Below are 144,179 nucleotides of genomic sequence, written 5' to 3'. Positions count from 1 at the left end.
GATGTAACGATTGACATCAGCCTGTAACAGTAACACTGCAGACATGGAACACATTTAACATTGCCTTGTGTGACATTTTTGCACAAAACTTTTCCCATTCTATAGATTTAAATGTATGGCAATGTGATATTTTTACTGCTACCTTTGATCTGTTTTTATGTGACAGAAAACCCAAAGATCATGTTTAAAGGTGTACTTGCTGAAGCCATAGTGTAGAAATGCAGATACAACTTCAGGTGGTGGATTGTTTCATTTGCACAGAAAGATAATGTGTCTAATGATTTGCAGTGTTTCAAAGAGATTCAGCATGACTATTGAACACAAGTCATGCTAAGCCTTTTCTAAGAGATTTCCAATATGTTGAATGACAGAACTAGCATTGGAACCTATATGCTCAAGTTCTGCCAATGGTCTTTTTTCTTTTGTAGTATGCATGCATATTCACTTTGAAAGTGAATGACAGTTATTGCAGTATTATCACGGCCCATATATATTCATGCAGCGTCTCAGAGTAGGAGTAATGACTTGGGATCAGTTTTGCCTTTTAGATCACAATGGATGAGATTACATGGACAGGGAGGACCCACCACAAGCTCTGTCTAGTTTGTCCTCTCGCCGGCTATGCATGTGTGTTTTATGGCACGGTCAAATGATGCTCGTAATCAATGCAACCTGTTGAACAGGTAAACACGTTAATGTTATGCAAATGCTTTTTTTTTAATACAATATAGATTACGATTTCCTTTCACGAGATTTTGTACCGTTTGTGTAATACTGAGCAAGAGCAATGTTACATGTGTTCAATGTCCACAGCCAATACATAAGGGAGGGAGGAGATAGCTCCTGTGCTTTTTGATTGATAAGTAAGAGGAAGGGATTGGATGTATCTGTGTCCATATATGGGCATTTCCCAAACAGGCACAGCTACAGACATTTTGATTTGTCATCTTGCATTAGTTTTCTCGCCATCCACCCGACTGTTTTGTAGTTGGTACAGTAACTGCAGTGTTGTAATTGAATGTGTTTTTTAGTCACTGTCGGAGAGTAGTTGGAGCATGGTGTGTGAGTAATGGCTTCTGTTGCTTGGGCACTGATGTCCTTTCTGGTCTCATTAGAACATGTTTAAATAACTTAAACCATGACATCGTCAGTCGGTGGTCCAGTTGGGGATTTGGCTTTACCAGATAGAAAACGGTCAGTTCTACAATGTGAAGGTGAGTGGTTCAGTGTAACCCATAGTCTCGGGTGGGATGGGATCTATTCTGATGGGTCGTATTCCTGAGCCACTGAACAGAACAAAACAGACTAAAACATTGAGGGCCTATCTGGACTCGTCAATAATTCATTTCTGTTTTCTGTTGTGTGCCCTAATGAACACGACTCTATGATCATCCTGAGTCTATCAGTAGTCACCCACCCTCGTCCTGAAGGGCAACTACGATGTGACTGGGCTTTTGTTCCAGCCAAGCACTAAACCCGTTTCAGCGAAGTAACTCAAGAACTCACTGTTGAGTTTGGTAGTTGTTTTATACCAGCTCTTTAACAATTGATTCAATGTCTCGTTGATAAGTTGAATCACGGCTGTTCTACGTACATGGGTAGCCAGGAAGTGGCTGACCCCAGTCCTCCTTCCACTTCCTGTGCGAAGTCTTTTACCTACTATACTGCCTTACTTCTCTGACCTTTAACCTCTGTACTCTTTGAATTTGAACTTGTGTTTCTGTACTACTACTGTGACTTTCTCCCCCGCTATATCACTATTTCTGTTCTTTTTTGTTATTCTAGTCTTTTATGATCCAATAATGAGCTAATGTTGTTGATGTCATTGTTATTCATTTCTGTTGAAGGATTTCAACATTTCTCCTTTGTTTTTGTTAGGTATCTTACTTTTTGGGGGGGTTACCTTTAAAAATATATGTACAGTTCTATTATTTAAAGAATGTTTGTTGTCCACTGGTGTTAATAGTTTTTTGTAATATGTCATTTGAATTATTACTTTTTTTAATAACATTTTACTACTCCACAAATCTTTTTTTGGTTTGTGACATGTTTTAGTGCTTATCTTTTGATTTAATATAAACAATAAAACCCTATGCTGTGTATCAAATGATGGTCGTGGTCTCATTTTGTTCCTGTTAGAAAGACTGCAGGCACAGATTTATGGTCACATTACAGTTATGTAGATCCAGCTATATGCCTCAATGTATAAGATCTGGAAATTACAGTACATGGTGCTTGTCTTTTCCATTCCACCCCCCCACCCCCCAAAAATGGTTGTGTAGATCCAGCTACAGTGCATTTAGAAAATATTCAGACCCCTTGACTTTTTCCACATTTTGTTACGTTACCACCTTATTCTAAAATTTATTTTTCAAAAGTTTTCTCATCAATCTACACACAATGCACTATAATGACAAAGCAAAAACTTTTTTTATTTTAAAATTTTGCTAATTGTATTAAAAATAAAATACAGTTCACATTTACATAAGTATTCAGACCCTTTACTCAGTACTTTGTTGAAGCACCTTTTGGCAGCGATTACAACCTCCAGTCTTCTTGGGTATGACGCTACAAGCGTGGCACACCTGTATTTGGGGAGTTTCTCCCGTTCTTCTCTGCAGATCCTCATGCTCTGTCAGGTTGGATGGGGAGTGTTGCTGCACAGCTATTTTCAGGTCTCTCCAGAGATGTTCGATCAGGTTCAATTACGGGCTCTGACTGAGTCACTCAAGGACTTTCATAGACTTGTCCCAAAGCCACTCCTGCATTGTCTTGGCTGTGTGCTCAGAGTCGTTGTCCTGTTGCAAGGTGAACGTTCGCCCCAGTCTGAGGTCCAGAGGGCTCTGGAACACGTTTTCATCAAGGATCTCTCCGTACTTTGCTCCGTTCATCTTTGCCTCGATCCCGATTAGTCTCCCAGTTCTTGACAATGAAAAACCTCCCCACAACATGATACTGCCTCCTCCATGCTTCACCGTAGGGATGGTGCCAGGTTTTCTCCAGTTGTGACGCTTGGCATTCAAGCCAAAGAGTTCAATCTTGGTTTCATCAGACCAGAGAATCTTGTTTCTCATGGTCTGAGTCCTTTAGATGCCTTTTTGCAAACTCCAAGCAGGCTGTCATGTGCCTTTTACTGAGGAGTGCTTTCCGTCTGGCCACTCTACCATAAAGGCCTGATTTGTTGGAGTGCTGCAGAGATGGTTGTCCTTCTGGAAGGTTCTCCCATCTCCACAGAGGAACTCTGAAGCTCTGTCAGAGTAACCATTGGGTTCTTGGTCATCTCCCTGACCAAGGCCCTTCTCTCCGATTGCTCAGTTTGGCCGGGCGGTCAGCTCTAGGAAGAGTCTTGGTGGTTCCAAACTTCTTCCATTTAAGAATGATGGAGGCCACTGTGTTCTTGGGGACCTTCAATGCTACATACATTGTTTGGTACCCTTCCCCAGATCTGTGCCTCGACACAATCCTGTCTCTGAGCTCTACGAAAAATGTATTTGACCTCATGGCTTGGATTTTGCTCTGACATGCGCTGTCAACTGTGGGACCTTATATAGACAGGTGTGTGCTTTTCCAAACAGGTGTGTCCCTTTTGCTAGGGCAAAAAAACAAAACGTGCCTGGGAGGCCACCGGACCGGATTTGGGAAACCCTGGTCTAGTAGATAATAGTGGACGGACTGGCGCGAAAAGAGAGCAACCTGTCTGTCTCACAGAGGTAGTAAGGCTCTGGATGGGTAGAACCTGTTTTTGCATGGCCAATGCCATTAAGGGCTTCCATGTCTTTAAAGTAGTTAGGGTAGGGTTAAGGACGGATCACATAATTCCCCCGATGACCGGGATGGAATTATGTGACCCCTTTCTTATTCCGTAGAAAGTCTCGCCCAGTTGACTACTTCAAAATGGTGAAAGTCCTCAATGGCGCTGCCCCGGCTTTGTGGAACTAGAGCTGTGTGTAAGTCTATGGATCAGCCATTACCGTTCTAACTTTGGTCACTAGGTGGAGGCAGTGCTTTATAACTTTTCAAGTGGTTGCTGCTGGTTAGCCTTTTCAAATATTCTCCCCGGGTCTATCACTTAAAGACATAAACAGATCAAATAAGTGAAGGTTTTGTGGACTTCTGTGGTTTGTGCAGAAAAACTATACACATACACTCAGGTGCTTTTCCATCAGTTATAGCCATCTGAAAGAGCTGTCTGTTACTGAATAAGTGAGTGTTCTGAGAGAGAGTGGAGATCCATCCATTTGCAGTAGTGCACACCCATATAATTACATGGAAAACTATTGTATCTATGTGCATACCTTGATTTCAGGTAAACCTGACACAGAGGAACACATGTCTAGGTTGGCCTGTTATTACCTGTTGGATGCAGTGTGGATAATGGATGTGAAAACAGCGAGGCCAACCTTGTCATTATATGTGAACATTAAAGCGGTGGGATGTGATACAGTACAGAGAGCTGTACACACAAACACACTTCTCATAAACCACAAAGGGAGAAAATCGTGCAACAAGCTGTTATTTTTGCTGTGTCATTTTTGTTCACTTTCAACACCTCATACTTACAGTAGTATCATACAGTACCCTCTTATTTAGTGAGACTGTATTTGATGATAATGTGCACTTTCATGGTATCACTGACCTCGGAACTGCTATTGGTATTAATGTAAGGTGTTTTTGAATGTTCCCAGTGTTCTGAACTGGATCAGTCGAAGTGATTCTTCCCATATATTGTAAGTGTTCTGGTTTCTCTCCAACCCCTCCAGTAGTGTTTCCCTTGTAAGGAAGAGGTCATTACAATAATACACTGTCAGATGGCGGTGATCATTACTTCCTCCAACTTGGAGAGAAAGCGAATCGTGGGCTCAGGGCACGTATTCATAAAGCATCTGAGGAGGAGTGCTGACCTAGGATCAGATCCCTGCTCATGTCCATGTCATCTTATTCATTATGATCAAAGGGATAAGCTGATCGTAGATCAGCACTCCTATGTATGAATACAGGCCCAGTACTGGATTGAGAACCCTTCGCAACCTGATCTTCAGTTCCAACTTCCGAGTCATCTGTCTTGTCGGGATTGAAAGGGGTGCTTGAGTACCTGCACTCCTTTGGTTATCATGACCTATCCCTTCCTCCATCTTTCTCTGTTTTTGTTTCTCTCACTCTCTTTCTCTCCCCTCCCTCCCACACATGTCTCACACACTTCTTCCATCACAGTCCTCCTCCTTATGCTCTCTCTCCTTCTCCCCCATATCTCCCTCCCCCTTCTTCCCTAACTCTCCCTGCTTTCTTCCCTCTCTCTCCTTCTCCCCCATATCTCCCTCCCCCTTCTTCCCTAACTCTCCCTGCTTTCTTCCCTCTCTCTTTTCTCCCTCCTTGTCATTCCATTAAAGATGAAAGCTGTTATTTGCAGCAGTGTTTGACATCTCTGTCCTTGTTTAAGCCCATGCAGAATGAATGTCCACTCAGGCCTTTCCCTGTAATCCTTGAAGTCTCCATGGGTCGTTAAAATGTGGTAGGTCTCTGATCACACCTTGGTTTAAATATCATTTCAAATCATTTCAAATACTTTTGCTGGCAGGCTATAGCCAACGCTAAAAGTTCAAATTGTATTTTATTCCAGGTCTGGCTCTGATGGCTGCTATAGGACTCTCTGGGTAATTAGCCATCCAACACACAGGCCAAACCATCCATGATGACACAGAGAAAGGGAAGGGAAGGAAGGGGACAAAGAGAGATCTGGAGTGTGATATTGGATAGATAATTATGATGAAGGGGACATTTACTGCACTGTAGGGGGCATGGACAGAGACTACACACACACCACAGTGCTGAGAGGATGGGCAGTGTAACGACCAGCCAGAGAAAGAGAACAGGAGAGTACAGCCTGTAGGAGTCAAGACCAAGATCAGGGCCCAGGCAGCCTCTGAAGTGTGTGTACAGGCCAGCTGGTGGGAACTTGGAGTCGGAGGAGTAAATTACCTTTTTGTTATTTTTACAAGCTCATTTAAATAATTTTTAGTAAAGGGGGCTGACTTTGGTTAGACCACATCTTGATCTGCAGCAGCACAACACTGACCCTGAGAGAGAGAGAGAGAGAGAGAGATCTCTTTCTCCACATGTCTCTCTCTCCACCTCTCTCTCTCTCTCCACATCTCTCTCTCTCTCTCCACATCTCTCTCTATCCATATCTCTCTCTCTCTCCACATCTCTCTCTCTCCACATCACTCTCACTTCTCTCTCTCACTTCTCTCTTTCTCCACATGTCTCTCTCTCTCCACATCTCTCTCTCTCCACATCTCTCTCTCTACTCTCTCTCTCTCTCTCCACATCTCTCTCTTCTCTCTCTCCACATCTCTCTCTCTTCTCTCTCTCCACATCTCTCTCTCTCTTCTCTCTCTCCACATCTCTCTCTCTTCTCTCTCCACATCTCTCTCTCTTCTCTCTCTCCACATCTCTCTCTCTTCTCTCTCTCCACATCTCTCTCTCTTCTCTCTCTCCACATCTCTCTCTCTCTTCTCTCTCTCCACATCTCTCTCCACATCTCTCTCTCTCTCTCTCTCTCTCTCTCTCCCCCATCTCTCTCTCTTCTCTCTCTCCACATCTCTCTCTCTTCTCTCTCTCCACATCTCTCTCTCTCTTCTCTCTCTCCACATCTCTCTCTCTCTCTCTCTCCACATCTCTCTCTCTCTCCATCTCTCTCTCTCTACTCTCTCTCTACATCTCTCTCTTCTCTCTCTCCACATCTCTCTCTACTCTCTCTCTCTCTCTCCCCATCTCTCTCTCTCTCTCTCTCTCCACTCTCTCTCTCTCTCTCTCCCACATCTCTCTCTCTTCTCTCTCTCCACATCTCTCTCTCTCTTCTCTCTCTCCACATCTCTCTCTCCTCTCTCTCTCCACATCTCTCTCTCTCTCCACATCTCTCTCTCTCTACTCTCTCTCCCACATCTCTCTCTTCTCTCTCTCCACATCTCTCTCTCCTCTCTCTCCCCACATCTCTCTCTCTCTCCACATCTCTCTCTCTCTGCTCTCTCTCCACATCTCTCTCTTCTCTCTCTCCACATCTCTCTCTCTCTCTCTCCCACATCTCTCTCTCTCTCTACTCTCTCTCCACATCTCTCTCCACATCTCTCTCTCCACATCTCTCTCTCTCACATCTCTCTCCACATCTCTCTCTCTCTCCACATCTCTCTCTCTCTCTCTCTCTCTCCACATCTCTCTCTCTCCACATCTCTCTCTCTCTCTCTCTCTCCACTCTCCATCTCTCTCTCTCTCACATCTCTCTCTCTCTCCACATCTCTCTCTCTCTCTCTCTCCACATCTCTCTCTCTCCTCTCTCTCCACATCTCTCTCTCTCCACATCTCTCTCTCTCTCCACATCTCTCTCTCTCCTCATCTCTCCACATCTCTCTCCTCTCTCTCCACATCTCTCTCTCTCCACATCTCTCTCTCTCCTCTCTCTCTCCACATCTCTCTCTCTCTCCACATCTCTCTCTCTCCTCTCTCTCTCCACGCATCTCACTCTGTCTACATTTCTCTCTTCTTCTTCTCACTTATCATTTCTGCCCTACAGTCTTCTTATCTCTGTCCTCCACTCTTATCTATGCCCTACACACATCTCTGTCCTCCAGTCTTATCTATGTCCTCCACTCTTATCTCTGCCCTACACTCATCTCTGCCCTACACACATCTCTGTCCTCCAGTCTTATCTCTGTCCTCCACTCTTATCTCTGCCCTACACACATCTCTGTCCTCCAGTCTTATCTATGTCCTCCACTCTTATCTCTGCCCTACACTCATCTCTGCCCTACACTCATCTCTGCCATACACTCATCTCTGCCCTACGCTCATCTCTGCCCTACGCTCTTCTCATCTCTGCCCTACGCTCTTCTCATCTCTGCCCTACGATCTTCTCATCTCTGCCTTACACTCTTCTCATCTCTGCCCTACACTCTTCTCATCTCTGCCCTACACTCTTCTCATCTCTGCCCTACACTCTTCTCATCTCTGCCCTACACTCTTCTCATCTCTGCCCTACGCTCTTCTCATCTCTGCCCTACGCTCTTCTTATCTCTGCCCTACGCTCTTCTTATCTCTGCCCTACGCTCCTCTCATCTCTGCCCTACACTCTTATCTCTGCCCTACTCTCTACTCATCTCTGCCCTACGCTCTTCTCATCTCTGCCCTACGCTCTTCTCATCTCTGCCACGCTCTTCTCATCTCTGTCCTTACACTCTTCTCATCTCTGCCTTATGCTCTTCTCATCTCTGCCCTACACTCTTCTCATCTCTGCCCTACACTCTTATCTCTGCCGTACGCTCTTCTTATCTCTGCCCTACACTCTTATCTCTGCCCTACTCTCTACTCATCTCTGCCCTACGCTCTTCTCATCTCTGCCCTACGCTCTTCTCATCTCTGCCTTACGCTCTTCTCATCTCTGCCCTACGCTCTTCTCATCTCTGCCCTACGCTCTTCTCATCTCTGCCCTATGCTCTTCTCATCTCTGCCTTAAACTCTTCTAATCTCTGCCTTACGCTCTTCTCATCTCTGCCTTACGCTCTTCTCATCTCTGCCTTACGCTCTTCTCATCTCTGCCTTACGCTCTTCTCATTTCTGCCCTACGCTTTTCTCATCTCCGCCTTACGCTCTTCTCATCTCTGCTTTACGCTCTTCTCATCTCTGCTTTACGCTCTTCTCATCTCTGCCTTACGCTCTTCTCATCTCTGCCATACACTCTTCTCATCTCTGCCCTACACTCTTATCTCTGCCCTACGCTCTTCTTATCTCTGCCCTACACTCCTCTCATCTCTGCCCTACTCTCTACTCATCTCTGCCCTACGCTCTTCTCATCTCTGCCCTACGCTCTTCTCATCTCTGCCCTACGCTCTTCTCATCTCTGCCCTACGCTCTTCTCATCTCTGCCTTAAACTCTTCTAATCTCTGCCTTACGCTCTTCTCATCTCTGCCTTACGCTCTTCTCATCTCTGCCTTACGCTCTTCTCATTTCTGCCCTACGCTTTTCTCATCTCCGCCTTACGCTCTTCTCATCTCTGCCTTACGCTCTTCTCATCTCTGCCCTACACTCTTCTCATCTCTGCCCTACACTCTTCTCATCTCTGCCCTACACTCTTATCTCTGCCCTACTCTCTCTGCCCTACGCTCTTCTCATCTCTGCCCTACGCTCTTCTCATCTCTGCCCTACGCTCTTCTCATCTCTGCCCTACGCTCTTCTCATCTCTGCCCTACGCTCTTCTCATCTCTGCCCTACGCTCTTCTCATCTCTGCCCTACGCTCTTCTCATCTCTGCCCTACGCTCTTCTCATCTCTGCCCTATACGCTCTTCTCATCTCTGCCTTAAATCTTCTCATCTCTGCCTTACGCTCTTCTCATCTCTGCCTTACGCTCTTCTCATCTCTGCCTTACGCTCTTCTCATCTCTGCCTTACGCTCTTCTCATTTCTGCCCTACGCTCTCTCTCATCTCCGCCTTACGCTCTTCTCATCTCTGCCCTACGCTCTTCTCATCTCTGCCGCTCTTCTCATCTCTGCCTTACGCTCTTCTCATCTCTGCCCTACACTCTTCTCATCTCTGCCCTACACTCTTATCTCTCTGCCCTACGCTCTTCTTATCTCTGCCCTACACTCTTCTCATCTCTGCCCTCTCTGCCCTACGCTCTTCTCATCTCTGCCCTCTCTTCTCATCTCTGCCCTGCTCTTCTCATCTCTGCCCTACGCTCTTCTCATCTCTGCCTTACGCTCTTCTCATCTCTGCCTTACGCTCTTCTCATCTCTGCCTTACGCTCTTCTCATCTCTGCCTTACGCTCTTCTCATCTTCTGCCCTACGCTCTCTCATCTCTGCCCTACGCTCTTCTCATCTCTGCCCTACGCTCTTCTCATCTCTGCCCTACGCTCTTCTCATCTCTGCCCTACACTCTTCTCATCTCTGCCCTACACTCTTATCTCTGCCCTACTCTCTCATCTCATCTCTGCCCTACGCTCTTCTCATCTCTGCCCTACGCTCTTCTCATCTCTGCCCTACGCTCTTCTCATCTCTGCCCTACGCTCTTCTCATCTCTGCCCTACGCTCTTCTCATCTCTGCCCTCTCTTCTCATCTCTGCCCTACGCTCTTCTCATCTCTGCCCTACGCTCTTCTCATCTCTGCCCTACGCTCTTCTCATCTTTGCCCTACGCTCTTCTCATCTCTGCCTTAAACTCTTCTAATCTCTGCCTTACGCTCTTCTCATCTCTGCCTTACGCTCTTCTCATCTCTGCCTTACGCTCTTCTCATCTCTGCCTTACGCTCTTCTCATTTCTGCCCTACGCTCTTCTCATCTCTGCCTTACGCTCTTCTCATCTCTGCCCTTACGCTCTTCTCATCTCTGCTTTACGCTCTTCTCATCTCTGCCTTACGCTCTTCTCATCTCTGCCATACGCTCTTCTCATCTCTGCCCTACACTCTTATCTCTGCCCTATCTTCTTATCTCTGCCCTACACTCCTCTCATCTCTGCCCTACGCTCTTCTCATCTCTGACCTACGCTCTTCTCATCTCTGCTGACCTACGCTCTTCTCATCTCTGCCCTACGCTCTTCTCATCTCTGCCCTACGCTCTTCTCATCTCTGCCTTACGCTCTTCTCATCTCTGCCTTGCGCTCTTCTCATCTCTGCCCTGCGCTCTTCTCATCTCTGCCCTACGCTCTTCTCATCTCTGCCCTACGCTCTTCTCATCTCTGCCTTACGCTCTTCTCATCTCTGCCTTACGCTCTTCTCATCTCTGCCTTACGCTCTTCTCATCTCTGCCCTACGCTCTTCTCATCTCTGCCCCACGCTCATCTCATCTCTGCCCTACGCTCATCTCATCTCTGCCCTACGCTCTTCTCATCTCTGCCTTACGCTCTTCTCATCTCTGCCCTACGCTCTTCTCATCTCTGCCTTACGCTCTTCTCATCTCTGCCCTACGCTCTTCTCATCTCTGCCCTACGCTCTTCTCATCTCTGCCCTCTTTCTCATTTCTGCCTTACGCTCTTCTCATCTCTGCCTTACGCTCTTCTCATCTCTGCCCTACGCTCTTCTCATCTCTGCCCTACGCTCTTCTCATCTCTGCCCTACGCTCTTCTCATCTCTGCCTTACGCTCTTCTCATCTCTGCCCTACGCTCTTCTCATCTCTGCCCTACGCTCTTCTCATCTCTGCCCTACGCTCTTCTCATCTCTGCCCTACGCTCTTCTCATCTCTGCCTTACGCTCTTCTCATCTCTGCCCTACGCTCTTCTCATTTCTGCCTTACGCTCTTCTCATTTCTGCCTTACGCTCTTCTCATTTCTGCCTTACACTCTTCTCATCTCTGCCTTACTTCGCTCTTCTTCTCATCTCTGCCCTACGCTCTTCTCATCTCTGCCTCTTCTCATCTCTGACCTACGCTCTTCTCATCTCTGCCCTACGCTCTTCTCATCTCTGCCTTACGCTCTTCTCATCTCTGCCTTACGCTCTTCTCATCTCTGCCCTTACGCTCTTCTCATCTCTGCCCTACGCTCTTCTCATCTCTGCCCTCTACGCTCTTCTCATCTCTGCCTTACGCTCTTCTCATCTCTGCCTTACGCTCTTCTCATCTCTGCCTTACGCTCTTCTCATCTCTGCCCTACACTCTTCTCATATCTGCCCTACACTCTTCTCATCTCTGCCTTATCTCTGCCCTACACTCTTCTCATCTCTGCCTTACACTCTTCTCATCTCTGCCCTACACTCTTCTCATCTCTGCCCTACACTCTTCTCATCTCTGCCCTACGCTCTTCTCATCTCTGCCCTACGCTCTTCTCATCTCTGCCCTACGCTCTTCTCATCTCTGCCCTACGCTCTTCTCATCTCTGCCTTACGCTCTTCTCATCTCTGCCCTACGCTCTTCTCATCTCTGCCCTACGCTCTTCTCATCTCTGCCCTACGCTCTTCTCATCTCTGCCCTACGCTCTTCTCATCTCTGCCTTACGCTCTTCTCATCTCTGCCTTACGCTCTTCTCATCTCTGCCTTACGCTCTTCTCATCTCTGCCCTACACTCTTCTCATCTCTGCCTTCTTCTCATCTCTGCCTTCTCTCATCTCTGCTACACTCTTCTCATCTCTGCCCTACACTCTTCTCATCTCTGCCCTACGCTCTTCTCATCTCTGCCCTACACTCTTCTCATCTCTGCCCTACGCTCTTCTCATCTCTGCCCTACGCTCTTCTCATCTCTGCCCTACGCTCTTCTCATCTCTGCCCTACTCTTCTCATCTCTGCCCTACGCTCTTCTCATCTCTGCCCTACGCTCTTCTCATCTCTGCCCTACGCTCTTCTCATCTCTGCCCTCTTTCTCATCTCTGCCTTACGCTCTTCTCATCTCTGCCTTACGCTCTTCTCATCTCTGCCTTACGCTCTTCTCATCTCTGCCTTACGCTCTTCTCATTTCTGCCCTACGCTTTTCTATCTCCGCCTTACGCTCTTCTCATCTCTGCCTTACGCTCTTCTCATCTCTGCCCTACGCTCTTCTCATCTCTGCCCTACGCTCTTCTCATCTCTGCCCTACACTCTTCTCATCTCTGCCCTACACTCTTATCTCTGCCCTACGCTCTTCTGCCTCTGCCCTACGCTCTTCTCATCTCTGCCCTACGCTCTTCTCATCTCTGCCCTACGCTCTTCTCATCTCTGCCCTACGCTCTTCTCATCTCTGCCCTCGCTCTTCTCATCTCTGCCCTACGCTCTTCTCATCTTCTGCCCTACGCTCTTCTCATCTCTGCCCTACGCTCTTCTCATCTCTGCCCTACGCTCTTCTCATCTCTGCCCTACGCTCTTCTCATCTCTGCCTTACGCTCTTCTCATCTCTGCCTTACGCTCTTCTCATCTCTGCCCTACACTCTTCTCATCTCTGCCCTTACACTCTTCTCATCTCTGCCCTACACTCTTATCTCTGCTTCTCTTCATCTCTGCCCTACGCTCTTCTCATCTCTGCCCTACGCTCTTCTCATCTCTGCCCTACGCTCTTCTCATCTCTGCCCTACGCTCTTCTCATCTCTGCCCTACGCTCTTCTCATCTCTGCCCTACGCTCTTCTCATCTCTGCCCTACGCTCTTCTCATCTCTGCCCTTACGCTCTTCTCATCTCTGCCCTACGCTCTTCTCATCTCTGCCCTACGCTCTTCTCATCTTCTAATCTGCCTTACGCTCTTCTCATCTCTGCCTTACGCTCTTCTCATCTCTGCCTTACGCTCTTCTCATCTCTGCCCTTACGCTCTTCTCATCTCTGCCCTACGCTCTTCTCATCTCTGCCCTACGCTCTTCTCATCTCTGCCCTACGCTCTTCTCATCTCTGCCCTTTACGCTCTTCTCATCTCTGCCTTACGCTCTTCTCATCTCTGCCCTACGCTCTTCTCTCATCTCTGCCCTACGCTCTTCTCATCTCTGCCCTACGCTCTTCTCATCTCTGCCCTACGCTCTTCTCATCTCTGCCCTACGCTCTTCTCATCTCTGCCCTACGCTCTTCTCATCTCTGCCCTTACGCTCTTCTCATCTCTGCCTTGCGCTCTTCTCATCTCTGCCCTGCGCTCTTCTCATCTCTGCCCTACGCTCTTCTCATCTCTGCCCTACGCTCTTCTCATCTCTGCCTTACGCTCTTCTCATCTCTGCCTTACGCTCTTCTCATCTCTGCCTTACGCTCTTCTCATCTCTGCCCTACGCTCTTCTCATCTCTGCCCCACGCTCATCTCATCTCTGCCCTACGCTCATCTCATCTCTGCCCTACGCTCTTCTCATCTCTGCCTTACGCTCTTCTCATCTCTGCCCTACGCTCTTCTCATCTCTGCCTTACGCTCTTCTCATCTCTGCCCTACGCTCTTCTCATCTCTGCCCTACGCTCTTCTCATCTCTGCCCTACGCTCTTCTCATTTCTGCCTTACGCTCTTCTCATCTCTGCCTTACGCTCTTCTCATCTCTGCCCTACGCTCTTCTCATCTCTGCCCTACGCTCTTCTCATCTCTGCCCTACGCTCTTCTCATCTCTGCCCTTACGCTCTTCTCATCTCTGCCCTACGCTCTTCTCATCTCTGCCCTACGCTCTTCTCATCTCTGCCCTACGCTCTTCTCATTTCTGCCTTACGCTCTTCTCATTTCTGCCTTACGCTCTTCTCATTTCTGCCTTACGCTCTTCTCATTTCTGCCTTACGCTCTTCTCATTTCTGCCTTACGCTCTTCTCATTTCTGCCTTACACTCTTCCCATCTCTGCCTTACACTTCTCATATCTGCCCTACGCTCTTCTCATCTCTGCCCTACGCTCTTCTCATCTCTGACCTACGCTCTTCTCATCTCTGACCTACGCTCTTCTCATCTCTGCCCTACGCTCTTCTCATCTCTGCCTTACGCTCTTCTCATCTCTGCCTTGCGCTCTTCTCATCTCTGCCCTGCGCTCTTCTCATCTCTGCCCTACGCTCTTCTCATCTCTGCCCTACGCTCTTCTCATCTCTGCCTTACGCTCTTCTCATCTCTGCCTTACGCTCTTCTCATCTCTGCCCTACGCTCTTCTCATCTCTGCCCTACACTCTTCTCATATCTGCCCTACACTCTTCTCATCTCTGCCTTACGCTCTTCTCATCTCTGCCCTACACTCTTCTCATCTCTGCCCTACACTCTTCTCATCTCTGCCCTACACTCTTCTCATCTCTGCCCTACACTCTTCTCATCTCTGCCCTACGCTCATCTCATCTCTGCCCTACGCTCTTCTCATCTCTGCCTTACGCTCTTCTCATCTCTGCCCTACGCTCTTCTCATCTCTGCCTTACGCTCTTCTCATCTCTGCCCTACGCTCTTCTCATCTCTGCCCTACACTCTTCTCATTTCTGCCTTACGCTCTTCTCATTTCTGCCTTACGCTCTTCTCATCTCTGCCCTACGCTCTTCTCATCTCTGCCCTACGCTCTTCCCATCTCTGCCCTACGCTCTTCTCATCTCTGCCCTACACTCTTCTCATCTCTGCCTTACGCTCTTCTCATTTCTGCCTTACGCTCATCTCATCTCTGCCCTACGCTCTTCTCATCTCTGCCCTACGCTCTTCTCATCTCTGCCCTACGCTCATCTCATCTCTGCCCTACGCTCTTCTCATCTCTGCCCTACGCTCTTCCCATCTCTGCCCTACGCTCTTCTCATCTCTGCCCTACACTCTTCTCATTTCTGCCTTATGCTCTTCTCATTTCTGCCTTACGCTCTTCCCATCTCTGCCTTACACTCTTCTCATATCTGCCCTACACTCTTCTCATCTCTTCTCTCCCTCATTCACACACCTCCACATCTCCCTCCCTGATATGACCTCTCTTCATTTTCCCCCCAGGCGTTTCTATGCTTGTTAACTGACTGTGAACCTCTGGCCCATGGACAATGGGGGGCTTAGCTCTGTGCTAATTTGATTAGTGTCTGTGGAGAGCTTCCCAGGCCTACGGCTACGACTGCTGTTACCGCTGTCCACCTCTACAAAATTAATAGGAGTTATCTTCTATTCTATCCAGTCTTCACTCTTCCATGGTACTTTAAGTGTCCTTCTACTACTTACCTATTCAGTCCCTGCCCTGCCCTGCCCTGCCCTGCCCTGCCCTGCCCTGCCCTGCCCTGCCCTGCCCTGCCCTTCCGTCCGTCGGTCTGTCTGTCTGTCGTTTCTCACATGTTTTCCTGGTGTTTATGTGGCTCGGTGTATCCTGTTGTCCCTGTGCTGTTTGTCAGACACCTCTACAGGGAGACCACAGAGAGCACACCACATTACACAGGCCAGGTGGGATGCTTGGTCTTGTTCATTAAGCACCAAACAAACAAAAAACTGATTGAAACAGGGAGGGATTCCCTTGACTTGTCTGGCTCTGTGGTTCTAGTCTAACTGGTACTAAATTAAACTCTTCAGGGGTGGTTGAAATGTTCTGAGCATTGCGGACAAAAATGTAAGTTAGATGAGCAGATGATTATCCTATCAAGTGGAGTTTAGTGAACAGTGTCTTGTCTAAGTGGTATATTTCAACCAGTAATGTTCTTAACATTTCATCTGTCTGAACAGAGCCCAGGGTTCCACCCCAGGCTAAACAAGGGGGGTACAGTTCCAGCTGTAATGGAATGAATGATAACAATCCCACTTACTGTCTGATACGCCCAACATTCCTCTTTAAAGAGAAGTAGTACTGAACATTGAGCTGTGTGTGTGTGTGTGTGTGTGTGTGTGTGTGCGCATCTCTACATCTCTCTTTCTACCTCTGCTTTGCTTTGCTCATATCTGTTTATCTGACCTGCTGTGTCAGCCCTGTTATAAACACAGCAGAACTGCAGTAAGAACGGTAGGCTGTGTTCATAAGGCACCAAACGGACGAAAACACACCTAAACATGCAGTGACTAGCTGGATTTGTCTAGAAAGATACACTCATTTTTGTTTTGCTACGGTGTGCCCTACTGAACACTACCCCAGACATTACTGTGATTAATTCTCCTCTCTACTTAAGGCTTTAAACCAAGTAACATAATTTATGGTTAGTGTTTGAAAAAGAAAGATATCCACCGCTAATTGACTATGGGGTGTGTGGTGGCCCAGCAGTTTAGTTCGATGTTGACACTTCACTTCATATGTCTTGGCTGTTAGTGTACATGACTTCCTGTAGGCTGATACACGCACAGACATGCACGCATGCGTCAGAGAAGTGCTTCGGTGAACTATGCCCAACTGATGAGCAACCTTGCCTGAGACCTGAAGACTTGTGTTAGCTCCCAGAGCTTTAGTTAATTGGGATAACACAGCCTTCTGGCTCAGTTGGACACACACATCCCCTGGTCCGCCCCTCATGTATCGCTCTTTAGATCTCTACCCGTCATCTCCCTAGTCAGCTGCTCTCCCTCTGTAAACCTCTCTGGCACATTCAAAGGAAAACCGGATTAAAAAAATTACATTTTGCTGCACATCTGATGCAAAGCCGTCCACAAAACAGACTCCTTGGTTACCATTCTGTATCTAGGCTTGTGACCCCTATTAATAGAACACAGAGGATCTGTCCCGAATTGTACCCTATTCCCTATTTAGTGCATTCATTTTGTCCAGGGCTCTTAGGGCCCTGGTCAAAATAGGGTGCCATTTGGGACGCAGACAGAGACTTGGATCACACTGAAGTCCCAGCTATGTTGTTGACTGCTGTAGTGCGCCTATGACAGAAATAGCCTTATATCCTAACCACCACACTAGGATAAGCAGTTAAAGGAGAAGTTCACTTGTAATGGCCAAATCAAACTCAAATCAATCCATTTTTTGGTTTGGCATTACTTAAAGGTAATTTGCATGCACCTACCATTCCCATAGATGTTTAGCTAGCAGTGGATTAAGTTGTCTGAAGGTTGCAGCGGTTGCGTAAAGAGAACCGAACAATGGTTTACAGTATTTTCTGGCCCATAGACTACAGTTAGGTTGAGGAATCATCTTACATTAAGTTGTAAGATAGTGAACTTCCCCTTTAACTACTCCATTGTATTCCCTGAAATGAAGAACTATCAAACCTCTCATGTTCTAAATCTGTTTTGATCCTTGATATTGTGTGAACCAGTGGTTGTGTTTCTCAAGACCGGTGTGGTGTTCTGGTTTTCTGTTTCATGCTACTATTTGGTGCCAAGGGGCTGGGGAATTCTTCCTCTGGTTCTACAGCAGTCACATCTGCTGGTATGACCAGAACAGTTAATGTCCTTGTTAATCAAAGTGATTTTCCAATGCTTTCGATTGAATCAACGTTGAGTTGTTATGTACGGGGTGGCAGGTAGCCTAGCGGTGAGAGCGTTGGGCCAGAAACCAAAACTTTGCTGGTTAAAATACCCGAGTCAACAAGGTGAAAAATCTGTCAGTGCCCTTGAGCAAGGGGACGCCGTACTACTATGGGTAACCCTGTAAAACAGCACGTCACCTATCCGGTCGATGTGACAATAAAACATATTTATATACTGTTTATAGACCTGCTTACAGACAGTCTCCTGTGAAGACATGTCCACTGCTGTAATTGCATATACTGTACAAACGTGTATATATACACTGTACATTGAGAACAGCTGCTCTTTCCATGACATAGACTGACCAAGTAAATCCAGGTGAAAGATATGATCCCTTATTGATGTCACTTGTTAAATCCACTTCAATCAGTGTAGATGAAGGGGAGGAGACAGGTTAAAGAAGGATTTTTAAGCCTTGAGACATGGATTGTTTATCTGTGCCATTCAGAGGGTGATTGGACAAGACAAAATATTTAAGTGCCTTTGAATGGGGTATGGTAGTAGGTGCCAGGTGCACCGGTTTGAGTCAAGAACTGCACTGCTGCTGGGTTTTTCACGCTCAACAGTTTCCTGTGTGTATCAATGGTCCACCACCCAAAGAACATCCAGCCAACTTGACACAACTGTAGGAAGCATTGGAGTCAACATGGGTCACCAGGCCTCCCGGGTGGCGCAGTGGTCTAAGGTGCCACCAGAGACTCTGGGTTCGAGCCCAGGCTCTGTCGCAGCCGGTCGCGACCGGGAGGCCCATGGGGTGGCGCACAATTGGCCCAGCGTTGTCCGGTTTAGGGAGGGTTTATCCGGCAGGATATCCTCGTCTCATCGCGCACTAGCGCCTCCTGTGGCGGGCCGGGCGCAGTGCATGCTGACCAGGTCGCCGGGTGAACGGTGTTTCCTCCGACACATTGGTGCGGCTGTTTTCCGGGTTGGATGTGCATTGTGTCAAGAAGCAGTGCGGCTTGTTTGGGTTGTGTTTCTGAGGATGCATGGCTCTCAACCTTCGCCTCTCCAGAGTCCATACGGGAGTTGTAGTGATGAGACAAGACTGTATCTACCAATTGGATTCCACGAAATTGGGGAGAAAAAAGGGGTCACCATTCCTGTGGAACATTTTTGACAACTTGTAGTGTCCATGCCCCAACGAATTGAGGTTGCGCTGACGGCAAGTGGGGGGGGGTGCAACTCAATATTAGGAAGGTGTTCTTAATGTTTTGTCTGCTGTACACACACACACACACACACACACACACACACACACACACACACACACACACGCACTGTCAGCCAGGTCATGTGTCGAAGCCTTTTCTCATACTCACTCACTCACCGTGGCTCACCCCACTGGGCACAGATGGCAACTCAACGTCTAAATTCATTGAAATGACGTGGAAACAACGTTGATTCAACCAGTGTGTGCCCAGTGGGATGCTATGCTTGGAACATAGCAAGTGTCATCCACATGTCTCTATGCTGTACTAAATCAGTTTAGTGCTGCCCTTAGAAGCTGTCCGCCGATTGGTGCTTCAGACACACAGGTACACACACACCCTCTTATGTAACGCTGTGCACCCAAACTAATGAATTACTGTCCACACTTGGCTGTCAGTAGAATGATAATCAGACAGTGCTATCCATCTCTCTGGTCTCTGTTAATATCTCAGACTATCCTAAACAAGGACATGAATATGGGGAACGTATGGGACTGCCATGGAAAATCTCCCTGCGAGACAGGACACGTCCATAGATGCCAGGGAGACGACTCAGCTGATTATTATTATTCAGCAGAATCCCTCCATGCTGTTGGAGCTGCAAGACCAAAGTTGTGTTCATTAGGCACCGAACTGAAGAAAATGTACTGAAACGGGGAGGGACTACCTGGCCTTGTCTAGTAAGAAATGCTGGCTGTTGCTGTGTTCTTTTATGGTTGTCCTAAATTGTTATTGTAATCATCTGTTTCATAACGGCTACCATGGGTATGAAGTCGACATTCTGTACATGGAGAGGCTGCACAGCTAATCTCACCTTTGGTACACATTTGTAGTGAATGTCATGTTTATAGATGTTCCCCTCTTTGTTGTGATTTCCCATAGCTATTCTCTACAGTGCATGATTTACCCTGTCCCCCAGTGTCCTAGTAGATACAGGTTATGTCTAGCAAGGCCATGCTAAACAAGATAACAGTGGGATAGTTGATATTTATAACCAGGGGTGCTTGGTTTCACTTGACTATAAAAGGAAATGGAAAACAGAATGGAAGCATGCAGGTGAATGGTGTAGGTTAGGGTAAGGTTAAGGTTAGGCACGCTAGTGAGTGTAACACACACAAAGAGGATGTTGGCTCCACAGTCACACTCAAATCAAATCAAATCAAATCAAATTTTATTTGTCACATACACATGGTTAGCAGATGTTAATGCGAGTGTAGCGAAATGCTTGTGCTTCTAGTTCCGACAATGCAGTAATAACGAGCAAGTAATCTAACTAACAATTCCAAAAAAAACTACTCCTGTAGACTACTACACGGTCTACTGATCCAAGTTGTCTGTGTGATTCAAGACTGAGTTAGCCTGCTGAGCTAAAGTCTAAGAAGCATTGGGAGCTGAATCTTCAGGTCTCTGCATGGTTACTCATCGCAGGAGCCTATTTCGGCTTTGAGAACCACCTCTGTCACACTTGTAATTGGGTCTGCAGAATCTTACTGGATTCCATTGATGACATGACAGCAATTAACTAGAGGTGTATTCATGAATTTACTCTGGCTGTCTACTCCAATGTCAGAGCACTCTCGCGTAAGTGTGCCAGAGCACAGAATAATAACTGATGAATTTATGAACGAGCAACACCCATTGAATATGACCGGTGTCAGCAAACATCGGCAAAACAACTGAATTAAATTGTTGCCAGCAGCACAGTTAGTCACCAACGCTCTAGATAAAATGAACACTGCCTAACCAGCTCTGCTAGGGCGAGTAAAACAGTCAGAGTGGGGCGTTCTCTCATTTGTGACTTGAAGTAGCTAGCAAGCTAGCCAACTTTAGCCAGAATTTACGAACTCCCAGAGCGCACTCTGGCACTCCAGAGTGAATTTACGAACACACCCTATGTAATTGCAAAATGTATTTAAAGAATTGCATTGACAGTCAAGATCACACAGCTAGGCCTGCGACTGCATTCCATTGGGATCATCTTTTGGCGTGGTTAGACTGTTTTGCTCTGTTATGGCTGCATAGCTACCGATGGTAGCTCAAGGTCACTGTCTAAAGGTTGTGTTCATTAGACACCAAACGGATGAAAACAGATTTAAACAGGGAGGCATTACCTGTTCTGTTTCAGTTGAAAAATGTGTTAGAACGCTTCCCGTTGTGTGCCCTAATGAACACACCCTTAGTTTTTCTGCTTTAGTAATAGATTAGAGCGTTCGTGCAGATAGCTCTCTGTAGGTTTGGGTCAGGGTGAGGCCGTGTTGTTTCTTGATGATAACTCTGTCATGGAGATTGTTCAAACTTCAGTCCTGGAAAGGACATGCAGGGGTGAAAGTGCTGTAGGAAATTACAGATTATCGTCCCTGCTTTGTCCTGACTTGTCAAATGTCACTGTGACATTGTGCACATTTTCAAATCCTATGAGTGATTGGCCGATTTCACAAAATGTTTTACTTTTGAAAGTACACACAGCAGCAGGAGATGCCTTAGGCGTAAATTACACCAAGGCCAGAAATAGGAGAGAAGCCCAGATGATTTCCCAGAGAGAGAGAGAGAGACATGAAATGAATGAGGTGTCTTGACTTGCAGATTAAGATAATGTTCAAGTCCCGGAGGTGTCAGACAGGCAGCACTGAGCTGCTGAGAGGAGAGCAGAGCAGAGGACTGAGGAGTAGGAAAGGGTTGAAGAGGGGAGACACTGGACACTGGGTGTGTGATGAGACCTATGGGGAGGAGGTGTGTGATGAGGCATATGGGGAGGAGGTGTGTGATGAGACCTATGGGGAGGAGGTGTGTGATGAGGCCTATGGGGAGGAGGTGTGTGATGTGGCCTATGGAGAGGAGGTGTGTGATGAGGCCTATGGGGAGGAGGTGTGTGATGAGGCCTATGGGGAGGAGGTGTGTGGTGTGGCCTATGGAGAGGAGGTGTGTGATGAGGCCTATGGGGAGGAGGTGTGTGATGAGGCCTATGGGGAGGAGGTGTGTGATGAGGCCTATGGAGAGGAGGTGTGTGATGAGGCCTATGGGGAGGAGGTGTGTGATGAGGCCTATGGGGAGGAGGTGTGTGATGAGGCCTATGGGGAGGAGGTGTGTGATGAGGCCTATGGGGAGGAGGTGTGTGATGAGGCCTATGGGGAGGAGGTGTGTGATGAGGCCTATGGGGAGAGACAGGCAGTCTGGGACTCATTGTCAGAGAGACGGATCACACGTCACTCTCCATGTTCTTTTCTCCTATCACTTTTTTACTGGACATTGGTACAACCGCATGGCAAAAATAGGATTCTTTCACTAATAGCCAAAGAGATCATTTAAGTGTCATAGGCCTTTATGTAATATAGGTTCAAAGAGCAAAAAGTTTGAAAGGCAGCTTGTAGCCATGTAACCTACAGGTCAAGAAGAATGCAGAGCAGAACTTTTGTGTCTGACAGCTACAGTAGCCTGCCACAGACAGTATACACAGTAGGCTTGATACAGGTAACTGTCAGAATAAAGGAAACACCAACATAGTGTCTTCATAGGGTGAAGAAACCTTTTTGGACTCCAGGTAGAACCCCTTTGGGCTCCAGGAAGAACCCTTTCCACAGAAGGTTCTACATGGAAGCCAAAAGGGATATCCTGTTGCGACAGCCGAAGAACCCTTTTGGAAATCTTTTTCTAAGAGTGCAGCCATGGTAGGCAAAACAATGGGCAACTGGGCATTTTTATACATGACCCTAAGCATGTTGTTAATTGCTTAATTAACTCATGAACCACATCTGTGTGAAAGCATCTGCTTTCAATATACTTTGTATCCCTCATTTACTCAAGTGCTTCCTTTATTTTGACAGTTATGTGCACATAACGCAGTCCCCAACTCTCTAATCATTTCAGACACACAGACTAAAATAGCAGATCCTTCGATTCCTGGTTTTTTTTTTTTTGCGCGATAGCACTCTCGATTGGACGCGCGGAGTGAAAGGGGGAGTGTTTACTACATGTTCAATGGAATGCAGCATAGGGGAGCGGGCCTCAGGTGTAGGCAGCGTGCTGAAGCGATAACTGGATACGCTCAGATATGAGAGAAGCTTTTTTTTCCGGCGAGTTTCTTTTTTGACAAGCTGATCCCTATTGGTGAACTATAACTAAAGGGTGGTTGTCGCTTGCGGGGTTGACATTATTTATTGACAGCGTTCTATTCTATCTGAAAAGGCTTGCGTGTGTAAGATATTCACCAAAAGGACTGGGCCCTAAACAACTTGTTTCAATTCAGAGAGAGAGGGACAGGGCTACCTACCTGTCCTGTTGGTTGCTGGTAGCGGCGTATCAGAAGGATATTATTTTCCGGCTGCAAGTGGAACAGACGTTGACTCATGAAGAATACAGAGGAGTAACCTAGTCATAATTTTATTTGCTTAGCATATCTATTTGTTCGTAATGCTCCACCAACCTGTAAGAGCTCGTTCAAAAAAAGTTGCTTAAATGGGAAAAAACACAATTATCCTTATATTTTTCACAATATTGATTTTGTGCGCATGTGAAAATAGACAGCGGTAGGCTAAATCGAACGTTCATGCCATTTTAAGAGCATATGCCTACTGTTCTAATATTAGCCTACCGTTGCTAAATTGCCTGAATTGTAAACCAAATTTGTCAGATTGCAATCTTATTATTGCCAGTAGTTTAGCCTATGCTTTCTGTACACTAATCTAGCAATCGGGTGTGCGATCACCTGCGCTATTGGCACCATTCCAATGATAAACCATTGCGTTTTCCAATGTTATCCGCAGAAAAGTTATCGCTGAGAATAGGACATAATACAAATGTCATTTAATCCTGCACGGCCAGGCGCAGAGCGCAGTGTGTGTCCTGTGACATTGCACCTGAATGTCTACTTGGCGAGAGAGATGAGTTTTGCCTCGTCTTCCAAAAGAGATTCGTCGCGCCTTTCGCAGAAAGAACATGGACTAGAACTGGATATATTTGGAACTCGTTGGATAGCCAAACGTTCTAAGCCTGAATGAAAGAGATCACAAGTTAATTATCTGGTTATGGTATTTCAACAAAGTATGAATTTCAACCAAATTTGAGCTTAAATTCGTGAACGTTCTCTTGGACTCCACTGACTCCGGGATGCCCAACAAACCAATTGACTGAGCTGAAACTGCTTGGATCATGATGCAAGCGTAAAATTGCACCTGACATCGAATGCAACACAGCTGATCACATTTGACAAGGACATACTATGTCAACATTACCAACCAGGTAAGATGCAGGTGTATGGTTATAAACGCAGGTGTATGGTTATAAACAGTTTAACATTTGATATAGCCTACAAGTTTATGTACAAGTGTAGCCTATATGCTGAAGTAGCCTATGTTTATGCTGAAGTATATGTTTATGACATTGTACATTAAAAAAATATGACGTTGTACATACCTCTGATAAAGTTACCATTAATCCACACAGCCTAATTGTTATAGTGAAAGAAAGGGGAGTATTTAGTGGCCCATATCAAGTGATTTTAAGTTGATTTAGGAACTTGGCAAACTCACACCTAGTCGATTATTACTGTAATCCGAGGTGTGTGTGTGTGTGTGTGTGTGTGTGTGTGCGTGCGTGCACGTGTGCGCGCTACACCAGTTGTTCCCAAATTTTTTATAGTCCCATACCCCTTCAAACATTCAACCTCCAGCTTTGTACCCCTCTAGCACCAGGGTCTTCGTTCTCTCAAATGTTGTTTTTTGCCATCATTGTAAGCCTGCCACACACACTATAAGATACATTTATTAACTTCTTATGGCTGCAGGGGCAGTATTGAGTGGCTTGGATGCCCAGAGGTGCCCAGAGTAAACGGCCTGCTCCTCAGTCCCAGTTGCTAATATATGCATATTAGCATTGGATAGAAAACACTCTGAAGTTTCTAAAACTGTTTGAATGATGTCTGTGAGTAGAACAGAACTCACATGGCAGGCAAAAAACCTGAGAAGAAATCCAAACAGGAAGTGGGAAATCTGAGGTTGGTTGATTTTCAACCCAGCCCCTAGTGAATACACAGTGGGATATTGGTTATGTTGCACTTCCTAAGGCTTCCACTAGATGTCAAGCGTCTTTAGAAACTTGAATGATGCTTCTACTGTGATGTGAAGCCGGATGGGAGCTGTTTGAGTCAGTGGTCTGGCAGAGAGCCAGGTCCTGGTCACACGCATTTCACATGATAGCGACTTGCGTTCCATGGCTTTTCTACAGACATAGGAATTCTCTGGTTGGAACGTTATTGAAGATTTATGATAACAACATCCTAAAGATTGATTCTATACTAAGTTTGACAAGTTTCTTCGACTTGTAATATAACTTTTTGAAGTTTTCGTTCGGCTGGACCTGCACGAGCGTTTGGATTTGTGTACTAAACGTGCTAACAAAAGTAGCTACTTGGACATAAATAATGGACATTATTGAACAAAACAAACATTTATTGTGGAACTAGGATTCCTGGGAGTGCATTCTGATGAAAATCATCAAAGGTAAGGGAATATTTATAATGTTATTTCTGATTTCTGTTGACTCCAACATGGCGGATAATTTTTTTTTTCTGAGTGCCGTCTCAGATTATTGCATGGTTTGCTTTTTCCGTAAAGTTGAAAAAAAATCTGACACAGCGGTTGCATTAACTTCTTGACGCACCCATCCCGTATCATTTTCGTCAACATCCGCTGAATTGCAGAGTGCCAATTCAAATTAAATTACTACAAATATTTAATTTTCATGATATCACAAGTGCAATATAGCAAAACACAATTTAGCTTGTTGTTAATCCACCTGGCATGTCAGATTTCAAAAAAGCTTTTCGGTGAAAGCATTCCAAGTGTTTATGTAAGGACATCTCTCTCAGCAGACAAAACATTACAAACAGCTAGCAGCAAAGTAGATTGGTCACGAAAGTCAGAAAAGCAATAAAATGAATGGCTTACCTTTGATGATCTTCGGATGTTTGCACTCACGAGACTCCCAGTTACACAATAAATGTTCCTTTTGTTCCATAAAGATTATTTTATATCCAAAATTCCTCCATTTGGTCGGCGCATTATGTTCAGAAATCCACAGGCTCGAGCGGTCAAGACGGGGCAGACGAAAATTCCAAATAGTATGCGTAAAGTTCGTAGAAACATGTCAAAGTTTTTTATAATCAATCCTCAGGTTGTTTTTACAATATATAATCAATAATTTTTCAACCAGACAGTAGCTTCTTCAATAGGAGAGAGAGAGAAAATGTCTGTCCACTCTGTTGGCGCATGCAAAACGCTGCTGGCACCCAGCCATCCACTGACGCGATCTGATCTTTCTTGCTCATTTTTCAGAATAAAAGCCTGAAACTATGTCTAAAGACTGTTCACACCATGTGGAAGCCATAGAAAAAGGAATGTGGTTGATATCCCTCCTCTTGATGCTACCCATCCCGGATCCGGGATCGTGACTACGGCTCAAGCTCATTAGCATAACGCATAATGTGAAAAAATATTCTTAGACATATTTAACCTCCACACCTACACAAGTCCAATAGCTCAAATGAAAGATAAACACCTTGTTCATCTACCCAGCAAGTCAGATTTCTAAAATGTTTTACGGCGAAAACATAGCACACATTTATATTAGACCACCACCGAAACAAAATGCAAGCGGCGGCCATTTTGTCCCAGAAAATATAAAATTTAAAAGTAGGATTAAAAAATAAATAATTCACTAACCTTTTGAAAATCTTCATCAGATGACAGTAATATTACATGTTACACAGTACATTTTTTTTTTTTTTTTCAATAATATGCCATTAATATCCATAAATCTCTGTTTACAATGACGACATTTCAAAAAATGCTACTCAAAATGTCCGGAGAAATTATGATAGCTCGGACAGATAACGTCAGATAACAAGCAATAAACATGACTAAATATACATGTTCTACATATAGTTACAAAGATACACTTCTTCTTAATACAACCGCTGTGTTACATTTATTTTTAACGTTACAGAATTCGTTCACTAGTCTATGCTATGAGTCGGCGCTCAGATATTAGCAGTGTCTCCTCTACGTTTGGAGTCCACAGAAACCCAAAATAACCACATAAATATTCCCTTACCTTTGATGTTCTTCGATCAGAAGACGTAGAAGGAGTCATACTTACCCAATACATCGTTTGGTTTCAAGTTGTGCGTCTTTGTATTAGCATATGCTAACAGCTTCAGCTGAAATGCACCCAAAATAACTTCTGCTCCTTCTGGTCCCGCACTCTTGCGCAATCAAACTTCAAAATTACATATTATATGTTGACTAAACTGGTCAAACTAAGTGCAGAATCGAGCAAAATTATGTTTTTATCATGTAAAACAATGATCATCGCGAACAAACGAACCGGCTTCAACTGGTGTCTATTGGAAAAGAACGTTCCCCAAATCGGCCGCGCGCAATAGAGTGCATGTATGTGAGAGTGAACCGGGCATTTTCGCCCGCCAAAGGATGAGGGAGCGCGAAATTCAAACAATGAACGTGCCAATTGAAAGCAGACATCGCGCTGAACAAATACATACTGTTCCCAGATCGGTAGCTGCCTGGGAAGGGTGGGGGCGATGACGTCAAAGTTGACCCAACTTTTCTCTTGACAAGAGAGAGTTTGGGAGAAAGGCTGCCCTGAGAGTTCTGCTTTACATACAGACATAATTTAAACGGTTTTAGAAACTTTAGAGTGTTTTCTATTCAATAATTATTATTATATGCATATATTAGCAATTTTGGAAAAAATATTTTCAGTTTACTATGGGCACGCACTTCCTCCAACGGGGCAGTATTGAGCCATAAGCTCAAGAGGTTAAATGGAGGGAAGGCATGCAATGGAACAGGAAGCTTTCAAAATAGAAGCCACTTCCTGGTTGGATTTTCCTCAGGTTTTCAACTGCAATATCAGTTCTGTTAAACTCACAGACAATATTTTGACAGTTTTGGAAACTTTAGTGTGTTTTCTATCCTAATCTGACAATTACATGCATATTCTGAGCCTGAGAAATAGGCAGTTTCATTTGGGTACGTTTTTCATCCAAACATCAAAATACTGCACCCTACAATCAACAAGTTAAGGAGAGGTATATCTATATTTCCATGTCTAACAATTGTATTTATCAACATTTTAAAATGAGTATTTCTGTAAAATGATGTGGCTCTCTGCAATATCACCGGGTGTTTTTGGAACTAGTGAAGGTAACGCGCCAATGTACACTGAGATTTAAAAAAATATAAATATGAACTTTATCAAACAAAACTTACATGTATTGTGTTACATGAAGTCCTATGAGTGTCATCTGATGAAGATCATCAAAGGTTAGTGATTAATTTTATCTCTATTTGTGCTTTTTGTGACTCCTCTCTGGCTGGAAAATGGCTGAATTTTTCGGTGAGTTGGTGGTGACCTAACATAATCGTTTGTGGTGCTTTCGCTGTAAAGCCTATTTGAAATCGGACACTGTGGTGGGATTAACAACAAGATGACCTTTAAAACGGTATAAAATACATGTATGTTTGAGGAATTGTAATTTTAATTATTATTAGAAATGTTAATTTCTGTTGTTTTGAATTTGGCGCCCTGCACTTTCACTGGCTGTTGTCATATCGATCCCGTTAACGGGATTGCAGCCGTAAGAAGTTTTAAATATAAGAATGAGTGTGAGTTTGTCACAACCCGGCTTGTGGGAAGTGACAAAGAGCTCTTATAGGATCAGGGCACAAATAATCAATAATTTTGCTCTTTATTTAACCATCTTACATATAAAACCTTATTTGTTCATCTATGAATAACACACCACAGGTTAATGAGAAGGGTGTGCTTGAAAGGATGCACATAACTCTGCAGTGTTGGGTTGTATTGGAGAGAGTCTGTTTTAAATCATTTTCCACACAGTCTGTGTCTATTTAGCTTTCATGCTAGTGAGGGCTGAGAATCCACTCTCACATAGATACGTGGTTGCAAAGGGCATCACTGTCTTAACAGCTCGATTTGCCAAGGCAGGATACTCTGAGTGCAGCCCAATCCAGAAATCTGACGGTGGTTCTGATTTTAAATAACATTTTCACAGAACCGCTAGTTTTGATGACGCTCTCTTGTTCAGATATCGGTAAGTGGACTGGAGGCAGGGCAGGAAACGAATCCAGATTTTTGTGTCATTCGTGTCTGGAAAGTACCTGCGTAATTGCCCACCCAACTCACTCAGCTGCTTCGCTATATCACATTTGATATTGTCCGTAAGCTTGAGTTCATTTGCACACAAAAAATTATACAATGATGGAAAGACCTGTGTGTTGTCCTTGTTAATGCAGACAGAGAAGAGATCCAACTTCTTAATCAGCCTCAATTTTGTCCCGCACATTGAATATAGTTGCGGAGAGTCCCTGTAATCCTAGATTCAGATCATTCAGGTGAGAAAAAACATCACCCACACAGGCCAGTCGTGTGAGAAACTCGTCATCATGCAACCAGTCAGACAAGTGAGACTTTTTACAGGCCAGTCAGTAAAAACTTTAAGCCTGTTTCTCAATTCAAAAAAACGTGTCAATACTTTGCCCCTTGATAACCAGCGCACTTCTGTATGTTGTAAAAGCGTTACATGGTCGCTGCCAATATCATTGCACAGTGCAGAAAATACACAATAGTTCAGGGGCCTTGCTTTAACAAAGTTCACCATTTTCACTGTAGTGTCCAAAATGTCTTTCAAGCTGTCAGGCATTCCCTTGGCAGTAAGAGCCTCTCGGTGGATGCTGCAGTGTGCCTAAGTGGCGTCGGGAGTAACTGCTTGCACGGGCATTACCACTCCACTATGTCTCCCTGTCATGGATTTTGCGCCATCAGTACAGACACCAACATAAGCAGCAGCTGCATTTGGCTACATTTGGACCGTTAGTGGAATTCCCACGAGAGAGTAACGGCTCATGTGATTGGATGAGTAACGGCTCATGTGATTGGATGTTAATTATTTGACTAGGCTACCTGTATTTGACATGTATTTTTGGCAGTGAAACGAGGCTACTCAGGTAAGAAAAAAACCTCACCCAAATGTATAGACCCATTGGAAAATATAAATGGACTGTTGGAAAATGTGAATAACATTTTTATTTGGCGTACCCCTGAAGGCATTGCGCGTACCACAGTTTGGGAATACCTGGTCTACACCAAGGGATGGTCGGTGATAAATTCCAGTGTCAGTTTGTCTCCTGTGTGACTGTGTAGCCTACTATATATATATATATATAATGGTGTTAGTGTATTAAAGCATCCATGTCTGATTTATCCAATTTAACTATGAAGGTGCTGTGTGATTTGTATATGAGTATATTAAGATTATTTAGAGAACACATGATCTTTTCAACAATAAACAACTGTAAGATTACCTGTGATGTATAGCCCAATGTACATGGTATGTCCTTGAATGGAGGTTGGCTAACACTTAAAAAATGTTATTTTTAGGTCTAGTGACTACACATTATGATAAACAAGTGAAAGTTTGGTCTTGAACGCCCTGACAAACATACAGCGTGTGTGTGTACGTGCTTTTGTTTGCTGTGTAACAGTAACAGTCCCTATCAGAGTATGATGCAGATACAGTCAGGCATACTCATCAAGAGTGGAGTGAAGTAACCTTACTAGTCTGAGGTAACCCCCATTCATATACTGAGAGACTGCAGCAGTGTGGCTTGTATAGAAGCCCCTGGCTGTGCATTCCTCTCATCCGGCTCCATTACCTTTATCTCTAAATGTCAGAGGCTATAAATATCCAGCTTCATACATATCCCATCATGGCAGTTCTACAGAACCGCCCCACTAGAATAAGGGGAGTCTCATGGCTGCTCTACAGAACCGCCCCACTAGAATAAGGGGAGTCTCATGGCTGTTCTACAGAACCGCCCCACTAGAATAAGGGGAGTCTCATGGCTGTTCTACAGAACCGCCCCACTAGAATAAGGGGAGTCTCATAGCTGTTCTACAGAACCGCCCCACTAGAATAAGGGGAGTCTCATGGCTGTTCTACAGAAGCTCCCCACTAGAATAAGGGGAGTCTCATGGCTGTTCTACAGAAGCTCCCCACTAGAATACGGGGAGTCTCATGGCTGTTCTATAGAACTGCCCCACTAGAATAAGGGGAGTCTCATGGCTGTTCTATAGAACCGCCCCACTAGAATAAGGGAGTCTCATGGCTGTTCTACAGAAGCTCCCCACTGTAATAAGGGGAGTCTCATGGCTGTTCTACAGAAGCTCCCCACTAGAATACGGGGAGTCTCATGGCTGTTCTATAGAACTGCCCCACTAGAATAAGGGGAGTCTCATGGCTGTTCTATAGAACCGCCCCACTAGAATAAGGGGAGTCTCATGGCTGTTCTATAGAACCGCCCCACTAGAATAAGGGGAGTCTCATGGCTGTTCTACAGAACCGCCCCACTAGAATAAGGGGAGTCTCATGGCTGTTCTACAGAACCGCCCCACTAGAATAAGGGGAGTCTCATGGCTGTTCTACAGAACCGCCCCACTAGAATAAGGGGAGTCTCATGGCTGTTCTATAGAACCGCCCCACTAGAATAAGGGGAGTCTCATGGCTGTTCTATAGAACTGCCCCACTAGAATAAGGGGAGTCTCATGGCTGTTCTACAGAAGCTCCCCACTAGAATACGGGGAATCTCATGGCTGTTCTATAGAACCACCCCACTAGAATAAGGGGAGTCTCATGGCTGTTCTATAGAACCACCCCACTAGAATAAAGGGAGTCTCATGGCTGTTGGAATGAGGGGACTTGATTGTGCCTCAATACTCAATCCCTAATAGGAGTTGAGGTGTTTTATTTTCCTGAAGAGTTGAAGTATAATCTACTGTTCCTAGATATTGTATGTTATTCACTGAAGAAGATATTCCTGGGGGGAAATGAGAATCAGAACATCTGGGTGTGCTTTGGGATTTTAGACCTAATGAAGCACTTTTTGACTAAACAAATGCAGTTTTTCTATTAAAAGCACACATAAAATAGCGACTCTTCTCGACTTAATGGACGACATGAGCTTCCTCTTGATCAACCTATGATGTTTCCTTTACTGGTCTGTAGTCTGTCAAATTGGCTAATGTGAGATCAGGTTGAATGCTCGGGACATGAGAGGGATAACAGTCTTTCTCCCAGATCCGTCTCTTAAGGAATGTTTGTTTGGGAGCGAGACAGCTCAATGTACTATGGCACGCTGCTCAAATCCCTCCGGAATGAGTTCCCTAATTAAAGTGACAGCTTCAGAATGTCGATGTCGTCACTCGAGATCTCTTCCCCCGGGGGTGGAATTTCGATCGCTTGGCAATGGGCATGTATGTTTATGCATGAAGCAGTGTGTAATTGTTACTTTAATGAAGGTCATGGATAAGCAGGTCTCATCCTTGATGGTGTAAAGGAGGTTCGGATCAACGTTTGCGTGTTTGAAACCTGAAGACGTGCGACTGCTCTCCAAGCTCAGGGGCTCCGTGCGCAGGAGACCCGGATACACGGAACCTAAACTGGCTGCGCGATCGTGCATACATTTATTTTGTCCCCCCACACCAAACGCGATCACCACACACAGGTTAAAATATCAAAACAAACTCTGAACCGATGACATTAATTTGGGGACAGGTCGAAAAGCATTAAAAATGTATGGTAATTTGTCCTATTTAGCTAACATGCTGTTGCTAGCTAATTTGTCCTAGGATATAAACATTGAGTTGTTATTTTACCTGAAATGCACAAGGTCCTATACTCCGACAATTAATCCACACAGAACGGCCAACCAAATAGTTTCCAGTCATCTCTCCTCCTTCCAGGCTTTTTCATCTTTGATCTTATATGGTGATGGCATCTATACTTTCATAGTATTACCACGACAACCGGCAAAACAGTTTGGTTATACCCACGTGGGTACCTGCTTCTATAAACCAATGAGGAGATGGGAGAGGCAGGACTTGCAGCGCGATCTGCATCAGAAATAGAAAGAAGTTCTATTTTATCCCTTGGCATAGCAGACAATTGTTGGCACACGCGAGCAGTGTGGGTGCAATGATTGAATAACATGTATTTCTAAATGTATTTTGCATGTAAGGCCATCGGCATACTGGGATTGTGTCAATTTCAGATGAATCAAATGTTCTTTCAATGGGAGTGATCAGTTGCCGGATAAATGAAAATGGATGATTGTCTGACAAAAAAAACGCACAAACTTTGTCTTTAGACTGATTAAACTCTTGATTTGTGTTGTACTTTTGACAGTTTCATAGTTGTTCATGAGTCTGTGTGGCAGTAGCCTTAGTACTCTGGTCGGTCACACTGTGATATAGCCTCTTCTGTTTTAAACTTTTGACACTTAAGCAGAGCCATGCCGAGCTGTACTGTGCTGGCCTGGTTATGTACCCACCATAGGTGCTGGAAGTGAAACCTCGCTGGAAATAACAACAATGTGAAAAGAACATACAGTATCTGAGCCGGCACAGTGGACTGTCGGTTTGGGTAAGCACAACTATACCTTGTATTTTTGTGCGGTTGGGATATACTAATGATTCAAATAATGTGGATGGATCCTCATTGAGTGACAGTGGAGTGTCGCAGAGTACACTGTCAGATAAGACTTTACAGGTCAATAGTCACGTCAGGAATGCTATGACTATGATAGTTCAGTTGTTTGTCTATATTAATGTCACCTTGCACTTTCTCCCCCAATCACATGTTTATGTGTTTGCTGGTATTCCATTGTACTCTGGTCCCAGATCTGTTTGTGCTGTCTCTCAACTTCTATCATCATATGATTTGGCATGAATGATGACCACACAGATGTAGGATCTTAATTTTACCAATCTGTCGCAGGAGAACTTTCCTGCAATGCAGGAAATGTAGTGTAGTGTTGTGTATTTGAGGCTTAATAGACAACGGATGTTTCTAATACCCTCTATGAAATGTCAGACTTGATTTTTCATTACGAAAAATGTATCAGCCCCTACAAAAATGGCCATGAATTATCATTCACATTTCCTGTTGCTACAGGATTATTTTCCTGCTGTAGGAGACTGGTTAAAATTAAGATCCTACAATATTAGGCGTTAGCTACAGTGGGGAGAACAAGTATTTGATACACTGCCGATTTCGCAGGTTTTCCCTACTTACAAAGCATGTAGAGGTCTGTAATTTGTATCATAGGTACGTCAACTGTGAGAGACACAATCTAAAACAAAAATTAAGTCATTAATTTGCATTTTATTGCATGACATAAGTATTTGATACATCAGAAAAGCAGAACTTAATATTTGGTACATAAAACTTTGTTTGCAATTATAGAGATCTTACGTTTCCTGTAGTTCTTGACCAGGTTTGCACACACTGCAGCAGGGATTTTGGCCCACTCCTCCATACAGACCTTCTCCAGATCCTTCAGGTTTCGGGGCTGTCGCTGGGCAATACAGACTTTCAGCTCCCTCCAAAGATTTTCTATTGGGTTCAGGTCTGGAGACTGGCTAAGCCACTCCAGGACCTTGAGATGCTTCTTACGGAGCCACTCCTTAGTTGCCCTGGCTGTGTGTTTCGGGTCGTTGTCTTGCTGGAAGACCCAGGTCTTACTGAGGGAAGGAGGTTGTTGGCCAAGATCTCGCAATACATGGTCCCATCAATCCTCCCCTCAATACGGTGCAGTCGTCCTGTCCCCTTTGCAGAAAAGCATCCCCAAAGAATGATGTACTCATCCTTCTTCTTCCTCCAAACACAGCGAGTGGAGTTTAGTCCAAAAAGCTCTGTTTTTGTCTCATCAGACCACATGACCTTCTCCCATTCCTCCTCTGGATCATCCAGATGGTCATTGGCAAACTTCAGACGGGCCTGGACATGCGCCGGCTTGAGCAGGGGGAACTTGCGTGCGCTGCAGGATTTTAATCCATGACGGCGTAGTGTGTTACTTATGGTTTTCTTTGAGACTGTGGTCCCAGCTCTCTTCGGGTCATTGACCAGGTCCTGCCGTGTAGTTCTGGGCAGATCCCTCACCTTCCTCATGATCATTGATGCCCCACGAGGTGAGATCTTGCATGGAGCCCCAGACCGAGTGTGATTGACCGTCATCTTGAACTTCTTCCATTTTCTAATAATTGCGCCAATAGTTGTTGCCTTCTCACCAAGCTGCTTGCCTATTGTCCTGTAGCCCATCCCAGCTTTGTGCATGTCTACAATTGTATCCCTGATGTCCTTACACAGCTCTCTGGTCTTGTCCATTGTGGAGAGGTTGGAGTCTCTATGATTGAGTGTGTGGACAGGTGTCTTTTATACAGGTAACGAGTTCAAACAGGTGCAGTTAATACAGGTAATGAGTGGAGAACAGGAGGGCGTCTTAAAGAAAAACTAACAGGTCTGTGAGAGCTGGAATTCTTACTGGTTGTAGGTGATCAAATACTTATGTCATGCAATAAAATGCTAATTAATTACTTAAATCATACCATGTGATTTTCTGGATTTTTGTTTTAGATTCCGTCTCTCACAGTTGAAGTGTACCTATGATAAAACATTACAGACCTCTACATGCTGTGTAAGTAGGAAAACCTGCAATATCGGCAGTGTATCAAATACTTGTTCTCCCCACTGTATACGGCACAAACAGACCTGGGACACTCCAAAATCTCTAGCCACTTTAATAATAAAAAAATGGATGTAATTATTGTATCACTAGTCACTTTAAACAATGCCACTTTATATAATGTTTACATACCCTACATTACTCGTCTCATATGTATATACTGTACTCTACTATCTACTCCATCTTGCTTATGCCGCACGGCCATCACTCATCCATATATTTATATATACAGTGCCTTGCGAAAGTATTTGGCCCCCTTGAACTTTGCGACCTTTTGCCACATTTCAGGCTTCAAACATAAAGATATAAAACTGTATTTTTTTGTGAAGAATCAACAACAAGTGGGACACAATCATGAAGTTGAACGACATTTATTGGATATTTCAAACTTTTTTAACAAATCAAAAACTGAAAAATTGGGCGTGCAAAATTATTCAGCCCCTTTACTTTCAGTGCAGCAAACTCTCTCCAGAAGTTCAGTGAGGATCTCTGAATGATCCAATGTTGACCTAAATGACTAATGATGATAAATACAATCCACCTGTGTGTAATCAAGTCTCCGTATAAATGCACCTGCACTGTGATAGTCTCAGAGGTCCGTTAAAAGCGCAGAGAGCATCATGAAGAACAAGGAACACACCAGGCAGGTCCGAGATACTGTTGTGAAGAAGTTTAAAGCCGGATTTGGATACAAAAAGATTTCCCAAGCTGTAAACATCCCAAGGAGCACTGTGCAAGCGATAATATTGAAATGGAAGGAGTATCAGACCACGGCAAATCTACCAAGACATGGCCGTCCCTCTAAACTTTCAGCTCATACAAGGAGAAGACTGATCAGAGATGCAGCCAAGAGGCCCATGATCACTCTGGGTGAACTGCAGAGATCTACAGCTGAGGTGGGAGACTCTGTCCATAGGACAACAATCAGTCGTATATTGCACAAATCTGGCCTTTATGGAAGAGTGGCAAGAAGAAAGCCATTTCTTAAAGATATCCATAAAAAGTGTTGTTTAAAGTTTGCCACAAGCCACCTGGGAGACACACCAAACATGTAGAAGAAGGTGCTCTGGTCAGATGAAACCAGAATTGAACTTTTTGGCAACAATGCAAAACGTTATGTTTGGCGTAAAAGGAACACAGCTCATCACCCTGAACACACCATCCCCACTGTCAAACATGGTGGTGGCAGCATCATGGTTTGGGCCTGCTTTTCTTCAGCAGGGACAGGGAAGATGGTTAAAATTGATGGGAAGATGGATGGAGCCAAATACAGGACCATTCTGGAAGAAAACCTGATGGAGTCTGCAAAAGACCTGAGACTGGGACGGAGATTTGTCTTCCAACAAGACAATGATCCAAAACATAAAGCAAAATCTACAATGGAATGGTTCAAAAATAAACATATCCAGGTGTTAGAATGGCCAAGTCAAAGTCCAGACCTGAATCCAATCGAGAATCTGTGGAAAGAACTGAAAACTGCTGTTCACAAATGCTCTCCATCCAACCTCACTGAGCTCGAGCTGTTTTGCAAGGAGGAATGGGAAAAAATTTCAGTCTCTCGATGTGCAAAACTGATAGAGACATACTTACAGCTGTAATCGCAGCAAAAGGTGGCACTACAAAGTATTAACTTAAGGGGGCTGAATAATTTTGCACGCCCAATTTTTCAGTTTTTGATTTGTTAAAAAAGTTTGAAATATCCAATAAATGTCGTTCCACTTCATGATTGTGTCCCACTTGTTGTTGATTCTTCACAAAAAAATACAGTTTTATATCTTTATGTTTGAAGCCTGAAATGTGGCAAAAGGTCGCAAAGTTCAAGGGGGCCGAATACTTTCGCAAGGCACTGTACATATTCTTATTCATTCCTTTACACTTGTGTGTATAAGGTAGTTGTTGTGAAATTGTTAGATTACTTGTTAGATATTACTGAACGGTTGGAACTAGAAGCACAAGCATTTCCCTACACTCACATTAACATCTGCTAACCATGTGCATGTGACCAATAAAATTGGATTTGATTTGACCAGACTAATTCCACAGTGAAAACCAAGTGTATAAAAATTGGTGTATTTTCAATACTCAGTGGAGGAAGTGGAAAAATGGTGTTCTAATGTGTTTGGCAGTGACCTAAAAGGAGATCAGGTCATGTTCATTAGGCACCAAACGGAAGAAAACAGACCGAAACAGGCAGTGGCTACCTGAACTTGACAAAGAAACGCACATTTTCGTTTGGCATTGCAAAACATTTTAGAAAATGTTCAGTTGCTTTCCCTACTGAACACGACCCTGGTGTTATTCACCATGCCAGTAGATCCAAATGTTGGAGCTGGCTGAGGAAGAGCATGACCATAGATGGCCAGCCAGACTGGATCAGACGGACGGTCGGTCTCAGTAAAATGTGAAAAGATAAGCTCATAATCCAAGAGGTATGACAATGTCAAGAGATTTCGTCTGTTTGTCCTGAGAAGGAGAACGATGGTGCAGCCAGTCAGGCAGTAGAGGAACAGAGGAGAATCTTTGAGTTCTAGGAGCAATGGTCAGAGACCCCAAGACATAACTAAGGTGTGGGATTAGTTTAAACAGCAACCTCTGTCTTTAGAATAGCATCACATTAAACATAATGCATTTGGTCAATACTCAGCACTGCTTTTCAAAGTAAATGTCTTAAACTCCTTATGTTGCTTAAAGGGGCATTACACAAAGTCAAAGTTTGTCAAAAGCCTTGTCCCACACCATCAGTTGTGTTGATCCAGTTTTCTCCCTCAACTGAAACAAATTCATTATATGGTGCTAATTTTTGTCATTCATTTTGGATTAAGGTATACCCATGGATCGACCCTTTCAGTGCTTCATGACTCGTGCAATGATGAATTGTTGCCTCATTGATTGGGCTAATCTCTGACCAGGATCATTGCCTGACAGTGAGGGTCTCATTGTTCCCGCCCATTAATAGTAGGTTCAGATTTAGGGTTCAAAGGTCATGTTTTTTAGTCTATTCAACTCTATTTACTGAAGTACCTAGTCTATATGCGTCCACCAGGCCTTAAAGGCAAGCTCTGGAACACTGGCCACTAGTAAGTATTTTTTTAAACCTCCCGGTCTGCGCTGGATGTGTCGATGTGTTCATACATGCAGAATTATCTTAACTCAATTAGCTGCGAAACCCCTAGTTTGAAAGTGACTGTTTACTAAAAGCTGTGGCACTATTTACCCTACATTTTCCCCCACGTGGGCCAGCCTCCTAGCAATTCAAGTTCCAGCCAAGGAGCTTTAGCCCATTGCCATTTGAGTGACAGCGAGCAAGATGCACACATAGCAAAGCAAGAGAGAGCGCAATGATGTGGTGCACATATCTGTACATATGTGACTTCGTATGCAATTTTCAGGGACCACTTTTGGCTCGTGAGTGCTACTTTCAGAACTACTAGCTGAAAACTATGCAAAAAGTACCAGAGAATCTCTTTTTAAACCAGTGTTCACCAAATAGTGGGTTCACTGCTAAGTCCCTGTGGGTCAAGGAGGAGGGGGACTGGCTAGAGACACTGTCTTTTGTTCACTTGGTGGATCATTCAAAAGCTGCAGATGATGCCGACGTAGTCAGTTAACTCCATGGTGCTCTTTTGTAAAAAATAAATAACTAAAAATGTAAAAGCTAACGCAAAATTAACTGAATATATCATTGTTGCAGTCATAGGGTGTAGCTGTCATTTTTATTGTTTTCTTTACCCAGTTTTATTGTTATGTTTACCCAGAAAAGCAACCCGTTCCCATAGAAACCTTTTGGTAGCTCTGGCACAGCTGCATACATTCAAGAGTATAGTTGGGTCATAGCACAAAACAGTTTAGGCCAGGATTCAATCTGATTGCCACGTTGCCTACAAGCACAATGTTAACGTGTTGGCAGAGATTAAATTCAAGGTAAACACAGCAGATGTCAGCTCAATTGGAAATTCCCTTTAATTGTCAAGTGTCATAGGGAGGTTTCACATTTAATCCCGGCCTTAGGAACCACCAGGCCTGACCAGTGTTTTACAGAAATCCGTTGGTTTAGGAACCCATGCCCTGCGCATTTTAGTTCTAGACCAGCAATAACACATCTGATTCAACTACTAAATCTAATCACCAAGCCCTTGCCTTGATTAGTTGAATCAGGTGTGTTCGTTCTGGGCTGGAACAAAAATGTCCAGTCTTGGGGTCCCTGAAGATGTGTTGGGAAACGATGGCCTACACCAGGGATCATCAACTACACTGAACAGAAATATTTTTAAAAGAATGTTTGCTGATTGAACATAATGATCATTACACAGGTGCACGTTGTGCTGGGGTGGCCACTTTAAAATGTGCAGTTCTGTCTCACAACACAATGCCACAGATGTCTCAAGTTTTGAGGGAGTGTACAATTGGCATGTTGACTGCAGGAATGTCCACCAGAGCTGTTGCTCTAGAATTGAATGTTAATTTCTCTACCATAAACTGCCTCCAACATATTTTTTGATAATTTGGCAATACCTCCAACCGGCTTCACAACTGCAGAACACGTGTAACCACGGTGCTGAGGAGTATTTCTGTCTGTAATAATTATCCTTTGTGGGGGGAAAAACTCATTCTGATTGGCTGTGTCTGGCTCCCCATTGGGTGGGCCTATCCCCTGCCAAGTTGTGTGAAATCCATAGATTAGGGCCTCATGAATTTATTCAAATTGACTGATTTCCTTATATGAACTGTAACTCAGTAAAATCAATGAAATTGTTGCATGTTATGTTTTATGTTTTTGTTAAGTATAGATTCCGCTGCCGGACTATTGTTTCTTCTTCAGCCGATGGTCGGAACATGCAGGAATTGCAAATAATTTGCCCAAACAGATATAATATTTGACTAAAACATAATAATTTCAAACCTTGCTTACATTTGTATACGATCACACGTCTTTATATTATGCGTGGGAGTACTTTCTAAATTAAATTCACTTGGAGTTGATTTCCTGGTGTTTTTAGTCTTTCAAATCGAATCAAACTTTATTTGTCACATGCGCCAAATACAACAGGTATTTACTGGACCTTACTGTGAAACGGTTACTTTAAAAGCCCTTAACCAACAGTGCAGTTCAAGAAGAGTTAAGAAAATATTTACCAAATAAACTAAAGTAAAAAATAATACAAAGTAACACAATAACGAGGCTATATACAGGGATACCGGTACCAAGTCAGTGTGCAGGGGTACAGGTTAGTTGAGGTAATTTGTACATGTAGTTAGGGGTAAAGTGACTGCATAGATAATAAACAGCGAGTAGCAGCAGTGTAAAAATGAATAGGGGGGGTCAATGTAAATAGTCCAGTGGCCATTTGATTAATTGTTCAGTAATCTTATGACTTGGGGGTAGAAGCTGTTAAGGAGCCTTTTGGTCCTAGACTTGCCGCTCTGGTACCGCATGCCGTGTGGTAGACGAAAAAACAGTCTATGACTTGGGGGTAGAAGCTGTTAAGGAGCCTTTTGGTCCTAGACTTGCCGCTCTGGTACTGCATGCCGTGTGGTAGACGAAAAAACAGTCTATGACTTTGGTGTCTGGAGTCTCTCACAATTTCATGTCTATGTAAATAAAAACATATTATTAGTGTGAATCCATCTTACACAAAGTAGGGACCACTGGGAGCCAGAGTGAGGTGGCCCCCTAGCAACCATGCCATCTTTGTCCCTGTGACATGGTGCCCACTGCGTTAGAGGGCCAAAGGGCACATTCTAACCTGCAATACACTCTAGTAATCAGTGCACAGTTATGGCAGTAATCTCCGAGATAACAGCATAAAAATGACGAGAGAGTGAGAGCTGTGTTTTCTGGAGTGAATTAAAACAAGGGTGTGTGAGGTCAACCATATTACAGCTGAACCAAAATATGGGGAGAAATGTAGGGTGGTGGGTGGGGATGACGTTTTTTTTGTCCTTTTTTAATGAGGGTTCTGAACTCTCTTCTCTCTTTTGTACTCGTGCCAGACAGGTGGGTGGAACAGTTTCAGCCTGTGTGTGATATTAGCAAATGTATTTAAATAATGGCAATGGTGGTCTGGCTGGACTAGTGGCAATGGCACAGCCTCACAGATCTACGGTGTCAGGATGGGTTGGAATCCGGCCTACTGCCCTTTCATACAACCTACTGTCATCCTCCCTCTCTCTCTTCAGTAAAATCTGAAAAATACCTTTAAAAATATATACATATATAAGAAAGAATGGTAATGTTGTGATGGGTTACATCCATTATATGTAGATACTTGGTGAAAAGGTCTGCTTAAATAAACCCAAATGCCTGCACACTAACACTACAGACGCAGTGATCCACTGCTTCTGCATCACCTCCAGTATTCATGGGTCGCTAACATCATAAAGTACTACTGTCCTATAGCAAATAAATAACCTTGGTTAAAAACAACATTTATAGGCCATTTAGTGTATTAAACTGAATAATGCCCATATCTATTTCATGAAAAGAGACACATAGAAGATGCAGCCTGAATAGTTGGATTCTTGGCTATGGTTTCATATGAGTCACAGGTTTAATGGAGATTGTGTGGAATACCCATCACCATGAAGGCAGCACCAACTGCTTTCTCACACTGTCTTTGGCACTGACTTTGGGTGTGTGTGTGTGTGTGTGTGTGTGTGTGTGTGTGTGTGTGTGTGTGTGTGTGTGTGTGTGTGTGTGTACACCCATGTGGATGGGTAATGGGTATGTTTTCCCAATGCCATAGAAAGGCTAATTCAGTCAAAATAAACAACTTGTCTCGTAATGATTAAAGCCATTTCCCCCTGCCTTCCCCTGAGCCCTGCTCTAATGTGCTACCATTGGCTTAATGAGACACAGGAGGAGCTGTTGTTGACCTCCAGTAGGGCCTCTGTGATTAGGGGGCAAACAGTGGCCAGACAGCCTCCCTGCGACCTGGGGAAAATGGAGGAGGCATAAAAGGTCCAGCATGTAGTTTTGGGTACGGCTCAATATATTCTGAATGATTTGCGGTACATTCGATCTTGTATCCGGCCTACTGCTACACTTCCCCTCCATAAGTTTGGTTTTTGCTTCTTTTTCCTCTATCCCCAGCCCAGCTACCTCCAGTCTCTCCTAGACCCAGTCTCTCCTAGCGCCAGCCCAGCTACCCCCAGTCTCTCCTAGCGCCAGTGCAGCTAACCCCAGTCTCTCCTTCCCCTAGTCCCAGCCCAGCTATCCCAAGCCTCGCCTAGCCCTAGCCTAGTTTTTCCTTAGCCCTAGTCTAGTTTTCCCCCAACCTTCACCAGCCCTAACTCCCCAAGTCTTCCCCCGGTCTATCCTATCCCCAGCCCAGCATCCTGCAACCTCCCTAAGTCTCAACCCAGATTCCCCCACATTTCCCAGCCTTCCCCAGCCTTTCCCAGCATTGTACCAACTCAGTGTCCCCAAGCCCAGATTCCCCCAACTCCATCCCATGTTCCCTCAGCCTTCCTTAGCTCCAGGCCAGCACCAGCTTCCTCAGGCTGCACTAGCTGCTCCAGGCCAGCACCAGCAAACCCAGACTTCCCCAGGCTTCCCTAGCTCCAGCCCAGTGCCAGATTCCCCCAGACTTTCCTAGCTCCAGCCCAGCGACAGATTCCCCCAGACTTCTCTAGTTCCAGCCAAGTGCCAGCTTCCCCCAGACGTCCCTAGCTCCAGCCCAGCACCAGACTCCCAAAGATTCCCCAGAATTCCCTAGCTCCAACCCAGTGCCAGCTTTCTCCAGACTACCCTAGCTCCAGCCCAGTGCCAGCTTTCCCAGATTCTCCAGACTTCCCTAGCTTTAGCCCAGTGCCAGATTTCCCAGGCTTCCTTAGCTCCAGCCCAGTGCCAGCTTCCCCCAGATTCCCCCAGACTTCCCTAGTAGAAGGGCTGCTCAGTGGAATGTGAGGGAGATGTGTATCGTTTAATTGGACAGGGCGACTACTGACCTGGAACTCTGCCAAACAGAGCTTTTGGCCTAGATGTGTGTTTACAAACTTGTTACAGATAAGAAAGAGGGAGCGGGAGAAGACGGGGAGAATAAACAACGCGTAAAGGGAAAGGGACGTGTGTGTGGCTCAGTTGGTAGAGCATGGCACTTGCAATGCCAGGATTGTGGGTTTGATTCCCGCTGTGTTCTTTCTACCCATACAAAATGTATCAATGCACTACTTTTAGTTGCTTTTGATAAAAGTGTCTGCTAAATGACATATCATTACATGGGAAGAACCAAATACACTGAAGGGAGAAAACATGGTTCCTCGTCCGGTGCATTGGCATAGCCAGAAATTCATTGGTGGGTGGGCTTGCAGAAATGTATGTGGATTATGAGCTGTCTTGTTTGCCAAATAAACAAATTAGGCACTGGTATGATGCATATACTGTAGCCATAAAAGCACAGTGACATACAGTGCATTCGGAAAGTATTCAGACTCCTTGACTTTTTCCACATTTTGTTACCTTACAGCCTTGTTCTAAAATGGAGGAAATTATTATTTTTCCTCATCAATCTACACACAACACCCCATAAACAGGTTTTTAGAAATGTTCTCAAATGTATATTAAAAAATTCTTATTTACATAAGTATTCAAACCCTTTGCTATGAGACTCGAAATTGAGCTCAGGTGCTTCCTGTTTCCATTGATCATCTTTGAGTTGTTTCTTCAACTTGATTGGAGTCCACCTGTGGTAAATTGGACATGATTTGGAAGGATACACACCAGTCAATATAAGATTCCACATTTGACAGTGCATGTCAGAGCAAAAACCAAGCCATAAGGTCGAAGGAATTGTCCCTAGAGCTCTTAGACAGGATTGTGTTGAGGCACAGATCTGGGGAAGGGTACCAACAAATGTCAGCTGCATTGAAGGTCCCCAAGAACACAGTAGCCTCCATTCTTAAATGGAAGAAGTTTGGAACCACCAAGACTCTTCCTAGAGCTGGCCAAACTGAGCAATCGTGGTAGAAGGGCCTTGGTCAGGGAGATGACTTAGAACCCGATGGTCACTCTGACAGAGCTCCAGAGTTCCTCTGTGGAGATGGGAGAACTTTCCAGAAGAACAACCATCTCTGCAGCACTCCACCAAATCAGGCCTTTATGGTAGAGTGGCCAGACGGAAGCCACTCCTCAGTAAAAGGCACATGACAGTCTGCTTGGAGTTTGGCAAAAGGCACCTAAAGACTCTCTCAGACCATGAGAAACAAAATTATCCAGTCTGATGAAACCAAATTGAACTCCTTGGCCTGAATGCCAAGCCAAGGACAAGTCTCTGAATGCTCTTGAGTGGTCCAGCCAGTGCCCGGACTTGAACCCGATTGAACATCTCTGGAGAGACCTGAAAATTGCTCTACAACGACGCTCCCCATCCAACCTGACAGAGCTTGAGAGGATCTGCAGAGAAGAATGGGAACGTCATATCCAAGAAGACTCGAGTCTGTAATAACCGCCAAAGGTGCTTCAAGAAAGTACTGAGTAAAGGGTCTGAATATTTATGTAAATATAAATTTCAGTTTAAATAGATGTTTTATTATTATTAGCAAAACTTTTTAAAACAGTTTTTGCTTCATCATTATGGGCTATTGTGTGTAGATTGAGGGGGAAAAAAACATTTAAATAAACTTTTGAATAAGGCTGTGGAATGTGGAAAAAGTTCAAGGGTCTGAATACTTTCCGAATGCACTGTATGCCTCAATGCAGTCATATTCGTGGTTTATTGGGGGTGTGGCTTTCAGTTAGTTATTTTTGGCAACCCGTCCTGTGAGAATGAATGTCACCCCAGGTCATGAGTTCAATCTGAGTGGGTGGGCCTGGATGAGCTTGTTTTGGTGCTCGAGATCTAACATCAACGTACCCTAGTGGTCTCTAATACTGAGACTTGGACAAATGGTATGAGTGTCGCCTCAAATGGGACCCTATTCTATTTATTGGGCCCATAGTGCACCATTTCTTACCAGAGCCATATGTAGGAAGGGACGTACTCATGTGCTGTTTCTCAAATGACAAATCAGACCCACTTGACTTGTGCAACTCTCCTTACAGATGGACTAACAGTAGTTAGTTAGCACTAAACAAATCAGTACCAGGAAGCCTTTATAGAGGGGGGGTTTCCAACCATTTCTGAGGAGGCATTTCTGAGAAAACACACTAAAGCCTTTGATGAGTCAGAGTGACTGTGTGTGTCAGCCAGGGAGAGGATGAAGTACAGATATCCTGTGTATGTGCTTGTTTGTGTGCGCATGACCAGTGTGCATGTGGGTGTAACGAGTCAAATTAAGTGTGTGTGTGTGGTCTCAGGTTATCGTCGGAGCATCCTTGAGGTGAATGCAGACGGGTTAATAAGGACAGACAGGGTGTAGACTGGCTGGCAGTGGCTGCTCAAGACATACAGTTGTGCTAACAGTCATACACAGTGAAAAGAGAGTATCTCCACACATATCCAGATGGAGCACGGCAGTCATTCAAATAAATAAACATGACTAAAGAACGATGGGAACTGTACAGCAGAGGAGGCTGGTGGGAGGAGCTTTAGGAGGACGGGCTCATTGTAATGGCAGGAATAGAGGGGTACCAAACACATGTTTGAAATATGTTTGGCTCCATTCTATTGATTATAGGAGGAACGTTTTGACAGACAAGGTCCTTTATCAGCAGTATCATGTGTTTAATAAGCTGTCATAGGCTGAATAGTATATAAAAACGGCTATGGAACCTAAGGCCCTGTACTGCTTCCATCTCTGCCACTGCAGACACGTCTTCATTGTAAATATGAATTTGTTCTTAATTGACCTACATGTATAATTCTAAGGTTAAATAAGGTAGGTAGCTGGCACACACACACACGTTGTTTATTTTGACTGAATTGGCGTTTCTAGGGCATTGGGAAAACATATCCACTCCACATCCGCATGGGTACACACACGTACAAATACACTCAGTTCTTACATTTGAGAATAGTTGTGTGTTACAGTCATGGTGGTGGGAGGTGTCTGAACCCTGGTGGTGCTGTGGGAGAGAGAGTTAATGATGGTGAGAGGTGGCTGAATCCTGTTGGTGCTGTGGGAGACAGAGTTAATGATGATGGTGGGAGGTGGCTGAACCCTGGTGGTGCTGTAGGAGAGAGAGTTAATGATGATGGTGGGAGGTGGCTGAACCCTGGTGGTGCTGTGGGAGAGGAGTTAATGATGATGGTGGGAGGTGGCTGAACCCTGGTGGTGCTGTGGGAGAGAGAGTTAATGATGGTGAGAGGTGGCTGAACCCTGGTGGTGCTGTGTGAGACAGAGTTAATGATGATGGTGGGAGGTGGCTGAACCCTGGTGGTGCTGTGGGAGAGAGAGTTAATGATGGTGAGAGGTGGCTGAACCCTGGTGGTGCTGTGGGAGAGAGAGTTAATGATGGTGGTGGGAGGTGGCTGGACCCTGGTGGTGCTGTGGGAGAGAGAGATAATGATGATGGTGGGAGGTGGCTGAACCCTGATGGTGCTGTGGGAGACAGAGTTAATGATGATGGTGAGTGGTGGCTGAACCCTGGTGGTGCTGTGGGAGAGACAGTTAATGATGGTGTGAGGTGGCTGAACCCTGGTGGTGCTGTGGGAGAGGGAGTTAATGATGATGGTGGGAGGTGGCTGAACCCTGGTGGTGCTGTGGGAGAGAGAGTTAATGATGGTGGTGGGAGGTGGCTGGACCCTGGTGGTGCTGTGGGAGAGAGAGATGATGATGGTGGGAGGTGGCTGAACCCTGGTGCTGCTGTGGGAGAGAGAGTTAATGATGATGATGGTGGGAGATGGCTGAACCCTGGTGCTGCTGTGGGAGAGAGAGTTAATGATGATGGAGGGTGGTTGTGTGGGTGCGTTCTTGACTTTGGCTCCTGCCCTGCCCCCAGGGGCCCCAGTGGCATGGAAGCTTGTTTGTTGTTATCAGTGACCCCTAGAGCCGGGGCTCCTGTGTTAAGCGAGGCCTGAATTGGTCATCTCTCTGTAGGTGATGGCTTTGTTATGGAAGGTTTGGGAATCGCTTCCTTTTAGGTGGTTGTAGAATTTAATGGCTCTTTTCTGGATTTTTATAATTAGCGGGTATCGGCCTAATTCTGCTCTGCATGAATTATTTGATGTTTTAAGTTTTACGTTGTCTCAATTTGGTGTTTGTCCCATTTTGTGAATGATTGGTTGGTGAGCGGACCCCAGACCTCACAACCATAAAGGGCAATGGGTTCTATAACTGATATTTTAAGTATTTTTAGCCAGATCCTAATTGGTATGTCAAATTTGATGTTCCTTTTGATGGAATAGAATGCCCTTCTTGCCATGTCTCTCAGATCGTTCAGAGCTTTGTGAAAGTTACCTGTGGTGCTGATGTTTAGGCCAAGGTATGTATAGTTTGTGTGCTCTAGGGCAACGGTGTCTAGATGGAATTTGTATTTGTGGTCCTGGCGACTGGACCTTTTTTGGAACACCATTATCTTGGTCTTAGAGATTTACTGTCAGGGCCCTGGTCTGTCAGAATCTGTGCAGAAGATCTAGGTGCTGCTGCAGGCCCTTCTTGGCTGGTGACAGAAGCACCAGATCATCAGCAAACAGACATTTGACTAGTAGGGTGAGGCAGGGTACTGCAGACTTTTATTCTAGTGCACTCGCCAATTCGTTGATAAAAATGTTGAAGAGGGTGGGGCTTGAGCTGCATCCCTGTCTCACCCCACGGCCCTGTGGGAAGATATGTGTGTTTTTTGCCTATTTTAACCGCACACTTGTTGTTTGTGTACATGGATTTTATAATGTTGTATGTTTTCTTCCCAATCACCACGTGCCTCCGTCAATTTGTATAGCAGACCTTCATGCCAAATTGAGTCAGTCTTTTTTTAAATCAACAAAGCATGAGACTTTGCCTTTGTTTTGGTTTGTTTGTTTGTTAATTAGGATGTGCAGCGTGAATACGTGGTCTGTCGTTTGTTAATTTGTTAAAAAGCCAATTTGACATTTGCTCAGTACATTGTTTTCACTGAGGAAATGTATGAGTCTGCTGTTAATGATAATGCAGAGGCTTTTCCCAAGGTTGCTGTTGACGCATGTCCCATGGTAGTTATTGGGGTCAAATTTGTCTCCACTTTTGTGGATTGGGGTTATCAGTCCTTGGTTCCGAATATTGGGGAAGATTCCAGAGCTAAGGATGATGTTAACAATTTAAGTATAACCAATTGAAATTTGTTGTCTGTATATTTGATCATTTCATCGAGGATACCATCAACACCACATGCCTTTTTGGGTTGGAGGGTTTTTATTTTGTCCTGTAGCTCATTCAAGGTAATTGGAGAATCCAGTGGGTTCTGGTAGTCTTTAATAGTTCATTCTAAGATTTCTATTTGATCATGTATATGTTTTTGCTCTTTGTTATAGAGCCAAAAATAATAGATAAGTGGTTTACCCATACATCTCCATTTGGATAGATAATTATTCGTGTTGTTTAGTGTTTTCTAATTATCCCAGAAGTGGTTAGTCTATGGATTCTTCAATTACATTGAGCTGATTTCTGACCTGCTGTTCCTTCTTTATCCATAGTGTAATTCTGTATTGTTTTAGTGATTCACCATACTGAAGGCGTAGACTCAGGTTTTCTGGGTCTCTATGTTTTTGGTTGGACAGATTTCTCCATTTCTTTCTTAGGTTTTTACATTCTTCATCAAACCATTTGTCATTGTTGTTCATTTTCTTCAGTTTTCTGTTTAGATTTTTTTTATTAGATAGGGAAGCTGAGAGGTCAAATATACTGTTAACATTTTCTACTGACAAATTTACACCTTCACTATAACAGTTGCCTAATTGTTTTTTGGTAGGTGTCCACACTACATTCCTTCCATCTATAGCATTTCTTAATATTACTGAGTTCCTTTGGCTTTGATGCCTCATGATTGAGTATTGCTCTGTTCATTTGCTATGATCTGATAGGGGTGTCAATGGGATGAACGCTCTGAGAGACTCTGGGTTGAGGTCAGTGATAAAGTAGTCAACAGTACTACTGCCAAGAGATGAGCTGTAGGTGTAACAACCATAGGAGTCCCAGCGTGTGACAGATCTGCAGGAGTTGTGACCAGTTTTTGTTGGTTATGTTGTCATAGGGGCATATGGGGGAGGGAATGCTGTCACTTCTAGGCAGGTGTTTGTTCCGCTGTGTGCTGAGGGTGCCAGGTTCTTGTTCGGTTCTGGCATTTAGGTCGCCACAGACTCTGACCTTCATCTGCCTGCTGGTCTCAGCCATCTGACTGTCTCTCTCTCTCTCTCTCTCTCTCATTGTCTCTCAATGGTCTCTCTCTCTCATTGTCTCCCGATTGGGCTCTCTCTCTGTCCCACTTTCTATCTGTTTGTGTCTGTCTTTCTCTCTCTCTCTCTTTTGCTTGCTATTTCCATCTGGCCTGTCTTGTCTGCCCACAAGATGGATGGACTACAAATGTACCACTCTACATCTCCAAGGGTGCACTTGGGCTAGTGCCATTCACATATGCACAACATCAGGAATCTTGCTTAGATATGACAACATATAGCTTGAATTTAATAATTTACCTGATTTCTTTGTCCTTCTGTCTCTGTATCTCTGCCTTTCTCTCTGTGTCTCTGTCTTGAACTCAGTGAGGATGTCTCTTTCTGTGTCTGTCTTTGTCTCTGTCTCTCTGTCTCTGTGTGTTTTAACTACTGTGAAGATGTCTCTTTCTGTGTCTGTCTTTGTCTCTGTGTGTTTAACTCTCTCTCTCTCTCTCTCTCTCTCTCTCTCTGATTTAATGGGGGTTGTTTATCGATGTGAGGGTGTGATTGGTATGGAGAAAAGCTGGGTGTGTAACTGACTGAGGTTGTTTATTGTCTCTGTCTCCAGGAGGTTGTCTCTCTGCCAGGCTCTGACCTTCATCTGCCTGCTGGTCTCTGCCGTCTACCTGTCCTCCCAGCCCAGCGTAAGTTAGTTCTTCACTCCCTTCTCCAGCACACCTCATTAATCAATAATATATATTTTTTCTTAATTCTTTGGGGGGGTGGGTGTTAGATTACCATTTTGGTATTTTGTATATAGTTATTTGTTTCAAAATGTATACCTTCACCAATTTGGCCACTTGGGTACATTTGGGCTACTTGTGTGGGACACCTGGGTGACTTCATGATAAATGTCATGTAGCACACTCATTTTGGAAGTTATCATTCTGAAACTTTGCACAAGTACTGTTGCCCTCTTATATATTTCACTGAAATTGTCCCCATCATCCTATCTGAATGTTTGTTATATCTTGTTCCTTTTAAAGAAACAATAAAACTCTAAAACGGATGGTTTTCTTCATTGTTTTATCTAAACCAGATCTATTGTGTTATATTCTCCTACATTCAATTCACATGTACACAAACTTCAGAGTGGTTTCTTTCAAATGGTACCAAGAATATGCATATCCTTGGTTCTGTGCCTGAGCTACAGGCTGTTAGATTTGGGTATGTCTTCAGGTGGAAATTGCACAAAGTAGGGGGGCTGCACTGATAGACATGTCCACAGCGCCTGCTGAGGGCTGGGTTTCACGTCGCTAAAGAAGTTTCTTATTTCTCTCCACAGCCCTGCTGCACAGCCGTGAGAGAGTAACAATTATACAGTATATGTGTGAACGAACAGAATTTGTCAAATTAAGCACTTAACTGTTCTGCGAGCGTGTGATTTCATGTTGTCAAGATAACACTACTAAATAATGAAAATTAACACTTTCACTAGGAAAGCTTTTGGAAACCTCAGACAAGAATGTTTGGATTCACCTCAACACCTACTGTGGGATGCCCGCGGTTTTGAGTCAGTTCATGAAACATTAATGGGACATTTCCAATCATCCCCCTGAAATGGCTGACGTGAAATGGAATTGAACCCATCCTGGCTGGACGCTTTATAAACTCACAGACCTCATTCAGTAGCCTGCTCCCAGATCTGTTTGTGCATTCTTGCCAACTCCTATTGGCTTGACAATGACCATAGGAGTTGGCAAGACAGCAGAAACAGGTCTGAGAACAGGGCCTGATTAGCCCGATGTTCTAATCTGTGCAAAGAAAGTTTGTGTACCAAATGGCACCCTATTCCCTATATAGTGCACTATTAACCCTAACCCTATGGGCCCTGGTCAAAAGTAGTGGCCTATATAAGGAATAGGGTGCCATTTGGGACACAAATCCCTGTTCTCCAGTGTTTCCCTGAGGAAAATCCAGGTCATTTAGATAATATAGAAATCAAAGTGGTCCAACTAGTGTCAGATGTGATGAGGGGTCCAGCTGGCACGGCGATTGAGGTTCTGAGGTTCTGGAAGAAAGGAGCTGATTGGAATGTTTGTGTAGCGTTTAGCCTGCTAATGGAGGCGGGGATGGGGGCATGTTCCTATGGGGCTGGTAGTTGCTCTCCATCTCTCTCCCATCTGGGCACTCTCTAATTGCTGCGTTGCCCCTTGCTTCTCCTTCAAGCGGAGCGGCCATCTTTCATCACTGTTTGTCTGGTTGTCAGGGAGAGCCTGAGGGTAAGGAGGCTTTCCTGACACACGTACACACACCCCTCACACTCCCCCACACACACCTCCTCCTGACATCCCAAATAGTCCTCTGTCCACCCCCCCCCCCCTACCCCCTTAAACAAAGCTGTGTTTTTATTAACATGACTTTCTCTTGGAATTCCATCCAGTCCTTCCATTCTGTCCCTCCGTCAGAGACGTCAAAGCCAAATGCCTTCCTCTCTAGTCAGAACATTGACACACAGACAGACCAGTTTAAAATGTGGCTGATGCCTTCCTCTCTAGTTTCCCTCAGAACATTGACACACAGACAGACCAGTTTAAAATGTGGCTGATGCCTTCCTCTCTAGTTTCCCTCAGAACATTGACACACAGACAGACCAGTTTAAAATGTGGCAGCAAAACTGAACTTGAGGTTGAATTTACAGCCTTGTTAACACCATCTGTTGGTCCTGGACTCTTTATTTTGTTCTTTCACTCTCTCTTTCACTCTCTCTCTCTCTCACTCACTCACTCACTCACTCACTCACTCACTCACAAAAAAACCCTCAGCACTTTGATTTCTATATTATCTCACTCACACACACACAAAACCCCTCCGGTGGCTGAGACAGTTAACCATTGCCCAGCCATGTCCGTTAACCCTCAGCCAATCATCCGTGTCATTCCTCTGACTGGGTTATAGTGAAAAGGGGAGTGATCAAATGGAGCACTTTACAGGTGTTTGTCCGACTAAGGTAGGCATGTGCCAAACTCTTGAAGTCAACTAAGGTGAAATCATGTCATGGGCGGGATCTGAACCCGGCTCACCCACGGTAGAGACCAAAGTCTCAAATCAAAGTGTATTGGTTGCATATTTTATAGAGGTTGCAGCGAAATGCTTAAGTTACTAGCTCCTAACAATGCAGTATCATGTCAAACAAGTACACAAATAATAAACAAGATATAACAAATAAATTAAAAACACAACAGGAAATCAAGATTATAGAGTATTTTGTTTAGATCATTTAAGAAAAAAATTATTACTAAATACATTTTAATCCCACTTTTTAACACAACAAAATGTGTAAAAATCAAGGGGTATGAATACTTTCTGAAGCCCCTGTAGATGTATGTGAATGATGTGTGTAGACAATATGGACAGTATGTGAATAGAAAGGTGTGTATAGCAGTAGTTATATAGGATGAGCCATGACTAGAATACACTATATACATGTTAATTAGGTAAAACAGGATGTAAACATTATTAAAGTGACCAGTGTTCAATGACTCTATGCACATAGGGCAGTGATCTCTAAGGTGTGGGGTAGATTAGCCAGCTAGTGACCGTGTCTTAGGTTCAGGGCAGGATACTGGGCTGAGGCCGGCTAGTAGTGACTGTACCTCTCGATCCCAGATTTGATGATCCCAGTCTCTTGATGCACCTGTACTGTCTCCTCCTTCTAGACGGTAGCGGGATGAACAGGCCATGTCTCGGGGGGCTGGGGTCCTTGATCTTCTTGGTCTTCCTGTGACACCGGGTGCTGTAGATGTCCTGGAGAGCAGGCAATGTGCCGCTGATGAAGCATTGGGCTGACTACACCACCCTCTGGAGAGCCCTACAGTTGCGGGCGATGTGATTGCCGTACCAGGCGGTGATACAGCCCGACAGGATGCACTCAGTGGTGCAAGTTTGTTAGGGTCTTAGGGGCCAAGCCGAATTTCTTCAGCCTCCTGATGTTGAAGAGGCGCTGTTGCGCCTTCTTCACCACACTGTCTGTCTGTGTGAAGGGACCATTTCAGGTCACCAGTGATGTGCACGCCGAGGAACATGAAACATTTTACCCTCTCCGTCGATGTGGATGGGGGTGTGCTCTCTGCTGTCTCCTGTAGTCTACGATCAGCTCCTTCATTTTGTTGACGTTGAGGGAGAGGTTATTTTCCTGGCACCACTCCACCAGGTCTCTCACCTCCTCCCTGTTGGCCGTCTCGTCATTGTTGGTAATCAGGCCTACTACTGTTGTGTCGTCAGCAAACTTGATGATTGAGTTGGAGACCTGCCTGGCCACACACTCATGGGTGAACAGGGAGTACAATGTTAGAAACTTGACATTGATTTTGAAGTCGCAGGCAGGGCCACCTCATCACGAGACCATGAACCTGCGGCGCGTTGCTACACAGGTGCTGGGCAATAATGCACGATGTATAAAGAAAGGCCAACACACTGTATCATGCTGCTCCCCTGTGCTTTATCCATCCACTATGTTACACAAACAACAATTCAACTTTGTGGAAGTCTTTATTCTCTTACCTTAACTCTTACCAGAGTCTTACCTGAGTCATTCAGATGCATCACAATTATACACTTGAAAAACAACAATCTACCTTGATAACTATCATAGTTACCAATAATATGATTTAGTCTTCATAAAGGTGTGAATAGAAATGCGGAAATTCCCTTTTTGAATCCCAATGAATAAGATTACATAGACGGGGGACCTGATCCTAGATCAGCACTCCTACCCATTCTGGTAGCCAGGTCAACCTGATTACCTATAAGCCACTCTGAGAGCGTTCAATTCAGAGGTCTTGTGGTAAGACTATCTGCCATTATTCATTTATTTTATATTTAACTAGGCAAGTCAGTCAAGAACAAATTCTTATTTACAATGACAGCCTACCCCAGCCAAACCCAGATGACGCTGGGCCAATTGTGTGCCGCCCTATGGGACTCCCAATCACGGACAGATGTGACAGCCTGGATTCGAAACCAGGGACTATTGCACTGAGATGCAATGCCTTAGACCGCTGCACCACTCGGGAGTCCAAGAAGAGATTGAGATTGTAAGGTTGTGGGTTTGTTTCCTGGTCGAGTCGTACCAAAGACTCTAGAAACGAGGGCTCTCTGCTTGGCACACAGCAGTAGGGAGATAGTTTGGGGGTCAGGCCCTGCGACAGACTAGCATGTCCAAGGGGTGGACACCAAGCTGCCTCACACTAATGAAATAGATGGGCTCCTGTCATCTGGGCTGTTTTGGCTCGGACAAATATTACTTATTTACTCTGTAGAAGTGAAGGGGATTCCTGATTCGCTGTACCTTACCTTCAATCACCTCTCCCGGAATATATTGAGGGATAAGGGGATAATAAAGGGGATTGGGGGGTGTTTGGAAAGGTCAGAGGTTGTTTTCATTAGTCTAGTATGCCGGGCCTTCCTATCGCCAACTTTATTGATGCTAATTTAACTGGCGGTGGTTGTAACCCCAGGTCACCCTGCCATGGACCATATGATGGAGTGTGTAATGTAGTCCTCTAGTCTAGTCACTCCTGAACCTTAACGGAGGGAAATCTGACTCTGTCAATTATAAAGAGGCAGATTTTGGGGCCGATTTCCAATCCACTCACTTGGCCTTTAGTGACTCCCCCTCATTGACCTGAAAATACCTGATTAGTATACAAATAATATGGCCTAAACTCCACCCAGGGCTAGGGCTCTCAGAGAGATAGGTGGGGATATAAACATATTGCTTACAGCTATGCACAACAAGGGAACTGATTGATCTGAAACCGGGCCAATAGTAACCAACCAGGAAGTCAGACAGGGTGACACACACCTTCGGCACGGGTGTCAACCACGTACGTGCACAGCAATGCTTTCAGTAGAAGTGGATATGTTTGTCAGTGAGGGATACATAATAATGTGTACTGTAAGTGAAAGGTTTTGAAGCCCATGCTCTGCTCCCCTATGAAAGATAAGAGGGATCACTGACAGTTTAAATCCACCCCCAGAGAAACCCTGGAATGCTTTTTAAAATGAACCGTTTAGTTCTCTCATCATTTTGTAGTTTGGCTGTGTTTACAGTTGTCACATAGGGGTGCAGGTACACACACACACTCTTGAAATAGATTCATGTGATGGAGATGAACCTTTTATATACAGCACTAAACAACTGGCTTCCCAAAGGTGATCTTGTTGACAGGTAGCAGGTTGTGTACAAACACACACACACACACACACACATACTACACCGCTTTCACGCATTCATGGCATTTACCTCACCTATACCTTGCTTTCACCCCCCTCTCTCTCACACACACACACACACACACAGTGTGATATGTTAAATACTTATCCAGGCATTGTAAGATCTGGTATGCGTCTGCAATGTAGTCGGGCATGAACTCAAACTTTATGAACATGGGCCCAGAGCTCCACGATGGGGAGAGAGTTGTTTTATTTATTCTGGCAATACATGTTCATGCTCAATCATTTGGAATGAATGTACTGCTTTAATCATGTGAGTGGTAATAACGGAAACTGTTTTGACTGTTGTCTAAGTGTATTGTTGAATGACCAAATCAGTCAGTCAATCGTTCAATCCAAAGTGACGTATCTTCTAAGGAATCATAATTGGGGCCCTAGAGAATCCATTCTCCAACCAATAAGCTAATGGCCTTGGCACTTTGTGATCAATTCTGTAGCAATCAATGAATAATCAGTTGATGCAGAGTGCTGTTTGTAATGTATGTGAACCATTAGAAATATATCAATAGAGTCTAGTTTACTTTACTTCAATAAATTATGTTTACCTCTGACCTTCTGTGTCTCAGTCTTCCTGGGTGTCTGCGTGGGGTCCTTCAGAGGGTCGTTCAGCGCGTGCCCGACGACAGCTGCACTACAGGAACGAATGGGCCTCGTGGAATGGCTGGTCCGTGTGCTCGCGCTCATGTGGGGGAGGGGCCTCTGTGCGTACACGCACCTGCATCACCAGGTAAGAATCAGGGATGGTCCAATCACAATAGAGACTTGTTTCAAACAGGTTAATCCTCCAAAAATGTCAGTGAATGTCTTTGTATGCTGCTTTCTCTGTATTTGCTGTGGTCTATCTAGTAATAAATCATGAGAACACAATGACTACCACAAACTTTCCCATTCAAGTCAGATTTCTGTAAGGGGATGACCAGTGGCCTTATTTAGTGTGCCCATAAGTGTACAGTCTTACACTAAAAGTGCATTATCATCATTTTCACAATTTCACAGTATTATTCCAACCTTATTTTGAGGACATATAAAAGTTTTTAACTGGACAGGGCCTTTAACATTTTGACCATAATGGCCCCAGTCAGATTGACTACTTCTCAAATGAAAACATTTGGCTGGAGGCTCATCCCTGTGTTCAGTAGGCTTACAGTAATCTCTGTTAAAGCAGAAGTAAAATCTCACATAATTTGGTCAGCTGCATGTTTAACTTTGGTGTTCATATGTATTAGAAATGTACATTTCTAGCAAATGCCAAGTCTCCCACCGTTGCAAAAGGAAACTCTCAGGCAAAGCCCCCCGCCCCCCCTTCTGATCCATGTGGGCACAGGTGCGATGCACTCAAGGCGAATCAGTTTAAGCATCGCCTTTTCCCAATCCTGATTCATCCAAATAACCAGTGACAAAAAAAATGAACTAATGCTGCTCGGATCTCACACATCCCATTCAGTCCTGGCAGATTCTCTCGGTCTACATGCAGAATCTGCCCACGGGACATCAGGCTCACCGTAATAGCCTTTATTTGATTGTTACACCATAGAACCCTCCTTATTTTTTTTTTTTTTTTCAATTTAAAGTTTTATTAAGTTTTCTTGTTTTTCAATCAACCAACAAAACACATTCCACATTCACAGATGTGACAGGCTTTAAAAAAAGAAAAAGTCCAAAAATAATAATACATTTGAAAAAATAAAAAATAAAAATACAATTAAAATGAATGATAAAGTCAAATAAAAGCATTTATTTTTCTTAATCTATTTATTTTCCTTGGTGCATATACATACATACATACATACATACACACATACATACATACATACACACACATACACACATACATACATACACACATACATACATACATACATACATACATACATACATACACACACACACACACATACATACATACATACATACACACACACACACACACACACACACACACACACACACACACACACACACACACACACACACACACATACTCAAAAACTAAATGAAAATAAAAACCCACAAAAAAACACATAACACTTGCAGCAGCACTATCAAGGTTCTTATCAGCTATTTCAAGCATTCGCTGAGACGACGGGCCAATAATTCGTTTTTAGGTTTTACAGTACCTTACACAACATGTATCTGCGCATTTCCCTAGTCACCCCGTTCACTCTGTCCAGTTTGAATTATAGTTGAATAGTGGAGACCAGAGTCTATCAAACTTGGGCTGTCTCTTGTGGAGGTCATAAGTGAGCTTTTCAAGAGGAAGAAAGTCAACAATCTGGTCAATCCACATTTTAAATGTAGGAGGGGTATTAGAGGCCCACAATAGAAGAATACATTTCTTAGCAAAGTATGTAATAGTCATAAGCAAATTTTCTCTGTCAGGATCAAGAACAAAGTCCTGCTGGGCATTAAGAAGATAGATACACGGGGTCATATCAAACTGTACCTCTAGTATTTTCTGTGCAGCAGTATGTACAGATTGCCAGAATCTGGCAATCTCTCTACAGCTCCAAAATACATGCATATAGGTTCCACTTTCAGAGGTACATCTTTTACAGTTAGGAGACATATCTGTTTTCATTCTATGGAGTCTCAAAGGAGTATAATAAAATTTGTACAAACATTTGTAATTAGATTCTTTCATTTTTACACTGGTAGAGGAGCAGTATACCCTGTCGCAAACCTCCGCCCATAACTCATCACTGATAGTCAGACCAAGGTCCTTTTCCCAGATTATTTTCAAAGGAGTAAAGGAGGAGCTTCCTTTCTCAGAAGAACCCTCCTTATTTCTAAGTCATTGTCATTTTCATAAATGACTGAACTCTGTCTCAGGAACCCAGTTGGCGGACCATGTTCAGGAGACCCCAGACAATACAAGATCTGCAACACCAAGGTATGTGTCAACACGATGACATCACCACACAGGGAAAGCAGTATGCTGTGTTTGTACATGTCTATCATGCCAAAACCTACTGGCCCAATACAACATCCACAATATCATGCAGCCAAGTGAGTGTCAAGCTTGTGTACGGAACGCAATGGAGAACGGTTTGAAACATTTTGGAAAGGAACATTTAAAGGAGCATTTTGTTTTGGATGAGTCCAGGAAGTCCCTTTAGTCTAATTAACACATCCCTGGTCTCATCTGTTGAAGTGCCAACTCCTCTGACTCCTGCCATAGGCCTACATGACACGCTGGCAAGACAATGGATAAACACAACAGAACGAGGAGTTGGCTAAATCACAAACAGATCTGTAACCCTGCGTCAGCCTTGTGTGTATGACAGGAATTTGTAACCTATCAATTTGTCACTTGTTGCTTTTTTTTGGAGTTTGAGATTCCACTGTGTTACAATCCCATTGTAACTGTGACTTGTTGTCATGTGCTGCACACTGCAGACCCCCATTCACTCTTTGCCCCGAGACACAAGGGTTCGATTCCTGGTCCGCCCTAAAGTCAATCACTTTCAACCCTGCATCATCCCTTTCTGCTTTCTCCCTTTCTTCACTGTCTAAGAATAACCAAACCGAAGGGAAATACATCTGTTCTCCTTCAACAACAAAAAGGTGTAATCAGAATCACAACTTTTGAATGATGGATTTCTATACAGAATGGTCAATGCAGACCTTCGTATTGTTGTCAAACATTTTGAAACGATAAACTAAGTGTGCTTCAGGGCTGATAACAGAGTTGGTTCAGTGAATGTGAACTGTGCTGTTACTATATTTAACTAAGCAGGTATGCTGTCTGGGCGTGATCGGTTTCACTGACACATGAACCTGTCACTCCATTGTACTGTACACAAGTTGAGCTCCTGACACTATATGAACAGTACATGTACTTCTATCTGAGTCCCAGAAATAGATAGATATAACAGAGTTTTCATCTACACCCTCAGTGAATAGTATATTTTCATGGTATATATTCTTGAAGATATCCCGTCCAAGACGTTGGTTTACTTGGAAGGTATACAGTGAGGATCCTCTGTCAGAAGTATGGGTGTGTGCATGTGTGTTTAGACAGTGAGTCAGTATTGGTTACAGTATATTAAACATATTAACATAAGGTGGTGAGGTGTGTTGAGGCATGCAGGTGCATAGCACTGGGTAACCAGGTCTCTCTACTGTATGTATCCTTCTGCTGCAGGGGTGTGCTGGGGGCTCAGAGGACTTCAGGGAGATGCAGTGTTCTGCCTACAACGACAGACCGCTGGTGGCTGGAAACAGTTACAGATGGACCACCTTCCATGGAGGTCGGTGAGGCATGGTGTGTGTGTGTGTGTGTGTGTGTGTGTGTGTGTGTGTGTGTGTGTGTGTGTGTGTGTGTGTGTGTGTGTGTGTGTGTGTGTGTGTGTGTGTGTGTGTGTGTGTGTGTGTGTGTGTGTGTGTGTGTGTGTGTGTGTGTGTGTGTGTGTGTGTGTGTGTGTGTGTGTGTGTGCACTAAATGTGGCATGTGTCCATTGGGAAATCTGCTTGTCATTTGGCCACATCTGTATTATGAGTTCAGTCCATACTCTCCACTGACCTGTTTCACCCTTTCCCCTCTGCACCCTACCCCCACCACTACTTCCCCCCCATTTCATACCTCCTTCCCCGTTCTCCTACCTCCTTCCATTCCCATCTGTCCTCCACCTGCTACTAGTTACCTCCATCCATCAATTAAAATGTCCAGTTCTTTTAAACCCTGTCCTGCTGTACTACGGCTAGGAGATAATAGACTAGAATAGCCAGTAACGCGACTAACCCAACTTTCTAGTAACTGTACTGTTTAGTCGTATGTGAGAGGTAATGTCTGTCCGTGAGGAAGTTGTTTATATGTGTATGTTTGCCTTGTCTTGTGATACCACCTCCTAACCTAAGGTTCTAACCCGTGTGAGCTGAGCTGTCTGGCCCAGGGTCACAACTTCTACTACAACTTTGGTCGTGTCCTGGACGGCACTGCCTGCAGTAAAGAGCCTGGAGATGTGTGTGTCAACGGAAAATGCTTGGTGAGTGACAATTTTGTGTGTGTGTGTCCACTACGCAGAGAGGTGGTCTCACTATGTGTGTGTGTCAGGCAGTACTGGAATCGAAAGCACACACTCTCATTCTTGCATCCCCTTTCTCTCTGTCTGGGCAGTATTGGGACTGTCTCTGTCTGGGCAGTATTGGGACTGTCTCTGTCTGGGCAGTATTGGGACTGTCTCTGTCTGGGCAGTCTTGTGACTGTCTCTGTCTGGGCAGTATTGGGACTGTCTCTTTCTGGGCAGTATTGGGACTGTCTCTGTCTGGGCAGTATTGGGACTGTCTCTGTCTGGGCAGTCTTGGGACTGTCTCTGTCTGGACAGTATTGGGACTGTCTCTGTCTGGGCAGTCTTGGGACTGTCTCTGTCTGGACAGTATTGGGACTGTCTCTGTCTGGGCAGTCTTGGGACTGTCTCTGTCTGGACACTATTGGGACTGTCTCTGTCTGGACAGTATTGGGACTGTCTCTGTCTGGACAGTATTGGGACTGTCTCTGTCTGGACAGTAATTTGGACTGTCTCTGTCTGGGCAGTAGTGGGACTGTCTCTGTCTGGGCAGTAGTGGGACTGTCTCTGTCTGGGCAGTATTGGGACTGTCTCTGTCTGGGCAGTAATTGGGACTGTCTCTGTCTGGGCAGTAGTGGGACTGTCTCTGTCTGGACAGTAATTTGGACTGTCTCTGTCTGGGCAGTAGTGGGACTGTCTCTGTCTGGGCAGTATTGGGACTGTCTCTGTCTGGGCAGTATTGGGACTGTCTCTGTCTGGACAGTAATATGGACTGTCTCTGTCTGGACAGTATTTGGACTGTCTCTGTCTGGGCAGTATTGGGACTGTCTCTGTCTGGGCAGTATTGGGACTGTCTCTGTCTGGGCAGTAATTGGGACTGTCTCTGTCTGGGCAGTAATTTGGACTGTCTCTGTCTGGACAGTAATTTGGACTGTCTCTGTCTGGGCAGTGTTGGGACTGTCTCTGTCTGGGCAGTATTGGGACTGTCTCTGTCTGGGCAGTCTTGGGACTGTCTCTGTCTGGACAGTATTGGGACTGTCTCTGTCTGGACAGTATTGGGACTGTCTCTGTCTGGGCAGTCTTGGGACTGTCTCTGTCTGGGCAGTCTTGGGACTGTCTCTGTCTGGACAGTATTGGGACTGTCTGTGTCTGGACAGTATTGGGACTGTCTGTGTCTGGACAGTATTGGGACTGTCTCTGTCTGGACAGTAATTTGGACTGTCTCTGTCTGGGCAGTAGTGGGACTGTCTCTGTCTGGACAGTAATTTGGGACTGTCTCTGTCTGGGCAGTATTGGGACTGTCTCTGTCTGGGCAGTATTGGGACTGTCTCTGTCTGGGCAGTCTTGGGACTGTCTCTGTCTGGGCAGTATTGGGACTGTCTCTGTCTGGACAGTAATTTGGACTGTCTCTGTCTGGGCAGTAGTGGGACTGTCTCTGTCTGGGCAGTAGTGGGACTGTCTCTGTCTGGGCAGTAGTGGGGCTGTCTCTGTCTGGGCAGTAGTGGGACTGTCTCTGTCTGGGCAGTATTGGGACTGTCTCTGTCTGGGCAGTATTGGGACTGTCTCTGTCTGGACAGTAATTTGGACTGTCTCTGTCTGGGCAGTATTGGGACTGTCTCTGTCTGGGCAGTAGTGGGACTGTCTCTGTCTGGACAGTAATTTGGACTGTCTCTGTCTGGGCAGTATTGGGACTGTCTCTGTCTGGGCAGTATTGGGACTGTCTCTGTCTGGGCAGTAATTGGGACTGTCTCTGTCTGGGCAGTAGTGGGACTGTCTCTGTCTGGACAGTAATTTGGACTGTCTCTGTCTGGGCAGTATTGGGACTGTCTCTGTCTGGGCAGTAGTGGGACTGTCTCTGTCTGGACAGTAATTTGGACTGTCTCTGTCTGGGCAGTCTTGGGACTGTCTCTGTCTGGGCAGTAGTGGGACTGTCTCTGTCTGGGCAGTATTGGGACTGTCTCTGTCTGGGCAGTATTGGGACTGTCTCTGTCTGGGCAGTAATTTGGACTGTCTCTGTCTGGGCAGTAATTTGGACTGTCTCTGTCTGGGCAGTAGTGGGACTGTCTCTGTCTGGGCAGTATTGGGACTGTCTCTGTCTGGGCAGTATTGGGACTGTCTCTGTCTGGGCAGCATTGGGACTGTCTCTGTCTGGGCAGTATTTGGGACTCTGTCTGGGCAGTCTTGGGACTGTCTCTGTCTGGGCAGTCTTGGGACTGTCTCTGTCTGGGCAGTCTTGGGACTGTCTCTGTCTGGGCAGTCTTGGGACTGTCTCTGTCTGGGCAGTCTTGGGACTGTCTCTGTCTGGGCAGTCTTGGGACTGTCTCTGTCTGGGCAGTCTTGGGACTGTCTCTGTCTGGGCAGTCTTGTGACTGTCTCTGTCTGGGCAGTAGTGGGACTGTGTTGACCATTTCCTCTGGTTCCCTTAGGAGTAGTTTACTCATCCTGTGCGTTAAGACCAGAGTGCACTTGTCAGAGCACACACACACACACACGCTCGCACACAAACACAGCCTCTAAAGGATAGACGGAGCAAAATAAATGTCAAGGGCTGACATTCCTTGTGGCTTTTTCTTTTATAACTAATTTATGTTTAGTCAAAGCTGGATTCATGAAGTTTCGATGAGGGAACACTAATGGTACTTGCTGCACACTAAGAAACAGTATGTACAAACATTCCGTCAACAGAATGTTACTCTAGGCCCATAAATGCACTCTGTGTGTATGTGTGTGTTCTGAGGGTCAAAGCAGAGGCCCCCAAACTATAAGCTCTGGCCCTCCGCAACAAAATTCTCAACCTAAGTGATTCCTGCAGGACAGTGACCGAGTGTTCAAGCAGCAGAGAAAGACACACACGGACACACACACACACACACACATACACACATACACACACACACACACACACACACACACACACACACACGGACACACACGGACACAAACATGTTGTTGCTCTGTGTATGTGGAACAATGCAACAAGGGATGCACGAGGGGCCCTTTCAGGGACACACACTCTCACACACACACACACACACTCAATAATAAGGTTCTCCCATCCCACACACACACCTCAGTAATAGGGTTCTCCCATCCCCCACACACACACCTCAGTAGTAGGGTTCTCCCATCCACTACACACACCTCAGTAGTAGGGTTCTCCCATCCCATACACACACACCTCAGTAATAGGGTTCTCCCATCCCCCACACACTCCAGGAGATGGAGATGATTGGAAAATCAATTCTCTCCCCAGAGGTTGAGGCTTTGGTCATTAGTACATTATGGTCCTCCATCAAATCCCAAAATCAAAATGTGTGTGTGTGTGTGCAGAGAAATGTAGGAGTGTGAACATTAGCATTTTGGTCTTTGTCTGTGTGTGTGCTTGTATGTCTTTGTGTGAGTTGATGTGTATGAGGGGATTTATGGGGCGTGAGGTCAGCAGTGGCCCTAAACTGTCTGAGGTCCCAGGGGGCGTGGTCTAGGACAGGAAGCAGATGCAGAGTCCAGCTGGTCTGGAAGGCGGCGTGACACAGATTGAGTTCAGGCCCACACTACACATAGCTGCCTGGACTAAATGTGTATGTGTGTGTGTGTGTGTGTGTGTGTGTGTGTGTGTGTGTGTGTGTGTGTGTGTGTGTGTGTGTGTGTGTGGTGTGTGTGTGTGTGTGTGTGTGTGTGTGTGTGTGTGTGTGTGGGCGTATTCATGTATACAGTAAAGAGTGCCTCGCACTCAGGTAGCTTGTTGTGTTTGATTGATATACTGTTGCGTACACAGATTCACTGTGTGTGTGTGAGGGGTAGATAATTATATGTTTCCTAGATTGCTGGTCTCTACTCTAGAACCTCCCACTTGATTGGTTTTCTCTGCACTGCAGGAGGAACATACAGATTGTAATCTGACTGGTGTGTAGCAAGCAATTGACCCCTGACCCCACGCACGCACACACACACACACACACACACACACACACAGAGGCCCACTTGAATCTGGGGCAGCAGCTAGCCGAGTGGTTAGAGTGTTGGGCCAGTAACCGTTGTTGGATCGAATCCCCAAACTGACAAGGTAAAAATATGTCGCTCTGCCCCTGAACAAGGCAGTTAACCTACTGTTCCCGGTAGGCAGTCATTGTAAATAAGAATTTGTTCTTAACTGACTAGCCTGGTTAAATAAAGGTTACATTTCAAATGTAAAAAAGCTTCTCTCTGAGTGTTTCAATGTATATGATGGTATGATGCTTTTCACCAGGCTTCAAAGTGCTTTGTAGGGTTGGTATTTCTCTCCTCGTCTCTCTTCTCCTCGTCTCTCTTCTCATCGTCTCTCCTCTCATTGTCTCTCCTTGTCACTCCTCTCCACGTCTCTCCTCTCATCGTCTCTCCTCGTCTCTCCTCTCCTCGTCTCTCCTCTCCTCGTCTCTCCTCTCCTCCTCGTCTCTCCTCATCTCTCCTATTCTCTCCTCTCCTCGTCTCTCCTATTCTCTCCTATTCTCTCCTCTCATCGTCTCTCCACGTCTCTCCTCTCATCGTCTCTCCACGTCTCTCCTCTCATCGTCTCTCCTATTCTCTCCTCTCATCGTCTCTCTACGTCTCTCCTCTCCTCATCTCTCCACGTCTCTCCTCTCCACGTCTCTCCTCTCATCGTCTCTCCACGTCTCTCCTCTCATCGTCTCTCCACGTCTCTCCTCTCATCGTCTCTCCATGTCTCTCCTCTCATCGTCTCTCCTATTCTCTCCTCTCATCGTCTCTCTACGTCTCTCCTCATCTCTCCACGTCTCTCCTCTCCACGTCTCTCCTCTCATCGTCTCTCCACGTCTCTCCTCTCATCGTCTCTCCACGTCTCTCCTCTCATCGTCTCTCCATGTCTCTCCTCTCATCGTCTCTCCTATTCTCTCCTCTCATCGTCTCTCTCGTCTCTCCTCATCTCTCCACGTCTCTCTCTCTCCACGTCTCTCCTCTCATCGTCTCTCCCACGTCTCTCCTCTCATCATCTCTCCACGTCTCTCCTCTCATCATCTCTCCTATTCTCTCCTCTCATCGTCTCTCTACGTCTCTCCTCGTCTCTCCACGTCTCTCCTCTCCTCGTCTCTCCACGTCTCTCCTCTCATCGTCTCTCCATGTCTCTCCTCTCATCGTCTCTCCTATTCTCTCTTGTCATCGTCTCTCCACGTCTCTCCTCTCATCTCTCTCCTATTCTCTCCTCTCATCGTCTCTCCACGTCTCTCCTCTCCTCGTCTCTCCACGTCTCTCCTCTCCTCGTCTCTCCACGTCTCTCCTCGTCTCTCCACGTCTCTCCTCTCATCGTCTCTCCACGTCTCTCCTCTCCTCGTCTCTCCACGTCTCTCCTCTCCTCGTCTCTCCACGTCTCTCCTCTCATCGTCTCTCCACGTCTCTCCTCTCATCGTCTCTCCACGTCTCTCCTCTCCTCGTCTCTCCACGTCTCTCCTCTCCTCATCTCTCCACGTCTCTCCTCTCCACGTCTCTCCTCTCATCGTCTCTCCACGTCTCTCCTCTCCACGTCTCTCCGCTCATCATCTCTCCACGTCTCTCCTCTCATCGTCTCTCCACATCTCTCCTCTCATCGTCTCTCCACGTCTCTCCTCTCATCGTCTCTCCTCATCTCTCCTCTCATCGTCTCTCCACGTCTCTCTCTCATCGTCTCTCCTCTCATCGTCTCTCCACGTCTCTCCTCTCATCGTCTCTCCACGTCTCTCCTCTCCTCATCTCTCCACGTCTCTCCTCTCCACGTCTCTCCTCTCATCGTCTCTCCACGTCTCTCCTCTCCTCGTCTCTCCACGTCTCTCCTCTCCTCGTCTCTCCACGTCTCTCCTCTCATCGTCTCTCCACGTCTCTCCTCTCCTCGTCTCTCCACGTCTCTCCTCTCCTCATCTCTCCACGTCTCTCCTCTCCACGTCTCTCCTCTCATCGTCTCTCCTCTCATCGTCTCTCCACGTCTCTCCTCTCATCGTCTCTCCACGTCTCTCCTCTCATCGTCTCTCCACGTCTCTCCTCTCATTGTCTCTCCACGTCTCTCCTCTCATCGTCTCTCCACGTCTCTCCTCTCCTCGTCTCTCCTCTCATCGTCTCTCCACGTCTCTCATCTCATCGTCTCTCCACGTCTCTCCTCTCATCGTCTCTCCACGTCTCTCCTCTCATCGTCTCTCCTATTCTCTCCTCTCATCGTCTCTCCACGTCTCTCCTCTCATCGTCTCTCCACATCTCTCCTCTCATCGTCTCTCCATGTCTCTCCTCTCATCGTCTCTCCACGTCTCTCCTCTCATCGTCTCTCCACGTCTCTCCCCTCCGCTTCTTTCCACGTCTCTCTTCTCATCGTCTCTCCACGTCTCTCCTCTCATCGTCTCTCCACATCTCTCCTCTCCGCTTCTTTCCACGTTTCTCCTATTCTCTCCTCTCCACGTCTCTCCTCTCATCTTCTCTCCTCGTCTCTCTTTTTCTTTTCTTCTCTCCTCTCCGCTTCTTTCCACGTCTCTCCTATTCTCTCCTCTCCACGTCTCTCCTCTCATCGTCTCTCCACGTCTCTCCTCTCATCGTAACTCCATCTCTCCTTGTCTCTCCTCTCCTCTTCATGTCTCTCCTCTCCGCGTCTCTCCTCTTTATGTCTCTCCTATTCTCTCCTCTCCTTGTCTCGTCTCTCCATGTCTCCCCTCTTTTCTTCTCTTCTCTCCTCGTCTCTCCTCCATCACTCACCAGCTTCCCTTGTCACCAGTCCCTCTTTGTGCCGTTATGGTATATCCAAGTAAATACTTTCAAATACTATGCAAAATAGGGCAGGTTTATGTGTACATGCACTTTCCCGTGTGTGTGAGTGCATATCTGTGTGTAAACTCTGTCACAGAAGGTACATTGGGGCCACTGGTGTCTTTCCAAGCATCCGGACAGCACTGGCCTCTCTATAGAATGGTTAGAGTTAGCTGGTCATAGTGTGAGACTACTGCTGCCTAACCACATATAACCCTTAGAGCACAGCAGAAGAACATGCTTCAACAGAGACAGTGTGGAAGGAGAGTGGAACATTCTTCAACAGAGACAGTGTGGAAGGAGAGTGGAACATTCTTCAACAGAGACAGTGTGGAAGGAGAGTGGAACATTCTTCAACAGAGACAGTGTGGAAGGAGAGTGGAACATTCTTCAACAGAGACAGTGTGGAAGGAGAGTGGAACATTCTTCAACAGAGACAGTGTGGAAGGAGAGTGGAACATTCTTCAACAGAGACAGTGTGGAAGGAGAGTGGAACATTCTTCAACAGAGACAGTGTGGAAGGAGAGTGGAACATTCAACAGAGACAGTGTGGAAGGAGTTCATTCTTCAACAGAGACAGTGTGGAAGGAGAGTGGAACATGCTTCAACAGAGACAGTGTGGAAGGAGAGTGGAACATTCTTCAACAGAGACAGTGTGGAAGGAGAGTGGAACATTCTTCAACAGAGACAGTGTGGAAGGAGAGTGGAACATTCTTCAACAGAGACAGTGTGGAAGGAGAGTGGAACATTCTTCAACAGAGACAGTGTGGAAGGAGAGTGGAACATTCTTCAACAGAGACAGTGGGGATGTTCACCATAGAGCAACATCTGACTACATGGACATAGTTAATTAGTGCTGTGCCCCTTGTCCTTTTATGTAATGGAAAAAGACATCCACATCTTCAACTTACCTCCATCGCTAGGTCACCATCTTCTAGGAAATGTTGGTGTGGTATTATCTACATGCCCTACTTCCTGTTCAGAATGATTCTGAAGCCTTCTGAGTTCTGTGGTATTGTAGAAAATCTGCACCCCTCAACTAGAATTGCTTTACGATTACTGCAATTCTGCCATAGGGGGAAGGGCTCTCTGTTTACATGACACACCCCTGACTTCTTATGGGACATTTGACCCGCCAATCATCACCCCTGAACTTTACGCCTGGACTGATATATTGGGGGTCAGCCTGCCCAAGCCGGGGTCAGAGGTCAGTCCCACTTTTACTGAGAAAGGAGAAAACAACTAGACTTTTCCATAGGCTCTTTTCTGACAAAGGGTTACCAACTCTGAACTCCCGGACGTGGTGTGAATGTGTCATGATGAAAAACCAGTCATAAAGCTGTGTGTCTGAGGCATAGTAAAAGAGTCTAATCAGGTACCCGGAGTGATCGTCCCTTAAAGGTAGACCCAGCGATATGACATAAACACAGAAAGTAAACAGCAGCGTGGGTCATTTTCCGCAACAACTAAGAGCGTTGAAGCGCGAGGCACAAATTCTCAGCCATTTTGGTTCCGTGGGTCCCACGTTGTAACAACGTAAAGCGAACCCGTGCACATGTGCAGATGCTGTGTGTGACTATGTGAGAGTGAAGTCTTGCATCTCACTCATCTCAATATCTGCGGTGCTGCTTGTGGCATTTCACTGGGTCTACGTTTAACAATGACATCAACAGTTACTGGTGCTCTTTTTCAGGTGGTATCTTGGGGTATTTGGTTTTCAACCTTGATTTGTTTTTGCTTTGTCTGTTGTGTGTCTGGTTTTATGTTAATTGTCTCTGTGTTGTCTTTTTCTGTGTTGTCTGAACGTTGCCTGTGCGTTGTCTGAACGTTGCCTGAATGTTGTCTGTCTTGTGCAGACACCGGGCTGTGACCTGATCCTGGGCTCGGACCAGCAGGAGGATGCCTGTATGGTGTGTGGAGGACAGAACTCCACCTGTCTACACCACAGGAGTGTGTACCAGAATGCACAGGGAGCAGGTACACATAAACACACACACACACACACAGAAACTCAAAGCATAGACAGAGCAAACAAAATGTCAAAGGCTGACACACTGAATGTACAAAACATTACACATTTCCTAATATTTGGTTGCACCCCCTTTTGCCCTCAGAACAGCTTCAATCTGTCAGCCATGGACTCTACAAGGTGTTGAAAGCATTCCACAGGGATGCTGGCCCATGTTGACTCCAATGCTTCCCATGGTTGTGTCAAGTTGACTGGATGTCCTTTGGGTGGTGGCCCATTGATTCACACAGGAAGAAACTGTTGAGCGCGGAGAAACCCAGTAGCGGTGCAGTTCTTGACTAAAACCGGTGCGCCTGGCACCTACTATCATACCCCGTTCAAAGGCACTTAAATATTTTGTCTTTCCCACTCACCCTCTGAATGGCACACGTATACAATCCATGTCTGAATTGTCTCAAGGCTTAAAACCCCTTCTTTAACCTGTCTCCTCCCCTTCATCTACACTGATTGAAGTGGCTTTAACAGGTGACATCAATAAGGGATCATAGAATTCACTTGGTCAGTGTGTGTCATGGAAAGCGCAGGTGTTTCTAATGTTTTGTACACAGTGTTTATGTTTAGTCAAAGCTGGATTCATGAAGTTTCGATAAGGGAACACTAATGGTACTTGCTGCACTCTAAGAAACAGAATGTACAAACAGAGCATCAACAGAATGTTACTCTAGGCCCATAAATGCACTCTGTGTGTGTGTGTGTGTGTGTGTGTGTGTGTGTGTGTGTGTGTGTGTGTGTGTGTGTGTGTGTGTGTGTGTGTGTGTGTGTGTGTGTGTGTGTGTGTGTGTGTGTTTCTGAGGTTCAAAGCAGAGGCCCCCAAACTATAAGCTCTGGCCCTCTGCCATGGAATTCTCAACCTAAGTGATTCCTGCAGGACAGTGACCGAGTGTTCAAGCAGCAGAGAAAGACACGGACACACACACACACGGACGGACACACGGACACACACACACACGGACACACACTTGCACTCTGTGCAAGGCAGACACAGGCACCCAAACAAGAATACACAATAATAAATTCCCCCTCCCCTCGACACAAACACACACACAGACCCACACAGACATACACACACAGAGAGGCCAACACCTCTGGCGTGCGATTTGGCACTGCGCTCCATTCTGAAACAGAATCCTCTGTAGAGCTGGCGCCGCGTGTGGGCACAGAGACTGAAAAGAGACTGTACTGCTTCAAGATTGTTCAGCTTGAGTTCTGAAACAGAATCCTCTGTTGAGCTGGCGCCGCGTGTGGGCACAGTGACTGAAGAGAGGTTGTACTGCTTCATGATGGTTCAGCTTGAGTGAGGAGACAACATGGAGATAAAGGAGGCTTTGTTTGAGTGCCTGGGCAGCCTAGGAGGGCTTCCCGGGTTTTCTCTCCTCCTGCAGCTGTGTGTCCCAATGAGGCATAACAGATTTGATGCCGCTGGGCGTAATCATTGCTTCCCACAGGGTCAAAAGCCAAGGGCCCAGAGAACTCATCTCGTCAAGCTATACATACATTTATATTTGAGTCATTTAGCAGACGCTCTTATCCAGAGTGACTTACAGTAGTGAGTTCATACATTTGTCTTACCTTTTCTAACTCTAAGATCTTCTTAAGTTCAGGCACGTCTGGTGTGCAGGTGTTTGTTCCAGCCCGGTACTAACTCACCAGATTCAAATAATCATCACGGTCAGGGTATAACACTCTAATGTTAACAGGAGGCGGAACAGAACCCTAACTCAGGGTTGATAACTCAAACCCTACAGCTGAACTCTACTGGATAGGCACTTCTGTGGCCAAATTGTGTGAAGATCTTTGTTCCAGCCTAGCACTAATACAAAAATACATCTCGATCAGTTTCATAACTCAACAGCCCTATCACATACATATAGATCAGTTTCATAACTCAACAGCCCTGTGCAGATCTATCACATACATCTAGATCAGTTTCATAACTCAACATCCCTGTGCAGATCTATCACATACATATAGATCAGTTTCATAACTCAACAGCCCTGTGCTGATCTATCACATACATCGAGATCAGTTTCATAACTCAACATCCCTGTGCTGATCTATCACATACATATAGATCAGTTTCATAACTCAACAGCCCTGTGCAGATCTATCACATACATCTAGATCAGTTTCATAACTCAACAGCCCTGTGCAGATCTACCAAATACGTCTAGTTCAGTTTCATAACTCAACATCCCTGTGCTGATCTACCAAATACGTCTAGTTCAGTTTCATAACTCAACATCCCTGTGCTGATCTACCAAATACGTCTAGTTCAGTTTCATAACTCAACATCCCTGTGCTGATCTACAAATACATATAGATCAGTTTCATAACTCAACAGCCCTGTGCAGATCTATCACATACATATAGATCAGTTTCATAACTCAACATCCCTGTGCAGATCTATCACATACATATAGATCAGTTTCATAACTCAACAGCCCTGTGCTGATCTATCACATACATCTAGATCAGTTTCATAACTCAACATCCCTGTGCTGATCTATCACATACATATAGATCAGTTTCATAACTCAACAGCCCTGTGCAGATCTATCACATACATCTAGATCAGTTTCATAACTCAACAGTCTTGTGCAAATCTACCAAATACGTCTAGTTCAGTTTCATAACTCAACATCCCTGTGCTGATCTACCAAATACGTCTAGTTCAGTTTCATAACTCAACATCCCTGTGCTGATCTACCAAATACGTCTAGTTCAGTTTCATAACTCAACATCCCTGTGCTGATCTATCACATACATATAGATCAGTTTCATAACTCAACATCCCTGTGCTGATCTATCACATACATATAGATCAGTTTCATAACTCAACAGCCCTGTGCAGATCTATCACATACATATAGATCAGTTTCATAACTCAACATCCCTGTGCTGATTTACCAAATATATCTAGATCAGTTTCATAACTCAACATCCCTGTGCTGATCTATAACATACATATAGATCAGTTTCATAACTCAACATCCCTGTGCAGATCTATCACATACATATAGATTAGTTTCATAACTCAACAGCCCTGTGCAGATCTATCACATACATATAGATCAGTTTCGTAACTCAACATCCCTGTGCAGATCTATCACATACATATAGATCAGTTTCATAACTCAACAGCCCTGTGCAGATCTATCACATACATATAGATCAGTTTCATAACTCTACATCCCTGTGCAGATCTATCACATACATATAGATCAGTTTCATAACTCAACAGCCCTGTGCAGATCTATCACATACATATAGATCAGTTTCATAACTCAACATCCCTGTGCAGATCTATCACATACATATAGATCAGTTGCATAACTCAACATCCCTGTGCTGATCTATCACATACAACTAGATCAGTTTCATAACTCTACATCCCTGTGCAGATCTATCACATACATATAGATCAGTTTCATAACTCTACATCCCTGTGCAGATCTATCACATACATATAGATCAGTTTCATAACTCTACATCCCTGTGCAGATCTATCACATACATATAGATCAGTTTCATAACTCAACATCCCTGTGCAGATCTATCACATACATATAGATCAGTTTCATAACTCAACATCCCTGTGCAGATCTATCACATACATATAGATCAGTTTCATAACTCAGTTCCCTGTGCAGATCTATCACATACATATAGATCAGTTTCATAACTCAACATCCCTGTGCTGATCTATCACATACATATAGATCAGTTTCATAACTCAACAGCCCTGTGCAGATCTATCACATACATATAGATCAGTTTCATAACTCAACACCCTGTGCAGATCTATCACATGTGCAGATCCCTATCACATACATATAGATCAGTTTCATAACTCAACATCCCTGTGCTGATCTATCACATACAACTAGATCAGTTTCATAACTCTACATCCCTGTGCAGATCTATCACATACATAGATCAGTATAACTCAACATCCCTGATCAGTTTCATAACTCAACAGCCCTGTGCAGATCTATCACATACATATAGATCAGTTTCATAACTCAACATCCCTGTGCAGATCTATCACATACATATAGATCAGTTTCATAACTCAACATCCCTGTGCTGATCTATCACATACAACTAGATCAGTTTCATAACTCTACATCCCTGTGCAGATCTATCACATACATATAGATCAGTTTCATAACTCAACAGCCCTGTGCAGATCTATCACATACATATAGATCAGTTTCATAACTCAACATCCCTGTGCAGATCTATCACATACATATAGATCAGTTTCATAACTCAACATCCCTGTGCAGATCTATCATACATATAGATACATAACTCACTAGATCAGTTTCATAACTCTCCCTGTGCAGATCTATCACATACATTTCATAATCAGTTTCATAACTCAGATCATCCCTGTGCAGATCTATCACATACATATAGATCAGTTTCATAACTCTACATCCCTGTGCAGATCTATCACATACATATAGATCAGTTTCATAACTCAACATCCCTGTGCAGATCTATCACATACATATAGATCAGTTTCATAACTCTACATCCCTGTGCAGATCTATCACATACATATAGATCAGTTTCATAACTCTACATCCCTGTGCAGATCTATCACATACATATAGATCAGTTTCATAACTCTACATCCCTGTGCAGATCTATCACATACATATAGATCAGTTTCATAACTCTACATCCCTGTGCAGATCTATCACATACATATAGATCAGTTTCATAACTCAACAGCCCTGTGGTGTAGAGCTGACGTAAGGAGAGACGAGACAAAACTAGACCGTTTAATAATTTTGTGTTGTAGAACAGCTGACTTCAGCTCAACAGCTCTTCACACAGCCTTGCAAAATCTTTGCGAGTCATTAATTTAATGGAGACAGTCTGAACCATAGAGATAGATAGAGGACTCTGGATTTGGATTTGTCCTACTTTTGCTTTGCTTTTGGCCATGCTACAACTACCGGAATTTGAATTAAAAGCTATTTCATGGCATTTTTAACAGTACAGTACCTACTAACTCGAAACAGGTACAGCCACACAGTGATGTTAGCTTGCATAGAAAATGTTTTTGGTTTTTAGATGTTGCTAGATGTTTGTTTGAACGAGGAAGTCCTGAACACAGCTGAACTTATTAAGGGTAGGCCCCTCCGGGGTCTGCAGGCCTTTGTTCTAGCCCAGCACTAACATACAAGATTCATTCAAAAAACTCAAACTCGGGTTCATAACTAAGTCTATTGCTGAACCATAGAGACAGATAGAGGACTCTAGATGGATATAACCCGTTTTAGCATGGACATTGCAATTGAGGGCTTCCACCGTTTTAAACTAGCAAATGATTAGAGCATTGTCTTCAAATTGAGTTGCGTATGGTTAGGAAATGTCTTTAAAGCAGCAGTCTACAGCAAAACAATAACAAAGCGTTCTTCCTGCCCCTGGTTCAGTAAACAGCTGAGGGACGGGGCTGCAGAAATGAACCACTCTCATGTTCATAGACAAAGCTATGGATGCAAGGACTGACCATGATATCAACATTATAGTTTTAACCATGTTTTGAGGCCATATAGTGTTTGTTAACATTTTCTTTGTTTACAAACGGAGTAAAACAAGCTTATATTTTGTGTTCTGATGAGGTAGGACAGATGAAGTAAGTTTGAGGCATTTATAAGTTCAGTGGGAACATATAATTAATTTATCCCCATAAAATGTATGTAGCAACTGCTGATTGCCACTTTAAGCTATATCACCTCAATCTAGTGACCAAAATAAATGAATTTCACACAATATTTGGTTCAGGACTCAGTGTTACAGGTGGCGGTAAATCACCATATTAGCTTTACGCTTTCTTCAAATGGACCCGTTTAAAATAGCACTATAACTCTTAATTCACACACAGCTTTAATCTCAGAGACCTACAATTGTCAAAACAAGAGCAACGGTTTCTCAGTCCCATAGAAAAACCACAATGAATAGGGTAGTCTTGCTGCTCGCTTTTCACACACCAGCAGCAGGGGAACCACAGAGATGTTGACTGCTTTTGACTAGTGAAATATCACTCTCTAAATGAATGGTTCATGCTTTTGGCTCGATGATGAAATATCCCTCTTTGGTTTAACCATTAATAAACTGTCTGTAAATCATTATGTAATCCTAATTTAGTTATCATTAATGAGTAAATTAATATGTATTAACAATTTGCTATGAGAATATATCTCAGAAAAAAAGCTTTATGTATATAAACTCCACAAAAAAAGAAACGTCCCTTTTTCAGGACCCTGTCTTTCAAAGATAATTTGTAAAAATCCAAATAACTTCACAGCTCTTGATTGTAAAGGGTTTAAACTCTGTTTCCCTGCTTGTTCAATGAACCATAAACAATTAATGAACATGCACTTGTGGAACTGTCGTTAAGACACTAACAGTTTACAGACGGTAGGCAATTAAGGTCACAGTTATGAAAACTTAGGACACTAAAAGAGGCCTTTCTAATGACACTGAAAAACACCAAAAGAAAGATGCCCAGGGTCCCTGCTCATCTGCGTGAACGTGCCTTAGACATGCTGCAAGGAGGCATGAGGAGTGCAGATGTGGCCAGGACAATAAATTGCAATGTCCGTACTGTGAGACGCCTAAGACAGCGCTCCAGGGACACAGGACGGACAGCTGATCGTCATCGCAGTGGCAGACCACGTGTAAAAACACCTGCACAGGATCGGTACATCCGAACATCACACCTACAGACAGGTACAGGATGGCAACAACAACTGCCCGAGTTACACCAGGAACGCACAATCCCTCCATCAGTGCTCAGACTGTCTGCAATAGGCTGAGAGAGGCTGGACTGAGGGCTTGTAGGCCTGTTGTAAGGCAGGATCTCACCAGACATCACCAGCAACAACGTTGTCTATGGGCACAAACCCACCGTCGCTGGACCAGACAGGACTGGCAAAAAGTGCTTTTCACTGACGACTCGCGGTTTTGTCTCACCAGGGGTGATGGTCGGATTCGTGTTTATCGTCAAAGGAATGAGCGTTACACCGAGGCCTGTACTCTGGAGCGGGATCGATTTGGAGGTAGAGGGTCCGTCATGGTCTAGGGTGGTGTGTCACAGCATCATCGGACTGAGCTTGTTGTCATTGCAAGCAATCTCAATGCTGTGCGTTACAGGGAAGACATCCTCCTCCCTCATGTGGTACCCTTCCTGCAGGCTCATCCTGACATGACCCTCCAGCATGACAATGCCACCAGCCATACTGCTCGTTCTGTGCGTGATTTCCTTCAAGACAGGAATGTCAGTATTCTGCCATGGCCAGCGAAGAGCCCGGATCTCAATCCCATTGAGCACGTCTGGGACCTGTTGGATCGGAGGGCGAGGGCTAGGGTCCGGGAACTTGCAGGTGCCTTGGTGGAAGAGTGGGGTAACATTTCACAGCAAGAACTGGCAAATCTGGTGCAGACCATGAGGAGGAGATGCACTGCAGTACTTAATGCAGCTGGTGGCCACACCAGATACTGACTGTTATTTTATTTTGACCCCCCTTTGTTCAGGGACACATCATTCAATTTCTGTTAGTCACATGTCTGTGGAACTTGTTCAGTTTATGTCTCAGTTGTTGAGTCTTGTTATGTTCATACAAATATTTACACATGTTAAGTTTGCTGAAAACAAAAGCAGTTGACAGTGAGAGGACCTTTTTTCTGAGTTTATGTATTTACTTTAATAAAGTTTTATATGTGTTACACATAAGCATATACCGTATATATTCACAAATATAAATATATATTTATATATATATTGCATATAACACATACTGCACCACATATTGTGTTTATATTCATCATTGTTACCCAGTCTCTAAATTAATGGTTTATACTTGTTTCCCACTGATGTAATATCTGTCTTAATGAATGTCTCTGTACTCTGTTGGCTATAGCGGGTCCGTTTGGGTACAATGAAGTGACCATGATCCCAGCTGGAGCTACTCACATCCGTGTCACCGATAACAGCAGGAACTATCTGGGTAAGAGATGGCTCAGCTTGACAGACGCACGCGCACACACGCACGCACGCACACACACTGGGAATGAGCTGTCACACAAGGACAGCATCAATGTTCTGTATATCATTAACTATATACAGTACATATACAGACAGCCTCTCAGAAGTGCTGGTTTGACAGAGAATTTGCTTTGAGACCTTTTTATCATCTTCTGTATGTCTGCTATGAGTTTCAACCCACCCAGCCATGGCTAGAGAACTCTACCACTTCCCTGACACTTTCAGTAGCCATAATGCTGCTCTCCTCTCATTCCTGTTTGCTTACTGTTGCTTCCTGGCACCAGAGACCGATACAGCTCTCTGGTTGATACCCAGCTGCACTCTGGCTGGGCTCTCCAGTCAACACAACACCCAAGGCTATCCATCTATTCTCACCCACATTTACAAGACCGTAATGACGTGACTCCTGAAATGGAAAATGCAGGGATCCTGAAATGGAACACTCGTAAATGTTTAATTTGGCCATGGGACAGGGTGGGGGAACTGGGTGTGGGAAAAGGGTGGGGGGCCTTCTGGCAGGCAAGTGGATGTACTTGGTTAGTTCTGATTTGGTTGGAAGATATCCCCCCCCCACAAAATGTACTTCCAAGAGATGGTTTCCCTATTTGTCTGTTCCTGCAACTTGTCACAGTTAGGCCAAACAAGGCAATGATGTAGTAATGCCACTCTGTTTGGCAAGGCAACTTTGTTACTTTGCTGAATTAAGAAATGTTACATTGTAGGATTGAGGTTTATTCCATTTCAATTTAGTGAAGTGGTCCCATGGTCCCGTGTAGCTCAGTTGGTAGAGCATGGCTCTTGCAACGCCAGGGTTGTTGGTATGCACTCACTACTCTGTTACTTCGGATAAAAGAGTCTGCTAACTGACATAAATGTAAGTAGAAATTCCAACTCATGGCCTCCTGAGTGGCGCAGCGGTCGAAGGAACTGCATCGCAGTACTTGAGGCGTCACTTCAGACCCGGGTTCAATCCCAGGCTGTGTCACAACCGGCCGTGACCGGGAGTCCCTTAGGGCGGCACACAATTGGCCCAGCGTTGCCCGGGTTAGGGGCAGGTTTGGCCGGGGGGTTTTACTTGGCTCATCTAGCGACTCCCTGTGGTAGGCCGAGCGCCCTCAGGCTGACTTCGGTCGTCAGTTGAACGGTGTTTCCTCCGACACATTGGTGCGGCTGGCTTCCGGGTTAAGTTGGCGGGTGTTAAGAAGCGCTGTTTGGCGGGTCATGTTTCAGAGGATGCATGACTCGACTTTCACCTCTACCAAGCCTGTTGGAGAGTTGCAGCGATGAGACAAGATCGTAATTGGATATGATGAAATTGAGGAGGAAAAATCCACATCAAATTTCCCTCATTCCTCAATTGTGATTTGTGAATTGACTGAAAAGGAATTGACCCCAACCGTAGCATAATTCAATCAAACACATACATATTATCATCACAAAGCCAATTTCAGTCACACTTCACCAATCAGCATTGAAAACCAAACACATTCCCTACCTTCATTCAAGCCTTCTCTTCTCCCTCCAGCGCTCCAGAACGGGCGTTCCCAGTTTGTCATTAATGGGAACTGGAAGATCAGTGTTCCTGGGGAGTACAGCGTAGCGGGAACCAAGCTCCTGTACAAGCGCTCTGTGGACACCTGGGAAAGCTTTGAGGTCCCTGGACCCACAATGGAGGACCTGCACGTCATGGTCAGTCTGGTCAAAGTTATGATTGACAGGCAATGCAATAACTATACTGAACAAAAATATCATCGTAACATGCAACAATTTCATTGATTTTTACTGAGTAACAGTTCATGTGAGGGAATCAGTCAATTGAAATAGATTCATTAGGCCCTAATCTCTGGATTTCACATGACGGGAAGTAAAGGAAAAAATGGGCCTCACAATGGGCCTTAGGATCTCGTTACGGTATTTTTATGCATTCAAATTGCCATTGATAAAATGCTATGTCCGTAGCTTATGCCTGTCCATACCTTAACCCCACTGCTACCATGGGGCAGTCTGTTCACATCAGCCAACCGCTCACCCACACAACAATATATACGTGATCTGTGGTTGGGAGGCCGGTTGGACGTACTACCAAATTCTCTAAAACAATGTTGGAGGCTGCTTATATTAGAGAAATTAACATTAAATTCTCTGGCAACAGCTCTGGTGGGCTTTCGTGCAGTCAACATGCCAATTGCACTCGCCTTCAAAACTTGAGACATTTGTCGCATTGTGTTGTGTGACAGAACTGCACATTTTAGTGGCCTTTTATTGTCCCCAGCACAAGGTGCACTTGTGTAATGATCATGCTGTTTAATCAGCTTCTTGATATGCCACACCTGTCAGGTGGATGGATTATCTTAACAAAGGAAAAATGCTCACTAACAGGGATGTAAACAAATTTGTGCATAACGTTTTAGAGAACGTTTTTTTGTGTGTATGGAACATTTCTGAGATTTTTTATTTCAGCTCATGTAACATGGGACCAACACTTTACATGTTGTGTTTACTGTATATTTTTGTTCAGTGTATATAAAGACTGCAAACTAACCTCACTAATTAAGGTACACAATGATAGCTTTGTTAGTATACTTGTTCAACCCCCTAGTTTTGTCGCACCTAGACTACTGTTCAGTAGTGTCGTCAGGTGCCACAAAGAGGGACTTATGAAAAGTACAATTGGCTCATAAGGCAGCACGTCTGGCCCTTAAGGGGAGCTGACGTTAATGATATGCATGTCAATCTCTCATGGCTCAAAGTGGAAGAGAGATTGACTTCATCACTACTTGTTTTTATAAGAAGTGTTTACAAGCTGAATGTACCGAGCCGTTTGTTTAAACTCCAAGCACACAGCTCGGACACCCATGCATACCCCACAAGACATACCCCCAGAGGTCTCTTCACAGTCCCCAAGTCCAGAACAGACTATGGGAGGCTCACAGTTCTACATAGAGCCATGACTACATGGAACTCTATTCCACATCAGGTAAATACACCTTATGAAACAATGGAGACAGTGAAGAGACACCCACACAGGTACAGACACATGCATACACACACACGCTAGCAGACTCTCTCGACACACACGTACATTGTAATATTGTGGTATTATACATTTTGTATTGTAGATATTCAGTGGTGTAATACTGTTATATGATAAACTGTTTTATGTGTAATGTAAGTGCCTTAATGTGTTTGGACCACAGGAAGAGTAGCTGCTACCTTGGCAGCAGCTAATGGGAATCCCTAATAATGACAAATACAAAACTCCAATTTATCAGAACCAGTCTCCTCTCCTATATGTAACGGACATATATTTTCTTAATGTGTTGTCTTCCATATGTAATATTTTTTCAGTATATTGTTGGTATTGACAGTTCTAAACTGGGTGGTTTGAGCCCTGAATGCTGATTGGCTGACAGCCGTGTTATATCAGACCGTATACCACGGGTATGACAAAACATTTATTTTTTACTTTTCTAATTACGTTGGTAACCAGTTTATAATAGCAATAAGGCATCTCTGGGGTTTGTGTTATATGGCCAATATTGCTTAAAATATACTGGGTATTATAAAACAATATATATTAAAATATACATCCGTTGTACACTGTGTGGTTGTGTCTGCAGGTGTTGGTGACAGACAGGAACCCGGGGATAGAATACGAGTATTGGCTCCCTCCAGACCGCTACGCTCTGTTCCATGGCAGGAGGAGTCAGCTACGCCAGCCTCACCACACTGCTAGCTACATCCCCTGGGATCACCCCACCACTACTACTACCACTACTACTACTACTAGACCTCCCCCTGTCACCACAAGACCCTACTGGGGTAAGACCGCTGACCATTGTTAAAGGGGTAGTTCAACCAAATTAAAATAACATTTTGTTTCCTTACCTTGTAAGAAGTCTAAGGACAAAATGCAATCCAGGTTGTGGGTTTGTTTTTCCCTAGGCACTGCCACCAACCGCTAGCTAGCATTTTGTAAGCAAAAGCCAATAGACCGCAATGTACCCATTATTAACATGTGTTAAATTTCATGTCCAAAATGTCCATTTAATGGGATGTATGCATTTACATGGGAAAACCTGCCCCTGGTTTCACTCATCCTCTGTTTGTGTGACTGAAGTTTAATACATGATGGATGGATGGATGGATGGATGGATGGATGGATGGATGGATACGGAAGATGGATGGATGGATACGGAAGATGGATGGATACAGATGATGGATGGATACGGATGATGGATGGATACGGATGATGGATGGATGGATATGGATGATGGATGGATACGGATGATGGATGGATGGATATGGATGATGGATGGATACGGATGATGGATGGATATGGATGATGGATGGATACAGATGATGGATGGATACAGATGATGGATGGATGGATATGGATGATGGATGGATACAGATGATGGATGGATGGATGATGGAGGATGATGGATGGATGGATACAGATGATGGATGGATATGGATGATGGATACGGATGGACGGATGATGGATGGATACGGATGGGATACGGATGATGGATGGATACGGATGATGGATGGATACGGATGATGGATGGATGGATATGGATGATGGATGGATACGGATGATGGATGGATATGGATGATGGATGGATACAGATGATGGATGGATGGATATGGATGATGGATGGATGGATACGGATGATGGATGGATACAGATGATGGATGGATGATATGGATGATGGATGGATACAGATGATGGATGGATATGGATGATGGAGGCTACGGATGATGGATGGATACGATGATGGATGGATGGATACGGATGATGGATGGATACGATGATGGATGGATGGATACGGATGATGGATGGATATGGATGATGGATGGATACAGATGATGGATGGATGGATATGGATGATGGATGGATACAGATGATGGATGGATACGGATGATGGATGGATATGGATGATGGATGGATACGGATGATGGATGGATGGATACGGATGATGGATGGATGGATACGGATGATGGATGGATACGGATGATGGATGGATGGATACAGATGATGGATGGATGGATACGGATGATGGATGGATGGATACGGATGATGGATGGATGGATACGGATGATGGATAGATAGATGGATCTAAACATTACTCCAAGGGGTATTAAAAAAATCTGCACATTACGACAAGCTCTAAAAGTAAAATTAATAAATAAATGTTTGTGTTTTTAATATTTTCAGATCTGACTGCCTCCGGTACAGCAGATGTACTGCCAGATCTCAAAATAGTTTTTTTTACATTTAATTTTGTTTTAATGAATATCACTAACAACAAAGGTAACACATTTTGGCCAAGGGATCTGTGGTATAAGTTTAGAAGGTGTAATACAACACAATGTAATATTATTCATCTACAAAGTATGTTCATAACCCTGGGCAACATGGGCCTGGGAGGCTGACAGGGACCCCAGTTTGAAAACCCCTGGCCTACAAACTGACTGTGCCTTGCTAATGTTCAGCAAATGTCTTCTGGAATGTTTTATTACATCCGTTTATATAAGAGGGGAATTATTAACTGCAAACTCAATCATAGGTTTATAATCAGTGTTGTATTTTTATTAAATTGGCCCTGGTTGGAATGTAACCAACATTCAACAGTAATCCTTATATTTGTCCTATATAACTGCAAAAGTGGACTTTGATCCAAAACTGAATACACTGTTCTGACCTGCTATACTTTGATCTGTACCTGGATGACAATAACTGATAAAGCCAAGGCATGAAGTTTCTGGAGTGGAATGTCCCCCACTTATCTTAGAAGTGTTTAGTGATAAAACTCCTAATCCCAAAACCCACCGCATATTCCATACTGAGATAGTGGTGCTTGGTACAAAACCATAGTTTTGACTCATTTTTGTGTACTGCTCAACAAAGAAATGATCTAAGACTTTAGCATCCTTTAGAATTTAGTAAACAGGTTTGATAATTTAGTAATTTATCAAGTAATTTGGTGCAGGACATAATGGGAGTAGCCTAGCCCCTAGCATAGTGTTTTCTAACTGGTGGGTTGAGAAGTAGTCTAGTCCCTAGCATAGTGTTTTCTAACTGGTGGGTTGAGAAGTAGTCTAGCCCCTAGCATAGTGTTTTCTAACTGGTGGGTTGAGAAGTAGTCTAGCCCCTAGCATAGTGTGTTCTAACTGGTGGGTTGAGAAGTAGCCTAGTCCCTAGCATAGTGTTTTCTAACTGGTGGGTTGAGAAGTAGTCTAGCCCCTAGCATAGTGTTTTCTAACTGGTGGGTTGAGAAGTAGTCTAGTCCCTAGCATAGTGTTTTCTAACTGGTGGGTTGAGAAGTAGTCTAGCCCCTAGCATAGTGTTTTCTAACTGGTGGGTTGAGAAGTAGTCTAGTCCCTAGCATAGTGTTTTCTAACTGGTGGGTTGAGAAGTAGTCTAGCCCCTAGCATAGTGTTTTCTAACTGGTGGGTTGAGAAGTAGTCTAGTCCCTAGCATAGTGTTTTCTAACTGGTGGGTTGAGAAGTAGCCTAGCCCCTAGCATAGTGTTTTCTAACTGGTGGGTTGAGAAGTAGTCTAGTCCCTAGCATAGTGTTTTCTAACTGGTGGGTTGAGAAGTAGTCTAGCCCTAGCATAGTGTTTTCTAACTGGTGGGTTGAGAAGTAGTCTAGTCCCTAGCATAGTGTTTTCTAACTGGTGGGTTGAGCAAGTAGTCTAAGTAGTGTTTTCTAGCCCCTAGCATAGTGTTTTCTAACTGGTGGGTTGAGAAGTAGTCTAGTCCCTAGCATAGTGTTTTCTAACTGGTGGGTTGAGAAGTAGTCTAGCCCCTAGCATAGTGTTTTCTAACTGGTGGGTTGAGAAGTAGTCTAGCCCCTAGCATAGTGTTTTCTAACTGGTGGGTTGAGAAGTAGTCTAGCCCTAGCATAGTGTTTTCTAACTGGTGGGTTGAGAAGTAGTCTAGTCCCTAGCATAGTGTTTTCTAACTGGTGGGTTGAGAAGTAGTCTAGCCCCTAGCATAGTGTTTTCTAACTGGTGGGTTGAGAAGTAGTCTAGCCCCTAGCATAGTGTTTTCTAACTGGTGGGTTGAGAAGTAGTCTAGCCCCTAGCATGGTGTTTTCTAACTGGTGGGTTGAGAAGTAGTCTAGCCCCTAGTATAGTGTTTTCTAACTGGTGGGTTGAGAAGTAGTCTAGCCCCTAGCATAGTGTTTTTAACTTGGGTTGGGTCTAACTGGTGGGTTGAGAAGTAGTCTAGCCCTAGCATAGTGTTTTCTAACTGGTGGGTTGAGAAGTAGTCTAGCCCCTAGCATAGTGTTTTCTAACTGGTGGGTTGAGAAGTAGTCTAGTCCCTAGCATAGTGTTTTCTAACTGGTGGGTTGAGAAGTAGTCTAGCCCCTAGCATAGTGTTTTCTAACTGGTGGGTTGAGAAGTAGTCTAGCCCCTAGCATAGTGTTTTCTAACTGGTGGGTTGAGAAGTAGTCTAGCCCCTAGCATAGTGTTTTCTAACTGGTGGGTTGAGAAGTAGTCTAGCCCCTAGCATAGTGTTTTCTAACTGGTGGGTTGAGAAGTAGTCTAGCCCTAGCATAGTGTTTTCTAACTGGTGGGTTGAGAAGTAGTCTAGTCCCTAGCATAGTGTTTTCTAACTGGTGGGTTGAGAAGTAGTCTAACTGGTGGGTTGAGAAGTAGTCCCCTAGCATAGTGTTTTCTAACTGGTGGGTTGAGAAGTAGTCTAGCCCCTAGCATAGTGTTTTCTAACTTTGAGAAGTAGTCTAGCCCCTAGTTTAGTGTTTTCTAACTGGTGGGTTGAGAAGTAGTCTAGTCCCTAGCATAGTGTTTCTAACTGGTGGGTTGAGAAGTAGTCTAGCCCCTAGCATAGTGTTTTCTAACTGGTGGGTTGAGAAGTAGTCTAGCCCCTAGCATAGTGTTTTCTAACTGGTGGGTTGAGAAGTAGTCTAGTCCCTAGCATAGTGTTTTCTAACTGGTGGGTTGAGAAGTAGTCTAGTCCCTAGCATAGTGTTTTCTAACTGGTGGGTTGAGAAGTAGTCTAGCCCCTAGCATAGTGTTTTCTAACTGGTGGGTTGAGAAGTAGTCTAGCCCTAGCATAGTGTTTTCTAACTGGTGGGTTGAGAAGTAGTCTAGCCCCTAGCATAGTGTTTTCTAACTGGTGGGTTGAGAAGTAGTCTAGTCCCTAGCATAGTGTTTTCTAACTGGTGGGTTGAGAAGTAGTCTAGCCCCCCTAGCATAGTGTTTTCTAACTGGTGGGTTGAGAAGTAGTCTAGTCCCTAGCATAGTGTTTTCTAACTGGTGGGTTGAGAAGTAGTCTAGTCCCTAGCATAGTGTTTTCTAACTGGTGGGTTGAGAAGTAGTCTAGCCCCTAGCATAGTGTTTTCTAACTGGTGGGTTGAGAAGTAGTCTAGTCCCTAGCATAGTGTTTTCTAACTGGTGGGTTGAGAAGTAGTCTAGTCCCTAGCATAGTGTTTTCTAACTGGTGGGTTGAGAAGTAGTCTAGTCCCTAGCATAGTGTTTTCTAACTGGTGGGTTTAGATCCACTAAAGGGTCACGCAGTCAGTTCCTTTTGAGTCGTGGCTAAAGACTGGGTTAGGTCTAGAAACATGGTCTTATTTACCTTGTGGGTCACAGGGAGCATTGAAAGCCTGTGGGGGAGTCAAGACGAACAAAAGCGATTGCTTTTTAGCATTTTGGAGCAGAAATTAATGATCTAAGACGATGTTTGCTCATGTCGTATCATAGTGATTTGATGCTGGACAGAAAGTCACTCTTTAGTGATTCTGTCACGCCTGCTCCCGCTCCCTCTCTCTGGCGCTCAAGGGCGCCAGGCTGCCCCTCATTACACACACCTGTCACCATCATTACACGCATCAGCGCTTCATTGGACTCACCTGGACTCCTTCACTTTGTTGATTGCCCCCTCTCTATCTGTCTGTTCCTCAGTTGCATCCCCGTGTCAGCATTAATGTTGTTTTGTTTCCCCTGTCCAGACCCTGTTCGTGTGTTTTGTTTCCTGTCTATTTCATTAAACGGTCACTCCCTGTACTTGCTTCTCGTCTCCCACTGCCTGTCCTTACAGATTCTACCTAAAGAATGCCTTGGAAAGATCCCTTGCCCAAATCCTGAGTCAAGATACACATGTGCTTCTCCATCGTTTGCACAAATCTCACATTAATGGATGATTAATGCAAATTTAAAGGAATAGTTCAGAAATTGTACATATTTAGATATTTTTTCCCTCATCTCTTAAATGGATTGTGGTCCTCAATGAATTGTTTTTTAATGATTAAAAATTATTTGGGCATGATATTTAAAACATGCTTAACTGGGGAGATTTACTGACATGGTGCTTTGGTAAAAAAAAATGCTCATGTTAACATTTTGTTGGCAGTGGCTAGTTTAACAAAAACAAAGTGTGGATTGCAGTCACTCCTTTTCCATAGACTGCTTTTAAGGTAAGAAAACAAACATCTAATAAATAAGTAAACTATCCCTTAAAGTTCCATTTGAGTTTATGTCTTGGACCCAGGTCCTTTTCTTGGTCAGGTCATGAAAACTCCTGGCCCTAACTCCAAAGGCATGTTGATACTCAATAATGTAACTCACCTTTTCCCGCACTGTCCCTCAGCTCCTCCAGGTGGCTGGCCCATCAAGTCCCCTCGCCACCCAGCTCGACAACCCCCTCACCAGCCCCATCGCCCACCTGTCCTTCCCCGCCTGGAGAGGGATGAGACCAGGAGGAACCGACTACCCCAACCACCCCGAGGAGGTTTGCTCCACCTCACCTCAATCTCTCCCTCACCTAAATCTTTAACCCCTATCTCACCTCCACTCCCCTAAACCTCAACTCTCGCCTTGCTAAAATGCTATAATCCTCTCTCCTCTGCCTCCCCCCTCTACCCTACTCTTTCCTTTAATCTATCCTACTCTACTTTTCCTTTAATCTATCCTACTCTTCCTTTAATCTATCCTACTCTACTCTTCCTCTAATCTGTCCTACTCTCTAATCTACTCTTCCTTTAATGTCCTACTCTCTACTCTACTCTTCCTTTCATCTAGCCTACATCCTACTCTTCCTTTAATCTATCCTACTCTACTTTTCCTTTAATCTATCCTACTCTTCCTTTAATCTATCCTACTCTATTCTTCCTCTAATCTGTCCTACTCTCTAATCTACTCTTCCTTTATATTCCTACTCTCTACTCTACTCTTCCTTTAATCTGTGCTACTCTTCCTTTCATCTAGCCTCCATTCTACTCTTCTTTTAATCTGTCCTACTCTCTTCTTTTCATCTGTCCTAATCTCTACTCTACTCTTCCTTCATCTGTCCTAATCTCTACTTTACTCTTCCTTTCATCTGTCCTAATCTCTACTCTACTCTTTAATCTGTTCTCTACTCTACTCTTTCCTTTAATCTGTCCTGCTCTCTACTCTACTCTTTCCTTTAATCTATCCCGCTCTCTACTCTTCCTTTAATCTGTCCTAATCTTTTCTCTACTCTTCCTTTAATCTGTCCTGCTCTCTACTCTTTCCTTTAATCTATCCCGCTCTCTACTCTTCCTTTAATCTGTCCTGCTCTCTACTCTACTCTTCCTTTAATCTGTCCTAATCTCTACTCTTTCCTTTAATCTGTCCTCTCTCTACTCTTTCCTTTAATCTGTCCTGCTCTCTACTCTACTCTTTCCTTTAATCTATCCCGCTCTCTACTCTTCCTTTAATCTGTCCTAATCTTTTCTCTACTCTTCCTTTAATCTGTCCTGCTCTCTACTCTTTCCTTTAATCTATCCCGTTCTCTACTCTTCCTTTAATCTGTCCTAATCTTTTCTCTACTCTTCCTTTAATCTATCCTGCTCTCTACTCTTTCCTTTAATCTATCCTGCTCTCTACTCTTTCCTTTAATCTATCCTGCTCTCTACTCTTCCTTTAATCTGTCCTAATCTTTTCTCTACTCTTCCTTTAATCTATCCTGCTCTCTACTCTTTCCTTTAATCTATCCCGCTCTCTACTCTTTCCTTTAATCTGTCCTGCTCTCTACTCTTTCCTTTAATCTATCCTGCTCTCTACTCTTTCCTTTAATCTATCCCGTTCTCTACTCTTCCTTTAATCTGTCCTGCTCTCTACTCTTCCTTTAATCTGTCCTGCTCTCTACTCTTCCTTTAATCTGTCCTGCTCTCTACTCTTTCCTTTAATCTATCCCGCTTCTCTACTCTTCCTTTAATCTGTCCTGCTCTCTACTCTTTCCTTTAATCTGTCCTGCTCTCTACTCTTTCCTTTAATCTATCCTGCTCTCTACTCTTTCCTTTAATCTGTCCTGCTCTCTACTCTTTCCTTTAATCTATCCCGCTCTCTACTCTTCCTTTAATCTATCCTATCTCTACTCTTCCTTTAATCTGTCCTAATCTTTTCTCTACTCTTCCTTTAATCTGTCCTGCTCTCTACTCTTTCCTTTAATCTATCCCGTTCTCTACTCTTCCTTTAATCTGTCCTAATCTTTTCTCTACTCTTCCTTTAATCTGTCCTGCTCTCTACTCTTTCCTTTAATCTATCCCGCTCTCTACTCTTCCTTTAATCTGTCCTAATCTTTTCTCTACTCTTCCTTTAATCTGTCCTGCTCTCTACTCTTTCCTTTAATCTATCCCGTTCTCTACTCTTCCTTTAAATCTGTCCTGCTCTCTACTCTTTCCTTTAATCTATCCTACTCTCTACTCTTCCTTTAAATCTGTCCTAATCTTTTCTCTACTCTTCCTTTAATCTGTCCTGCTCTCTACTCTTTCCTTTAATCTGTCCTGCTCTCTACTCTTTTTCCTTTTTATCTATCCCGCTCTCTAATCTACTTTCTTTAATCTGTCCTAATCTTTTCTCTACTCTTCCTTTAATCTGTCCTGCTCTCTACTCTTTCCTTTAATCTGTCCTGCTCTTCTACTCTTCTTTCCTTTAATCTATCCCGCTTTTCTCTACTCTTCCTTTAATCTGTCCTAATCTTTTCTCTACTCTTCCTTTAATCTGTCCTGCTCTCTACTCTTTCCTTTAATCTATCCCGCTCTCTACTCTTCCTTTAATCTGTCCTAATCTTTTCTCTACTCTTTCCTTTAATCTATCCCGCTCTCTACTCTTCCTTTAATCTGTCCTAATCTTTTCTCTACTCTTCCTTTAATCTATCCCGCTCTCTACTCTTCCTTTAATCTCCTACTCTCTACTCTACTCTTTCCTTTAAATCTGTCCTAATCTTTTCTCTACTCTTCCTTTAATCTGTCCTGCTCTCTACTCTCTTTCCTTTAATCTATCCCGCTCTCTACTCTTCCTTTAATCTGTCCTAATCTTTTCTCTACTCTTCCTTTAATCTATCCTGCTCTCTACTCTTTCCTTTAATCTATCCTACTCTCTACTCTTTCCTTTAATCTATCCCGTTCTCTACTCTTCCTTTTAATCTGTCCTACTCTCTCTTTCCTTTAATCTATCCCGTTCTCTACTCTTCCTTTAAATCTGTCCTATGCTCTTCTCTTTCCTTTAATCTATCCTACTCTCTACTCTACTATCCTTAAGTCCCCTACTCACTCTCAGAAACTCATCTGTGCCATCCTAACCATTGTGCAATACCCTGATATAAAAAACAATCTGTGCTCAAATCAACTCACCGCTTCTCTTTCTACTCCCGTAGGGCATTGTGGGAAATGTAGGCGGGCCCGCGGTCGAGGGGAGCGCCAGAGGCAGTACTGCCAGAAAGACTTCGGTAAGTCTAAACTTCTTGAATACCTAAAGTTAGCGGTTCAAACACCCTTGTGTGCTTTAAATTCACATGACCCAGTTTACAGCTGGGTTTGAGTTTACAACATCAGGTGATAGTGGTGCAAGTTGACATCTCACTTAGTTTTTTAAAGTAAGGAACGAATGTAATTCGGTGAAACTTAAACAGACATTTTAAGTCAGTTGAAAAATCGCAGCATGGAAAAACAAGCATGGCACAACAAACCTTATTATAAAACATTGTAAGGGCACATACATGCTTGTAAGTTATAACAAGTTTTAATGCATTATACCTGTTGGCTTTATGTAAAGTGTTAGCATAATGTCTTTCATTGGTTGTCAGTGTTCCGTGCCAAAGTCATGAGCAAGCTGTACCGGGGCGAGGAGACGCGCTACGATGTCCAGATCATCCACACCTACCACAATCGCTTCCGCCTGGAGCACCGCGAGTTCCTGTGGGTGCCCAACGTGTGTGACTGCCCCCCTCTGGAGGAAGGGCGCCAGTACGTACTGATGGTGCGTCGCCACATTAACAACGAGCAGACGTTGAACCGGATACTGATGGAGGAGGACAGCTACGCAATACCCTATAAACCTAGAGAGGACGCTCTGTTGCGCCCCCTGGAGGATCTGTGTAGTAACAGAGGGCCCAGGCCACCTGCGGAACTGAGAGGCGGCTATGCCTAGACATAGAGATGTACAGTATACACGTGCACACCTAGATGCACACATACTTTGACTGTCATGACTCCTTAACACTCCACAAGACTGAGCACTTCTGATGGTGAATCAGACAAACAATGGGGCTGCATGTGTGTGTCTGTGTGTGACATTAAAATCCCGTACACCCCTACGCAACAACTTCCTGCCTCTGGCCCTTCAAAAGACACACAGAGAGCAACAGAACCACTAGAATTCCAAAATGGGGGAACTGAAAATGGCGGAGGCAAACACTAGTTGAACTCTGGGAAGAGACTATACTCAGGGTGACCCAGTAGATCTGCCAGTCAGCGTGATAAGAAGGCAAAGCCCTCAAAGAGCAATGCAAAAGCTGACCAGCTCACAAAGTATAGCACTTTAGGTGGATGTTATCACCCACCTTTAAAACTTACCAAAGAGAAGAATATATCCACTTCAATGGCCAAGCGTTTGTGTTTTGTTTTGTTCCCTTTGCTAACTAGATAACTGACTATAACTATCTGCCTGGGTTACTAACAGGCAGTGTTGGGGAAGCTACTCTGAAAATATAGTTTATAGCTTGTATCAATTACTTCACACTGGAAGAGGTTAAGCTACACTTCGGCCTAGATTCAATCAGATCAAGTGTTAACCGGCGATAGCAGACACCTGCATAGCTGATGTTTTGATGGTGCCGGAGATGTAACTGTGTTGGAGCTGTCAAATTGGTGAAGGGCTACTCTTCATCATTGTCACTCAAGTTAGATATTCAGAATGACAAAGTGTAGGCTATATAGAAATAATGACGCTCAAATTGAATATGATTAGCCTAAAGAAAATAATGAGGATTTCTATCAGCTGAATCGAGGTGTAGATCACATCTCATATTCCGTGTTTCGAACTTGTAAATAAGGCTCGCATGAGATTTCTCTTAATGCGACTCCGTGCAGCCAATAGCAATGTCCGCTTCAGGTATAATGCCAGGATTTGCTCTAACGCAGTTCCACCTCCGACACTGCCTGAACAACTGCTATGCGGATGTCGGCTAAAGCGGATCTGATTGAATAGAACCATTACGCTACCCTAAAGAAAAATATAGTTGACTTTAATAGTTACTTTGAAAAAGTAGTTCACTACATCCAAACTACTTCGTAAAAAACTATCATATCTAAATCTGAAATGTCATTGACTACACAGTTAAGAAAAATGACTGCAAGAACACATCAATCTGGAGTCAGATGTTAACAGTGTAGTGAGATCTGTGGGACAGCCAGAGTGAGTGCTTTGGCTTAGCCCAGTGGCCAGGGAGAGAGAGAAAAATAGGGGGTAGTTGAATAAATGTAGTGGGCAGTTCCAGTAGATAGCTACATGGCTAAAACAAGTCATTAACTACCAAAGACACTACAAAGATTTGAATGTAGTTACTACAAAATATCGGTAAATTACTAACTGAATTAAATGTAGTGGAACTACTCCCCAGGACTGCTAACAGTTCAGTCACTCTATGTGAAAATAAATGTGACACTTGACTTTCTTCTCATACCTAAGATGTATAAAACCACATATTGTTCCATATTGTATTTATGTGGCAAAATAATATCTAGATCATAACATTTATATTTGTGTTTTGCTTCTAAAATATAGTATTTTAAAAAAAAATCTATCAATGTATTTCTATCTATTGATGTATGTGTTTTGGGTAACAATTTACATGAATTTGCTCTTATACCTGTGTAGTAACCGTGTCATTAATTACACTAGTAGCATTGTAGTTACATGTTATAGCACAGTACTTCATGAATTGCGTTGTAATTGCGTAGTGATGGGGTTGAGTTTATTTCACTTGTGTAGTAACAGAAACCGCTCAACTCTACTACTATTACTATGCATTTAAATCTACACTGACATAAGAGCAAGTTAATGTAAAGTGTTACTGTGTTTTGAATATTAAATCAATCAGGTTCCCTTAGTCTGTTTTGTTAGGTCTCCTATTGTCTAATTCACATGAATATTTACTTTTGTGAGAAACAAAAATATGTATTATTCAGTATTTTATATTGGTGTGGCACTGAGTAGCTACAAATATAAGAAACATATTTAATTTGAATGACTGGTGAATTATGTGCAATCTATTCCTATACATTAACTATGCTGTAACAAGTTATTTTTTATTATAAGGTTTTAAAAATTTGCCAACACATTGCTTTCTTTAACACCACTGACACCACATTTTACAAGGCCTTTTACAAGGTCTGTACTCATATGCATTTTTGTGTAGTTTATATAAGTAGATTACCCTAGAAACATCATTCAAACTTTAAAACCTGCTGTTGCATACAACTTTTTGATAGTTTAAAAAGTATTTTTTTTAAATTAAACTATTTTATTTCCCATCTTCATTAAATTCCATGGGATTTCTAAAGATCCCATTGTGACAATATCAACTTCCAGACTTCTAACATTCCATTCACTGCAACTTTTGACACAAATCAGCTGACCAGTTTCTCAACAAGTTAGATACGTTGGGCATTTGATATCTTCCTCTACTTCTCTGCTATTCAAATCTGGAATCAGAACAGAAGTATCTGCTGTTTGAGTTGAGTGGAGAAAATTAGCTGGCTAACTTCAGCTAACAGCTCTCTCATGTCTCTTCATTAAGTCGTTGCTATGGATACTCACACTCTCAGGGAAAGTAAAGCAGAAGGTGAAAAGGGTGGATGAAGAATTGTGAACAACAAGAAAGCAGCTACTACTCCAGAGGTGGCGGCCAAGGCAAACAGCGTATCGTCCTCCTCAGCACGGTGGTGTACATACCTCAACTGGCTAGTTGCCTGTCTGTAAAGAGAAGGGAGGGCTGTATGTTGATCCTGCTGTAATGATTGGATAGAGTGAAGCTGTCTCCGTTCACTTGCTTCATATTTCACTTGATCACTTCTCATCACATGTTTCGATCTGATCATTTAGACTGCTGCTGCCTCCTGTTAGCCTGCTGCTATGATAAAGTACATCAACAGGAGAGGTTTGCTAGCGAACTATCAATGTGCTTAATATCTAACAAGCGAAGCGAGAGTAGGGAAAGAAGAAAGGCTGATGCACATTGACTTTTTATTTTTTGTACGTGAAACCTTTTCACACGCAACAACTGTAGTTTAGATATTTGAATTTGAATGAGCGTGTGTAGCCTATTCCGTTCAGTCAGAATATGATTCGTATTATCCAGCAACTTTCTGAGTTGGAAAAGGAGTGTGTGTGTGTGCGTGCATATGTCTACACTTTGTGTAGCCATTAGCAATGATGGTAATAATAAACGTCTTCTGGTAGAGATAGAAAGGCTTTTCCCAAAACCTTCTCAATTAAATGTTAACTACAAAGTAGCCTATGCCTACCTGGCAGAATGATAGGATTATTTGCATCAATCCAGTGGCCATTTGTTTAGCAAATTCTGCAATCATATGAGCGCCACAGAAACATCACTAACCAAACAACAGTCTCTTGCTGGTGCACAGTTGCATTAAAGGGTAACTACACCCAAAAATCTAAATGATTTTCTATTTTTCACAGACCTCAAAAGTGGTGCCCTGATGTGGTTCAAGCATTGTTGTGGACTTGGAACATTTTTGTTGTTATGTGTAAAAAAATAATTTAAAAAGTGTGATTTCTGAGAGCGAAAACCTGAAAAATACAAAAGGGAGAAAATGGAATTTGGGAAACTAATCGGAATCAGGACAAAACATCTAATGATTTTATAGGGCCCAATGTGTGCTATGCTCAGTTAACTAGTGTGTCCCCTGGGGAAGTTCTCCCAGGGAAAGGGTTCCGCCTTTTCGGCCAATGGGTACCTCTTCCCACTGATACCCCTCCAGCCCAGAGAGGACTTCAACACTGCCTCATTGTCTTCTGTCTTTTATTACAGTTTGAATATTCTGTGATTTTCTAGTAGCAGAGTGTGTAAAAGTGTAGTAGTCAGAGTGTAGTTATTTTTGATGAAATGTGTGATTTAACTGCCCTACAATCCAAAGTAATAAGGTTGATCTAGTAGTCTATCAAAGTAATCCGATCAATTATTTTACTACATTTAACTTTGACTATATTTAAATGCTTAGCTTAAGTAAAACGTTTTAAACTTCTTCCACTACCACAAAAATAGTCTTAAAGAGTTAAATCAAGTGCCACAATTTTTCTTGATTGAAAACGACCATCTAGTTAGGGGCACATTTTGAATTGTGTGAACTGTTAGTTAAACTGGGTTATAGTTTTTTCCCAGCCATGTCATGTGATTAGAGAACCGATCGCCATAACGCTTACCAAAAAAAAGTGTAATTTCTGAGAGCGAAAACCTGAAAAATACAAAAGGGAAAAATGGAATTTGGGAAACTAATCGGAATCCAATGTGATTTTAGGGTTTGTTCGCTTACAAAAATATCACACTTTAATCAACAGAAGCTGTTTCATTACAAAATGTATTTACAAAAATAACTTCACACACCTGCTATCATAGTAACATGAAATGAGCTAAAAAAGGACCTAAATGCAGTATCGTACACAAAGGTTTTACAGAGTCAAATTATTGGTCATTAACTGTGGAGAAGTCTTCACAGAAACGTGGCTCTCGCTCCTCAATGGTTCTTCTAAAACACGGGTGCATTCATTAGTGCACTCCGTAGCGAAGCATTTTGAAATGTGAATACAAAAACAAGCTTTCATATTGGAAAATTCCAGGTAGGTCTCTTCCCGTTTCGGCACATTTGTTTCCATTCTGCTCCTAGCAAATACACCCCAGATCACAGAGAGCCCCTTTAAACCCCTTTATACCCATGTCAGGGTCTTGTAGCTGGGGTTTCTTGTAAAACTTAACTGCCAAAACAATTTTACCACATTTTTCTTTCAAAAACCAATTTAGAAATGGATACACCACTCCCACGATGTTAAAAAGGCATTGCGAAATAAATAATTGGTATAAGAGTATTTGGTAACATTTTACTTAAAGCCGACAGATATAATGCATTGAAAGACTTGTCATGAACATCTATGAACCCCTTATAATGTGTTGTAATCAACGCATAATGATCCTGACTATATAAGCCATTAGGTCCGTTGGAAATTTGCTCGGCCAACATAAAACGGAATAGACCTTATTGTCAGGTATTATAAAGGCTCATACATGCTTATAACAAGTAATATAGCATTATACCTGTTGGCGAAAGTGTTAAGTAATATTTTATTTTATAATTCACATTAGTTCCACACCAGAGCGAACATATTCAAACAGTATGAACACACTAATGTGCAAAATCTTAATGTAAACCTTTAGAAATGGTGTGAAACGTTCAGGGAAACTTTCACCGAAACATTCAGGTAAACCTTCAGTTGTTGAAACCACTGAGAAAAATAATGATCCTACTGACAAATCTACCCCTGGTTGTAATTTTAAAAATGCTACACAGTCCTTACTATAAGAAATAAAATATTCAAAAAGAGTAAAAAGTCAGCCAACATTTCCCTACAGCTCCCGTCGTACGCGAGTCGAGAGCTCATCCTTTTTGTTCCCTTTTGGCAGTCTCAGCATAGTAGTCCATAGTGGTTCTAGCCTGGTTAAACCAGACTGAATACTTCACTTACCGAGTGAAACAATAGTGAAATGTTGCGAAATCAGTTTGGATGGCAGGATGTAGTGATTCTGTATAGGGTCTTTGTTCCTGTTTCAGAGCACAGTCTGGTTAGTCCCATGTTTGGAGGTTCAGGTGGTCTGTGTGAGGAACATCAGATTCAATCATTAATCCTCTGGTTAGTCTGTTAGTCTGTCCTTCTAGCTGGAGTGAATCTCTGACCCATGACATCTCATCTCTGACATCTGACCTCAATATGGGAGACCGGTTGAGGGTGCAAGGGGACATCATCAAAACCACCCTCCACCTTCAGGGTACCACAGCGGGGGCAATTGTCCATCTTCTCCTGCTAGCTGTCCTATCCTGTTCTCCACCCCCAGAAGCCAGGCTCTGGCCCAAAGGTCACAGGTCAGACGCTGACACTGACGTGACTGGAGGAGTTGGCTGAGCGGCGTTTAATGCGGGAACGTCGCGGGCGGTGCGAGTCGGAGCCACAGTGGCAGAGTGGGCTCAGCAGCAGCCAGAGGTAGAGTACCACGCATGCCCAACACGACGACATCTTCACCCAGAACGTGGACCAGCTGCCGTGGGTGAACGTGGTCTCCAGCACCGCTGACTCATAGCTGGAGGTGGAGGAAGGAAAGGTGGGAGAGGAATTTTGATTAGCACGGCAATGGCACAATATAGCTGCTGTGTACACCCAGGTAACGGATGAGGTGAGTCAACAAGAATCTTACCCACAATTAAGGGAACTAAAATGTTTTTTACGCTGTACTGCGGTACATGTTTTTGTGGCAAACTATCGCTACATGATGCTATACGGAAGTGTTGCAACTTAAGTGCCTGTATGACTGTATGAAGTTTGGTTCTGCGTCGACATGGCAATTTCCCCCAAAAGAAGAGAGACGCTCGGCTTTGAATGGCTGAGCTGTTGATGCGCTCCGCCGAGTCAGTGCACATTTTTATTGCTAGGTGACCCCAACCAAATGTTCTGTTTCCCTTTCTAGCTGGAGGCTAGCTAGCTGTATCACAAATCTCAGTTAAAACCCTCAAAGATTTAATCAACATTCACCAGCAATGATTCAACATCAGCAGCAAGTGAACTAGTTAGATGCAGTCCTCTAGCTACCTAGTTAGCAATGCATCGCTAACTAGCTATGCCGAACATGTTTAACTCATCCCAGCTACTAGTACTAAATGAATAGCTAGTTAGTTGTAGACATTTACTGACAAACTGATGTTGTTACCCTCAGGCGTTTGGGATGCGGTGTGAAACGCTTTGCTTTGGAAAAGCAGTGTGCCAAATGCGCTAGCGCGTTGAAAGCTATCATGACTGTTTATGATATCTGTTATATTATGACAGGGTTATATTATGACAGGGTTATGTAGCCCTTATGATTGAGCCATCAAGTAAAGTGTCTTCATTTTCATGTAACGCCAACATTGAGACAACGTTGTGTTGTGGTTGTGTGTTTGCTGGGGTGTCCAATGCCCAGTGAGTGAGATATTGACCTGAACCAGTTGGTTAGGGTCATCATGACGTAGAGCGAGGCCAGGAAGAAGACGAAGTGGAAGAAGAAGTAGCTGTAAGCCACTCTCTGGCTCTCGTTGTGAATCACCTTCTGGCAGCCCTTGATATCTTCGTCAATCACAAACTCCACCTCTGGAAACACCACAGACCGAACATATAAAGTCAATCACCTGAGGGTGATAAAGAATCATGCTGCTCTCGACAATACCATAGCAGCATATAGAAAACATGCAATTTATCTTTCACAATCATTTTATTTTCCCAGAAGGTGTAAGAATAGTGCTAAATCATATTGATTTATTTGAATGTCATAACACCAGTCTCTGTATAGGCTAGCCGCTAGTCTGTACATAAATGATTTAGACATACTTTCTATTCTGCAGCCTTAATACTGGCATCTTTATAATATGGAGAAGAATCCAGATTAAGATAACTACGTAACTATATATTTTATGGGTACCTACATAAGGACATAAGGACTTCATTACATAAACATTCATAAGCACTACATTAACATTCATGCTTATGTCAACAACCGCAACTTTAAAGGAAGTTTTTCGCCAACATAAATGTACTGCTTATTTTAGTTTTATGTATGTTTCATGAATGTGTTACGAAGTCCTTATTCAGGTACCCTTCAAATAAAGTGTTGCTGAGAATTTATTGACATGTAGGCTACCAACCTTCCTCTTTGTCAGGGCAGCAGAAGCAGCATGTGGCTTTCTAGGAAAACGGAGAGAGAGAGAGAGATTCCAGGAGTTGTATCAAACTGCTAGAGGTAAGCAGAGCTCAGGATGCCCATACATTCTCCACACATGTATGGAGCGTGGAAACATGCCGCTCACACATCACAAATTAATACCAAGATCAGTGAAGGCTGCTGAAGGGGGACGGCTCATAATAATGTCCAGAACGGAGCGAATGGAATGGCATCGTATTTGATACCATTCCATTGATTCCACTCCAACTATTACTACGAGCCCATCCTCTCCAATTAAAGTGCCATGAACCGATTGAGAACCAGATGTATGCAGAGCCACAGAAACACAGAGTTGATCCTCCATTATCCATGTTGGCAGTGAATGATCCTCAACAGTAATATTTTTATATGAATTCGTACTTTACCTGGAACTCATAGCGGTAAACTTTGATCATCCAGAAAGGGCCAAAAACCTCTGCTAGGTAGGATGCTTCGTTACTGAAAATATAGCATTGTTTGAATAAGCAACTGAAGTAAACTAATATTAGGACAAGCAATGTATTTTTTTCAAATAGAAACAAAAAATAACCTCAAAATTGCACTCCATTTGTTACATAGAAAGTTAATAAGTAATTTGCCTAAATAAGTCAATAAGTAAAGTACTTAGGTCTCTATTCAGTCTGTATCGATGAAGTGTTACCGATTGCGCAATATAAATGTAAAGGTATTTTCCGATTGAGCCAACACATGCAGTGTTTACCGACTAACGCAGGACAATTGTCTTTAAATTTCAATCATGCTGTAACGCTGACCTTCAGCGATTCGGATTGAATAGAGCTCTTATTGTTCGATCACTGTGTAGAGAGACTGTACATATGATTCAATAGGAAAACGTTTTGACATTCATTACACACTCCTCCAGTGATGTGCCACTCACCATGCGAAGAGCACACAGCAGTACATGATGGCAGCTCCTATAATGGCCACCGCGTTGGTCTCCTTGTGGATGCCATCCTGACCCACACTGGGGTAACATACTGTCATATTCACCCCCTGGTACACCACTGGGAAAACAGACAGAGGGAGCAGGGCAAAGAAAGTTTCATCTTCTGTTTCCAGCTTTTCTTTAGTAACAGTGAACTGTGTGGTTTTACTGAGGGAATAAAGAAAAGTGTGTTTCTCCCTGTCTGTATGACCCTATAGTAGTGTGTGTTTCTCCCTGTCTGTATGACCCTATAGTAGTGGGTGGTTCTCCCTGTCTGTATGACCCTATAGTAGTGGGTGGTTCTCCCTGTCTGTATGCCCCTATAGTAGTGTGTGTTTCTCCCTGTCTGTATGACCCTATAGTAGTGGGTGGTTCTCCCTGTCTGTATGACCCTATAGTAGTGGGTGGTTCTCCCTGTCTGCATGACCCTATAGTAGTGGGTGGTTCTCCCTGTCTGTATGCCCCTATAGTAGTGTGTGGTTCTCCCTGTCTGTATGACCCTATAGTAGTGTCTGGTTCTCCCTGTCTGTTTGACCCTATATTAGTGTGTGGTTCTCTATCAGTGGAGGCTCCTCAGAGGAGGAAGGGGAGGACCATCCTCCTCTGTGAAATTTCATTAAAATAAAGATAGTGAAACACTAAGAAATAGCTTTTGTCTTCTGTGTATATTGACCTCAATACAAAACCTAGGAGGCACGTAGGCCTCACCCCCTTCAATAGACCTGCATGGTAATTTTGACCACTTCCAGAGGACGACCTCCAACCAATCAACATTGATAAGTATGAACTGACATATTGTCTTCCAATCATAGGATTAGGATCAGATGAAGCGAGTGTTGTATTGGGCTTGTGCCACAAAGCATTAGGGTGGGAATCTATGTGTTGAGGAGCTTGGTGACATTATTGGAGATTGAAAAGTCATATTTTTCAATTGAAATTAGTTTCTTCAAATTACAGGACACGGAGGAGGTAGATTGTTTTCTTGGTTTTAGAACATCATTTTTGTGTCCAGTTAGTGCAATTTATTTCAATTTTGTTCACTTTTTGATGAAGAACCCCTTTTAATTCGCTGTGGTACACGGAAAAGGTGCTAAATAAAACCGAGGGTCGACCTCTGCCTGAGATCAGTTTCACAAAGAAGGGTGAAAAGGTGAGGGTGTTCAATACCGATTAGTATCAAAAGTAGAGGTCGACCGATTAATCGGAATGGCCGATTAATTAGGGCCGATTTCAAGTTCTCATAACAATCGGAGATCGGTAATTTTGGAAGCTGATTTTGCCGATTTTTTTTTATTTTTTTTTTTTTTTACACCTTTATTTAATCGTTATTTAACTAGGCAAGTCAGTTAAGAACACAGTGTTATTTTCAATGACGGCCTAGGAACGGTGGGTTAACTGCTTTGTTCAGGGGCAGAACGACAGATTTTTACCTTGTCAGCTCAGGGATTCAATCTTGCAACCTTACGGTTAACTAGTCCAACGCTCTAACCACCTGCATCACGAGGATCCCGCCTGTTACGCGAATGCAGTAAGAAGCCAAGGTAAGTTGCTAGCTAGCATTAAACTTAATCAATCATAATCACTAGTTATAACTACACATGGTTGATGATATTACTAGTTTATCTAGCGTGTCCTGCGTTGCATATAATCGATGCAGTGCGCATTCGCTAAAAAGGACTGTCTTTGCTCCCATGTGTATCTAACCATAAACACCAATGCCATTCTTAAAATCAATACACAGAAGTATATATATTTTTAAACCTGCATATTTAGCTAAAAGAAATCCAGGTTAGCAGGCAATATTAACCAGGTGAAATTGTGTCACTTCTCTTGCGTTCATTGCATGCAGAGTCAGGGTATATGGAACAGTTTGGGCCGCCTGGCTCATTGCGAACTAATTTGGCAGAATTTTACGTAATTATGACATAACATTGAAGGTTGTGCAAAGTAACAGGAATATTTAGACTGATGGATGCCACCCGTTAGATAAAATACGGAACGGTTCCGTATTTCACTGAAAGAATAAATGTTTTGCTTTCGAGATGATAGTTTCCGGATTCGGACATATTAATGACCTAAGGCTCGCATTTCTGTGTGTTATTTTGTTATAATTAAGTCTATGATTTGATAGAGCAGTCTGACTGAGCGATGGTAGGCACCAGCAGGCTCATAAGCATTCATTCAAACAGCACTTTCGTGCGTTTTTCCAGCAGCTCTGCTGTTTATGACTTCAAGCCTATCAACTCCCGAGATTATGCTGGTGTAACGATGTGATGTGAAATGGCTAGCTAGTTAGCTGGGTGCGCACTAATAGCGTTTCAAACGTCACTTGCTCTGAGACTTGGAGTAGTTTTTCCCCTTGCTCTGCATGGGTAACGCTGCTTCGAGGATGGCTGTTGTCGTTGTGTTCCTGGTTCGAGCCCAGGTAGGAGCGAGGACAGGGACGGAAGCTATACTGTTACACTGGCAATACTAAAGTGCCTATAAGAACATCCAATAGTCAAAGGTATATGAAATACAAATGGTATAGAGAGAAATAGTCCTATAATTCCTATAATAACTAAAACCTAAAATTTCTTACCTGGGAATATTGAAGACTCGTGTTAAACAGAACCACCAGCTTTCATATGTTCTCATGTTCTGAGCAAGGAACTGAAACGTTAGCTTTCTTACATGGCACATATTGCACTTTTACTTTCTTCTCCAACACTTTGTTTTTGCATTATTTAAACCAAATTGAACATGTTTCATTAATTATTTGAGACTAAATTGATTTAATTGATTATTATATTAAATTAAAATAAGTGTTCATTCAGTATTGTTGAAATTGTCATTATTACAAATACATTTTAAAATCTGCCGATTAATCTGTATCGGCTTTTTTTGTCCTCCAATAATCGGTATCGGTATTGGTGTTGAAAAATCATAATCGGTCGACCTCTAATCAAAAGTATAGCTGGATAACAGGGTCTTTCATTTTAGCCACCTGTATTTCTGGCCTTGCCTGCTTTTTGTAAAGTCTGAGCCTTGGCCGAAAGGTGGGCACAGTGACCTGAAGAACATTGATCGTTAAGCTAAACGGCAAAATAAAAAGCAGGGAGCATATAAATGTCCACATCAGATTCAAGCTTCTGCGAAAAAGTCGCATCGATCACGGCGGATGTCTGGATATTCTAACTGCGCAACAACGAGAAAGAAGAAACGGGGATGTTCTCAAGCGACTTATCAACACCACTGCGTTTTTCGCCATGCAATAATAGGCTTTTAGAGGACACGACGAGAGGGAAAGTTCCGCTAAAAAGTGCAACTACAGCGGTAAGTGGAAACCCTACTTGCAGCGGTAATTGCACGTTACGATGCTTTACTTGCTGAACATATGGAACGTTCTACTTTTTTTCTGGGATGTTCTGAATGATTTGATAGCTTCCATCGTGTCATCCATTAAAAGTTAGATGAAAGAGAGTTTGACGCAGAACATTTTCGAGCGCGCTCAAGTAGGGTTTCCACTTTGCTCCGGTATTTATTTAGCAAAGATAACACATAATCACTCCAGACAGACACAAGCAAATATTCATGACATAAATGTTGCAGCAGCCTAGGCTACACCTAAACTGACAGATCTGACATGCTGTATGGGATGAAAACGAGACAATTTTGCAGTCTGATTAACTGTAGGCTACTAATAATAGGTGCTGTATACAGCCTATGCACCCTGCTCATCTGGTTTAGGTAAATAATTGGTAATGTTATGTATTTATAGTCCATTTGTGTGTCAGGAGAAAATGTGAATGTGATCAAATTTGGTTTATATTCAAAATTGGGCTAACAAAGCTGCCTATACGTTTTCGATCCAAAATTATTAACTGGAATGAATCAATCAACATAATAGTGATGACAGACGTGAGTCATAACGCAAACATGCGTAACGCAAGCTCAGCCCTGTGAGTTCTGTCTATCAATTGTCTGGGTAGAGGAAATCCCCCTCGTAATCTAGTCTAAATATAATTCATATGAACAAGTATAAAGTTGCTGCAGTTTGACATAAAAACAAACAAACATGTGACCTGAGTAGGAAAAACTGGTGTCACGACTTCCGCCGAAGTTGGTCCTTGTTCGGGCGGCGTTCGGCGGTCAAAGTCACCGACCTTCTAGCCATCGCTGATCCGCTTTTCATTTTCTATTGGTTTTGTATTGTCTTCCATCACACCTGGTTCCAATTCCATCAATTACATGTTGTGTATTTAACCCTCTGTTCCTCCTTGTTGGTAATTGTTTCTTGTAGTGCTTTAGCACGGTATGCTGGTATTTACCGGGTTTTGTTTGACCCATTTATTGTGTTGTTCTGTTGACAGGTGGTTTATGGATATTAAAGGACACTGTTGTAAGTCAGTTTTCGCTCTCCTGCGCTTGACTTCTCTGCCGCCAGTACGCACCTCACTACAGAATTACCGACCAAAACTATGGAGTCAGCAGGAGCCGGTACCCCGGGTATATGGGTGGAGGAGCGTGTCCGGGAGCGCAGCAATGCTCCACCACCTTGGCACCGCCATGGACCAAGTTGTCCAGACAATGGACCGCTGGGAGAGACCGGGAGTTCTTCCAGCGCCTCCACCAGCACAACCAAGGTCTCCCCTAAACGCCCCTCTTCCTCCTGGTCCCAGTGGGATTCGTGTCTCCCTGCCCCAGGAATAAGACGGAAAGGCTGCGAACTGCCAGGGGTTCCTTCTACAACTGGACCTATACCTGGGTACCGTCCACCCGGCTCCATCGGGCCGTGAGAGGGTGTCCGCCTTCGTCTCGTGCCTCACCGGGAAAGTCCTGGAGTGGGCCAACGCCATTTGGAGAGAGGGAGATGCGGCGTTGGACCAGTTTGAGGAGTTCACCCGCCGTTTCCGGGCAGTCTTCGACAACCCGCCCGAGGGTAGAGAGGCGGGTGAACGCCTCTTCCATCTGAGGCAGGAGACGAGGAGCGCCCAGGAGTTCGCCCTGGAGTTTAGGACCCTGGCTGCCGGCGCAGGATGGAACGACAGGGCCCAGATCGACCATGACCGCTGCAGTCTGCGCGAGGACGTCCGTCGGGAGATGGCCTGCAGAGACACCACCCTCAAGTTTGACCAGCTGGTGGACCTGTCCATCCAGCTGGATAACCTACTGGCTACCCACGGACGTTCAGATCGGGGTCTGGTGGTTCCATCCTCCCGCACCCCCTCTTCGATACCCATAGAGCTGGGAGGGGCGGTGCGCAGGGAGACCGGAGGTGGCTCCAGCTCGTCGGTGCCGGGTTGGTTCCTCTGGGGATCGAGGCAGCAGGCAGGGCGCTCTGGCGTCACCCCAGGTGAGCCGGCACCATTCTCACCCAGAGCCCTCTGTTGCACATATGTTTGTGTGTGTCACTTTCCCTGAGTTTTCCCCGTATTCCCAGCATAAGGCGCTCGTCGATTCAGGCGCGGCTGGGAATTTTATTGATAGCGCGTTAGCCATAGTTTAGAGATCCCCATTGTTCCCGTGGCTGTGCCCTTCCCCTTTCACGCCTTAGTCGACCATTAGGGTCAGGATTGATTAGGGAGGTCACCGCTCCTTTGAGCATGGTGACGCAGGGGGGTCACAAGGAGATTGTGCGATATATCTCCTGGTAGACGCTGCACTTCCCAGGAGTCACGTGTATCCCATCTCACAGGCGGAGACGGAGACTATGGAAACATATATCTCCGAATCCCTGTGTCAGGGGTACATTCGGTCCTCCACTTCCGCCAACTCCTCGAGTTTCTTTTTTGTGAAGAAGGAGGGAGGTCTGCACCCGTGTATTGACTATTGGGGTCTGAATCAGATCACTGTGAGGTATAGTTACCCGCTACCGCTCATAGCCACAGCAATTGAGTCAATGCATGGGGCGCTTCTTCAAAAAACTAGATCTCAGGAGCGCTTACAACCTGGTTAGTATCCGGGAGGGAGACGAGTGGAAGACGGCTTTCAGTACCACCTCAGGGCACTATGAGTACCTTGTCATGCCGTACGGGTTGATGAATGCGCCATCAGTCTTCCAAGCCTTTGTAGACTAGATTTTCAGGGACCAGCACGGGAAGGGTGTAGTGGTGTATATAGATGACATTCTAATATACTCCGCTACACACGCCGAGCATGTGTCCCTGGTGCGCAGGGTGCTTGCTCGCCTGTGGAGCATGACCTGTACGTCAAGGCTGAGAAATGCCTGTTCTTCCAACAGTCCGTCTCCTTCCTAGGGTATCGCATTTCCACCTCAGGGGTGGGGATGGAGAGTGACCACATTTCATCCGTGTGTAATTGGCCGACTCCCACCACGGTAAAGGAGGCGCAGCGGTTCTTAGGGTTTGCCAACTTCTACCGGAGGTTTATCAGAGGTTTTGGTCAGGTAGCGGCTCCCAGTACCTCACTGCTGAAGGGGGGTCCGGTACGCTTGCAGTGGTCGGTTGAGGCGGACAGGGCTTTTAGCCACCTGAGAGCTCTGTTTACCTCGGCTCCTGTGCCGGCCTATCCGGATCCCTCTTTGGTGTTCATAGTGGGGGTGGACGCGTCCGAGGCTGGGATAGGAGCTGTGCTCTCTCAGCACTCGGGTACGCCACCGAAGCACCGCCCCTGTGCCTTCTTCTCGAAGAAGCTCAGCCCAGGGGAGCGAAATTATGACGTGGGGGACCGGGAGCTGTTGGCTGTCGTCAAGGCCTTGAAGGTGTGGAGACATTGGCTTGAGGGGGCTAGACACCCTTTTCTCATCTGGACTGACCACCGCAATCTGGAGTACATCCGGGCAGCGAGGAGACTGAACCCTCGCCAGGCAAGGTGGGCCATGTTTTTACCCGTTTTGTGTTTACCCTTTCCTACCAGCGCCACCTAGTTCACGACTAGGGTCTGGAAGGCTCTCGGAATGTGAAGGCAGATGCATTGTCCCGGCTGTACGATACAGAGGAGCGGCCCATGGATCCCACTCCCATACTCCCCGCCTCCTGCCTGGTGGCGCTGGTAGTGTGGGAGCTGGACATGGACATTGAGCAGGCGTTACGTGCAGAGCCCGCCCCCGTCCAGTGTCCCGCTGGGCGTCTGTACGTCACGTAACACCGCGATCCTGGTCATTGTGGATCGTTTCTCTAAGTCCTGTCGTCTCCTCCCTCTGGCTGGTCTCCCTACGGCCCTACAGACTGCGGAGGCCTTGTTTACACACGTCTTCCGGCACTACTGGGTGCCTGAGGATATAGTGTCTGATCGGGGTCCCCAGTTCACGACTAGGGTCTGGAAGGTGTTCATGGAACGTCTGGGGGTCTCGATCAGCCTTACTTCAGACTGGTTCAGGTGCGCGGAAGAGACATGGGAAGCTGTCCGTGTTCACCTTCAGCAGGCCGTGACGCGCCAAAAGGTGAACGCAGATCGCCATCGCAAAACCTGCGACCCGAAACCTGCCACTCCCCCTGCCCTGCCTGGAAGCTGGGTCCGCGGTTTGTGGGGCCATTTAAAGTCCTGAGGAGAGTGAACGAGATTTGTTATAGGTTACAGCTTCCACCCGATTACCGTATTAACCTCTCGTTCCATGTGTCTCTCCTCAGGCTGGTGGTGGCTGGCCCGCTCCAGGAGTCTGAGGTGCGGGAGGTTCCTCCACCCCCTCTAGACATCGGGGGGCCCCGGCGTACTCCGTTCGCTCCATACTGGATTGGATTCGAGGCGTCGGGCGAGGGGCCTTCAGTATCTCGTGGAGTGGGAGGGGTACGGTCTGGAGGAGAGGTGCTGGGTTCCGGTCGAGGACATGTTGGACCCTTCAATGCTGCAGGAGTTCCACCGTCTTCCAGGTCGCCCTGCGCCTCGACCTCCGGGTCGTCCCTGAGGCCGGTGTCGACGCGCTGCTGGAGCCACGTCAAGGGGGGAGTACTGTCACGACTTCCACCGAAGTTGGTCCCTCTCCTTGTTCGGGCGGCGTTCGGCGGTCGAAGTCACCGACCTTCTAGCCATCGCTGATCCACTTTTCATTTTCTATCGGTTTTGTCTTGTCTTCCATCACACCTGGTTCCAATTCCATCAATTACATGTTGTGTATTTAACCCTCTGTTCCCCCTCATGTCCTTGTCGGTAATGGTTTCTGGTAGTGCTTTTGCATGGTACGCTGGTATTTACCAGGTTTTGTTTGACCCATTTATTGTGTTGTTCTGTTGACAGGTGGTTTATGGATATTAAAGGACACTGTTGTAAATCAGTTTTCGCTCTCCTGCGCCTGACTTCTCTGCCGCCAGTACGCACCTCACTACAACTGGTCCCATCATAGCCCTTATAAAACCATTTTACAGCTGAATAATCACTCATAACTTTATAGGGTCCAGAGTTGTCCTGGTTAGGTTAACAGATAAGGAAAAACTCTGGGTCCCAGGGGATAAATGGAATGTTTCCTTTCCAAGCACTGTGAGTACCCCTATCAATTTTCTCTCATTACTGTATGTAGAGTCAATCACACATACACACAAACAATCACATTATTACACATCAATGATTTTACTGCTTGCTTGGACTAACTCCTTCTTAGCTCTTTTGTCTAACTGCATTGTGTTGTTATTGTTTTTTGTCTTTCTAGTCAAATCCTGTCCTGAAGTCAAGCCTCTGAACACCTCAACTCATGCCTCATACCCTCATTCAATCACTGCTGTGATCCCTTTCCAACACTGTGTAAGTAGCCCTCTCATTGTACTATAAATGTCTTTATTAAATGCTTTAGGTTAACATAATTACTCTTTGACCATTTTTGAAACACACTTTGACGTCTCTGCGTTCCGCACCTATACCATGGGTCTCCCATCCTCTTCCATTTTTCAAGTCACCAGCCTCCACTTTTCTCTATAATCGCCTGGGGCTGTACTCACCTCAGAGTATGAGTGCTGATCTAGGATCAGGTCCCCCTGTCCATATCTTTTTCATTATGATCTAAAATACAAAACTGATCGTAGATCAACACTCCTTCTCTAAGATGATAAATGAATAGGGGCTCTGATTCAGAATGTCAGATTACGGAGGCCCAGTGTTGTATAGTTGTTTTGATATTTCTGAGGATCCCCATTAGCTGAGGCAACAGCTAATCTTCCTGGGGTCCGAACAGGATTAAAACAATTACATCACAACCAAACCTAACAGCCTACACCCTTAACAACACAATACATCATTCAATATATTATTACTCTAATATTACAGATTTATAACATGTACAATACTACAATACAATAATAGTCAAGGCAGGACAAGAAAACATCCCTGGAGGTAAGTAAGTGCAATAATAACAATATACTTGACCGGACATTGTTTTCGTTGCCTCATGTCTATCCCGGGGACAATTGGAACAATAAAGGTAGAGGGGCCGCTGAGTCTCTGTCTGTGCGTAAGACTAAACAGACTGTCAAACATTGGTTATTTTGTGTGAGATGCAAACTAACACTATTACTGTGTTATGATAAGCATATCTGTGTGTGTGTGTCTCTCTCTGTGTGTGTGTGTGTGTGTGTGTGTGTGTGTGTGTGTGTGTGTGTGTGTGTGTGTGTCTCTCGCTCTGTGTCTCTCTCTCTTGGCCTCTCTCTGTTTCTGTGTCTCCCTCCCCCAGGTGGCCATAGCTGTGGATTCCAGAGTGGATTCCTGTGTGTTGTGACCAAGAGAACAGATGCCTTGGGTTCAGTGAAAACAATTACAGGGTTGCTTACTGTACACACACACACCAGGCCACCGCAGGGGAGAGGGGACCTGTCCTGCTCCCAGTGTTGTGTGTTTTCAGTCCCACTCCAGACTAATTCCTCCACATAGAAACACAGGGATGTGTGTCTGTGTGCCTGTGTGCTTGATGAGGTCACCCAGCAGACTGAGCCAGAGGGAAACTGAACAGGCAAACATGACTGAACAGGAGGGAGGACCACTCTTTTGCGTCCCAAATGGCACCCTAATTCCCTTTATAGTGCACTACTTCTGAACAGGGCCCACACATATACATGCATGCGTACACACACACACACACACACACACTCTCCAGTGAAAATGACTATTTAAAACACTATCCTTACTGGGGATGTTTAGTGTGAGTGTATGTGTTGAACAGATGTTTTTATACACAGTGCTGATTTCCTCAACAAGTTGCAGCATTGCCCTGTACTGCCCCGGGACAGCACGTACCCTTGCCTCCACGCAAAACAACTAGCAGGTACAAAGAATGTACAAATCAGAATGGGTGGAACAGACATTCCTTTTCAAAACAATGTTATGTACATGTCAACTCAAAGCAATATCACGTTGCAATGTCACAACAAATCACCGTTATATGATAGAAGCATGGCTTGTGAGAAGGAGAGAGGGAGAAAGATACATAGTTAAATAGAGAGAAAGGAAGAGATAATGTTTAAAAAGAAAAAGATGAGAGGGAGAGGAAATAGCTGGATGTCTGAAGGGACTCATAAATCCAGAAAGAGAGGAATGAGAAAGATGACTGTTGGACTCCCTGGGGGTTGTGTTTGGAGACTCAGTCGGGGGCTGGAGGAGGTTGTGAAAGACCAGGGGGAATTAGCAGAGGCAGGTGGAAGCATAGGAGTCAGAAACAATATTTGCAAAATGTACCATACGGCATTATAAAGCAATCTGAATTGGAATGAAAGTTTGAGGGGCCAGGCTGTTTGGAGTAGTAGGTGGATGGGGAAGGTTGCAAGAGATAAGGGGTGATTGGGGGAGGCAGTGAGCTGGTGGAGAGGTCAGGTAGGTAGAGTACAGTTACTGTGCTGCTCCATCACTCATCTGACGTAACGCACTGACATCCACATCCATCCGTTCACATGGAGTTATTGAACTAAGCGCGTGTAAGTAAGAGGGGAGCTTGACTGATGACGGTATCGGTGGGAGCCACAGGTCGGTTCCATCTGAATCTCATACCTTATGAATCACAGCTTGAGACTAGATTGGATACAGATTCAGAAACACTGGGTTGGTGTATTGGATGCATCACGAGAAAATGTACAAGGCTTCAGAGGGGTCACAGTGCCCCTCTCACTGTGGGGAACCTCTGGCCTGGTGAAGCTGACAGAAGCTCTACGACTAAAAAAATAGACCCCTACTTTATCATCCCTGTAATTCTTCTTTCTCTTATCTGAGCAGACCAGAAACCTTTCAATATACAGTATACATTTAAACAATACTTTAGAACCATTTAAATACAATAAATTGGAAGGTTGTGCAGGACCATGGTAGATGAAGGAACCAATCTTTTCAGACTGTTAGAGTATTTATCTGGTCAGTAAGGCAGGGTATTATGTCTGCTGTTTGTAACTGTTTGTTATATGTGAAAATGTGATTGTATTATACATTGTGGACGAAAAGAGATCCTAATCAAATCTCTCACCCTGTCTCCTGGTATTTTGTGTTGAAACTCCTTTACTTTATCACCACAGTAATGGCAGGTTGATAAAGTATTTGACATGGTGAACTTTACCCAGTTACAGTTTGCACAATTAACATAACCATTAAAACACAATAAAAAATGATATTTGATTGATAGGTTGGTTGATTATTTTATCCCATTTGACGTTTTGAAATGTTACCTGATCATGTCAGAGTAACTTCAGCAAAACCTTTTAAATGTTACCTGATCATGTCAGAGTAACTTCAGCAAAACCTTTTAAATGTTACCTGATCATGTCAGAGTAACTTCAGCAAAACCTTTTAAATGTTACCTGATCATGTCAGAGTAACTGTTCAGCAAAACCTTTTAAATGCTTTCAGAATAACGGACTATTTCATACTGTAGCCACTAGTTTCCATTGAAAAACTGACTGACTGACTGAGACAGACGAACAGGGACTACTTGTTCACCAAGACAAGGTGTGTAAGAGTGTGTAATGATACTGTCAGGCAGCATTACTGTGTTATGTTGTCATTAGATCCATCAGGAATGTCAAAAAGCCTCTTCACCTCCCTACAGCATACTGTCTCCACTAAGAACAACATGTAGCAGCACATAGTGTGTGTGATGTACAGAGACCTTGTCTTGGAGTGAATGTGTGCTTGGGCATTGCTGTGATTCAATGTGATTGAGTTGTTTGTGGTGCAGTAGAGGTGACTGAAGTGCACATGGTGTCAGAAGTGACTCAGGTGAGTGTGTGTGGTGAGGGGTCGGACAGGATATGATGTGTGCCTGTGTGTGTGTGCCTGCTCACACACGTGCATCCATGCAAGTACAGTTGAAGTCGGAAGTTTACATACACTTAGGTTGGAGTTATTAAAACTCGTTTTTCAACCACTCCACACATTTCTTGTTAACAAACTAGTTTTGGAAAGTCAGTTAGGACATCTACTTTTCATTTTTCCAAAATTGTTTACAGACAGATTATTTCACTTATAATTCACTGTATAACAATTCTAGTGGGTCCGAAGTTTACATACACAAAGTTGACTGTGCTTGGAAAATTCCAGAAAATGATGGCTTTAGAAGCTTCTGATAGGCTAATTGACATAATTTGAGTCAATTGGAGGTGTACCTGTGGATGTATTTCAAGGACTACCTTCAAACTCAGTGCCTCTTTGCTTGACATCATGGGAAAATCAAAAGAAATCAGACAAAACCTCCCCCATTTTTTTAGACCTCCACAAGTCTGGTTCATCCTTGGGAGCAATTTACAAACGCCTGAAGGAACCATGTTCATCTGTACAAACAATAGTGTGCAAGTATAAACACCATGGGACCACGCAGCCGTCATACCGCTCAGGAAGGAGACGCGTTCTGTCTCCTAGAGATGAATGTATTTTGGTGCAAAAAGTATATCCCAAATATAATAATACAAATATATCCCACAACAACAGCAAATGACCTTGTGAAGATGCTGGAGGAAACTGCTCCAAAACACCCATAAAAAAGCCAGACCACGGTTTGCAACTGCACATGGGGACAAAGATCGTACTTTTTGGAGAAATGTCCTCTGGTCTAATGAAACAAAAATAGAACTGTTTGGCCATAATTACCATCGTTATGTTTGGAGGAAAAAGGGGGATGCTTGCAACCTTGAAGCACGGGGGTGGCAGCATCATGTTGTGGGGTGCTTTGCTGCAGGAGGGACTAGTGAACTTCACAAAATAGATGGCATCATGAGGAGGAAAATTATGTGGATATATTGAAACAACATCTCAAGACATCAGTCAGGAAGTTAAAGCTTGGTCGCAAATGGGTCTTCCAAATGGACAATGACCCCAAGCATACTTCCAAAGTTGTGGCAAAATGGCTTAAGGACCACAAAGTCAAGGTATTGGAGTGGCCATCACAAAGCCCTGACCTCAATCCCATAGAAAATTTGTGGGCAGAACTGAAAAAGCGTGTGCAAGCAAGGAGGCCTACAAACCTGACTCAGTTACACCAGCTCTGTCAGCAGGAATGGGCCAGAATTCACCCAACTTATTGTGGAAGGCTACCCAAAACGTTTGACCCAAGTTAAACAATTTAAAGGCAATGCTACCAAATACTAATTGAGTGTATGTAAACTTCTGACCCATTGGGAATATGCTTTAAGAAATAAAAGCTGAAATAAATCACTCTCTACTATTATTCACATTCACATTATTTCACATTCTAAAAATAAAGTGGTGATCCTAACTGACCTAAGACAGGGAAATCTTACTTGGATTAAATGTCAGGAATTGTGGAAAAACTGAGTTTAAATGTATTTGGCTAAGGTGTATGTAAACTTCTGACTTCAACAATGCCCATTTCCCATAGGGAAAAGGCTAGTGTGCCCTACTTTTCTCTGGGGGCCGGCTGGACAGGGCAGACAAGGTGAGATACATGACGTAGCAGCTGATGATGGAAGCCTGCAGGAGCCCTGAACGGGGCTGTTCTGTAGACAGAGAGCGAGAGGAGAGCTTGAGAACTAAGAACACACACACAAATGGACAAACACATACACAAAGTGGGAGGCCAGGTCGAGAAATCAGCATGACATTCAATACATGGTAAAAACATCCGGGTAAAACCCTGGCATGTATAGACAGAGGTCCCCTAACACAGTTATGTCTGAACAATGATGGAGAGATGACAGGTTAGATTATATGGCATCATCCACACATGGATGTTGGCTCAGCCTGAGATGGAGTAAGTGTTCCCTGCTAAGTACTGGAGGACAGACACACTGCCTGTTTCACATTGGTGGTGGTCTTCCAGGCTGCTGTCAGCTTTAAGCGCTTACTGGATGACACCATGGGTTTGTGTCTGTACTAACCCTTTACGGGGCTAAAAGACATCCCGATGAAATAGTACCATGCGTGTGTGTTCACGTGCGTGTGTGCGTCCATTCGAGAGAAAGGGAGTGTGTGTGTGTGTATGCCATGTGTGTCCACATCTTTGTGTGTGTTTGTACGAGCATATACAGTGGGGCAAAAAAGTATTTAGTCAGCCACCAATTGTGCAAGTTCTCCCACTTAAAAAGATGAGAGAGGCCTGTAATTTTCAACTATGACAGACAAAATGAGAAGAAAAAAAAATCTAGAAAATCACATTGTAGGATTTTTAATTCATTTGCAAATTATGGTGGAAAATAAGTATTTGGTCAATAACAAAAGTTTATCTCAATACTTTGTTTATATACCCTTTGTTGGCAATGACAGAGGTCAAACGTTTTCTGTAAGTCTTCACAAGGTTTTCACACACTGTTGCTGGTATTTTGGCCCATTCCTCCATGCAGATCTCCTCTAGAGCAGTGATGTTTGGGGCGGTTACTGGGCAACAAGGACTTTCAACTCCCTCCAAAGATTTTATATGGGGTTGAGATCTGGAGATTGGCTAGGCCACTCCAGGACCTTGAAATGCTTCTTACGAAGCCACTCATTCGTTGCCCGGGCGGTGTGTTTGGGATCATTGTCCTGGTCCCTTTGCAGAAAAACAGCCCCAAAGCATGATGTTTCCACCCCCATGCTTCACAGTAGGTATGGTGTTCTTTGGATGCAACTCAGCATTCTTTGTCCTCCAAACACGACGAGTTGAGTTTTTACCAAAAAGTTATATTTTGGTTTCATCTGACCATATGACATTCTCCTAATCTTCTTCTGGATCATCCAAATGCTCTCTAGCAAACTTCAGACAGGGCTCGACATGTACTGGCTTAAGCAGGGGGACACGTCTGGTAATGCAGGATTTGAGTCCCTGGCGGGGTAGTGTGTTACTGATGGTAGGCTTTGTTACTTTGGTCCCAGCTCTCTGCAGGTCATTCACTAGGTCCCCCCGTGTAGTTCTGGGATTTTTGCTCACTGTTCTTGTGATCATTTTGACCCCACGGGGTGAGATCTTGCGTGGAGCCCCAGATCGAGGGAGATTATCAGTGGTCTTGTATGTCTCCAATTTCCTAATAATTGCTCCCAAAGTTGATTTTTTATCAAACCAAGCTGCTTACCTATTGCAGATTCAGTCTTCCCAGCCTGGTGCAGGTCTACAATTTTGTTTCTGGTGTCCTTTGACAGCTCTTTGGTCTTGGCCATAGTGGAGTTTGGAGTGTGACTGTTTGAGGTTGTGGACAGGTGTCTTTTATACTGATAAGTTCAAACAGGTGCCATTAATACAGGTAACGAGTGGAGGACAGAGGAAAAGAAGAAATTACAGGTCTGTGAGAGCCAGAAATCTTGCTTGTTTGTAGGTGACCAAATACTTATTTTCCACCATAATTTGCAAATAAATTCATTAAAAATCCTACAATTTGATTTTCTGGATTTTTTTCTTCTCATTTTGTCTGTCATAGTTGAAGTGTAGCTATGATAAATTACAGGCCTCTCATCTTTTTAAGTGGGAGAACTTGCACAATTGGTGGCTGACTAAATACTTTTTCGCCCCACTGTATGTGTGTGAGAGGGAGCCAGAATGTATGTATGTGTGTGTGCGTGCGACTGCTCACTCTGCTGTACACAGGGCGTGACGGCGATGAAGGACATGATGCCACACAGGGTCAGGTTGGTCCACAGCAGGACCTTGTTGGACTGGCAGGCGGTGGGGTGGGTGTAGTACTTATACATGAAGGTGAAGGCCATGGTGGCGATGCTGTAGAAGAACAGGGTGGCACACATCACCGCCAGGTACCAGCGCTTGTCCTCTGCCGCCCCTGTTAACCTGAGAGGAGAATCCAGAAATACACACATCACTGTCAACCTGAGAGGAGAATCCAGAAATACACACATATCACTGTCAACCTGAGAGGACAATCCAGAAATACACACATATCACTGTCAACCTGAGAGGAGAATCCAGAAATACACACATATCACTGTCAACCTGAGAGGACAATCCAGAAATACACACATATCACTGTCAACCTGAGAGGACAATCCAGAAATACACACATATCACTGTCAACCTGAGAGGACAATCCAGAAATACACACATTGATATGTAACTGAGTAACCTAGGGTGGTCTAGCGGTCTAAGTCGCTGCCTCCGGAACACAAATACCACCCCAGATTTCAACGCACTAGCCAAAGCAGTGTTCTAGCCAATTGCTCAATCAAAACCATGGTCTTGGTTAAGCAAGGGTCATAGTTACACAGGGTGACTTGAGTGCCCAATGCTTGATCTGGTGCTGACAATCAGCCAACATACTATAAAACCTAATAACATCATATTAATTGTAGAGTCGTGCAGTTGACTGATGAAAGGTTTATGACACTTAAATACATAAATACATACCCACCAACAACCATCACTACCATCATAAAGTGCTCATTCAATTGGATCATGACAGATTGATGGATAATAAATTGTTATTAAAATTGTTGTTTGAAATAACATTACGTTGGTAAATTAAAACAACATCTGGATGCCCATTGCCTAATGGGAAATTCGACAGATCCTCTCTCCTCTCCTCTCTTCCCCATCCTCTCCTCTCCTCTAATCCCTCTCCTCTGTTCCCTCTCTTCTCCTCTCCTTTCCTCTAATCCCTCTCCTCTGTTCCCTCTCCTCTCTGTTCTCCTCTATTCCCTCTCCTCTGTTCCCTCTCTTCTCCTCTCCTTTCCTCTATTCCCTCTCCTCTGTTCCCTCTCCTCTCTCCTCTCCTCTATTCCCTCTCCTCTGTTCCCTCTCCTCTCTCCTCTCCTCTATTCCCTCTCCTCTGTTCCCTCTCTTCTCCTCTCCTTTCCTCTTCTCCTCTGTTCCCTCTCCTCTCTCCTCTCCTCTATTCCCTCTCCTCTGTTCCCTCTCCTCCCTCTCTCTCCTCTATTCCCTCTCCTCTGTTCCCTCCTCTCTCCTCTCCTCTATTCCCTCTCCTCTGTTCCTCTTCTTCCCTCCTGTTTAGGTCAGTGACAGGGCAGCTGGTTTAGGTCTGTTCCCTCTGTTCCTCTCTCTCTCCTCTATTCCCTCTCCTCTTCCCTCTCCTCTCCTCTATTCCCTGTCCTCTCTTCCCTCTCTTCTCCTTTCTCTTCATTCCCCTTTTCTGAAACTCAATATTTTTCCACTCATAAACCCAGCATCCCTGACCTGCACACCCTGAGAAAGACAGACTCAACAAACAGGGCAGCTGGTTTAGGTCATTGACAGGGCAGCTGGTTTAGGTCATTGAAAGAGCAGCTGGTTTAGGTCATTGACAGGGCAGCTGGTTTAGGTTATTGACAGGGCAGCTGGTTTAGGTCAGTGACAGAGCAACTGGTTTAGGTCATCGACAGGGCAGCTGGTTTAGGTCAGTGACAGAGCAGCTGGTTTAGGTCATTGACAGGGCAGCTGGTTTAGGTCATCTGACAGGGCAGCTGGTTTAGGTCAGTGACAGAGCAGCTGGTTTAGGTCAGTGACAGGGCAGCTGGTTTAGGTCATTGACAGGGCAGCTGGTTTAGGTCAGTGACAGGACAGCTGGTTTAGGTCAGTGACAGGGCAGCTGGTTTAGGTCAGTGACAGGTCAGTGACAGCTGGTTTAGGTCAGACAGGACAGCTGGTTTAGGTGACAGGGCAGCTGGTTTAGGTCAGTGACAGAGCAGCTGGTTTAGGTCAGTGATAGGACAGCTGGTTTAGGTCAGTGACAGGACAGCTGGTTTAGGTCAGTGACAGGGCAGCTGGTTTAGGTCAGTGACAGGACAGCTGGTTTAGGTCAGTGACAGGGCAGCTGGTTTAGGTCAGTGACAGGACAGCTGGTTTAGGTCAGTGACAGGACAGCTGGTTTAGGTCAGGTGAGGTCAGACAGGGCAGCAGGTCAGTGATAGGACTGGTTTAGGTCTGGTGATAGGGCAGCTGGTTTAGGTCAGTGATAGGAGGGCAGCTGGTTTAGGTCAGTGACAGGACAGCTGGTTTAGGTCAGTGACAGGAGGGCAGCTGGTTTAGGTCAGTGACAGGACAGCTGGTTTAGGTCAGTGACAGTTTAGGTCAGTGACAGGGTCAGCTGGTTTAGGTCAGTGACAGGGGCAGCTGGTTTAGGTCAGTGACAGACAGGGCAGCTGGTTTAGGTCAGTGACAGACAGGGCAGCTGGTTTAGGTCAGTGACAGACAAGGCAGCTGGTTTAGGTCAGAGACAGGGCAGCTGGTTTAGGTCAGTGACAGACAGGGCAGCTGGTTTAGGTCAGTGACAGGACAGCTGGTTTAGGTCAGTGACAGGACAGCTGGTTTAGGTCAGTGACAGGGCAGCTGGTTTAGGTCAGTGATAGGACAGCTGGTTTAGGTCAGTGACAGGACAGCTGGTTTAGGTCAGTGATAGGACAGCTGGTTTAGGTCAGTGACAGGGCAGCTGGGTTAGGTCAGTAACAGAGCAGCTGGTTTAGGTCATTGACAGAGCAGCTGGTTTAGGTCAGTGACAGGGCAGCTGGTTTAGGTCAGTGACAGGACAGCTGGTTTAGGTCAGTGACAGGGCAGCTGGTTTAGGTCAGTGACAGAGCAGCTGGTTTAGGTCAGTGATAGGACAGCTGGCTTAGGTCAGTGATAGGACAGCTGGCTTAGGTCAGTGACAGGGCAACTGGTTTAGGTCAGTGTGGTTTAGGTCAGTGATAGGCAGCTGGTTTAGGTCAGTGCTGGTTTAGGTCAGTGACAGGGCAGCTGGTTTAGGTCAGTGATAGGACAGCTGGTTTAGGTCAGTGACAGGGCAGCTGGTTTAGGTCAGTGACAGGGCAGCTGGTTTAGGTCAGTGACAGGACAGCTGGTTTAGGTCAGTGACAGGACAGCTTTAGGTTTTTAGGTGACAGACAGGGCAGCTGGTTTAGGTCAGGACAGCTGGTTTAGGTCAGTGACAGGGCAGCTGGTTTAGGTCAGTGACAGGACAGCTGGTTTAGGTCAGTGACAGGACAGCTGGTTTAGGTCAGTGACAGGAGGGCAGCTGGTTTAGGTCAGTGACAGGGTTTACAGCTGGTTTAGGTCAGTGACAGGGCAGCTGGTTTAGGTCAGTGACAGGGCAGCTGGTTTAGGTCAGTGACAGGGCAGCTGGTTTAGGTCAGTGACAGACAGGGCAGCTGGTTTAGGTTTAGTGACAGACAGTGGCAGCTGGTTTAGGTCAGTGACAGACAGGGCAGCTGGTTTAGGTCAGTGACAGACAGGGCAGCTGGTTTAGGTCAGTGACAGACAGGGTTTAGGTCAGTGACAGGACAGCTGGTTTAGGTCAGTGACAGGACAGCTGGTTTAGGTCAGTGACAGGGCAGCTGGTTTAGGTCAGTGACAGGACAGCTGGTTTAGGTCAGTGACAGGACAGCTGGTTTAGGTCAGTGACAGGGCAGCTGGTTTAGGTCAGTGACAGGACAGCTGGTTTAGGTCAGTGACTGGTTTAGGTCAGTGACAGGGCAGCTGGTTTAGGTCAGTGAGGACAGCTGGTTTAGGTCAGTGACAGGGCAGCTGGTTTAGGTCAGTGACAGGGTTTAGGTCAGGGCAGCTGGTTTAGGTCAGTGACAGGGCAGCTGGTTTAGGTCAGACAGAGCTGGTTTAGGTCAGTGACAGCTGGTTTAGGTCAGTGACAGGACAGCTGGTTTAGGTCAGTGATAGGACAGCTGGCTTAGGTCAGTGACAGGGCAGCTGGTTTAGGTCAGTGTTAGGACAGCTGGTTTAGGTCAGTGACAGGGCAGCTGGTTTAGGTCAGTGACAGGGCAGCTGGTTTAGGTCAGTGACAGGGCAGCTGGTTTATGTCAGTGACAGGACAGCTGGTTTAGGTCAGTGACAGGACAGCTGGTTTAGGTCAGTGATAGGACAGCTGGTTTAGGTCAGTGATAGGGCAGCTGGTTTAGGTCAGTGATAGGACAGCTGGTTTAGGTCAGTGACAGGACAGCTGGTTTAGGTCAGTGATAGGACAGCTGGTTTAGGTCAGTGACAGGACAGCTGGTTTAGGTCAGTGACAGGGCAGCTGGTTTAGGTCAGTGACAGGGCTGGTGGTTTAGGTCAGTGACAGACAGGGCAGCTGGTTTAGGTCAGTGACAGACAGGGCAGCTGGTTTAGGTCAGTGACAGACAGGGCAGCTGGTTTAGGTCAGTGACAGGACAGCTGGTTTAGGTCAGTGACAGGGTTTAGGTCAGCAGCTGGTTTAGGTCAGTGACAGGACAGGGTTTAGGTCAGTGATAGGACAGCTGGTTTAGGTCAGTGACAGGACAGCTGGTTTAGGTCAGTGACAGGACAGCTGGTTTAGGTCAGTGACTGGTTTAGGACAGCTGGTTTAGGTTAGGTCAGTGATGAGGACAGCTGGTTTAGGTCAGTGACAGGGCAGCTGGTTTAGTCAGTGACAGGGCAGCTGGTTTAGGTCAGTGACAGGACAGCTGGTTTAGGTCAGTGATCAGACAGGGCAGCTGGTTTAGGTCAGTGACAGGACAGCTGGTTTAGGTCAGTGACAGGGCAGCTGGTTTAGGTCAGTGACAGGACAGCTGGTTTAGGTCAGTGACAGGACAGCTGGTTTAGGTCAGTGACAGGACAGCTGGTTTAGGTCAGTGACAGGGCAGCTGGTTTAGGTCAGTGACAGGGCAGCTGGTTTAGGTCAGTGACAGGGCAGCTGGTTTAGGTCAGTGACAGACAGGGCAGCTGGTTTAGGTCAGTGACAGACAGGGCAGCTGGTTTAGGTCAGTGACAGACAGGGCAGCTGGTTTAGGTCAGTGACAGACAGGGCAGCTGGTTTAGGTCAGTGACAGACAGGGCAGCTGGTTTAGGTCAGTGACAGACAGGGCAGCTGGTTTAGGTCAGAGATAGGACAGCTGGTTTAGGTCAGTAAAGGATATGTAATTGTGCTGCACTCTTGTGCCCAGACCATGCCTTCTGAACTGCCCCTTAAACTTGTCTTGCATTGAGTTGAATCATGAGTTACAGACGACCCCGAATGGGAGAAATGGAAACCCTAGCCCACTGCAGCAGCTGCAGAGGAGAGGAGCAGCTCCTTTAGGTCAGTGTCAGGACAGCTGGTTTAGCTGAAACAGATCAGTACAAGGTAACGTCCTGTCAAACTGCAGCTCCTAGCTGAAACAGATCAGTACAAGGTAACGTCCTGTCAAACTGCAGCTCCTAGCTGAAACAGATCAGTACAAGGTAACGTCCAGTCAAACTGCAGCTTCTAGCTGAAACAGATCAGTACAAGGTAACGTCCAGTCAAACTGCAGCTCCTAGCTGAAACAGATCAGTACAAGGTAACGTCCAGTCAAACTGCAGCTCCTAGCTGAAACAGATCAGTACAAGGTAACAGCCAGTCAAACTTGCGCTTCTATGGTTGGAGGATGTGGCCTGTCCTTCTCCAGCACAAGGACCCCAGCATCCACCCTCACATCCTCTGCTTCAACTGACAACTGCCCAAACTCCATATCACCTCTCATCCCCAACACAACACACTAACCCCCCCAGTGACAGACAGGGCCTGGTTTAGGTCACACACACACACACACACACACACCTCTCCCTGCTCTCCCTCCCCTCTCACCAGTTCTTGTTCCAGGTGTGGGCAAATGCTGTGATGAGACTGAGCTGGATGAGGATGAAGGCAAATCCTCCCACCACGCCTACGTAGTGCCAGGCTGGGAGAGAGAGAGAGAAATGGAAAGAGAGAGACAGACAGAGAGAAACAGGTTTGCTGTCTAACTCACTTGATGCAGGCCCATTCTGAATGTGAGTGTAGTCCAAATGTATGTATACTTTTAAAATGAAATATACATATACGTACCAGTCAAAAGTTTGGACACAACACATTCAAGGGTTTTTCTTTGATTTGACTATTTTCTACTTTGTAGAATATAGTGAAGACATTAAAATTATGAAATAACACATATGGAATCATGTAGTACCACAAAATAAAGGTCAGTGTTTAAAAAAATCTAAATATAATCTCTATTTGAGAATATTCAAAGTAGCCCCCCTTTGCCTTGATGGCAGCTTTGCACACTCTTGGCATTCTCTCAACCAGCTTCATGATGTCGTCACCTGGAGTGTAGCCTAGTGGTTAGAGCGTTGGACTAGTAACCGGAAGGTTGCAAGTTCAAACCCCTGAGCTGACAAGGTACAAATCTGTCGTTCTGCCCCTGAACAGGCAGTTAACCCACTGTTCCTAGGCCATCATTGAAAATAAGAATTTGTTCTTAACTGACTTGCCTAGTTAAATAAAGATAAAAAAATATATTTAAAAAATGTTCAATTAACAGATGTGCCTTGTTAAAAGTTAATTAGTGGAATTTCTTACCTTCTTAATGCATTTGAGCCAATCAGTTGTGTTGTGACAAGGTAGGGTTGGTATACAGAAGATAGCCCTATTTGGTAAAATACCATATTATGGCAAGAACAGCTCAAATAATCAAAGAGAAACGACAGTCCAACCTTACTTTAATAATAAAGAGGCTGCGAATTTTTGCAGCTTTTTGTTAAAAATCGCGCAAAATGTCAATGTCCTGCTACTCATGCCAGGAATATAGTATATGCATATGATTAGTGTGTGTGGATAAACACTCTGAAGTTTTTAAAACTGGTTAAATCATGTCTGTGACTATAACAGAACGTGTGTAGGAGGCAAAATCCCAAGGAAAACTTCACAAAAAAACAAAAACAAAATATCCCTCCGCCAGTCTCTGTATTGTCTATGGCAAGGGAAAATCGATAGCGTCCAGTTTACAATGCCTACAGCTTCCACACGATGTCGCCAGTACTGGCAATTGGGTTGAAGTTTATCCTTGGTGAAATGAGGAATAGGCACTTCCTGTCATCGGGTACACCGGAGGAAGTTATGAAAGGCAGAATAAGGACCATAATTTCCAGATTTGCTGCTATTGAATACAGATCACCCCGTGTTCAATTTGATCGATTATTAACGTTTACTAATACCTAAAGTTAGATTACAAAAGTAGTTTGAAGTGTTTTGTCAAAGTTTATAGGCAACTTTTTTAATTTAAAAAAATGACGTTGCGTTTTGGAAAGCAGTTTTTTCCTGGATCAGACGGGCTTCATAAATGGACATTTTGGGTATACATGGACGGATTTAATCGAAAAAAAGACCCAATTGTGATGTTTATGGGACATATAGGAGTGCCAACAAAGAAGCTCGTCAAAGGTAATGAATGTTTTATATTTTATTTCTGCGTTTTGTGTAGCGCCGGCTACGCTAATTATTTTGTTTACGTCCCCTTTGGGTATTTCGGGGGTTGCATGCTATCAGATAATAGCTTCTCATGCTTTCGCCGAAAAGCATTTTAAAAATCTGACATGTTGGCTAGATTCACAACGAGTGTAGCTTTAATTGAGTACCCTGCATGTGTGTTTTAATGAAAGTTTGAGTTGTATCGAGTACTATTAGTTGTCACTCTGAAATTTCCGCTGATTTCCGCTGATGTTGATCCCTATACAGGGATGCAGCCATAACAGGTTTTAAGACAAGAAGGTCAAAAAAGTTTCTTCTAGTGCAATCGCAAAATCCATCAAGCGCTATGATGAAACTAGCTCTCATGAGGACAGGCACAGGAAAGGAAGACCCAGAGTTGCCTCTGCTGCAGAGGATAAGTACATTTGAGTTACCAGCCTCAGAAATTGCAGCCCAAATAAATGCGACTGTGTGAATCAGGCCTTCGTGGTCGAATTTCTGCAAAGAAACCAATACTAAAGGACACCAATAATAAGAAGAGACTTGCTTGAGCTGAGAAACACGAGCGAATGGACATTAGACCGGTGACAATATGTCCTTTGGTCTGATGAGTCCAAATTTGAGATTTTTGGTTCCAATCGCTGTGTCTTTGTGAGACACAGAGTAGGTGAACGGATGATCTCTGCATGTGTGGTTCCCACCATGAAGCATGGAGGAGGAGGTGTGATGGTGTTGGGGTGTTTTGCTGGTGACACTGTCAGTGATTTATTAAGAATTCAAGGCACACTTAACCAGCATGGCTACCACAGCATTCTGCAGCGATTTGCCATCCCACCTGGTTTGCACTTAGTAGAACTATCATTTGTTTTTCAACAGGACAATCACCCAACCGCAACCCAATTGAGATGGTTTGGGATGAGTTGAACTGCAGAGTGAAGGAAAAGCAACCAACAAGTGCTCAGCATATGTGGGAACTCCTTCAATACTGTTGTAAACCATTCTTCATGAAGCTGGTTGAGAGAATGCCAAGAGTGTGCAAAGCTGTCATCAAGGCAAAGGTTGGCGACTTTGAAGAATCTAAAATATATTTTTTAACACTTTTTTTGGTTACTACATGATTCCATATGTGTTATTTCATAGTTTTGATGTCTTCACTATTGTACAATGTAGAAAATAGTTTAAAAAAAATAAAGATAAACCCTTGAATGAGTAGGTGTATCCAAACTTTTGACTGGTACTGCATATGGGAGTGTTTTCTTATGTGTATGTTGCAAAACACAGTTCCTCATCAAGAATAACATACTGTAGTCATCTATTAAATAATGAACTTATAGCACAGAATATTCTGAGGCAGAGGAACAGCCATAAAACATGTAGGATCTGAAATCAGTTACTGTGTCACGATGAGATTTACTGCTGCTAGCACAACACTATCCAACCACAGAGAAATTTATGGTGGCTTGACTGTAAGGTGAATCTCGTGAGATGATGAGTAGGTCTACAGTGCCCCCTATCGGTATTAAAATATAACTGCACCTATTGCCTTCAGCTAGGGCAATTCTGTGTTGAAAGTTTAGCAATGTATTCTAAGAGGGAATCTTGATTGTGTGTCCAGGCTGCTCACCATGCAGGAAGGACTCAGTAGGGATGAAGAAGGCAGCAGTACACATCCCAAGCAGGGTGATGAACTTCAGAAACCAGAACCTGCATTAGGACCAGAGAGGACCAGTTATATGGTTGTATGCCTAACATTTGCATAATAACAAGTTTTTGATATGTTTGTTTGAAACCACCTAGGGACAACTACCCACCTACAATATATACTGCCCTACATACAGGGGACGTGCAGATGAAGAGCATCTTCATTAAGAAGCTGCTTGACACAAGGGAAGTGAATGGAGGAATAGCTGAGTAGGCAGGTCTAAGGGAAGTAAATGGAGGAATAGCTGAGTAGGCAGGTCTAAGGGAAGTGAAGCTGTAATCACCTTGTATAGTCTTGATCGATTACAGTATTTCAAACCTGTACAGGTCAAAACCTGACACATAATTTAAGTCAAAAGTCTGAGGTACAAAATGTGCTTGAATGTTGAGGGTGGTATGGAATAGGAGGTGGGGTAGCTTCAGAAAAACAAATGATGTCATGACAATTATTGTTGCATATGGGATGTAACTTTTAAAAATGCTTAACGTAAGAAGAAAATAGTTACTCACACTGATCTCAAGTTAGGATTCTGCCCCTAGTGCGCACTGAGAAGTGCCCAGGAGTTCCAGGGCCCTGTGGCCGACTGTCTGGCTTCTCATTAATAAGAGCCTTATGGGAGATATGCCACAGAGGGCCAGCTAGAGGCCATGCGTCTCTCAAAGGGTAACCCTCCCACCCCCAACCCCCCCTAGAGCGCGTCACTGCTCTAATTAACCCCCCTAGAGTGCATCACTGCTCTAATCACCCCCTAGAGCGCGTCACTGCTCTAATTATCCCCCTAGAGTGCATCACTGCTCTAATCACCCCCTAGAGCGCGTCACTACTCTAATCACCCCCCTAGAGCGTGTCACTGCTCTAATCATCCCCCTAGAGCGTGTCACTGCTCTAATCACCCCCCTAGAGCGTGTCACTGCATCTAATCATCCCCCACTGCTCTAATCACCCCCCCTAGAGCGTGTCACTGCTCTAAACAACCCCCTAGAGCGTGTCACTGCTCTAATCACCCCCCCTAGAGCGTGTCACTGCTCTAATCAACCCCCTAGAGCATGTCACTGCTCTAATCATCCCCCCTAGAGCATGTCACTGCTCTAGTCAACCCCCCTAGAGCGTGTCACTGCTCACAGCACAGCAGTGGACAGTATCACAAGCTGGTTAAAAAAAGGACACTGGTGCATTGGTCAGGCAGGTGAGGAATAGGCCCACGTAGCCTCAAATAGACGTGTTGATATTGACGTTAGTACTGTACTAGTGGGAGGGGTGTTACACGATGTATTAGCACAAAACACCTTAAAGGGGTATTACATGTAGAACGCAAACTTTCATTCACATATACGCCATGGTAGTTCTCCTGCGTCTCCCCAATATAAATTAACCTTCAGGGCTACTGCTGACCCATTGTGGATGAGCGCTCTGAAGTCCTGGCTGGACTTGACATCGATGAGGAACAGCGCCATCATCAGGTAGAAGCAGGCAGTGCCGAAGCAGACCCTGTAGACCGCTGAGTAGCCAACCAGCATCTCACAGTGCCCTCCGCCATGGGCCTGGTCACACACCATGTTGAAGAAAGGCACCTGAAACACACAAACACACTCTGTTATGGTGTGTGTGTGTGTGTGTGTGTGTGTGTGTGTGTGTGTGTGTGTGTGTGTGTGTGTGTGTGTGTGTGTGTGTGTGTGTGTGTGTGTGTGTGTGTGTGTGTGTGTGTGTGTGTACATGCATGTACAGTATGTGTGTGTAACCTAGAGGTTAGCTAGTGGAAGACTCCAGGCCTTTCTCTGTCTGTCTTTGGGAGGAAAATAGTGTACTGAAATGATCCTGCAGCCTACTGCATGTATCCTTAGCATAGCGATTAATCAGACAGTTATTGAATGTGACATGACACAACAAACAGAACCAGTATTCTCATTGGCACACATTATGAGTGGATTTACACCACAAAAAGTGACAGGGAGAGAGTAGGTATGCATCCCAAATGGCACTCTATTCCCTACATAGTGCACTACCATGGGCCCTGGTCAAAAGCACTAGTAATCTATGGCAATCTATCGTAATTTTGTTAATTTATACTTGAATAACTTTTACAAAATGTATTCATATATAGTTTTTTTTTATACATCTGTGTCCATATTGTTCATGAGTTTCTAGTGGATAGAACATACGGTTCAAGAGAAAATAGCCTAAATGAATGGGAAAAGCATCTAACCAACAATGTCATTATTTGTAATTAACTCTGCAACTCTTCCAACTGTTTACTTTTTTCACAACAGCCCCCAGTTTGATGCCAAAACACTGACAACAAATACATACATACTGACATAGTCAAATAAATAGAAGTGTGTAGAAACAAATACATACATACTGACATAGTCAAATAAATAGAAGTGTGTAGAAACAAATACATACATACTGACATAGTCAAATAAATAGAAGTGTGTAGAAACAAATACATACATACTGACATAGTCAAATAAATAGAAGTGTGTAGAAACAAATACATACATACTGACATAGTCAAATAAATAGAAGTGTGTAGAAACAAATACAAAGGATATTTCATGCTGAAACCCTCATGTTAAACACTAATGGTATTCACTAAGTTGATGGTTTATATTTAGGATCATGTTTTACAGCTTTGTTGTTCTATTTCTTATTTGAAAATCATCTTATTTAATTCATTCGTAACTGTTACGCGATAAGGCCACAGAGGGCCAGAGATAATTACAGACACCTGTAGTACCCAAAAGGCCCACTTACATGTCTTGTGATAGATTATATCAAATCCTTGAAAGATACCACAATTCTGGTAGTTTACGAATAAACTCTGAAAGTTTCCAGTGACATACCCTCCCTTTGCAACCCTACTTCTTACTGACTCTTTTTGTGTGTGGATGGGACCAACACTACCTAGTGAAACGTACTTAACCTACTACATACTACACTTGCCTGATATCCAAACGGGAATCCATGTTCTGTTTCTCTCCTAAATGTTTCACTACTACATATTCAAGAAATCAGTCTGGCCCTGGGATGGCACACATCAGTCTGGCCCTGGGATGGCACACATCAGTCTGGCCCTGGGATGGCACACATAAGACTGGCCCTGGGATGGCACACATCAGTCTGGCCCTGGGATGGCACACATCAGGCACTGGCCCTGGGATGGCACACATAAGTCTGGCCCTGGGATGGCACACATCAGTCTGGCCCTGGGATGGCACACATCAGTCTGGCCTGGCCCTGGGATGGCACACATGGGATGGCACACATCAGTCTGGCCCTGGGATGGCACACATCAGTCTGGCCCTGGGATGGCACACATCAGTCTGGCCCTGGGATGGCACACATCAGTCTGGCCCTGGGATGGCACACATCAGTCTGGCCCTGGGATGGCACACATAAGACTGGCCCTGGGATGGCACACATCAGTCTGGCCCTGGGATGGCACACATAAGACTGGCCCTGGGATGGCACACATAAGACTGGCCCTGGGATGGCACACATAAGACTGGCCCTGGGATGGCACACATAAGACGTGGGGGATGGCACACATAAGACTGGCCCTGGGATGGCACCACATAAGACTGGCCACATAAGATGGGGATGGCACACATAAGACTGGCCCTGGGGGATGGCACACATAAGACTGGCCCTGGGATGGCACACAGACATAAGACTGGCCCTGGGATGGCACACATAAGTCTGGCCCTTGGATGGCACACGTGAGAGTTTGGATGGCACACATAAGACGTGGGATGGCACACGTGAGGGTTTGGATGGCACACATAAGACGTGGGATGGCACACATAAGACGTGGGAAGGCACACATAAGACGTGGGATGGCACACAGAAGACGTGGGATGGCACACATAAGACGTGGGATGGCACACATAAGACGTGGGGATGGCACACAGAAGACGTGGGAAGAAGACGTGGGATGGCACACATAAGACGTGGGATGGCACACATGGGAAGGCGTGGGATGGCACACATAAGACGTGGGATGGCACACATAAGACGTGGGATGGCACACATAAGACGTGGGATGGCACACATAAGACGTGGGATGGCACACATAAGACGTGGGATGGCACACGTGAGGGTTTGGATGGGATGCATGAGACGTGGGATGGCACACATTGGATAATGGACTTGGTATAGTGAAGTGTGGGGATATGTTTTCCCAAATGCAATAGATAGTGTAAGGACCCTTCCCTTTCTATGTCATCCTATTGGTTGTGTGGTGATTAGCAAGTTTGCCTGTGGGCTGGAAAGACCAGGGTTGGGGACCTACAAGGTGCTGCTGTTCTAATGCACTAATTCAGAGCTCTCCAATCCTGTTCCTGGAGAGATACCCTCCTATAGGTTTTTCCTCCAACCCCAGTTGTAACTAACCTGATTCAGTTTATCAACCAGCTAATTAAATAGAATCAGGTGCACTAGACTAGGATTGGTAGAAAAAACCTACAGGACGGTAGCTCTCCAGGAACAGGGTTGGAGAGCCCTGCACTAATTTACACAACAAGATATTTAGTTACTCTCAAGGTGCACGTTTGCCGGCCTTCGCTAAAGTAGTAATGTACTAACCTTGGTTAACCCAGAACTCAAATCTTGCATATTAAGTAGTCTGACCACAATAGATTACTAATGTACTAATGTAATTGAATCAGGACAGGAACACTTTATAGCACCTCAGAGCAAACAAAGTGCTCAGACATGATGGAACTTTGTTGATCCCCAAAAGAGGACATGACATCAGACACTCACATTGTCCCGGACAGCCTCGGAGACAGTACGTGAGAGCATGAGACAGGAGACGGCGCAGGCCATGATGTGGAAGAGTGTGTACATGATCCTCGTGCTGGACGATGACTTCACCGGGGGGCAGAAGGAGCAGCACAGTGAACACGGGGCCGGGCCACAGCAGCAACATATCTGTGGAGAGGAGAGAGATATGTTCACATGTATATCTGAGAGGAGAGAGGAGAGGAGAGGAGAGGAGAGGAAGAGAGAAGATGAGAGAGGGGAGGGGGAGAGGAGAGAGATATGTTCACATATATATCTGAGAGGAGAGGAGAGGAGAAGATGAGAGAGGGGAGGGGGAGAGATGTTCACATGTATATCTGAGAGGAGAGAGGAGAGGAGAGGAGAGGAAGAGAGAAGATGAGAGAGGGGAGGGGGAGAGGAGAGAGATATGTTCACATGTATATCTGAGAGGAGAGAGGAGAGGAGAGGAGAGGAAGAGAGAAGATGAGAGAGGGGAGGGGGGAGGGAGAGAGATATGTTCACATATATATCTGAGAGGAGAGAGGAGAGGAGAGGAGAAGATGAGAGAGGGGGGGGAGAGGAGAGAGATGTTCACATATATATCTGAGAGCAGAGAGGAGAGGAGAGGAGAGGAAGAGAGAAGATGAGAGAGGGGGGGGGGGAGAGGAGAGAGATATGTTCACATGTATATCTGAGAGCAGAGAGGAGAGGAGAGGAAGAGAGAGAGAGGAGAGAAGATGAGAGAGGGGAGGGGGGGGGAGAGAGGGGAGGGGAGAGAGGGAGAGAGATATGTTCACATATATATCTGAGAGGAGAGAGGAGAGGAGAGGAAGAGAGAGAGAGGAGAGAAGATGAGAGAGGGGAGGGGAGGGGGAGAGGAGAGGAGAGAGATATGTTCACATATACAGTGCCTTGCTAAAGTATTCGGCCCCCTTGAACTTTGCGACCTTTTGCTACATTTCAGGCTTCAAACATAAAGATATAAAACTGTATTTTTTTGTGAAGAATCAACAACAAGTGGGACACAATCATGAAGTGGAACGACATTTATTGGATATTTCAAACTTTTTTAACAAATCAAAAACTGAAAAATTTGGTTTTGCAAAATTATTCAGCCCCCTTAGTTAATACTTTGTAGCGCCACCTTTTGCTGCGATTACAGCTGTAAGTCGCTTGGGGTATGTCTCTATCAGTTTTGCACATCGAGAGACTGAAATTTTTTCCCATTCCTCCTTGCAAAACAGCTCGAGCTCAGTGAGGTTGGATGGAGAGCATTTGTGAACAGCAGTTTTCAGTTCTTTCCACAGATTCTCGATTGGATTCAGGTCTGGACTTTGACTTGGCCATTCTAACACCTGGATATGTTTATTTTTGAACCATTCCATTGTAGATTTTGCTTTATGTTTTGGGTCATTGTCTTGTTGGAAGACAAATCTCCGTCCCAGTCTCAGGTCTTTTGCAGACTCCATCAGGTTTTCTTCCAGAATGGTCCTGTATTTGGCTCCATCCATCTTCCCATCAATTTTAACCATCTTCCCCGTCCCTGCTGAAGAAAAGCAGGCCCAAACCATGATGCTGCCACCACCATGTTTGACAGTGGGAATGGTGTGTTCAGGGTGATGAGCTGTGTTGCTTTTATACCAAACATAACATTTTGCATTGTTGCCAAAAAGTTCAATTTTGGTTTCATCTGACCAGAGCACCTTCTTCCACATGTTTGGTGTGTCTCCCAGGTGGCTTGTGGCAAACTTTAAACAACACTTTTTATGGATATCTTTAAGAAATTGCTTTCTTCTTGCCACTCTTCCATAAAGGCCAGATTTGTGCAATATACGACTGATTGTTGTCCTATGGACAGAGTCTCCCACCTCAGCTGTAGATCTCTGCAGTTCATCCAGAGTGATCATGGGCCTCTTGGCTGCATCTCTGATCAGTCTTCTCCTTGTATGAGCTGAAAGTTTAGAGGGACGGCCAGGTCTTGGTAGATTTGCAGTGGTCTGATACTCCTTCCATTTCAATATTATCGCTTGCACCGTGCTCATTGGGATGTTTAAAGCTTGGGAAATCTTTTTGTATCCAAATCCGGCTTTAAACTTCTTCACAACAGTATCTCGGACCTGCCTGGTGTGTTCCTTGTTCTTCATGATGCTCTCTGCGCTTTTAACGGACCTCTGAGACTATCACAGTGCAGGTGCATTTATACGGAGACTTGATTACACACAGGTGGATTGTATTTATCATCATTCGTCATTTAGGTCAACATTGGATCATTCAGAGATCCTCACTGAACTTCTGGAGAGAGTTTGCTGCACTGAAAGTAAAGGGGCTGAATAATTTTGCACGCCCAATTTTTCAGTTTTTGATTTGTTAAAAAAGTTTGAAATATCCAATAAATGTCGTTCCACTTCATGATTGTGTCCCACTTGTTGTTGATTCTTCACAAAAAAATACAGTTTTATATCTTTATGTTTGAAGCCTGAAATGTGGCAAAAGGTCGCAAAGTTCAAGGAGGCCGAATACTTTCGCAAGGCACTGTATATCTGAGAGGAGAGAGGAGAGGAGAGGAGAGGAAGAGAGAAGAGAGATGTTCACATATATATCTGAGAGCAGAGAGGAGAGGAGAGGAGAGGAAGAGAGAAGATGAGAGAGGGAGAGGGGGGAGGGGAGGAGAGAGATATGTTCACATATATATCTGAGAGGAGAGAGGAGAGGAGAGGAGAGGAAGAGAGAAGATGAGAGAGGGGGGGGAGGAGAGAGATATGTTCACATATATATCTGAGAGGAGAGAGGAGAGGAGAGGAAGAGAGAAGATGATGAGAGGGGAGGGGGGGAGAGGAGAGAGATATGTTCACATATATATCTGAGAGGAGAGAGGAGAGGAGAGGAAGAGAGAGAGAGAGAGAAGATGAGAGAGGGGAGGGAGGGGGAGGGAGGAGAGGAGAGAGATATGTTCACATATATATCTGAGAGGAGAGAGGAGAGGAGAGGAAGAGAGAGAGGAGAGAAGATGAGAGAGGGGGGGAGGGGGAGAGGAGAGAGATATGTTCACATATATATCTGAGAGGAGAGAGGAGAGGAGAGGAGAGGAAGAGAGAAGATGAGAGAGGGGAGGGGGAGAGAGGAGAGAGATATGTTCACATATATATCTGAGAGGAGAGAGGAGAGGAGAGGAAGAGAGAGAGAGGAGAGAAGATGAGAGAGGGGAGGGGGAGGGGGAGAGGAGAGAGATATGTTCACATATATATCTGAGAGGAGAGAGGAGAGGAGAGGAAGAAGAGAGGAGAGAAGATGAGAGAGGGGAGGGGGAGAGGAGAGAGATATGTTCACATGTATATCTGAGAGGAGAGAGGAGAGGAGAGGAGAGGAAGAGAGAAGATGAGAGAGGGGAGGGGGAGGGGAGGGGGAGAGGAGAGAGATATGTTCACATGTATATCTGAGAGGAGAGAGGAGAGGAGAGGAAGAGAGAGAGAGGAGAGAAGATGAGAGAGGGGAGGGGAGGGGATGGGGAGAGGAGAGGAGGGAAGTCAACTGAACATAGCCTTGGTGCTGGACAGAAAGCTACATAACTGAAGGAAGAGAGAGGTGACGAGTGAGTGAGTGAGTGAGTGAGTGAGTGAGTGAGTGAGTGAGTGAGTGAGTGAGTGAGTGAGTGAGTGAGTGAGTGAGTGAGTGAGTGAGTGAATAAATGCATGAATGAATGACATTGATTATCCCTCAAGAGGAAATTCTTTCCATAACTCACCGAAGGTGCACATAACTGCTTACAAATTCACCAACATCTAATTCACTGTAGTACCACAGAGAAAACATGACGCTCTCAATAACCAAGTAATATTTGTTTATATGAGGGGACACCTTTTACACAGTGAATGAACTCAGTGAACTATTGTCAGAGGAGCTTCACCTTGATACGAGGGTTTTGGGCAGGTGGTTGTTGTGTGTTACAGGTGGTCGTTGCGTGTTACAGGTGGTCGTTGCGTGTTACAGGTGGTTGTTGTGTGTTACAGGTGGTTGTTGTGTGTTACAGGTGGTTGTTGCGTGATACAGGTGGTTGTTGTGTGTTACAGGTGGCCGTTGTGTGTTACAGGTGGTCGTTGCATGTTACAGGTGGTCGTTGTGTGTTACAGGTGGTGGTTGCGTGTTACAGGTGGTTGTTGTGTTACAGGTGTTACAGGTGGTTGTTGCGTGTTACAGGTGGTTGTTGCGTGTTACAGGTGGCCGTTGTATGTTACAGGTGGTCGTTGCATGTTACAGGTGGTCGTTGTGTGTTACAGGTGGTTGTTGCGTGATACAGGTGGTCGTTGCGTGTTACAGGTGGCCGTTGTATGTTACAGGTGGTCGTTGCATGTTACAGGTGGTCGTTGTGTGTTACAGGTGATTGTTGCGTGTTACAGGTGATTGTTGCGTGTTACTGGTGGTTGAATTTAGTCCAAACACACAGAATATCTGATCCGCCTGGAGTCAAACCAATTTATAGACTAACAGCATTGTATTGTAATACACTGTGTTGAACTGCTTGTCCTGTTTTAAGTCGTTGTTATCTGGGATTTTACTGGGGGTGGGGGGGTTACTGGATGAGGGAGGAGAGTATAAACACAAGCATAGACTGTTTCTTTGATAAACATCCAGAACTGTAGATGAAAGCTATCCTATCTATCGATCGATCTGTCTGTATCTCTCTAATTGCTCTAATCTCTCTAATCTACAACAGAAAGCTGGTTCACCAGGTGAGAGTAAACTGTAGAGTGGCTAGGTCATGTTGGATTTGTGGGACAATGACTCACGTCTTTCCAATATGAGATTAACCTGCATTGTTGTATCAAATGTATATCTTGCCAATAACACTTCAGAGTCCAATAGACCTGATATTAATACAGGACACAGCCTCAGGTCTCAAGCGTAGGGGGTGGAGAATGGGGCAAAATAAAACGAGACACAGTGTAGACTACTGTACAACGGGTGTATTGATCTCTAGCCAACATAGAACACCTGCTGCATTGTAACAGATACTGGCATCTGCTAGTTCTGGATCTGATATGTATTAACAACAGGCCAGTTAGGTACAAAACAATAGTCATGAGAAAGTGAAGATGTGTTTTATCACATCAACTATTATGTTTTAAAGTTATGTTTTAACACAACAACTAATATAACTATGTTATAACACAACAACTAATATAACTATGTTATAAACACAACAACTAATATAACTATGTTATAACACAACTAATATAACTATGTTATAACACAACAACTAATATAACTGTTTTAACACAACAACTAATATAACTATGTTTTAAACACAACAACTAATATAACTATGTTATAACACAACAACTAATATAACTATGTTATAACACAACAACTAATATAACTATGTTATAACACAACAACTAATATAACTATGTTATAACACAACAACTAATATAACTATGTTATAACACAACAACTAATATAACTATGTTATAACACAACAACTAATATAACTATGTTATAACACAACTAATATAACTATGTTATAACACAACAACTAATATAACTATGTTATAACACAACAACTAATATAACTATGTTTTAACACAACAACTAATATAACTATGTTATAACACAACAACTAATATAACTATGTTATAACACAACTAATATAACTATGTTATAACACAACTAATATAACTATGTTATAACACAACAACTAATATAACTATGTTATAACACAACAACTAATATAACTATGTTTTAACACAACAACTAATATAACTATGTTTTAACACAACAACTAATATAACTATGTTTTAACACAACAACTAATATAACTATGTTTTAACACAACAACTAATATAACTATGTTATAACACAACTAATATAACTATGTTATAACACAACAACTAATATAACTATGTTATAACACAACAACTAATATAACTATGTTTTAACACAACAACTAATATAACTATGTTATAACTCCACTAATATAACTATGTTATAACACAACTACTAATATAACTATGTTATAACACAACAACTAATATAACTATGTTATAACACAACAACTAATATAACTATGTTTTAACACAACAACTAATATAACTATGTTATAACACAACAACTAATATAACTATGTTATAACACAACAACTAATATAACTATGTTTTAACACAACAACTAATATAACTATGTTTTAACACAACAACTAATATAACTATGTTTTAACACAACTAATATAACTATGTTATAACACAACTAATATAACTATGTTATAACACAACAACTAATATAACTATGTTATAACACAACTATAACACAACAAACTAATATAACTATGTTATAACACAACAACTAATATAACTATGTTATAACACAACTAATATAACTATGTTATATAATATAACTATGTTATAACACAACAACTAATATAACTATGTTATAACACAACAACTAATATAACTATGTTATAACACAACAACTAATATAACTATGTTTTAACACAACAACTAATATAACTATGTTTTAACACAACAACTAATATAACTATGTTATAACACAACAACTAATATAACTATGTTTTAACACAACAACTAATATAACTATGTTTTAACACAACAACTAATATAACTATGTTATAACACAACAACTAATATAACTATGTTTTAACACAACAACTAATATAACTATGTTTTAACACAACAACTAATATAACTATGTTATAACACAACAACTAATATAACTATGTTTTAACACAACAACTAATATAACTATGTTTTAACACAACAACTAATATAACTATGTTTTAACACAACAACTAATATAACTATGTTATAACACAACAACTAATATAACTATGTCTTAAACACAACAACTAATATAGCTATGTCTTAAACACAACAACTAATATAACTATGATTTAACACAACAACTAATATAACTATGTCTTAAATACAACAACTAATATAACTATGATTTAACACAACAACTAATATAACTATGTCTTAAATACAACAACTAATATAACTATGTCTTAAACAGAAGAACTAATATAACTATGTCTTAAACAGAAGAACTAATATAACTATGTCTTAAACAGAAGAACTAATATAACTATGTCTTAAACAGAACAACTAATATAACTATGTCTTAAACAGAACTAATATAACTATGTCTTAAACACAACAACTAATATAACTATGTCTTAAACAGAAGAACTAATATAACTATGTCTTAAACAGAAGAACTAATATAGCTATGTCTTAAACAGAAGAACTAATATAACTATGTCTTAAACAGAAGAACTAATATAACTATGTCTTAAACAGAAGAACTAATATAACTAAAACAGAACTAATATAACTATGTCTTAAACAGAAGAACTAATATAACTATGTCTTAAACAGAAGAACTAATATAACTATGTCTTAAACAGAAGAACTAATATAACTATGTCTTAAACAGAAGAACTAATATAACTATGTCTTAAACAGAAGAACTAATATAACTATGTCTTAAACAGAAGAAATATAACTAATATAATATAACTATGTCTTAAACAGAAGAACTAATATAACTATGTCTTAAACAGAAGAACTAATATAACTATGTCTTAAACAGAAGAACTAATATAACTATGTCTTAAACAGAAGAACTAATATAACTATGTCTTAAACAGAAGAACTAATATAACTATAACTATGTCTTAAACAGAAGAACTAATATAACTATGTCTTAAACAGAAGAACTAATATAGCTATGTCTTAAACAGAAGAACTAATATAACTATGTCTTAAACAGAAGAACTAATATAACTATGTCTTAAACAGAAGAACTAATATAGCTATGTCTTAAACAGAAGAACTAATATAACTATGTCTTAAACAGAAGAACTAATATAACTATGTCTTAAACAGAAGAACTAACAGAAGAACTAATATAACTATGTCTTAAACAGAAGAACTAATATAACTATGTCTTAAACAGAAGAACTAATATAGCTATGTCTTAAACAGAAGAACTAATATAGCTATGTCTTAAACAGAAGAACTAATATAATGTCTTATGTCTTAAACAGAAGAACTAATATAACTATGTCTTAAACAGAAGAACTAATATAACTATGTCTTAAACAGAAGAACTAATATAGCTATGTCTTAAACAGAAGAACTAAACAGAAGAACTAATATAACTATGTCTTAAACTATGTCTTAAACAGAGAACTAATATAACTATGTCTTAAACAGAAGAACTAATATAACTGTCTTAAACAGAAGAACTCTTAAACAGAAGAACTAATATAACTATGTCTTAAACAGAAGAACTAATATAACTATGTCTTAAACAGAAGAACTAATATAACTATGTCTTAAACAGAAGAACTAATATAACTATGTCTTAAACAGAAGAACTAATATAACTATGTCTTAAACAGAAGAACTAATATAACTATGTCTTAAACAGAAGAACTAATATAACTATGTCTTAAACAGAAGAACTAATATAACTATGTCTTAAACAGAAGAACTAATATAGCTATGTCTTAAACAGAAGAACTAATATAGCTATGTCTTAAACAGAAGAACTAATATAGCTATGTCTTAAACAGAAGAACTAATATAACTATGTCTTAAACACAACAACTAATATAACTATGTCTTAAACAGAAGAACTAATATAGCTATGTCTTAAACAGAAGAACTAATATAGCTATGTCTTAAACAGAAGAACTAATATAACTATGTCTTAAACAGAAGAACTAATATAGCTATGTCTTAAACAGAAGAACTAATATAGCTATGTCTTAAACAGAAGAACTAATATAACTATGTCTTAAACAGAAGAACTAATATAACTATGTCTTAAACAGAAGTCTTAAACTAATAATATACTATGTCTTAAACAGAAGAACTAATATAACTATGTCTTAAACAGAAGAACTAATATAACTATGTCTTAAACAGAAGAACTAATATAGCTATGTCTTAAACAGAAGAACTAATATAACTATGTCTTAAACAGAAGAACTAATATAACTATGTCTTAAACAGAACTAATATAACTATGTCTTAAACAGAAGAACTAATATAGCTATGTCTTAAACAGAAGAACTAATATAGCTATGTCTTAAACAGAAGAACTAATATAACTATGTCTTAAACAGAAGAACTAATATAGCTATGTCTTAAACAGAAGAACTAATATAGCTATGTCTTAAACAGAAGAACTAATATAGCTATGTCTTAAACAGAAGAACTAATATAACTATGTCTTAAACAGAAGAACTAATATAATATAACTATGTCTTAAAAACAGAAGAACTAATATAGCTATGTCTTAAACAGAAGAACTAATATAACTATGTCTTAAACAGAAGAACTAATATAGCTATGTCTTAAACAGAAGAACTAATATAACTATGTCTTAAACAGAAGAACTAATATAACTATGTCTTAAACAGAAGAACTAATATAGCTATGTCTTAAACAGAAGAACTAATATAGCTATGTCTTAAACAGAAGAACTAATATAACTATGTCTTAAACAGAACTAATATAACTATGTCTTAAACAGAAGAACTAATATAACTATGTCTTAAACAGAAGAACTAATATAGCTATGTCTTAAACAGAAGAACTAATATAGCTATGTCTTAAACAGAAGAACTAATATAACTGTCTTAAACAGAAGAACTAATATAACTATGTCTTAAACAGAAGAACTAATATAGCTATGTCTTAAACAGAAGAACTAATATAACTATGTCTTAAACAGAAGAACTAATATAACTATGTCTTAAACAGAAGAACTAATATAACTATGTCTTAAACAGAAGAACTAATATAACTATGTCTTAAACAGAAGAACTAATATAACTATGTCTTAAACAGAAGAACTAATATAACTATGTCTAATATAACTATGTCTTAAACAGAACTAATATAGCTATGTCTTAAACAGAAGAACTAATATAACTATGTCTTAAACAGAAGAACTAATATAACTATGTCTTAAACAGAAGAACTAATATAACTATGTCTTAAACAGAAGAACTAATATAACTATGTCTTAAACAGAAGAACTAATATAACTATGTCTTAAACAGAAGAACTAATATAGCTATGTCTTAAACAGAAGAACTAATATAACTATGTCTTAAACAGAAGAACTAATATAACTATGTCTTAAACAGAAGAACTAATATAGCTATGTCTTAAACAGAAGAACTAATATAACTATGTCTTAAACAGAAGAACTAATATAGCTATGTCTTAAACAGAAGAACTAATATAGCTATGTCTTAAACAGAAGAACTAATATAACTATGTCTTAAACAGAAGAACTAATATAACTATGTCTTAAACAGAAGAACTAATATAACTATGTCTTAAACAGAAGAACTAATATAGCTATGTCTTAAACAGAAGAACTAATATAACTAAACAGAAGAACTAATATAACTATGTCTTAAACAGAAGAACTAATATAACTATGTCTTAAACAGAAGAACTAATATAACTATGTCTTAAACAGAAGAACTAATATAACTAAAACAGAAGAACTAATATAACTATGTCTTAAACAGAAGAACTAATATAGCTATGTCTTAAACAGAAGAACTAATATAAAACAGAAGAACTAATATAACTATGTCTTAAACAGAAGAACTAATATAACTATGTCTTAAACAGAAGAACTAATATAACTATGTCTTAAACAGAAGAACTAATATAACTATGTCTTAAACAGACAGAACTAATATAGCTATGAACTAATATAGCTATGTCTTAAACAGAAGAACTAATATAACTATGTCTTAAACAAGAACTAATATAACTATGTCTTACTAATATAGCTATGTCTTAAACAGAAGAACTAATATAACTATGTCTTAAACAGAAGAACTAATATAACTATGTCTTAAACAGAAGAACTAATATAACTATGTCTTAAACAGAAGAACTAATATAACTATGTCTTAAACAGAAGAACTAATATAACTATGTCTTAAACAGAAGAACTAATATAACTATGTCTTAAACAGAAGAACTAATATAACTATGTCTTAAACAGAAGAACTAATATAACTATGTCTTAAACAGAAGAACTAATATAAACAGAAGAACTATGTCTTAAACAGAAGAACTAATATAACTATGTCTTAAACAGAACTAATATAACTATGTCTTAAACAGAAGAACTAATATAACTATGTCTTAAACAGAAGAACTAATATAACTATGTCTTAAACAGAAGAACTAATATAACTATGTCTTAAACAGAAGAACTAATATAACTATGTCTTAAACAGAAGAACTAATATAACTATGTCTTAAACAGAAGAACTAATATAGCTATGTCTTAAACAGAAGAACTAATATAACTATGTCTTAAACAGAAGAACTAATATAGCTATGTCTTAAACAGAAGAACTAATATAACTATGTCTTAAACAGAAGAACTAATATAGCTATGTCTTAAACAGAAGAACTAATATAACTATGTCTTAAACAGAAGAACTAATATAGCTATGTCTTAAACAGAAGAACTAATATAACTATGTCTTAAACAGAAGAACTAATATAACTATGTCTTAAACAGAAGAACTAATATAGCTATGTCTTAAACAGAAGAACTAATATAGCTATGTCTTAAACAGTCTTAAACAGAACTAATATAGCTATGTCTTAAACAGAAGAACTAATATAGCTATGTCTTAAACAGAAGAACTAATATAGCTATGTCTTAAACAGAAGAACTAATATAACTATGTCTTAAACAGAAGAACTAATATAGCTATGTCTTAAACAGAAGAACTAATATAACTATGTCTTAAACAGAACAACTAATATAACTATGTCTTAAACACAACAACTAATATAACTATGTCTTAAACACAACAACTAGCAAACGTATCATGAAAATATGGGACTCAATGTCTTACTAAACAGACAGCAATCCAAACACATTCTCATTCATGTGTAACGTCTCCATAATTCCTCTTATATGTTCTCTCTTTCCCTCCCGCCAACTCTCTGTCATTCAGGACTCTGTCTCACCTGGTAGGCAAACATGTTGAGGAAGTAGCTGTAGATGCCACTCTGGTGCATCTCCTGGGCTGTCATCCGTTCAGAACCCTCCAAAACGGACAGCTTTGGGTGTTAGATCACAGACCCTGTGAGGATGACATCCTAAAAGTCCCCAGAAAACGATCCTCTAACATCTAAAACAGGACAAATTGTTTTCCCAAAATACCGGCGCTACAAAACAAAAGCGCTACTTGTTGTTGTGCAAATCCAACTTCCAACGGGTCAACAGGGTAGTTCTTCCTGAGTTCTTCTCTGCTATATCCTGGATCACATGTAACACAAAGACACATCCAACCAACCTTGCTAAATCTCGGCCTCAACCTCAATCCAACTTCGGGGGGATAGAAAGTGTCTGGGTATTTATTTTACTCATATCCTGGGTGCTCTCTTTTTGCTTCTGTGTCGGGCGCTGTCAGAAGAGTTGGAGAGAGAGGTGGTGATGATGAATGCCCTCAACCCCTCCTCCCCCTGCTCCGCTTTACCCTGGCAGATTAGGCAGAGCCAGGGAGAGAGGGAGGCGGGGCATGTGTTAGTCCCATCTGTCCCTCCCTTCCCCCAGGGCCCTTGCTCCACTGCTCCAGAGACAGCCTCCAGGCCACACACACACACACACACACACACACACACACACACACACACACACACACACACACACACACACACACACACACACACACACACACACACACACACACACACACACACACACAGAACAGAGCAGCCCCATGGTCACAATAGGCTTGGGCCACGCTGTTCATTGGGTTACATACCCATCAGAATAGAATTACCCGCAAATTACTGTCATTTTCTTTTTACATTTAAGGATGTTATCAGATACCTTCTGCTTTCCTACACAGCGCCGCCCACCGCCCCATGGCACCTCCTTGCTAAACTCTGATACTCCCTGCTTGTCCATAATGGAAAGAGGCCACATCCATAATCCTATCATCACTTTGCTGACCGGCCCAGAAACACAGTACAAGAGGAGTGGGCACAGGCTAGGTCTCTCTCCAGGCAAAAACCTGACGGAACGCAAAATCCATATGTCCATATTTGGTTGATTTTTAGTTGAGTTCTCAACAAACGTGAATTCTATTGTAGTTGAAATTAACCAACCTTTGAAATCCTGTTGTTGATTTGTTGTTGAATTCTGGTTAAAATTAGTGTACTTTGACAACTTTTTGTATTTTCAACACAAAATTCCATTGATGTTCAAGGTCAGTATGTTGACAGATTACATTGATATACTGTTGACATTTTCCCGGTGGGTTGTGTCTGAGTCAGGAGAAAGAGGACACGTGTAGGGTTGTGTCTGAGTCAGGAGAAAGAGGACACATGTAGGGTTGTGTCTGAGTCAGGAGAAAGAGGACACATGTAGGGTTGTGTCTGAGTCAGGAGAAAGAGGACACATGTAGGGTTGTGTCTGAGTCAGGAGAAAGAGGACACGTGTAGGGTTGTGTCTGAGTCAGGAGAAAGAGGACACATGTAGGGTTGTGTCTGAGTCAGGAGAAAGAGGACACATGTAGGGTTGTGTCTGAGTCAGGAGAAAGAGGACACATGTAGGGTTGTGTCTGAGTCAGGAGAAAGAGGACACATGTAGGGTTGTGTCTGAGTCAGGAGAAAGAGGACACATGTAGGGTTGTGTCTGAGTCAGGAGAAAGAGGACACATGTAGGGTTGTGTCTGAGTCAGGAGAAAGAGGACACATGTAGGGTTGTGTCTGAGTCAGGAGAAAGAGGACACATGTAGGGTTGTGTCTGAGTCAGGAGAAAGAGGACACATGTAGGGTTGTGTCTGAGGGTCAGGAGAAAGAGGACACATGTAGGGTTGTGTCTGAGTCAGGAGAAAGAGGACACATGTAGGGTTGAGTCAGTCTGAGTCAGGAGAAAGAGGACACGTGTAGGGTTGTGTCTGAGTCAGGAGAAAGAGGACACATGTAGGG

The 144,179-nt window shown here is 43.6% G+C and overlaps 2 protein-coding genes and 1 long non-coding RNA gene across 3 annotated transcripts; 2 read left to right on the top strand and 1 right to left on the bottom strand.

The window, feature by feature from the left end:
- The first annotated feature begins 22,977 nt into the window (after window positions 1-22,977).
- Window positions 22,978-93,590, top strand: adamtsl5 (ADAMTS like 5). Its single transcript, XM_042318615.1, has 13 exons — window positions 22,978-24,226; window positions 50,461-50,536; window positions 56,696-56,856; window positions 58,959-59,019; window positions 60,274-60,379; window positions 60,987-61,114; window positions 69,745-69,865; window positions 77,858-77,944; window positions 79,508-79,671; window positions 81,603-81,804; window positions 87,606-87,746; window positions 90,636-90,707; window positions 91,065-93,590. The coding sequence occupies exons 1-13, from the start codon at window positions 24,207-24,209 to the stop codon at window positions 91,406-91,408; spliced, it is 1,683 nt and encodes a 560-aa protein (XP_042174549.1). The 5' UTR covers window positions 22,978-24,206; the 3' UTR covers window positions 91,409-93,590.
- A 2,251-nt stretch (window positions 93,591-95,841) lies between these two features.
- On the bottom strand, window positions 95,842-142,685 carry serinc4 (serine incorporator 4). The gene is made up of 12 exons (XM_042318616.1): window positions 142,209-142,685; window positions 130,168-130,335; window positions 126,796-126,974; window positions 125,326-125,405; window positions 122,061-122,154; window positions 116,118-116,329; window positions 113,979-114,074; window positions 100,174-100,300; window positions 99,662-99,734; window positions 99,220-99,259; window positions 98,518-98,668; window positions 95,842-97,628 (listed from the first exon to the last, which is right to left on the bottom strand). The coding sequence occupies exons 1-12, from the start codon at window positions 142,272-142,274 to the stop codon at window positions 97,415-97,417; spliced, it is 1,500 nt and encodes a 499-aa protein (XP_042174550.1). The 5' UTR covers window positions 142,275-142,685; the 3' UTR covers window positions 95,842-97,414.
- On the top strand, window positions 108,203-111,734 carry LOC121845987. The gene is made up of 3 exons (XR_006082961.1): window positions 108,203-108,636; window positions 108,806-108,897; window positions 109,820-111,734. It is a non-coding gene; the product is annotated as an uncharacterized LOC121845987 (long non-coding RNA).
- Window positions 142,686-144,179: the final 1,494 nt, after the last annotated feature.

Source organism: Oncorhynchus tshawytscha, unplaced genomic scaffold, assembly GCF_018296145.1.
Source record: "Oncorhynchus tshawytscha isolate Ot180627B unplaced genomic scaffold, Otsh_v2.0 Un_scaffold_530_pilon_pilon, whole genome shotgun sequence".
Lineage (NCBI taxonomy): Eukaryota > Metazoa > Chordata > Actinopteri > Salmoniformes > Salmonidae > Oncorhynchus > Oncorhynchus tshawytscha.
Note: the sequence above shows the minus strand (reverse complement) of the source record. Positions and strands in the feature narration are given on the sequence as shown.

Coding starts and splice junctions, on each gene's coding strand:
- adamtsl5 (XM_042318615.1), top strand. CDS start 24,207: ATGTCAACATTACCAACCAG. Junction 60,380..60,986: donor ATGGACCACCTTCCATGGAG/GTCGGTGAGGCA, acceptor TCCTAACCTAAG/GTTCTAACCCGTGTGAGCTG. Junction 90,708..91,064: donor GTACTGCCAGAAAGACTTCG/GTAAGTCTAAAC, acceptor ATTGGTTGTCAG/TGTTCCGTGCCAAAGTCATG.
- serinc4 (XM_042318616.1), bottom strand. CDS start 142,274: ATGACAGCCCAGGAGATGCACCAGAGTGGCATCTACAGCTACTTCCTC. Junction 130,336..142,208: donor TCAACATGTTTGCCTACCAG/GTGAGACAGAGT, acceptor TCCTCTCCACAG/ATATGTTGCTGCTGTGGCCC. Junction 116,330..122,060: donor CACACCTGGAACAAGAACTG/GTGAGAGGGGAG, acceptor TTCTCCTCTCAG/GTTAACAGGGGCGGCAGAGG.